We start from the raw sequence: 122053 nt of genomic DNA on the forward strand, positions 1-122053 counted from the left end.
TGTTTTTGTTGTATTTTTTTCCATTTTTAAAAGTGCTTGCTAAAATTTAATTTTGTTCTTTATATTTCCTGTTTTATTTTTTTCTAAAAATACATCAGATTACTTATTTTTTATATGAAGATGAGTAGTGAGAACAATTACCCAGTGGAATGGCTCGCCTTCAGAAGTTGTGGGTGCTCCCCATTCAAGAAGAGCCATGATGCAGTGGTTAGAGTGCAGTACAGCAGGCTATTTCTGCTGGCTACCTGCTATTTGGCAGTTCAAATCCTACAGGCTCAAGATTGACTTAGCCTTCCATCCTTCCGAGGTGGGTAAAATGAGGACCCAAATTGTTGGGGGCAATATGCTGACTCTGGAAACCACTTAGAGAGGGCTGAAAAGCACTGTGAAGCGGTATATAAGTCTAAGTGACAGCACTATTGCTAAGAGGCTTGACAGCCATTTATCTGAAATGGTATAGGGTCTCCTGCTTGAACAGGGGTTGAATTAGACTCCCAAAGTCCCTTTCAACTCTGATATTCTGTTACTCTGTTAAGATTACAAGAATAGAATTGCTACTGTGACTTAATGTGCCATCACAGAACTTTTGATCACAAAATGTAGGTTTTAATTTTCTAACAATAAAACTCAACAAATTGTGACAAATTTTACAGGATGCTAAAGAGTTGATTTATAAAGGTGAAAAAATAGCCCATGAATATACATGTGCACTGGAGAGTATGCACTGGTTTCCCATATTTTAAATATTTCCTTTTGAATATGGCCTGCAATATATGAATTTCACTCAAACATCTGATAAGTTATAAAGTAGTGGTACTTTACTGTGATTAAGCAATAATTATGAACAAACATCTTGTAACCTTAGAATTGTTTTTATCTTGTAACAATTGTTAAAAATAAATCTCACAATTATGAATATAGGTGATCATTTGTTAAAATAAAGCACAGACACTATTGCCATCTAAAATTTGTTTTGCATAGATACAGAAAGTATAGGATTAGGACAGAAATAAGTTCATATATTGCTGTGTGTTTGGCCATGTGCATATGTATATATCACCGTCTTTCCATTAAGAAATCATGTGGAATTAGAAGAAACATTGATTTAGTTGGGAAAGTTTCTTTGTTTTCAAGTAGAAAGAAAAGAATTGAGAATATGAGTCACAAAAAAATGTATTTATCTTAGATCAAAACTGTTAAACTAATAAAATTTCACATCAAAAAGTGCAGTGTTCAGATTTGCTTTACAATACAAAAATCTCATACTGCAATGTTTTTCCACCTCAAACTCCCTTTGTTCCAGATGCTGTTCACATTCTTTCAGTAAGTTTGCACTGACTTTATCTTAAATCTGAAAAACATTATATTTAAAGTTCATCTTTTGTTGTGCTTAATTTGGTTGCATGTTCTTCAACAAATTTGCTCAAGTTCTCCAAATCTCTTTCCCCAGTTTCAAATTTAATTGGATTCTTCTTGCTATTGCTAGGAGCAAAATAGATGGTGGGGAAACCTTCTACTTTATAACTGTCATTTGTGACATCGTTAGCAGTTGCATCCATTTTAGCAATTATTAAATTTTTCTGTTTTTTGTATTTTTTACCCAATTCCATATAGATGGGCTCTAGTTTCTTGCAATGCCCACACCAGGGAGCGTAGAACTCTATAAGAACATCTGAATTTGGATCCATTACTATGGATTCAAAAGTTTTACCAACTACAATCTTTACTGGACCTTTGTTATTTTTTGGTATTGGCTGGGATTTCACAATGGGCTTTAGTTTACCTACAAAAGAAATAGAAAAGCATTGTTATACCAACACCATACCCATGATATTCCTACTTACAAAATTACAGTCCCCACGTTAGTATTTTTACTGGCTCTTTAAATCAAATACAAAACACTTTTACCTTATCATCAGAACATACAGGTGTTCCTCAACTCATGACCAGTCACTTAGCAATCATTCAAAGTTAGGACACAATCCTCCAATAGCTACTTACAATTCAGTTTCAAAGGTATGACTCCTGCAGTGTCCTCCTGCTAACTATTTCTCCCTCCATCCTGCCCTGCTGGGTTTCCACAGGTATTCAGCTTGCTTTGCCACCCACCGGTTCCACACAGTCCTTTCCAACCACTTCCACCAATCACTCACTTAGCTTTTACTGTAGATCTCCTGAAAATGCCACAGATTGCATTGGGGGAAAATAGCAAACTGGTCCATTCCTAGGCGAGATAGCCTGATCCAAGAAATAAGGCCCATTTTTCAAGCAGCCTACAAACATTATCTAGCAATAAAGCCTAGGACAGTGATGGCTAACCTTTTCCACATTATGTGCCAAAAATGCGCTTGCGTGCCTGCACCCATGATGCAATGCATGCGTGATTCCCTCCACCCCGTGCATGTGTGCACACCACTGCGCATGGGTGTGCAATCCCCCCGCATGCCACATGCGTGCCAATGCACATCTCCCCTGTGCATGCACAGCAGATACCACACAATTAGCTGGCTGGCAGGGGGGAGGGCGTGCACATGTGCAGTGGGGCTCTTCCGGGCAACCTCTTGTATGCTGGCAGAAGTGGCTCTGCATGCCAGTTCTGGCAAGCGTGCCATAGGTTTGCCAGGCCTAGGTTGTCAATGGAGAAGGTTATTGTTCTTCCAAAATGCCTTTCTATCTAGCCTAGGTGCTCTAGAAGCTGTAAGGAAAATAAAGCTGGGAAGAGCTTTGTTGCACCTTCATTTTCCCTCTTGCAGATTCTGGACTTCCTTTTTAGCCTGGGCATACAGAAGCTGCAGGGGGAAAAAAGATTGGAAATCTTTGTCCCATCTTTGTTTCCTCTGCAGCTTTTAGTGTGCAGGTACTCAACTGTATACCTAAATCCAAGACCGTTTACCTTTTTTGAACGACAAAACAAATTCTCTAAGTATATCAGAATCAAATTCTTCTGGTTCCATGGCATATTTTTTTCCGGCTTCATCAAATATAGCGACATTAACATCTTCTCCACTGTCAACTAATCCCAAATCTTTTATTTCTGAAGAGTAGTCTTCTTCATCAGCAATTGCAAAAGTATATTCTGGAAAGTCCTTAGCCACCTCTAAAACTTTATTTCGCCAATACTGGGTAGCTGGAAGTACCAAACAGATCATTTATAGATTAGTAATGATATTACACTAAATCTTTTAAGAAAATTACTTTATAGTTATACCTACCAACACGATAGTCAAAGCTGAAGTCTACCGTATAATAAACAATTACTAAGGGCTTCTTAGCATATCTCTTAGCATCATTAGCAGTCTTGCGATGACCAACAAGAGGAAGGGCATGTTTCACCACATGGTTTTTCACTTCTGCAACATCAGTAGATTCCTGTTTTACAGCAACAAAAACTCTTACAAGAGGCTTCATTATGGAGAATATTCATACACAAATCCTAACAGAGAACTGAAAAACTTTATATTTTATGTGGTTATTCATTTACAAAAGCTGAATGAAAAAAGTGTTAACTGAAAAATCTTCAAAGAAGATTTAGCCCCAAGGGTCCCTTCTTTCAATCCATAGAAATCTTTCCTTGAACTTCAATTGCCATACAATACTAAACTTTTAAAATATCTATCATTATCTATAAATCTTTTTAAACAGTCTTTTTTTTTGTAGAAAGAGAGCAGTTGGAAAGAAACCTACCCCATCCAAATATAGAGTTAAACTTAAATTAGTCAGAAATGTAATTCAAGAAAAAGCGACTGAAAATAAGAGGGCTTTCAACCTTTTCTGAAAGCATACTTTAATTAATTAAAGTTTAATTAAAATCCATGCCAAAATTGAGCATTAAAGGCCATAAAATATTTTATGGTTTGTACTGACCACATTGAATATTCTGGATTTCATGATTTGTTAACTTTGGGGTATGTTTATATGCATGCATATCAGTGTGTTATAATTTAAGTTTATGATTACAGGTATACAATCCCATTAGATATTTGCATTCAGCTTCCCAAACACAAGAAAGACCAACATGAAACAGTAAGCCTGCATTATTTGCAGGCTTGGTCAGCTGAAAGAAATACTTCTATAGTTCTAAAAATTAATCTGGAATATCACAAATCAGGGAATACAAAACAATTTGTGAAAGGAGTAAGGCAGATCTGGTTCTAATATAGACTTATAATAGCTACTCACTTTTATATCCAAAATATATACTGAGGCCTCATATTTTGATTGAAATTTTTCAGGCTGCATGATCACCAGTTTCCCAGAATGTACTTTCAGGAAGTTTGATATTTCACTGCTAAAAGTATGGTAGAATTTGTAATCTTCTCTCAAGCTGTTAGCTGAAAAGGTAAACCCAAAGCATTACAGAAAAATTAAGAAGATTCTGAAGTTTGAAAAATCTGAATACTTTGCACATAATTTCTTTTTCCCGGGGTTTATTAAAAGATTGACAATACAGAGAAATACTACAATAAAACTTTTTTCTACATTTATCTTATTTTAATTTCTGTTCTGCATGAGGTTTACCAATGCAGGTCTGAAGTTCCACATTATGACATCATCAAAGCTTTAATTAGGACAAGTAAAATAATTAATTAAAATATTAATAAATAATATTTAACTTTTTAAAAATAAAAATAATTGAGAACCAGTTTGATCTGATGTTTAAGGCACCAAGCAAGAAACCAGGAGAATGCAAATTCTAGTCTCACTTTAGGCTGAAAACCAGTTAAGTAGCCTTGGGCCAGTCATTCCCTTTTAGCTTATCACAGAATTGCTGTTGTGAGCAAATAGGAGGAGGAAGGGGTATTAGATATGTTTGCTACCTTGAGTTGTTTATAACAAGGTAGGATACAGGAAGTCATTGACTTAATGACCACAATTGAGCCCAAATTCTTTGTTGCTAATGGAGACATTTGTTAAGTGAGTTTTTCCCATTTTGCAGCACTTCTTGCCAGAGTTGTTAAATGAATCAATGTAGTTGTGAAGTTAGCAACATGCTGCTAAGTGAATCTGGTTTCTCCATTGACTTTGCTTGTCAGAAGGTTGCAAAAAGTGATCACATGATCCAAGGACACTGCAACCATCATAAATATGAACCAGTTGTCAAGCATCTGAATTTTGATCACATGATCATACAAAAGATGTAACTGAAAAATGGTCATAAATCACTTTTTTCAGTGCTGTTATAACTTTGAACGGTCACTAAATGAATTGTTGCAGATTGAAGACTATCTGTAATTGAATAAATCCTCATATTTCACATTATCTGCATTTGTTTAAATTCACACCTAGTTCTGTGTGTTTCTTGCCTTCTCCTTTATCTCATTTTTTTCCAATATGTGTACAGTATTACGTTTTCCTTTGGAAAAAAAAAACAGGAAAATTATGTTGCCCCATTTTAGTAAAATAGCAACAGGTTATTAACTGAAGTGACAGTCCTTTGAGACTTAACGTGGCACTGCAATTATAAAAGATGAAGACTGCATGGTAGTATTTAATTTTCATATTTACAGTTTGTAGAATATTTTTCTATTACTCTGCATTCATAGAAACCTTTATAAAGTAATTTCTATGTCCTAACACTGAACAATATTTTCAACTTTACAATAAAAATGTACCTGCATCTTGATAGATTTGATAAGCTGGATCTTTGCTTTCCTTAAAAACACCAATAATAATGACATCATCTCCATCTTTCAGAAATTCTTGTACTTGTTTAATGGCCTGGATTTGTTTGGATGGAGGGCCACTCTGTTCTATCATGTAATCAACAATCCCTGAAAACAAACATAGTCTCTCATCATTGTCTAGAAAAGCATTCATTTAGTATCATCTTATGACTGAAAAAACAAAGTTCACCATACCATACTTTTCTCTCGGTCCATTATAGACAAAAGATTTGCCCTTGCGGAAGATCTTAAGAGAAGGGTATCCAGACACATCAAATCTCTTTGCAAGTTCTGTTTCAGCAATAGCATCAACTTTTGCTAGAGGGATAGGAGGAATACGCTTGCTAAGCTCCTTAGCTGCTTTTTCATATTCTGGAGCTAATCTTTTGCAATGCCCACACCTATATCAGAAGAAAGACAGAAAGAAATTAAAGAGAGAAAAATTCTATTAAAAAAGTTTCCAAAACTTTTCTGTGAATTTTCTAAGCACAATGAAAAGGAAAAAAAGCATTTCAGGTAAAAGTTAAAACAAGATTTTGTCCATTTTTAAAAAGAAAAATGTTACTGTTATCTTTTTAGGTAAAAGTTATTTAAATGTATATTTCGATATAATAGTGTTAGAAATTATTATTTATATAGCAGTTTGTAATTGGTCGTGGGTGTAAATATACACAGTATTTATGGAAGTGGTATGTTGCCTGTTGTTGCCATGTTATTTCATATCTGCCCTGAAGAAACCATAACTTGTATAATATTTATATTATACATGGTATTTGATGAAATATGCGTGACCATACATTTATGTAAGCTATACCCCTGAATGAAGGGCTGAACGTTACATTACAACCTCAACTTTTTACTTTTACACAACAGTATATACTAGCCATTTCTATAACAACAAACCTTTCTAATTACCAAAAATAAAACCAACATTTTTTTTTATTGCAAGCACAAAATCCAGAAGCAATTTCCAAATAGAAACAAAGTTAAATATATTCTTTTCTTTGGATAAAAGAATCAATTTAACCATCTCTGCCTCTTCTTGCTGTGGGAAATAATATATGCTTCTATTTACTCATTGCTCTTTATCATAATTTATATTAAGAGAATTCCTTATATTATTTCATTTGTTTAATCCTAAAAGAAGAAAACACCTTTTCTAGTTTACAAAATTTAAAATTATTCAACTATTATATATAAAGGAAAAATAATTTCATTTTAAGCCCAGAACCCAAAATTTGAATTTTTATTCAATTATATATATATATAATGGATTCAAATCTCTCCCTCAAGTATATCATCCTGGAATACATCTTTTTCTTCACTTATTTTCATTTAATCAATAGTATTTGGAAATTACTCAGGGTTACACAAAAGGACATAAAACATGCACTTACAAACTTATTTTATACATAGTTTTCTTTCAATACATATATCAAACTCATAAAAATCCATCCTAATTACATCATTAAATTTAAATCACTCCCTCCACCTTATAGAATGAATCTTTTTCTTCTCAGGGGTGTCTATCAAGTCTGTTTTCGTCAAGAAATTCCTAGACTAATTAATATCCATGAAAAAGGAGTCCCAAAGTTGTTCTGTAAAACATTGTAAATCAACTTAAAGCATTACCTTGTAGAATAAAGTCTTCTCTGAGATATCTATCACATCTTTTTTCTCTCCAAAGATTCTCAACCTTCTTAGTATCCATGAAGCAAAAATCCCAAACTTGATCTCTTAAAAATTGTGAATTTACTTGGCACTTGTTTCAGTTGCACTGGGAGGGTTATTTTCGAACCATCATTGTAATAGAAGCTGGTGTCAGATTTATATTCTAAAGGTACAATTAAGTTATTTGAATTGTCCAGTATTTGTGGAATTGTCACAATGGGTTGATAATTTTCTACACCTAACTGTGACTCTTGTTCTTTTAAAATATCTGTATGGTATCTTTAGTCCCTAACTAATTTATTGTATAAATCAGGGGTCCCCAACCTTTTGGACTTCAGGGAGCACCAAACTCATAATTTTAAATCCTGGGGACCACTAATATGAATTTTGACTGATGGTGGCTTGCTGACATTGGTGGGTCGGTGGGTGGCTGGGAGGGAGGAAGGGAGGGAGAATCTGATCTAACCTCTCTTTCCCTCCCCTCTTATGTGACTGGCTGGGCATGGCTTGTATGTAAATATTTATATAAATATTGATTTTTTTTTATAAAAAAGAGCAACTTTTACCCAAAATCAGGCAAAGCAGGCAGGCAGAATGAGTTGCTTACAGAATCACAGATTTATTCAGAGATCTGTGAGATCGACTAACTGAGCCTGTCACATAAAATTTGCTTGCAAGCAAACCCATAAAATTAGCTAGCAAGCAAACTCACAAAATTAACTCACAACACACCATGTATGTAAATATTGAATTTTTTATTAAAAAAAGAGCAACTTTTACCCAAAATCAGGCAAAGCAAGCAGGCAGATTGAGTTGCTCACAGAATCATTCAGAGATCTAGCTATCTGCCAATGGCTACCTGAGTCTGTCACATAAAATTTGCTTGCAGTGAGTCTGCACTGAATAATAGAAGCTTCAGTCCTAAGAAGATCTAAAGACTAGCTAGAAAGCAAGAAATGTAACGATTTCCTGCTTTCTAGCTAATCTAAATCTCCTGGCACAGCAGAACAGCTGATGGTCGGGGGGGAAAAAGGAAAAATAGCAACTTAGCAGGCAAGCTTGATGGCATGGTAAGGAGTGAGTTCATGGGGAGGGTTCCTGTGGGCGATGTGTTCGGCACAGCCTTTTGTTCCCGCATAGCCTGGATTAATTGCTTTGGTGGGTGCTCTGGGGGTGACATTTCTCTGCGGACCACCAAAATTTTCTCACGGACCACCAGTGGGCCAAGGCCCACAAGTTGGTGACCGCTGGTATAAATGATTTTCTGTATGGACCTTTCAAATATTTCTTTGACAATAATGTCCAGTTCAGAGTTAAACATCTTTGTAGCTCCCTTTAGTGGTCAAAGAATGAAATTTATTTATTCCTTTTTCAAGCCAATCAAGAGTTCATGAAAATTGGAATATTTCAACCACCCAAATCAAAACATCACAGGGCTACAGATTATTTTAAAAATAGTAAATCAAGACCACAACTTTTATCCTTATATTTTTCCATAAAATTTCAAAAGAAAAAAAATACTCCATGCTTCCTTATTTTAGCTGCCTCCAGAAACCCTCTTCCTTGTCATTTAATGGCACAGAGCTTCAAAAAGGAGTAATAAGCTGTGACTAAAGAGAACTTCTTTTAGCTAATATGTAATCTCATTAATTGATCAAGAAATGAAGGGCACAGCTTATTGTCTGTTTGAAAAATAAATTCTGAAACTGCTATTTTAGGCAACAATGAAATTATTTCAGCCCCGCCACCCCAGCTTCAGCTCACCGGCTGTTTTGAAGCATGGCTTCTAAAGCTGCTTGCAGATTGTTGGTTATCGGAAGATCTTGAGGGATGATTCTAGGACTCTCCCTAATCCAGGAGAGTCAGATAAACAAAAGGAAAGCCTGTTCCTTCTGTTGTTAAGCTGGAAAAATGACAGTCCGGAGAGAGGAGATTCTCTGGGCATATCAGGTGTCCGCCATATCTTCACTGGAAGTAGATATGCAGCAGATTTAAGAGAGCTTCATGCTCAAGTAGATGTGCAACTGATATGAAAAATATGAATTTATCCTCAATGGGCTATTTTTCAATACTAAATTCAGATAACAGCATGGTTTCCAGGGAGGAATGCGACATATATATATAATTTGTTTTCTTAAGTTTTCGCGGGTACTTACATGTATGGTATTCAGCTTTGTTCGGGTATTTTCCCACGTCATTATAGTTGTGCTTTAAAAGCACAACTATAATGACGTGGGAAAATACCCGAACAAAGCTAAATACCATATATATAATTTGCATCAACATTTAATTGACCAAAATAACTTTGAATTTTCATAGCAAGCCCATAAGTTGATCGTTACAAAAAGCAGAAGATATTGTAGATTCAGGTTCACCATCATATTCTGATGTCCTGCCATTATGCTGGGCAAGAAGGAGGGTTGGCATACTTGGGATTTTTCCACTACTGCTGTACATTTGAGAATTAGAAAGGATGACTGTTTTTAGAGATAAGACGGACACCTTCCCAGCAGTGGTGGGATTCAATTTTTTTTACTACCAGTTCTGTGGGCGTAGCTTGGTGGGCGTGGCAGGGGAAGCATACTGTAAAATCTCCAGTCAGGGGAAGGATACTATAAAATCTCCAGTCAGAGGTGGTATTTGCTGGTTCTCTGAACTACTCAAAATTTCTGCTACCGGTTCTCCAGAACTGGTCAGAACCTGCTGAATACCACCTCTGCTTCCCAGCCAGTTTTTGCCAGGTTCCAAGGCCATCACGCCCTAAGTATGAATTGTTATGTGTCTAACACCTCTGCATTCTCAAAACATCTTCTCAATATCACATTGGCTGCTGGTGGACTGGCCAGGGGGATTAGGATTGGAAAGAATTGCTTTTCTTTTGCATGGAAACTTCAATTCTACTTGACTTTACTGCAACCAGTTTCTTTCAGTAAAATCCTTTTTGATTCAATAGATTCAAGTGTCTTACTTTCTGGAGTGGGCGGAGGCGACTGGGGCAGCCCTGACATTAAGCGGAATCTGCAATAGTGGTCAACACAGAGAAAGCTACCACTCTACTATGGGGACCATGGAGATCACGTACACAATGTCAAAGCAGAGACCAGGAGGAAGCCGAATGCTGGGAGAGGAGAGCCTTCTCCAAAAATCCTCCCAGACTGGACCTTTCTGAATGTATGGAGCTTGGAGGCCTGGGGGACTCCCTGAGACCCAGTGATTCATAGATGTCGGGAAGGACTGAGGAGGGCCAGGGGAATATGGCAGCTGCAGAACCCCACAACAGGAACGGCAACCAGACCTGGAAGAGCTCAAAGTTGAGGAGGAAGGTGGAGAACCGCCCATGCTAATCAGCTGATGAAGCAATCACATGATGAATGCCTTCCACACCCTCAAGGCTCAGGAGCCCCTTGCCAAGACCACTGTAACCAAGGTCTAGAAGACTCAAGTGGAAGACAAGGATGTTAGGGCATTGCCACCACACCAGGTACTTCGGAACCCTGCCACTGTGGCTGTAGGCACAGGAGCAGCACTGAGGGGTACCATCAGGACTACAACTCCGGCCAGAGCTGCCCAGGTGAAGGTGATGAAGTTTGATGGAGACTCCCAGCAACTGGGGTTCTTGGCCCACGTCCTGACCCATATGTAGGAATACGGTCCAAAATACCTACTGAAGGTGCCAAGGTGATGACTGTCCCCTGGCGCTCCAAGGAATAGTCTTGCTGGATGGTCACACTTCACAATGAAAATGCCCCTGAACTAAGGGATTTCAATTGCTTTGTGGCAGTGCTCTGGTGCCAATTTGAGGACATGGCTGGCTGCATTTCATTGTGAAGTGTGACCATCCAGCGAGCGGCAATTCCTTGGAGGGATCGCATCAAAATCATCCACCAGGCCGTAGAGGAAAAGACTGAAGAATTCCATGACTTGGTATGCAAGTTCAACGAGTCTCAACAGTTGTTTCAAGGATGGGATGAATGATGACATTTAGAACTCCTGCATCTGCAGAGCCCCCCACAAACCCTGCACGACTCGTGTGTCCTGTCCGAAGTGGAAATCAACCAAGGTCGCAACAAGTATTGGCCAGGGCACGGATGAAAAAAAGAAAAGAAAACTGGCAAAGCCACCGAATCCAGTCTCATTCAACTGCTTGCTTCAAGTGCAGGCAAGAAGGACACAGAGCAACAGAGTGCAAAACTGGGTGACCTGCCAAGAAAACCACCCCTGACCCTACCGGGAAAGGTGCTAAAACTGCCACAGCAATCCTCAGAATTGGTGCTGAAAGGGATGAAGTTGAGTTCACCCCGTCTCCCAAAAGTGGCAGGGGATCTCCAACCCTACCAACTGAAGACCAGAGAACTGTTATGTGTCTTAGCACTTCAGAATTCTTAAAACATCTTCTCACATCACATTGGCTGTTGGTGGACTGGCCGGGGTGTGTGTGTGTTAGGATCTGGAAACTGAAAAAATTGCTTTTCTTTTGCATGGAAACTTCAGATTCTGCTTGACTTTACTGCAACCAGTTTCCCTCAGTAAAAATCCTTTTTGATTCAATTCAATGGATCCAAGAGTCTTGTTTTCCTGAAGGGGCTGCCTGGGCAGGTCTAACAATAGAGCTTTGAAATATTAGCTGCTTTAAGGTTTTCAATGTATAAGTCAGATTTAAAAAAAAAACTGCAGGATTTTAAAATTTAAATGAACTACTTACCGTGACATAAATGACCATGAAAATGGTATCTATGAAGAACAAACTTGTGTAGCTTTTGATGTTCTGCCAAAGGGGTGTGTGTGTGTGTTATGACATGCATGATAAAATATTCTGTTTTTTCTTACCATGGAGCATAGAATTCAACCAGAATTATGTCTGCTTCATTCACTGTTTCATCAAAGTTCTCTTTTGTTAAAACCAATGTAGCTTCAGGAGGGGGGACCCACTCAGGTTGTGAAACTTCTTTTACTTTTGCCACAATTTCTAAAAACACAATATGAAGAGACTCATTTTTATTTTTAATTAGTAAAATTTGTATCAGTTTAACAAGTGTAATTATCAGAAAAAGACAACTGTACACTACAGATAAATTGGAAATGAATCTTATTGCAGCAAAGTATGGGGCATTTTAATTAGGTCAGATTTCTAGCTGAAGAAATACTTCAACAAAGATGAAACTGATAATGAGAATCAAACTTGCATCTATTTATGAAGCTGTTTTGCCATCAGTTTTTGAATCAGGCAAAATGTGAAACAACTGACTTTCACCAAGCAGAAATCAAACCATAAAAAATATCATTTAGACATTTATTGCTGTTATCATCTTTGCAGTCACCATTTTGAGATGGTTGGAAAACTGACTCATAGGTCCTGCTCAAATACAAAGTGCATGATAGGAAAGAAAGCATGCAAATAAATTCTTATCCTGAACCAATATCTCATTCTAGATTTTCAAAAGTACAATATAATTGTATGGAAAAAATAAAATACTCTTCCCAGAATTGCTTGTAAAACTAATCCATAAGTGACTACTTGGCTGGTACTATAATGGAAAGTTTTCAGCAAATACAGGTTATGCTATAGAAATCCTTTGTACACCTAATGAGGCAGCAAAGCACCAGGAGCATCCTAATTCCAGGTTTTGTCCAAGAGACAATAAAGATTACTTAGTGCAACTATAGTTTGTATATCTTCCTCTGGGACACTAAAGAAGTATGTCTTTTTACACAATTCCCAGAAGCACAGCAAAAATGTTCTGATTCCTTGTGCATCTTCTAGCAAATCTACCCCTATAACAAATCAAATAATACATTGCCTTCTTTTAGTTTTTTTTAATCAAGGAAATCTTGTGCATTTGGAATAAATTTTATTTGGTGTCTAAATAAGCTACTACCTACCAGTTTCTGTTCTTGAACCATCATAATCTACGGGTTGTCCTTTCTTCAGAATTTTGATGGTTGGGTAACCACTAACATCAAAACGACTTGACAAACTAGAGGCTGATGTAGCATCTATTTTGGCAACAGGAATAGGTGGATCATTTTCTTTTAAAGTTTTGGCTATTTTTTCATATTCTGGAGCAAACTGCTTACAGTGCCCACACCTAAAGAAAATGAAAGAATAAACTTGACAGGAGTTTGTTGCTTCTACACAAAATTTAGAAATTTTAGATTGAAGACAGAAGCAATTTTATCTTAATACTACGTCTAGCTAGATTGCACTCTGATCACATAGAAGGAAATAATGAGGTTGGTGATAGAAGTAATTAGAAAACTAAGGATCATTGACTACAATGTTGTGGGTCCAGCATAAATGAAACCATTCACCCGAATATATGTTACAGTTTTATTTATTTCTAATTTTAGAATTTATTTTCTAATACTTTTTATACATCTTTGCAGACTCAGGCAATAAATATATAAAAACAAAACCTAACATGTTGTCAATCTGACTTTTGGATGAGATTTTTTTCATAGGACAGAAGTCCCTACTAGTCTCACCTCTCATAAGCTGGAATTCATAACAATTTGAAGAGGAATATTCTGGATTTGCTGGTTCTAGTTTAATAAGCCAGTTCAGTTTCAGAATTAAGTCACTTAGGATTTTAAACATCAAAGTTCATTCTCTGAAATGTACCCAGAGGCCTACTGACTCTCACCAGTCCACATGTAAGCCAAGGTATTTTAAACAGCAATACAGATATTCACTTACCACATATAGTTATCCTAGTGCTGAAAATAGTCATTTATGACCAGTCCTTATACTTACTATTGCAGCGTCCTTGTGGTTATGAGATCAAAATTCGGATACCTCACAAGCAGCATGTATTTTTTTATTGTTGCAGCATCGCAGGGTCATGGTGATCATTATTTATAACCATCCCAGGTGGCATCCCACAAAGTCAATGGGGAAACTAGATTTGCTTAACAAATATGTGATTCGTTTAATAACTGCTGTGATTTTTTTTTAATCATAGCAAAACAAGGTTTTAAAATTGGGTGTTAACTCATTTAACCATATCACTTAGCAATGTAAGTTCCAATTGCTACTATGGTCTTAAGGGAAGGGCTACTAATAAACCTAAATTGGTTTCAAAGATGAAAATGAAGAAACAAAAGCATCATACTTACCAGGGAGCATAAAACTCCAGAAGTACAGTATCTTTGCCTTCAACAAAACTATCAAAGTTTGCATCATTCAACACTAAAACACCATTCTCTTCTTCTACTTCTGAATTGTCTTCTTCATCATCATCAGTTTCCTCACTGGCAACAGAATCTAATTTAAAGGAATACAGATTTCTTGTATCTATAAGTTCTGCATTACAATGCACATGAAATGCACTGCTACCAACCTATTCCAACAATACCCAAATGTTTAGAATGGATCATAAGTGACTATGCAAACAAATGTCAAATATTTTTCCCAACCATAGTTCTTCAATACTTCAATTATACAGTGGTGCTCTTCATGCAGTCTTGCACAGCTTCTGAATTCCTAATGCTGAAGCAGCTCCTGATTGTTGCTACCTTGGAACTTATTAAGGATCTGGAAAGCCTTAATTTTATCTAGCATTTGGCAAATTATGCATTTTTATGTGAAGTCTAGTACAAAATAAGTGCAAAATATGTTTTTGGGGAGGAAATTATGAAACCAGGGTCAACATTCAACAAACTGCATATCAAAAATGTTGGTCACTTTCTAAAGTAGGGAATCTGTCATTTTATATGTTTTAACCTACAACTTCCACAATTAGTATTAATAGCTGAGACTTCTTTAGGAACTGTAAATCAATACATCAGAAAGGCTAAATTATTGATGAAATGCTTCATTAACAAATATGCCTTCAGATAATGCCATTGAACAAAGTTTCCAAAGATTCGCAAATTCAAGCTGTTAAAACAGGGTGTTCAGCCTTTCTGGAAAAATTATGAGCTCAACAGATTTTAAACTAATTTTAAATCCTTCCAAAATAGTCAAAACCACCTGTTTCAGACTTAAACAATCTCTTCAAAATTCAAAACCATATTCCACATTGCTAAATTCAATTTATCATTAATATGTGAAAGGAAAAAACTCCAGTCTACCTTAGCCACAACGTATCTTGACAGGTATTTACAAAGTGACATTTTTCAGAAGTTCTTAAATAATACTTCATAAATCACAATAAAGAGATTTATTTTGCCTCCTTCAACAGATGAAATTAAACACAATGTTGGAATGAATTAGGGGGAAAATGTTTATTACTTTAAATCAATACACATTCTATCTCAGATTACAATTTGCCTGTGCAAAGTGAACTAATTGCAGGGTTAGGCAGATTTAATTACATATGGCTAAATCAACATAATTTAAAGAAAACAAACATACCATCCCAAGAGATCTAATTTGTATGCCACAACAAATAACCAGCACATCCTAGCATAAACTTGCTTATTGTGTAGCAGAAAATTTTGTTTCCACAGCATGCAAAAGCTGAGGCAGTTAGGCATATAGATGTGCTCTCTCACCTTGTTTTGTCCCTCTGCATTCACATACAAACACAAGGACAGTCACCATTTACTAATAACTATCTGGCATGCTTTATAACTGCTTTTCCTGCTTGTGAGTGTCAATGACTGAATTTGAGATCTTTTACATTAAAAAATGCTTTCTACCTTTAAAATAAAAAGCTAGTTTTTTTTTCATGTGCATTCTCTAGAAAGGCTATGGGAACAAAAAATGGATGAAATATTTCATTAGCTGGAAGAGGGAATAACTCAGTGAAGTGATTCTAAGCCTAGAGAAAGGTTTTATGTTTTTTTTTCTCGACATAAACGCTTACCTCCCTCTTCTTCCTCCTCCTCTTGGCACCTGGCTAGTAAAGCAAGCTGCGCCAATGCTAGGATAAGTGTTAGCAGGCATGCTCTTCTGACGTTCATTGCAGCAACAACGTCCTCGTTGGCATCCAATTCTTTTCAGCAACACGCCTCCCTTTTGCCTCTTCTCTTAAGAAAAGAAAGCCTCTTCTTCCCAGAAGGCGAATTTACAGGAAGTCGTGCTCCCTGATTGGCTAGGAAAGCAGTGAGACTCCTGAATAGTCAACCAATCCAAGAGAGACGTATGTTGAAAAGAATGAAAGTTGTGTTTTTAAGAAGTGATTTTCAGCGGCGGAGGAGGGGGGGAAATCAGTTTCTGAAAGCGGAGCGTCCCCTGTGCTTACGGCGAATCTTCTGTCTGCAAGAAGAAAGTATGGCGGACACACAAAAGAAAGCCCAATGAAGTGTGTCACTGTATGCTCAGCATGTGCGAATTTTTTTTTAAAACTTCAAAATTCCACTGAGGTGCTCCTCACGGATTGGCTCTCCTGGAAACTACCAATCAAGACTTGCCACTCATTTGGAAAGGCAAACAAAATCCTGGGGTGGAGCAAAAGAAAAGCGGACAAAGAAAATGGGGGCGTGGAGGGGTACGATTAGGCCGAAGGGGAAGACACTTCTCGCTGTTGGATTGGTCTGACTGTGAGGAACAGGAATAGTCATAGGGTGGGTGAGCCGTGGCCGCTTAGGCTGATCCACGTCAGTTGAGCAGATGGGTTCGTTTTAGTTAAATACTTCTAAATAGTATTAAGGCCTTGAAGTAGCCTTGGTAAGAAGAACATATGCGTTAATGTTATTAGACAGCAGAATAGAGTCATGTAACTACTGGCTTTTATTATTTCACAGGCTTATTGCAGAATTTTGGATGGAAAGATTACTGGAATATTCAGGATTGAGGCTTTTGTCTTTTAATATAAATACAGATCTCGAGGAATTGCAGAAAATGTAGGTTTGGATAACTATAACTGTTTATGAAAAGTTGAATAACCATCATGTAGGAACATTGTTTTTGAGCAACAATGTTACTTAGGAATGAACAGTTTTTTTTTCCTGTATAATACAATAACCTGTAACACTAGCTCCCCAAAATTGATGTTCATTCTTTTAAACTTTTTAAAAATAGTAGAGCACTATAATGAAGGAGAAAACATTAGAATATAGACTGGTTCATCTATTGCTGAGTGTATCATCTCAGTTGAATGAGAGACAAGCATATCCCCAAAAGTTGTTCTGTGAGAATAAGAATTTAATAGATTAATTAGGATATATCTTGGTTGAAAAACCAGTCCGTTGGCATTTTTCCTACTCTTCAATTTCAGTTGTAACTGGGATGTAGATGTGTTATTTAGCATTGTCTGTAATACAAAACCTCCCAAATGAAGGGAGATTAATGATAACAGCCTGTAAAGATACTGGTATTAGGAAAATGTCTTTTATGTATCTAGTTTACCAAATTATTTCTTTAAAATATTGTCTTTATCTGTCATATCATTCATAGCATTTACTTGAGTTTCTCTGACTTTATTCACTTCTGCTTATTTAAATATTGTTAGATGGCTAATACCAAAAGCTTGCTGTACCAAAGAATTAAGAAGAAAAACATGCAAATAGTCCTCAGTATACAACCATAATAGAATCTGCCCTTAATAATTGAATGTTGTAATGGTCATTAAGAAATCCCACAGTTGTTAGGTGCATCACTAGTTCGCCATGGGTGCAGTTTTACCAACAACCAAAATTAACTTCCAGTTTTTGGCAAAACTATTATAAAAGGTGATCAGGTGACCCCTAGATCCTGCAGATAGCCTTAAATACCGCAAAGGAGCTGAGTGCCTGAAGTTTGATCCCATGACTATGGAGGAGGCTTGACCGTTCAAACTTTGGAACCAGGTTGTACCTATTCCAAGATCAGTCCATTGTAACTTTGAATGCTTGCTAAGTAACCAATCATAAATAAACTTATTATGAATATATCCTATTTTGTGTTTCTATGTATTTTTGTTATCAGTTTTATATATTTGATACAATCAATTGACCTAATGAAGTTTCTACCTTAAATCAAGGGCTACCTGTAAAATGTTTGGAGAATAAAATGGTTTGCCTAGTTCTAGATTAGAGCAAACACTAAGCAGACTTCTTGGAAAAGTGGGTTTTGTAAGTGGAGGATCACCACTAAAAACAAATAGTCCCTAAACACTTTGAATACATTGATTTACACATAAAAATAAACAGGTAGGCAGAATAATGCAATATGGATTAGAATGATGTGTTCCTAGCTGGTTCCATTGTTTTGCTGATAAATTTTCTACCCATTGAAATGACTGAGTCAAAGACAATTCCTACCATGGTCAATATGCTAATCTAAATAAGCAATATCAAAGCACTGATTGCTAAAGCTAGCCCATATGTTGTGAATAGGTTGAGCACCAGACCAAATTGGTAAAAAAAATCATGTGTGCTGCAGAGAACATATGAACTTATTAGTTATAAAAATAACTTTGCAAGTAAGCATTAGGGAATTAAATATCACTCATGAACACCTTTACAGTAACAACTCACTATATCTTATTTATTTGTATCTTATTTTTTCAAATAACTCGCACAAACGTGGCTAACATCTTCCTCCTATTTACCCCACAACAACCCTTTGAGGTAGGTTGAGCTGAGAGAGAAACTGGTCCAAAGTTACTCAGCTGGCTTGGCTCTAGTCTCTACCAGACCATTGAAATAACCCCTGATCAATTGCCAGATTAAAATTGTTTTATCACTCTCACCTGAGCAAATTGCAAGTTGTAAGCTGTTCAAGTAATTTTATTCATTTATTTATATTTCATTTTTATTGTTTTTATAAATAACTCAAGGTCTAAAGAAGGACTAGAAGTCACAATGTCCTGGTTTCTAGCCTGATGCCTTAACTACTAAACAAAGCTGCCTTTTTCAATTGACTAATAATGGTTTTGTCAATGCCAATGGTGTTTTGGGGCTGCATGCAAAGAGCCAATTAGCAACTGTGGATACTAATTTTTGCTTTCTTTTGCCGTAGTCCTTCTAACTCTGTTCAGGTCTTCTTTTGTGTTTTTTAAAAATAGTTCTTTCACTTCTGCTTTCTTCAGGTATTTCCATGTCCACTATTCAGACTTTGTCTTTATCTGAAATAGAACCTCTCCAAGTATTAATTAGATCCAAGCTACTTGGCTTTCTAGAATCAACCAGAGGCTGCCCCTTGTTGAAACACTGATTAAATGTGTTACTTAAATATTATGAAAGCCTTACTGAAATATTATGAAAAAGATAAGAGCTGACACTATGTCCTAAAGAAAACAACAGATTAATAGGCTTCTCCTGATTGGTACTAGAACAAGAAGCCTTGCAAAGTACTTGGGTGTTGATAAACTTCTAGCGAGGACAAGAAAAGCTTTTAAATAAATGGAACCAGCATTTATAATAGAAGCATAGTTAATTTTCTGTTCTTTCTGTGATATTCTGAGAGCCTCCTATTTTTGGGTAAATTGATACCTGGACATTTGGTATTATAATGGACTGTTTGATCATCATACAAATGATCACTCAGCATAGATAAATGCAGGATATAAAATGAAACCAATCGAAATGCAAAAGAATAAATGCCAACTGGTAAAGCAAAATCTAAGATGGGTGTCGAACTCAAGGCCCGCGGGCCAGATGCATCATGTGCTGGCCTCGCCCCTGCCTGTTTAGCAAAGGGGGGGAAAGTCTTGATATGTCACGTGATGCTGCCATGACAATGCGAATTTGAACCCCTGTTCTAAGATAAGGAATCCTATATTACAGGTCCAAAGCTATTCCCTCTGAACTGCTGTTGCTAACAGTTTTATTGAAAGCATCAATCTTGAATTCCTGATGGAATCTAAAGAACATGAAGAAAGCAAAGACTGATTAATCAAACTACAACTATAACAGGTATAATGACATTTTAAGGCTCCAAAAGAGAAAAATTGTTATCACGTATACCAATTTGCAGAAACACATCTTACTTCCTGGTTATTTGCAGAGAAGCAAACCAAATAAAATAATTACATTTATGTGAATAAAATTAATAAAATCAGGGAAATTTAAAATTACTTTGGTGCTTTCCCCTCCTTCCCATTTTTCTCTGCTCATTGATTGTCAGCTCTTGTCAAAGCTTTTAGTGTTCTTTCTAGTTATTTCAGTAGTTCCTCCTAGAATGGACATTTTTTCCTTTTTAAAATTCAGAATTCAGTCACCTGAAAAGTGAGAGAAATTATCTAGAAAGAGCTGGCAAAGATTTGATGAGAGAGAAAAACCTCAGAAGAACAGATTAGACTATGAACCAGTATTTCACAAATAAATTTCTGATATATGACTTACTACCTTGATACCCGTGCTTCTCTACGAAACTACCATGTTTCTCACAAAATAAGTCCGGGCCTTATTTTTTTTTGACCCCTGAAAAAACGGCTAGGCCGTCTTTTCGGAGATGACTTAATTTCCTCCCCCACCTAGAGCGGCCCATACACACATACCTCACCGCGAGGCCGCTTCTATCGGCTGACGAAAGCTCCCCGAAGGCAGAGTCCCCAGCTGCTTCGGGGCGTAGCATGGCTGCCCATGTCCCCTCGCCTTTAGGCAGTCTAGGGCAATGGAAGCTCCCCAAGTGCAGTCACCAGCCACATCGATCGGCTAGTAGAAGCGGCATCGGGGCAAGCACACACACACACACACACACACACACACACACACACACACTCCCCTCGCCGCGAGGCTGCTTCTATCGGCCGACAAAAGCTCCCCAAAGGCAGAATCCCCAGCCGCTTCAGGGCGTGGCGTGGCTGCCCATGTCCCCTCGCCTTTAAGCAGTCTCTTTCGGGCAATGGAAGCTCCCCAAGTGCAGTCACCAGCCACTTCGGCTGATAGAAGCAGCCTTGCAGCGAGGGGAGTGTGTGTGTGCGCTCGCCCTGAGGCTGCTTCTACCGGCCGATTGAAGTGGCTGGTGACTGCACTTGGGGAGCTTCCATTGCCCAAAAGAGACTGCCTAAAGGTGAGGGGACACGAGCAGCCATGACATGCCCTGAAGCGGCTGGGGACTCTGCCTTCGGGAGCTTCTATTGGCGGATGTTCTATCGGTAGATCAGGGTATTCTAGCCTAGTCTACCTGCAGTGCACTCCTAAAGGCAAGTTTTCTCCCCACCCCCACCCCCGCCCTTCCCCCCCATTTCTCTTACCTCGTGTAGTTCTAACGAACGATGTGAGAAATGGCGGGGAAACGCATGATTTAAATAGGCCTAAATTTTGGGGGTGGGGCTTAATTTCACCTCATGCCTAGAAATCATGCTGGGCCTTCCTATTGGTGGAGGCCGTATTGTTGGAGAAACACGGTATGTGGATGGGCTTAGTTTATGGGGAGGAAAATAAGGGGGGGGGAATTGTGCCTCTGCCTAACAGCATCCATCGGTATTCATCTGGCGAGCATCCTGTTTGGAAACTGAAACAGTATTTGCTGTGTGAGCAAGGAGGAGACAGCAAGGAGCCTGGGCGTGGCTTAGCTCAACTATTCTATACTAAAACTGCTTGGTGCTGTGAAACTGAAACTCCTCTGTGTTTTGCATTTGGAACAGATTTCTTTTCAGGTGGGGAAGGGGAGTAGAACTCCTTAGCATCAGAGCGTGTTAATAATAATATATGAACTACTAATGCTCTGATGGTCATTTCGAAAAATCCTTTCTTAGTGAGCACCTAGAAGCTAAGAGGAACATACAAGCCAAATTTCAAGTTTGTAGGCTTTACAGTTCTGGAGATTTTGTGATGATGTGTGAGTGGTATTTCGCTTTTATATATACATACATACATACATACATACATACATACATACATACATACATACATACATACATATATATATATGACATATATTTAAATGAACTAAAAAGAGAACAGTCATAGTTTAAAAACAATCCTACTCTGTTACTCGTTCTTAATACAGCTATTCTGGTGATGATTGTGATACCGTTGTGTGATAGAAAGCCATCCTACATACTTTACTTCCATGACATGGTTGATGAAATAGTGCTGAATAATCCTCAGTAGAGGCTATAACAGGTAACAGATAATCAGAGTTGGAAGGGACCTTATAGGTAATCTAGATCAACCCCCTGCCCAAGCGGGAGATCCTACACCATTTCTGACAAATGGCAGTCCAATCTCTTCTTGAAGGTCTCAAGTGATGGCGCTCCCACAACTTCTGAGGGCAAGCTTTTCCATTGGTTGATTGTTCTCATTGTCAGAAAGTTTCTCCTTATTTCCAGGTTAAATCTCTCCTTGTTCAGTTTCCATCCATTATTCCTTGTCTGGCCTACAGGCACTTTAGAAAATAGCTTGACCCCTTCCTCTCTGTGGCAGCCCTTCAAATATTGGAAGACTGCTATCATGTCTCCCTCGGTCCTTCTCTTTCCTAGACTAGCCAAGCCCAGTTCCTGTAACTGTTCTTCATATGTTTTAGTCTCCAGTCCCCTAATCATCCTGGTTGCTCTTCTCTGCACTTTTTCTAGAGTCTCAACATCTTTTTTATAATGTGAACAAAACTGGATGCAGTACTCCAGGTGTGGTCTTACTAAGGCTTTATAGAGTGGTATTAGTTCCTCACTTGATCTTGATTGTATCCCTCTGTTAATGCAATTTAGGATTGCATTAGCTTTTTTGGCTGCTGCTGCACACTGCTGGCTCATATTTAGCTGGTTGTCTACTAAGACTCCAAGATCCCTCTCACAGTTACTATTATTGAGCCTGGTTTCACCCAGTCTACATGTGTACTTTTGGTTTTTCTTGCCTAAGTGTAGGACTTTACTTTTCTCTACATTGAATTTAATTTTGTTAGATATGGCCCAGTGTTCTAGTCTGTCAAGATATTTAAATATTGTGTTTGATCCTGTATTTTCTCAAGCAATCCTATTCAAAACATCTTCCCTGATTCAAGCATTTCTCCATAGTGATGCTTCATCCAATATTATTTTTCATTAAAAAAATATCCTTGTGTAGCAAGATGCTTTAGCTTTTGCATATTTGTTAGAATATTATATGACATCGTTTGAATTGATGAATAGGGTTTGAATATTTATTTATTTTTAAATATTTATGGTCCAGTTAAATAAAAGAAAAAACTTAATGGGTATGAATAAATATGTATATTACATTCATTGTTGCCTACACAGTAGAATGATTATATAAAAATTAATATTTTAATAATGTTTGGAAAGGTGTCAGAATTATCATTGAAAAGCTACAAAGGATGATTACAAAATCTTGTAACTGCAGTAGTTTATGCTGAGCATGGGAATGCATGGTCTCCAAATTGAAAACTGCAGTAAATTTAAATAGGTTAAAGTGAATAGACTTGAATTACATCATTGAAAATTGGTTATTAAATATAGTATGCGATTTAGCATAAAATTTGGCTAAAAACTAGGAAACTGGCAATCTTGTTGAGGTACAAAGCCAGATGGGTATTCTTGTGCTCAATAACCGACTCAGCCGCAAGAGAAGAAAATGGCAAATTTACTTTGAGGAGGAAACTCTCACCAGTAAAACCTGTAGGGATTAATCCAGGCTATTGCGAGGAGTCAAAATGGATTTAAAGTCCTACACATATATACAAAAAAAGAACAATGGAGTGTATATATAAATGATAAAAAACTAGAACAAGCAGAATTGTATGCCTCAATAAATGTTTATTAAAAACTGGAAAATGGATGAAGAAATTGTAAGTGATGGGTAATATATCGCATATTTGAACAAATGATGCTTGTCAGAAAAAGCAAAAATGACTAATAGTTACTATGCTGAAAACTTTTGGGAATTTTAAAGAGAGAATTTAATTTTCTTTGTTCAGTTGTTTTGGTTTTTTTGGTATGTCTTATCGGTTTCAAATAAGATTGGCATAGAAGTTGATATCTTTTATAAAGAAAGCGAGAAAAATACCAGTGATAGAATTGCTATCCTTAGTACTAAGACTCTGTAATGTGTGGAATGCAAAAATTTCACTTGACAAACGCAGCCGGGGGATGTAGCTCAGTGGTAGAGCGCGCGCTTCGCATGTGTGAGGTCCCGGGTTCAATCCCCGGCATCTCCAAAGATTTTTTTTTTTTTTTTTGCCAATTAACGAGTGCTTTGAAATAAGTCTTCAAAGTCTTTCAATGCGTTCAAGTTTTTACTTTTGTCTTCATGTTACAGACTTATTTCAAATACATTGTTTATATGATTGCAAAAACTTTGTCCTAATTTAGGCAAAATATTTTTCTGATGTCTGGAATGTAAACTTAGGGAGTTGTTTATAAACTGCAATTCACTCCTCCACAAAACTAGAGTTGCATTGACTGGGAATCAAACCTGGGCCTGCCACATTGTTGGTGAGAATTCTACCACCAAACCATCAATGCATATATGAAACCGTTTTACAGTTTCTTTTTGGAAAAATTTCTATGCATATTTCAGTAAGGTTACCATTATTTTAAGTTAATTTTGTATAAGATTATTCTCAGTTATAAAGTGTATGTTCTTGTAAACATATATAATAATAGAAATACATAAAAAGTGACATTAGGTAGAAATGAAGTACATATACTATTCTGTAGATTGTTAATACTTAAATGTACAGAGAAAAATGGCAGTCACAACAGCTGTAGCTTCTAATCAAATAAAATAATTTATTAATTTAAATGCACAGGGATTAAAAAAAACACCCAAAAAGGTAAATTGGATGTTGCTGGGCCCTAGAGCTGTCTGATCAAGTCCTGCAAGTCTGTTGGGTAGTTGAGCAGGAAGTAGGCCGTGGCCTACAAGCTGTAAAAGCCCTCTGTGTGCTGGTAAAGCCCTCTGTTCTGCCTGGTTTTTTGAATGGCTCTATGGGAAGCAGGCTGAGGCCTAGAAGCTGTAACAACTCCTCCGCCCACTGATAGTTTCTGCTGCCCAGCTTTAAGCTCCCCTGGGGGACTGAATGGTTGGGTTCAGCCAAAGTGGGGGAGGAAATAGATCTGGGAAGCCGATGGGGGTTGGGGGACATTACAACATCTCTGTGGTCAGTTGTAAGGATGAACAACCACAGGGCACTGCAGCAACTGTAACTTTGAAACTGGGTCTAAGCAGCTTAGTATGTATAATATAGCTTAGTATGTATAATATACTAAGCTGCTATAGTAAAGAAAAAGCATATTTAATAATACATATATTAACAGCAGTTAGAATTGTATTTGCTCAAAACTGGAAAAATGAAAAGATTCCGATAGAGGAAGAGGTGATTATGAAAATATTGAAATGTGCAGAAATGAGTAGATCAACATTGGCAATTAAAGAACAAGAAGAAGCAGAATATTATATGATATGGGATTTATTTTATAAATGGTTGGAAAATAAAATAAGAAGTTAAATGATATTATCATAATGATAAGATATATAAGGTTGAGAGGTTTGTAATATGAATGCAGTCTTAGTAAGAAATGTATACAAAATATAAATACTTGCACAAGATATATGTACCCAGTCGACACACTGTATAACTGAAAGATGGATTTGTTTTAAAATAAAAATTAAAAAATTCATTTAAAAAAAAGGGAGGGGGGTAGATCCAGGAAACTACAGACCTATCAGCCTGACCTCAATACTTGGGAAAATTCTGGAAAACATAATCAAGCAACAAATTAGCAAACTCGTTGTTGTTGTTGTTAGTTGCAAAGTCGTATCCGACCCATTGTGACCCCATGGACAACGTTCCTCCAGGCCTTTCTGTCCTCTACCATCATCAGGAGTCCATTTAAGCTCTCGCCTACTGCTTCAGTGACTCCATCCAAGCCACCTCATTCTCTGTCGTCCCCTTCTTCTTTTGCCCTCAACTTTTCCCAGCATTAGGCTCTTCTCCAATGAGTCCTTTCTTCTCATTAGGTGGTCGAAGTATTTGAGTTTCATCTTCAGGACCTGGCCTTCTAAAGAGCAGTCAGGGTTGATCTTCTCTAGAACTGACCGGTTTGATTGCCTTGCAGTCCAAGGGACTCGCAGGAGTTTTCTCCAGCACCATAGTTCAAAGGTCTCAGTTCTTTGGCACTTAGCCTTCCTTATGGTCCAACTTTCACAGCCATACATTGCAACTGGGAAAACCATAGTCTTGACTATACACACTTTTGTTGGCAGGTTGATGTCTCTGCTTTTTAGTATGCTGTCTAGATTTGCCAAAGCTTTCCTCCCAGCAAAGTGTTTTAATTTCTTGGCTGTAGTCCCCAACTGCGGTGAACATGGAGCTCAAGAAAATAAAATCTGTCACTACCTCCATTTCTTCTCCATCTATTTGCCAAAGATTAAGAGAGCTGGATGCCATGATCTTAGTTTTCTTAATGTTGAGTTTTAAGCCAACTTTTGCACTCTCCATTTTTCCCCCCGCATCAAGCTCTTTAGTTCCTCTATACTTTCTGCCTTCAGAGTGTTATCATCTGCATATCTGAGGTTGGGTGCTGTCTTACCTGAACACCATTTCTCCTTGTAGGCTAGATAGGTCAGGCATGGGTTGCTCAGTGTCCTAGCTGATTGGACTGAGTCTGTCAAAGGCTGATTAGCTTAGCTCCTCCCACTGCTTTATTCTGGGAGATGAACACACAAACAGAGGCGAGGCAGCTAGTCAAGGTTGCTCAGGTTTTATTTAAAGCTTCACGCACTTTAAATGTGACTGCTCAGCTCAGCCATGAGGCAACAGTTGTCCTGTTTGACAGCTCCTTTTATACTGAGCTGTCAAACTAGTGACCAATCAGGTTGTGGCTGGGCGCACCCTGCTGGAACGGACCAGAGGGAGAACTGAAGCCATAGCACTCCTTCCCATTTTGATAGTGCATGCGTATTCTTCGAGATAGGCTGGACGGCGGTGGATCCTTGTTGATATGCCAAGCGTTGGCTCTCTGGAAGCGGCCAGAATCGTTGAGGCTGGAGCTTCAGGAATCTGCACTGGGACCTCTGCTGGGACCTGCTGGATTGGTGGCTTCGCTGGAGACTGCTGGGTTTGCTTGGTGGTGTGTTACTGGCACAGTAGGCCCGGCTTCAGCTAGCGAGGGATTGTCTTCCTTCGGCAAAGGGGCCTCAGGCCTATAATTCCCTTGCCCCCTTAATTTATGAATATGACATCTTCATGACTGGCCGTACTCCAGCTCAACAATATACAAGCAAGGCCCTGTTACCCTTGTAACGGTGGCTGGTAGCCCTAGGGAGTTGCCTGTGAAGTTCCTAGCATAAACTAGGTCCCCTTCATTAAACCCCCTGGTATTGCTGGATGAATCCAGAGGCTTCTCTGGCATATATGTGGGATGAAGCCTGTCTAGGACCTTTCTGAGCCGTCGGCCCATTAATAATTCGGCTGGGCTGCAATTGGTGGAAGGGCATGGAGTTGTATGTTGGATAAATAGGTATTGGGCTATTCTTGCTGGCCATGGTCCTTTGCCAGGGCCTCCTTTGCTGACCGTATACCTTGTTCTGCCAAATCATTACTAGAAACATTACTAGGGGCAACTAAGGCATGCCTTATTCCCAGCCCTATAAGGAATAATTCAAAACTTCTGGACGTAAATTGTGGGCCATTATCTGAAACTACCAGGTCAGGAAGCCCATGGGTGGCAAATATCTTTTGTAATGCTATGCTTACAGCCTCAGCCATGGTGGAGGTCATCAGAATTATTTCCACCCATTTCCACCCATTTGGAGAAGGCATCAATCACAATTAAAAAGGTTTGACCCTGAAAGGGCCCAGCAAAATCAATATGCAGTCGGGACCAGGGACCTCTAAGAGTTTCCCATTCCCTGACTGGTGTCCCTGAGAGGTAAGGGTCTTGATTCCTAACATTGCTGGCACCCTGACACCCATTCTGTGATGGCCTGGTCCATCCCATGCCACCACACGTAACTGCAGCCCAATGCCTTCATATGCACTATACCTGGGTGACCCTTGTGACGTGCTTCCAGGATTGGTTTGTGTAATGTGGAGGGAAACACCACCCTGCTTCCCCATAACAAACACCCCCTGCTGGTGGACAGTTCTTGCTGCCGTATCTTGAATGGACGTAAGTCAGCGTTTACAGGCCCTTGTGGCCACCCCTTTTTCACCCAGTCCAGCACTTGTATTAATTGTTTATCTTTTGCTGAATGTGCAGCAATGTCTGCAGCAGTCATTGGGAACTGGTGGTGGTGATCTATCAGGAGGATAGACTCCTCGGCTTCAGGTTCCTCTGCAGCAACTGGTAGAGGGCATTTGCTCAGGGCATCACGTGGCTGAGGTGCTTGCCCGGGCAATAGGATAAATTGTAAGAGTATGCAGCCAAGAATACTGCCCATCTTGTCATGCATGGGGAGAAAATCTGAGGAGTTTGTTTGTCCCCAGCAAAAATACCCAGCAGGGGTTTGTGGTCTGTTATCAGTTCAAACTTGTGTATAGGTATACACAATATAGGAATATAGGTATTCGTGAAAACGTTTAATGAACATGATGACTGCAAGAGCTTGTCAATTTGACTATAATTACATTCTGCAGGTGTAAGAGTCCTTGAGAAAAAAGCTAAAGGGGCCTCAGAACCATTATGCATTTAGGCTCAAAACCGCCCCTACTCCATAGGGAGAAGTATCACAAGCCAGAACCAGGAGCAAACATTCATTGAACTGGATAAGCACAGTCTGAAGTAAGCAAGTCCTTAACAGCTCTGAATGCATTTGCCATATCCAGGGAAATTTCTTATCTAAGAGTCTGTGCAGAGGCTCTGCTACTGAGGCTTTGTGCAGGATAATATAGCCGGATTTTATAATATAAAAGTTTAGTAGGCCCAGGAAAGCTTGCAATTCGGTTTTGTTGGTTGGTATGCGTGCGTTCTTGATTGCCTGAACCATTGCTGTCATAGGATGTGATCCAGCAGCATCGATCAGGAATCCTAGGAACTTTACTTTAGAGACCCCTAAATGGCACTTGCTTTTCTTAAGCTTGAGGCCTGTGGCCTGAAATCTTTTAAACACTTCCCTTAGGCTGTTTAAAAGTGTGGTCTCATTGTTAGCTGATACTATTATGTCATCAAAGTATGGAACAACTTCAGGGATACCATGTAAGATCATGTTCTGAAAGATCCCTGGGGCTGCACTTATGCCAAACTGTAACCTATTACATTTGAATGCACCTCTTGTGGTAATATATTTTATTAATCATTTTATCATTTTCTGTAAGGCCTTTGAATACTAGCAGTAAGTCTAGGGAGATGTGGGCATTCTTGGTGGGGGTAGGAGTATCTTTGCTCAGAGTGCCTCATCCTGTTTTGATTCTGCCAGTTTAGAAGGAACAGGAAAATGGGTGAAAGTTCAAGGTACACAGTTGTGCTTTCTCATGGGACTTTCCAAACTTTCCCATGAGACTTTCTGTGGCTGTATGATCTCATCCTAGCAAGGTAACATCTGGGACTTTCCAAGATTGTGTGTTCTCATGCTGGTGAAGTAATCTCCTGTTGAGGTCATTGTTTTCTGAATATGCAGACTGTATTTTTGCTTGTGTTTTTTCTCAATAAATACTGCTACCTGAGTTCACTCAGGGTTGGCATTTTCTCAGAGACAGTTCCCTGTGTCTCATTTCAAATGTCAATCCACCATAAATGGTGACCCCGACGTGATAGCTTGGAAAGCTATACGTTTCCCGCATCCTATACTCATCGTCGCGGACGCCGACTGGGCCCTCATCTTCTTCGCTGGACGAAGATAGATTCTTTCGTGAGTATGGGGGAGATCTCTCGAAGGCTCAGAAAGAGCACATCAGGGAATTGAGAGGGATCATTGGGAATAGTTTTGGGTTTGGAATTGGCAGTAGGGGTTGTGCTGTAGGAAAGAAAGAAATTGAGGACTTACTACAGTATGTTTGGAAAAATATTAAGTCATATCCGGAGGGAGGTAGTATTAAAGTAGAGTCCTGGAAAAAGATAGGGAAATTTTTGCACGAGGAACCTCGTGCCCCTTCTTCAATTTTGTTAACCTGGAGGGTGATTATGGATGCGTTAGCTACTTATGAACAACCGCTCCTAGCACCCCCGAAGAAGGTTTGCCGCTTTACCATGCGGTACGTTTGTTGCCGCTGACGGCACCTCCAGATAAATCTGGGGGACTGTCTGCAACTAGAAATACTTTGTCAGAGGATAAGAGTTTACCTTTAAGGGTTCAGGTGGATGCAGTTACTGCAGCTATTCAAGAAGCAAAGAATAGAGGGGAATTATCAGGAGATGATTTGGTGGAGTTTGGAGTAGAAGTTCAACTTAATCCAGTGGAAATTGTCATAGATGCTGCATTAAATCCGCAGCGGGAGTGGAAGCCTTTACCTCTCAGGATTTTGAGGGAAGTTAAGCAAGCAGCAAAAGAATATGGTGTTAGATCGCCATATACTCAGGCATTGTTAGAAGCAGTTGGTTATGGAAATAAAATGATTCCGGCTGACTGGAAAGCTCTGTTGAATATGATTTTAACTCCAGCTCAATATTTGGTGTTAGATCAGAAATGGAGACAGCTGGCAGTCCAGAGGGGAACAGCAAATGTTACCCCAGATCAGCTTTACGGAGCTGGTAATTTTACAACAGTGGAACAACAGAGAGATGGTATGCCTGAGGAAGGGTTCGTTCTTCTCCCACAATTAATTTTTCAAGCCGTAGGGGCTCTCCCTGACGGCGAAGGTGGTGAGAAGACCTTTACTAACATCAAACAAGGGAACAATGAACCCTATGAAAATTTCATTAGCAGACTGAAATTGACTATTGAAAGACAAATTGATAATCAATTTGCCCAGAAAGAGTTGCTTTTTAAGTTAGCAGTAGAACAAGCTAACACAGATTGCAAAAAGATTTTAAATCCACTTATAGCAAGTGGAGAGCGAGAAATCGCGGATTTGATTAATGCATGTAGAAAGGTAGGGAGTCAGTCTTTTAACATGGAAACTTTAGCTCTGGCTTTACAAACAGGACATGCTCAAAAGGGGAATTGTTTCAATTGTGGGAAGCCTGGACATTTTAAAGCGCAATGTCGGGCTCCTGGAGGAGGTCAGAGTCAGCAGAATAAGAGATCAATGGGACAGGGTGTTCGTCCTAAATCAGTATGTCCAAAATGTAAGAAAGGATACCATTGGGCATATCAGATGCTCCTACAGTTTTTACTGATGGAGGGAAAAATTTTGGTGCTTGTGTTTGGAAAGATAAATCTGGAATTTAGCATAAAAAAGTGACTTCAGAGCAGAAGTCTGCCCAGCAGGCAGAACTTGCTGCTGTAGTTTTGGCTTTTCAAAATTTTCACAATCAGGATTTTAATTTAATAGTGGATTCATTGTATGTGTATAATTTGTTACCCTTTGTAGCAGGTTCTTATTTGTCTCCTGGAATATCACCTGATATTTTAAGATTGCTTTTGCTGTTACAAGGATGTTTGGAGCAGCGTGTGAATGTGTGTTTTGTTGCTCACATTCGTAGTCATAGTAATTTGCCTGGAATTTTATCACAAGGTAATGCCAAAGCTGACAGTGCTGTAACTTCAGTTCTCACTGTCCAGCCATGGGACAGTCATAGTTATTTTCATCAAAACGCTAAAGCATTGGCACAGCAATTCAAACTTACTACTGCAGAAGCTGCTGCCATAATTCAACAATGTCCAACTTGTTCAAAGCAGGGTACAACTATCCCTATGGGAGTTAACCCCAGAGGGTTGAAACCTTCAATGATTTGGCAAATGGATGTTACTCAATATCCACCATTTGCGCCCTGGAAATATATACATGTAACTGTGGATACTTACTCAGGATTTTTAATGGCTACCCCTCAAAGAGGTGAGATGGTTAAACATGTCATCAATCATTGCATTAAGACTTTTTCAGTTGCTGGTACACCTAAAACTTTAAAAACTGATAATGGTGCGGCTTATCGGAGCACCGGTTTTGATCAGTTTTGCAAACAATGGTCTGTGGAACATAAATTTGGGATTCCATACAATTCTACTGGGCAAGCTATTGTAGAACATCATAATTCCACGCTCAAGACCATGTTGACTAAATTAAATAAAAAAGGAGGGAAGCTCCTGGGGCTTCCGGCGATTCAAGATCAATTAAATCTAGCTTTATATACTTTAAATTTTTTAAATTTGTCTGGTAACCCCCCTGCGAGCGCGGCCAGCAGGCATTTTTCTTCTCCTTCTACAGATGCGGTGAGACCTCGGGTGTTGGTGCGGTTCCTTCCAGATCCGGCATGGGTTCCTGCTGAGCTGATAACGTGGGGACGTGGTTATGCAGCAGTTGAACATCTTGGTCAAATTCGTTGGGTTCCTGGTCGGTGTGTTCGACCTGATCATTCGCAGGCACCTGTGAAGGAAGTTTCGGAACAGCAGGATGGCGCATCTGTGGTTCCTGATCCTGCTGATTCTGCCTAATCTGTCCTGGGCTGCTCGGGTGCAGAGAGAGCAGCGACAGCATGTTCAGCGTGCCGGAGATTTGGGCGATGATTTGTGGACAGATAATAATTACATTAAAGATTTGCACACAACTGCCAAAAACTTGAACATCACCAATTGTTGGTTGTGTATGCACCTTCCTGGGAGAGTGGGAGAAGGACTGACTCTACATGGAGTTCCATTTAATCGGTCTACTTTGCAGACCGGAAAGCATAACATTTCATATGCCATGAACTTCACGGTCAAGGTGAAGACTGCACTGCAGTCTCCAGCACATTTATGTTTCCAAAACATTACAAACTCGCAATTCTTGGGGAATCATAGTGTCTGCAATTACACTATTAAGTGGACAAATGGTTCAGAGAACAACATAACTTGGGTAAATGGGAAAAATGAGTCTGACGCATTTGGCCAGTATCAATATCTAGACATGAAACAGCTGATGCAAGCGGCAAGTCAACAAGGTTATGTACAGCTGGAAGGGTTTTGGTTTTTATGCGGACTGTGGGCATATCGACAAATCCCTGCAAATTGGTCAGGGACATGTACTTTGGGGTTTGTCATTCCGGTTATCTATAAGTTAGATACATTACCTCCTGATGTTCGGATCCGAAATCGTCGGAATTGGATTCGGGTCTAACCATGGGAGGTAATCTATGGACACAAATTTCTCGAGGTCTTATCCCACCTTTGGGAATTGCTATGAACTATAGGGATATTCATATTTTAAATAATTTTACTGTTGCTATGTTTAATGATACTATAAAGAATATTAAGATGATTAATGTAGAAATGTCTGAAATTCGTACAGTTACTTTGCAAAATCGATATGCTTTAGATATTATGTTAGCTGCTCAAGGAGGAGTTTGTGCTTTAATTCATTCGCATTGTTGTGTTTTTATACATAATTATGAGCCAAACATTACAAAAACTGTTCAGGACATGGAAGATCGTATTGCTCAGCATCAATCTGGAGCCGATGGGTTTAATGCATCATTCTGGGACAGTCTGTGGTCCTGGCTTCCTGATGGATCATGGTTTCGCTCCTTATTGCAAGGGGTTGTTATTATTATTGCTATATGTATCTTATTATGTTGTTTTATTCAATGTATTCCTAATCTATTACAAATGTGTACCTCAGTCTTCCGGCGTGTGGGATCAGATCGTGAGGGAACTGTGTACTATGCCACTAAAACACCCCCTATCTTTGAATAAATAAAAAGGAGGGAATGTGGTAATATATTTTATTAATCATTTTATCATTTTCTGTAAGGCCTTTGAATACTAGCAGTAAGTCTAGGGAGATGTGGGCATTCTTGGTGGGGGTAGGAGTATCTTTGCTCAGAGTGCCTCATCCTGTTTTGATTCTGCCAGTTTAGAAGGAACAGGAAAATGGGTGAAAGTTCAAGGTACACAGTTGTGCTTTCTCATGGGACTTTCCAAACTTTCCCATGAGACTTTCTGTGGCTGTATGATCTCATCCTAGCAAGGTAACATCTGGGACTTTCCAAGATTGTGTGTTCTCATGCTGGTGAAGTAATCTCCTGTTGAGGTCATTGTTTTCTGAATATGCAGACTGTATTTTTGCTTGTGTTTTTTCTCAATAAATACTGCTACCTGAGTTCACTCAGGGTTGGCATTTTCTCAGAGACAGTTCCCTGTGTCTCATTTCAAATGTCAATCCACCATACCTCTGTGAATAACTATTGTCTGAGCCTCTACGGTGGCTGAGTCCACCGGGAGCTGTTGGTAAGCTTGAACCATATCAAGCTTAGCAAAGATCTTGCCATTACCCAGTGAGTGCAACAGATGTTACACTTGTTGGAGTGCTAAATTCATGGTGGCCTTGTAATCTGCACACACCCTAACTGACCCATCAGCCTTGATTAGTGTCACTATGGGGGTCTCCCATGGGGCATGATCCACCGGTTCAAGTACCCCTTGAGCAATAAGCTTATCGAGCTCAAAATCAATTTTTGGGTGGAGTGCGAAGGGCACTCGCCGTGCTTTTAGTCGTCTTGAAGTGACTTTTGGGTCTAAATTTAATGAAATTGGTTTTCCAATGTATTTGCCCAATTCACTGTTGAAAACACTAGCAAAATCCTTTGCTAGAGTGTCTATGGTGTCTGTCCCTTAGCCATTGGTGGCATGAACTGCACTTATGGCAAGACCAAGGGAGCCAAACCAATCTAAGCCCAGAAGGCTGGGCAATACCCTCTCAACTACTATTAGTTGGAGGCGACCTTTAAATTGTTTGAATTCTACTGCTACCTTACTGCTTCCCAAAATGGGAATGGTATTCCTTGATAATCCTTAAGTTTGAGGGAACAGGGTCTCAATCTTTTCTTTGACATCTTGGGCACCAATTTGACATCTTGGGCACCAATCTTTTGATAGTGCTCCAAGATACCAAAGACTGTCAACCTCCATTTGCCAGTTTAGTCCTATTTTAACTGTTAATTTTTTTTCTTAATGGATAATTTGGTTTGCTGGGGTTTATTATCCTTGGGTTTATTGAATAGTTATCCCTTTGGATTGTGAAACAATCTTCCCCTTGCCTAGGGAACTTCCTAAAGTTTTCCTTGGTGGGTTTTGCAGGGCTATTTTAGAAGACATTATATATGGGAGTCTTTGTGGTTAAATTGGGAGAAGATCAAAAGACAATGTTATTTGAAAATTCCAGTTTGGTTATCGACCATTGAAGCATTTTCCTATCCTATAATTTATAAGAAGGAACAAACAGTTAGATATGGGGAAATACTGGATGAAAAGGGTGAACTTAAATCGATGCAAAACTTAGAGGAACAAGGTATAAAGATGAATTGGTTTTCATATGCGCAAATACATTCAAGGTATGATGAAGATTTTAAAACAGAGGGATTTTATGATAAATTGACTGATTTAGATAAGATCTTGACAGGTACTGATGAAAAGGTGATTAAAAAATTATACGGTTATTTACTGGAAATTAAATTAGAGGAAGAACAAGTCAAAGAAACTATGATTGCTTGGGGGAAGAATTTTGGATATGGGATTGATTTAGAGAAATGGCAAAAATTGTGGTCTCAAAATTATAAAATGACTATGTCAACAGCTTATAAAGAAAATTTGTATAAGATGTTTTACAGGTGGCACTTTCCCCCGACAAGAATAGCAAGAATGTTCAAGAATAAATCTGAAAAATGCTGGAAATGTCATCAGATACCTGGCTCATATTACCATATGTGGTGGACTTGCGAGGATGCTAGAAAATACTGGACTAAAATTCGCATGTGGTTGGAAGAAATGACAAAGAAGCACAGATTTGAAACCAGAGATCTTTTTATTGGGAATCTTACCTGATACATATAATAAAGATTTGAAATACCTGATTGTAAATGTATTAACAGCGGCTAGGATTGTATTTGCTAAAAACTGGAAAAATGAGAAAATACCATTGCAGGAAGAAATTATTAAGAAAATATTGGAATGTGCTGAAATGAGTAGATTGACATTTGAAATTAGAGAACAAGAGGATAAATTTTTTTATAAAATTTGGGACCTTTTCTATCAATGGTTGGAAGATAAAATACAATAATAGAATATTTAGAATTTTAGATAACAATGAATATATAAAGAGATATTTTTTTTCTTTTTTATTTGATATCACATTTATAAAATGTCTTCAGGATAGATTTGGTATGATTATATGATTTGTTATAAAATAAATTAAGTAAATTATAGTTATCTCACAAAGTATGAATTAATAAAATCATAGTCAAATGATTGTTTAATAGTGATACTAGGGTATATAATTTTTGATTGATAATATGAGTTATTATGTAATGTAACTGTAATTGAGACTATGAAATGAATGCACAAAAACTGGTAAACCAACCGACACACTGTTTGTATATTTATGAAAGAAAGCTGGATGTTTTTATGTTTTGTTTGTTTTGTTTGTCTTTAAAAACTAATAAAATTGTTTTTTTTTTAAAAAAAGAACAGCGCTCTTCACTGGCTGCTTATTAAGTCTACCAGATCGTTCACCTCCAGGAAACAATCAAATCTCTCTATGTATGACTCCCAGGTTTCTGTGGCTGCATCGAATAGCATGAATGAATTCATTCAGCTGCCATTCTGACAAGTTCCAGAGAACCACTGTTTTCTTGAGACTGGCCGGTTGGTATAAGTAACGTTTAGCCCCTCAGAGTGACTTGCTCTTTTGTGCCTCAATGCGGAGGTCTTTAAACTTGCGTATTGCCTCAGGAGGTGGTTGAATCCCACCTTCGTCGCCAGTGCTTCGTTCTGGGAGACAAACACACAAACAGAGGCAAGGCGGCTAGTCAAGGTTGCTCAGGCATTATTTAAACTTTTGCACGCTTTAAATGTGACTGCTCAGCTCAGCTATGAGGCAACAACTGTTGGCCCTTTTGACAGCTCCTTTTATACTGAGCTATCAAACTGGTGACCAATCAGGTTGCGGCTGGGCGCCCCCTGCTGGAACAGACCAGAGGGAGAACTGAAGATCTACAGGTCAGGCATGGGTTGCTCAGTGTCCTAGCTCAGTGATCCCCAACCTTTTTTATGCCGCGGCCCGATACCGGCATCAGCTGGGCGCCGTGGCCCGGTACCGGCATCAGCTGGGCGCCGCCATCTTTTTGATGAAAAAGTGCTTCCGGTGACCTCACCGGAAGCACTTTTTCATCAAAAAGATGGCGGCGCTACGCCTCGGTGAGCTTTCTGGGTAGAAATGGCTTTCACCCGGAAAAGCTCACCGAGCGCTGAGCGCCACCATCTTTTTGATGAAAAAGTGCTTCCGGTGAGCTTTCACCCGGAAAAGCTCACGGAAGCACTTTTTCATCAAAAAGATGGCGGCGCCAGCAAACCAGCGGCCCGGTAGGACTTGTTCCGCGGACCAGTACCGGTCCGCGGACCGGTGGTTGGGGACCCCTATCCTAGCTGATCAGACTGAATCTGTCAAAGGTTGATTAGCTTAGCTCCGCCCATTTTGGGTGGCCACTCCCAGCTTTTGGTGAAGACATCATGAGAGACAGGACTGCCTCTGAAACAAAAATCAAGACCAGGTTATCAGCCCCCCCTCCCCCCATCGGCCCACATCCCAGAGCAGATCAATCAGGGTGGGGCTGACCTATCTAGCCTACAAGGAGAAATGGCGTTCAGGTAAGACAATGCCCGTTTTCCCTTGTAAGGTTGCGATAGGTCAGGCATGGCACATACCAAAGATGGATTGTCATCAGGAGGGTTCATGTCTGGTCCTGGTCCCCATTTCTCTCTGATGACTCTTTGCAGAACCCTTCTGCCAAACACAGCATCTACTGAAGTGAAAGAGTCCAGACGGTAGTGCCAGATGAAATGAGATGGGAATGTCCAAGTGGCTGTCTTGCAGACCTCTTCAATTGAAGCCTGCATTGCCCAGGCTGCTGTTGAAGCAGCACTGCGAGTAGAATGAACCATAATACCCTTGGGTACCAGGAGCGAGTGACTCAAGTACACCCTGGAGATACATGACTTGATCCATCTGCTGACTATACATGGAGTTACCTTACCCCCCCAATGTAGCAGGTTGGAAAAAACAAAATAGGGATTCCGTTCTGCGGAGTTCGGAGGTCCTTTTGATATAAATCTTCAAGGTCCTACGCACATCTAGGGTGTGCCCAGATTTTTCCAAGTCACGGTTTGGGACAGAAATCTGGAAGAACCAATTCTTGTGCTCTGTGGAACAAGGTATTGACTTTAGGAATGAATGCTGGATCCACCCTCAAAACCACCCGGTGAGGATATATATATATATGTCTGGATAAACTGAAAGAGCCACCAACTCAGCTACTCTCCTGGCTGAAATGATAGCCACCAAGAAGGCTACCTTAACTGTCAGGAGATGCAAACTAGCCAATTTGAGAGGTTCAAATGGAGCCTTAGTCAGGGACTGCAACACCTTTAACAGGTCCCACGTAGGGTACCTGTGGACCACTGGAGGGCAAAGATTAGAAGCACCTTTGAGGAACCTGTGGACTGTAGGATGGTGCGCTAAGGACTCCAACTTGCTGCAAGTTAGCACCAATGATAGAGCTGCCGAAGGGTATTGGGAGAAAGGCCTCTATCCAAACTCGCCTGTAAAAATTCCAAAATCTGTGTTACTGAAGCCTCTAGAGGCTGAATCTTTGATTTTGAACACCAAAGGTAAAAAGCTTGCCAAGTAACGTCATAGATGCGGATGGTGGAAGGTCTCCTGGAGGCCTGAATGGTTCTGATAACTCTGTTGGATAGTTGGGTGCATTTTAAAATGCTCCACTCAATCGCCAAACTGTCAGCTGTAGCCACTGGGGCTCTGGATGAATCAGGGACTCCTGGGGGAGAGAGGTATCTTCCTTAGGAATCTGCCAAGGATGAACTATTGGGAAACCCATTAAATTTGCGAACCAAGGGTGATGAGGCCAATAAGGAGCCACCAAAATAAATTTGCCAATACCTTACGCACCACGGCCAACAGCAGAGGCAAGGAAGGGAAGCATACAACAACCCCTGAGGATACCTGCTGCGGAGAGCGTTGGTTCCTTCAGCCCCTGGGGTAATAAGCCTAGTAAAAAATCTTGGTAATTGTGCATTTAATGGAGTGGCAAACAAATCCACTACAGGAAGTCCGAATCTCTGAGTCATTTGGAGAAAAAGGAAAGGATGCAGCCTCCATTCAATCTGGTCAATAGTAGCTCTGCTGAGCCAGTCTGTTATCACTGTCAGGAATATGTTTAGCCTGGATGGATAGATGTCTTTCTGTCCATATACCCAAAGCCTCAGCTTCTGATATAAGGGGTTGGGACCTGATACCTCCCTGCCTGTTAATGTGGGCTTTGGTGGCTACATTGTCCGTCATGATAAGACATGTATGCCAGTAACCTGTTGACTAAATTTCCTGAGAGCCAAACAAACAGCTCTGAGTTCCAGCCAATTAATATTGTGCGCCCATTCCTCAGTTGACCATATGCCTTGAGCCGTATGTGAAGCCAGATGAGCTCCCCAACCCGATAAACTGGCATCAGTAGTGAGGATGAGTCTGTCCTCCTACCTGAAGGACAGACCCTTGGAGATGGCTTAGGAGAGCCACCAATGAAACACCTTCTTGGGCACCCTGACCTTCATCAAGGAGTGACTCTTATCTAATTTTTGATGAGGTAAGAGGAATCACTGGAGGGCTCTGGAATGGAGCCTGGCCCAGGAAACAATGCCTATACATGACACCATCTTACCTAATAGTTGAGAGAGGTGAGCCAATGGAGTGGAACCCGCTCTCCGGATACCTTTAGCTAGTAACTGCAGGCTGTCCTGCCGTTCCTGGGAAAGGAAAACCTGTCAATAGTAGCTTCCATATGAAGCAGATAAGTGGAGGGGGTAAACTGACACTTTTTAACATTTATTGAGAAACTGATATCCTGCAAAACCGAAATAGTAGTCTGCAGGTCCCTCCTTGCCCCTTGAAAAGATGAGGATAAGATCAATATATTGTCTAAGTAACATTGCAGACACACCAGAAGTGTACGCAGATGCATGGCCAAGGTAGCCAATACCTTTGTGAAAACTCTAGGGGCTGAAGATAACCCAAAAGGGAGAGCCCTATATTGGAAATGATTTCCCTGATAGCAAAAACGTAGGTAACACCTGTGGGAATGACAAATGGGAATATGTAAATAAGCTTCTGACAAATCAATAGATGTATGGAAGTCCCCTGCCTAATGCTCTCCAGGATAGTCTGGAGAGAATGCATTTTAAAACGCCTGTAAACTATGAATTTATTGAGCTTTGCAAATTGATAATTGCTCTACACACACACACACACACACACACACACACAAATGAGACCTTGGGGATAACAAAAAGTCTGAAAAAAAATGTTGGTCTGTGGGGACCTTTTGGATGGCTCTAAACTCCAGCAAATGCTGGATGGCTGATTCCATGAGCCCCCTTCTCACCCTGTCCCTTGAAATAGGACAGGGGATAAAAAACCTCAGAGGAGTGGAGTAGAATTCTAACGAAAGACCCAATCTTACGGTATTTAAAACCCAGGTGTCTGATGTAATCTCCCCCCATTTGTCAGCAAACATGGCTAAAACATGGGAAGTGTGAATGCCCCCCCAACCCCCAAAGCTTTAACTTGACTGTTAATCCCCCTCCTTTACGACGGCGCCCGTCCACCCCCCTGCCTACCTCTTAGTGCCCAGTATTCACCTATATCTTTTCTTATTATCTTGAACATTGGCGATGGTATGGGCGACTTCCTCCTCCTCGAAAGGGCCGCTTGCCTGAGAACTGTTGTCTGCCCTTGCCTGCTCGATCTGACGGTGGTTCAGGCTGTTGATAAGGAGACTTGGCAGACTGATGGAAGCTGGGTCCCAGTTCTGCCCTGAAGGATGGGTGTCTAAAGTATGGGGCAGGCTGACGGAAGCACTTTCCTCTTGTCCTTGGACTCCACAAAGAACGGATCTAAGGCTTCCCCAAATAGCTTGTCACCTTGGACCAGAGTCGATGCCAGCTTCCATTTTCTCCTGCCTTCAGTCTGCCAATTTTGCAGCCAACACATGCGCCTGGCTGCGACAGAAGCAGCAATGGCTTTGGTGGCAAACCTGGCTTTGTAGAGTGGCATCTGCTGTGAACTCTGCTGCAGCTACTATCTTATTAAGATCCTGATGAGTTCGGATATCTGAAACTGGGACCCTGTCCTGTACTTGTTTGAGCCATCTGAGAGATATTCTTGCGAAGAACAAAGCCACTGTGGATGCTTTAACGGCCCAAGCAGCTTCCTGTTGAGATCTCTGCAAAGACTGTTCGATCCTTTTTTCCTCAGCTTTGAGGACGACTTCTGGGTCAGAAGGAGTCGTAGAAGTAGAAGCCAAGGATGCTACAGGGGCATCTACGATGGGCACTTGGAGGCTCTTGGTGACGTCTGGTCCCACACTGAAGAACCTGCAGTCGGAAGACAATAGATTGGGGCCCGAAGCAGGCGATTCTAGCTGTTTCTGTACCACCTTCAAAAAAAACTTGGGGAATGGTACCACTTCCTTCTTCATGGTAGGCTCATCAAAGCGAGTATCTGATTTCGTGGGAGGCTGATCGCCAGACTCTTTGTCATCTGCATCTCTCAGGTTGGCTGTATTCTGAGCCTTGAAGAGCAAGTACTTGAATAACGTAGGGTGGAACAGGCCTGAAAAAACTGGAATTTCCAGAGTTAGACCTTCATCATCTGACAGGTCAGACTCATGTTTATCTGTTTTCCCTACCAAGGAGGAAGCAGCATAAACAGATGGAGCATAAGCAGAAGCAGCTGGAGAATCATTTTCCTGAACCAAGGAACCCCATTCTGATGCCACCTGTTCACGAGATGGAAGCACAGACGCCTCTGATACTTCTGAAGAGTGATGGATAAACCATTGAATGCCTTCAGCAATTCCCTTTCTGATAGTTCTATCTATCAATAGCTGCATATTACCCGGGATCTCCAATTCAGAAGACTCAGCACGTCTGAGTACTGCAGCAGGTGTAAACGTGGCCTCCATCCCAGGCCTACTGCCCGCTTGCTCCTGTCAAGGTTCCGGCCTGAAGCCTCCTTGTGGATCTCCATAAGGCCTTCCCTTAGCAATAGGATGTTGTTTGGTGTCACTTTTACCTGCATTTGGGGACCAAACCGAAGCCATGGCCCTGGAAGAAGGACCCGGTTCCTGTTCCTGAGGACCAACTGCACTATGATGAGAAGCAGGAGAGGTCTCTTTGTCTGGAGATCTGATCTTTGAGGCTTTTTGTACCTTGGCAATTTGCTTCTCTGGGGCCTTCTGCCAAATAGAAGCATCCTTCTCCTCCACCTTAGATGCCTTCTTTGTTAGCAAGGCCTGCTTCCCTTGCTTGCTCCTTGGAATCAGAGTGGAGGAAGTTGCACTGTGGAATTTTCCTGCTCTGGAGGCCCTGCTGCCTCTAGGGGCGTCCGCCATCTTGAATGTAGGAGGCCTTTAGCAGATAACAGCCCTGTGCAAGGAGGAGAAGTACACGTAGGGAATTAAGGTAGGGAATTTCCTTTCTTCTTACCCCTTAGCTCCAGCCAATCCTCTTCAGCCCTATACAACTTCAGTAGGATGTTTTGACACTTCCTACTGGGACTAAAACCCATTGGGGACTAATAGGACCTAAGTTATAGACCAGACCCGGCCTTGAGGCCTAGAGGGTCTGGTCTATCTCAGAAAAAGGGACCATCAGAACTTTTAAGAAATAGTGCCTCACCTTTCGTAGTCTTCTGGACCAGCTGCTTCCAGAGGCCGATGGCCTAGCACTGGTCCCTTGGCACTGGAGTGGACTGAAAAAGTGGACCGATTCACCTGCTTATTCAAAATGGCCACTGCCGGCCATGCAGTCCTCCCCTTCACCGTGGAGGCCCTAACAATGGCCTGTGGCCTTGAAACATGCAAACTGAAGCTGTCCGCTATAAAAATGTGGGCTGATGCCACCTGCTGCCACAAAATGGCCCCCTGGCTCTGCGGTCTCTTCACCATGGAGATCTGAAAGTCAGCCCCGCAGCCTTTGCCAGCTGCTCTGTACTGCTGGAGCAGCAATCAGCTGTTTTGTAGCTCTGACAAAGTCAGAGCTGCGTTTTTTTATTTTTTATTCCTTTTCTCTCTTAAAAAAGTAAAACTGCCTTTGCCCAAGCAAAGGAGGAGAGGCAATCAATTGCGTACGTCCTGGCTGAGCACTGAGTTGAAAGCTGGGAGAGGCCAGCCACGGTAAGCAGAGCTAAGCTAATCAGTTTTTGACAGACTCAGTCCAATCAGCTAGGACAAGAGCAACCCATGCCTGACCTATTGCAGCCTTACAAGGGAGAATGTTGATATTTGTCCCGGCAATCTTAATTCCAACTTTTGATTCATCTAGCTCCGCCTTTCTCATGATTTGCTCTGAAAATAAGTTAAATAGGCAGGATGACAGTATGCAGCCTTGCCAAACTCCTTTCCCAATTTTGAACCAATCAATGCTTCTGTGTCCAGTTCTTACTGTTGCTTCTTGACTAGCAAACTCCTAGAAGCAAACGAAATCATAACCAAATGCCGACATGGGTTTGTCAAAAACAGATCATGCCAGACAAATGTTATTGCATTCTTTGACAAAGTGAGAAAAGTGGACCAGAGGAAGCTTGTAGATATAATTTACTTGGACTTCAACAAGGCATTCGATAAATTAAACCTCAACCTACTACAGGTAGTCCTCGAGTTACAGATGTAATGGAGCCTGCCCATTACATTCATAACTTGAGGATTCATAGGAATGAATTGCATAATTTGACTGTGATCATTCCCTGCTTTTGCCCATGCATTTGCTAATCAAATGCAGGGGTTAAGTGCACATGAGGTATTTCAGAGTAGGGAAGGCCATGGACCCTAACGATGAGACAGGCTACTTGCTTCAGACACCCAAGGCATCCTCTGACCCACTGGGATACCTCATCCTCCCTCCCCTGGAGTCTCTTAAATTGTCTCTCCCACCATCCTGCCACACCGGGTCACTTAGCTTGTGAAGATCCGTCTCCTTTCCAGTCTTTCAGCCATGGTTTCTTTGGATGCTTGCAATTTCAGTGCAAAGAGCTCTTGAAAGACTTTGGGGCAGTGAAATTGTGTTGCTTCAAGTCTCCCATCAACTTGCAAACACCTTTCACACCATCTCAGTTTTGGTGCGAGGAGCATTTGCAAGCTGACGAGCCTTTGGGCAGTGAAATTGTGTTGCTTCAAACCTCTTATTGGCTTGCAAAGGCTCTGTGTGCCAAGATTGGGATGGTGCAGAAGGCATTTGCAAGCTGATGGAAAGCTTGAAGCAATGCAATTTCACTGCCCCAAAGTCTCATTGGCTTGCATGCACTCTTCGGCCAGATCTGGTATAGAGGCCTTGATTCACAGAGAACAGAAGCCTGTACCATATTTAGGGCAAAAAGCTTTGTAAATGGAGTAGCTTTCCCTCTGTTTGCAAAGCCTTTTGCAGCAGATCTTGTGCAGGCCTCAGTTTGTAGAGAACATAGGCCTAAAGTACTGTAGTGTGAGATCACGCAAGATCAATAGTGCAAGATTTTGTGCTACTGATCTTGCATGGTTTCTCACTATTTTAGGCCTGTTTTCTGCAAAGGAACCAACAGCTTGCTAGATTGTTGCAAGGCCCAATGGTTGTGGAGACCCAGCCAGGGGGAGCAGGGAATAGGCAGACAAATATTGCAGTGCTTATGCTGTCATTTGTAAGTGTGAATGATGGCTGCAATGCTGAAACATTCATAACTTTGGGAATAGAGGATAGGTCATAAGTTTGGGATGAGGGGTAGGTTGTAAGTTTGAATGGTTGCTAAGTGAACTGTCATAACTCAGGGACTACCTGTACTTGATAAGATAGAAAAATGTGGGTTAGACAGCATCACCACCTGATGGTTTGTAACTGGCTGATCAACTGCACTCAATGTATAGTCCTAAATGGAACTACATCTACATGGAGGGAAGTATGCAGTTGGGTACCCCAAGGCTCTGTTTTAGGCCTAGCACTCTTCAACATCTTCATCAATGATTTGGGCGAGGGAATAGATGGGGAACTCCTCAAATTTGCAGATGTCTATGGAGATTCTCAGTCATCCAGATCCTGATTGTCCCAAAGGTGCTTTTTCAAGAGGCAACTGGACTTTCTGTTTTTTCTTTGAAGACGTTTGCTTCTCATCTGGAAGTTTATCTGAATGGTGCAAATGGGTGTAAAGCATTCTTGGAACTGTTGAAAGAACTATTTGTAGATTGAAGATAGATGATGTTGTATCCCTCCCCCTTTGTTGAGAGAGAGCTGTTCAGTTTTAACATAGATGGCCTTTTGACCCCCTTTCAAACCAAGTCCACTCTGTCCAAAATGTGGACTTTGCTGTTTTCAAGAGCGGCCTGTGTCTTTTAAATACAGATGGACGGTTGAATCAGGAGTAGACATTTGTCTGAAACGGCATAGGGTTTCCTGCCTAAACAGGGGGTTGGACTCCAAGGTCATTTCCAACTTGTTATTCTGTTCTATTCTAATGTTTTCATCTGCCTTCAGCATCCTCCTATACTGCTGCTGCTGAATAAAAATCCTTGCTTTTTCTGGCATCTGGAATGATCTTGGATGATCTTGCTGTGAGTATATATTCTTGACATACACTCCCATTGTTCTTTGTTCATCTCTTCCAGGAATACCCTACCACAATAATAAGGCAGCATAGCAGGACTTGGTGCCAGAAGGGGAAATTAATTGCTCTAACTTATCCTCAGCCAGCAGGTCCAACCATGATTTAAGAAAATAATAAATATGAGATTAACGAAGAATGTTTACCATTCAATATAATCCATGCTCCAGGCTTATATTTCATATCAGCTATTTTTTTTCTTGATCAGGAAAAGAAAAGAGGACAACCTCTTCACAGGCTACTCAATCCATCTTACAAAATATATTTTTTATTATATACTAGTTTCTATTTTATCTAATTATGTAATTATAAAATTAAACATTCAGAGATCAGATTTCTTAGTAATTTTCCAATCAAGACCCCTTAGGAATGGAATGATTGTTTAAATATGAAAAAAGTTCTGATTGTTGTAGAGCTGATAGAGAATAGCATCTTTTACTCTTATACAGGTAATCCTAGAGCTGCCCACATAATGGTCATAAAACAATCATCACATAATCAACCAGATTTTATGAACATTTTTTGCAGCGGTTGTTAAGTGAATTTCCATGGTTAAGAATATCCTCAATCATTAAGTAAACTATGTGGTATTAAGTGAACCAGTTTTTTAGCAAAATATTAATTGCAGTCATGTGACTGTAGGATGATACAAACAAATGCAGGCCAGTTGTTGACTATGCAAAATATCATATGACCACAAAGGGGGTGTTGTGGTGGTAGTCAGAATTAGGTCTTATTGGGGAAATTCTCTTCGAACAGTTACTATGTGACTGATTGCAAGTTGAGAGCTACCTGTAGTAACATTCTTGTTACTATAACAATATGCAACCAAAGTCCATTTGCTTTTACTTCTAGGTTTCCAGTTTTAATATGTAAATCATAAATATGTAATTCAAAACAATTGAGTGTTCCAAAACAAAGTATGCAAAATACTTCCTTGCCAAAAAGGAGTTATTATGTCATAAGATTACCATTGAGAACCATATCTCCAGTAGTTAGTTGAATTTCATATTTTCCAAAAAGATGCATAGGTGTCCAGTGCAGCTGTACTATACTGGTTCCAGCAGCATGATCCTCTTTAAAAGAGATAGTGCCTAGGCTTGAGGCTGAAACTTTGAAGGCTTTCCCAAATTGTCTGCATGTGTAAGTGCTCACAGTGACAATATTCTGTCAGGACTGCTCATTAAATGATGTGGTTATGTATGCATAATTACTTTCATAATAATTGTCGCAAAATTGTGGTTGCCCAAGTGCTTAAAGAAGGAGCTTCAGTTGCATCAACACTGTAGAGGACTCCTTGAACACCCAATTATCCAACATACACAATTTTGAATTAACTAATTTGAATTCTATACAAATCTGACAGCTGTAACAATTTTCCCTTTGGTCTAATTCTACTATTCAGTATAGAGGAAAAATGTGCTAGCACAGAAGTCCAATTTATGAATGAAGAATAACCAGTTATAGAATCTGATACAAGAATTCAGGAACTCTGCTTTCACTCACTCTTTCACACCCCACTGACAAAAAGTTAAACTTTATAGGATCATGTTTTTTATGGAAGGTAATCTTTACAGTATCTGTGAATGTTGTAATGACGAGGCAGTCAAGGTGTTTGATCATGATCAAATGAATCATGATGAACTTTATTGGAGTCTAGTCTCGCATTTATACACATTTTTAGTAATCCTCTAACATTGGTTAACTTTGGTTATTGCTTAACTTTCGTTACTGTTTAGCATAATAATTAACACAATTAATTATCTCTAGTTAAAGTCTAACATATGTTTACTTCCTCTCTCTAATCCTCCTTTACATTAGTGATTTTGTTTGCCTGTTGTATTTGCTTTGTAAACATTCATTACCTGAGGTTTGCCATCCAGATAAGAACATTCCTGCAATTACAACTCTACATATCCTCGTTTTTTATTTTAAATGGAGGATTCAAAGATTTATGAATGCATCGCAATTGTAAAGGAGTAAGAGAGGGGGAAGGAGGATGAAACAATGCGAATAAATTTGGAATACATTGAATAAAACAACAGGTTACAATTAGTACAATAATAATAATTATAGCATAAAAGAAAAACTGTCTGAGCCAAGACCAATCAGGGAGCCAATTGGTTAGCCACTCAAAAGGTGAGTACTGAGCATGGATATTATTTTGAATGTATTATTGTAAATTGGCAAGCTCATCCTCAATAGTTTTATTCAAAGAATGAAAATGCACAGTACATCCACGGTGTCCAACTAACTTACAGAACCCTCCCTGACGGGCTAAAAGGTAGTCTATGGCAAAACGCTGCTGTAAGACATCTTGATTTAAGTCTTCTATTTCATGCTGCAAATCACGAATAATAGCAGCAGTAGCATTGATGGATTTTTCAAGTCTGCAGGTGAGACCAAGAATAGATCGTCTGTTTTCTTGAGCAATTATGCCAGGATAAGAGCCTAGAGTAATGACTCCTGTAACGGCCCCTGCCAATGCACGGCCAAATGTAGAACCAGAAGACAATTGTGTGTCAATAATGACTTCATCATTACATGTATGCCCGAGAGGAACGCCTCTGTTGAGTTGATGGGAGCGTACCTATTTGAACAGGTAGAGTAAAATAACCTATAGCTGCACATTGATTCTGAGGATGAACATTGGTGGCATATTTATCAAAAAAGAACCACATATTAGGATCTTTAATCTGCCAACCAGCGCATATCGATCCTGTATTAGATTGATCAGAGGCATTAAAAGTAGGAAAATTGTCAGGATACATATCAGGAGCTATATTAAGTCCATATAAAGAAGAATTAAAGGTACCTGACAACCAATAGTAGTTAGAACAATAACTATAATTCCCTAGCTTTTTTAATATGTGCTGAGTACAGGCATGATATTCCCCTCTGGAAAAAAAATCGGGGCAGGCCAAAAGAGACCCCCCACCGCCCACCCGGGCTCAGCTCGCGCCGCCCGCCGCTCGCGCCGCCCGCCCGGGCTCTGCCTGGGCGATTCCCCAAAAAATCGGAATTCCGATTTTAATCGGAATAATATCATGTCTGTGAGTAGCATCATAATCAGACCAATTATGAAGCCAAGTGTGTTTAGCGTGACAACAGAAACACAGACCCCTTGTAAATTGACTAACTTTCAAGTAACGCCAACGGACATAATTCAATTGCATAGTGGGGTTAGAAAATAGCCAGGAGTGTGAAATAGATTGTAGTTGTGAGACAATAAATGTAGAAGACATGATCAAGTTAGTGGTAAAAGAAATTTGACCAAATGCCATTGGGGGCTCATAGTATAAAGTAATATTTGTGCCATGGGTCATAAACATGTATTGGGCATGACGAACCCACAAATTAGGGTTAAGACAAACCACAGAAGTGTCATTTTGAGCAGAAACACCATTAACCATAAACGAGAAAATACAAAGTAAAATTGTAACAGAATTAGCAGTAATAATAGCAAAAACAGCAGCAACAAGATTTTCAGGAGTCTGAGGTAATGAGGCCTGTTGCAGTTGTTGTTGAGCTTGATATGTAGTAGATTTAACCTAGCCCCAAGTGATGGGTTGTGGGCGCTTCTACCTTGGAAGCCGGACTTCTGTGTTCAGATGAAGATTGAAATCTGGAATCGGGTTGTGAAAGCCCTGATGCCATGCCATGATATGGACGAACACAGCGCGCTGGAACCCACACTGCTTGTCCAGTAGAAGGATCTTCCACAGCAGCGTAACCACAACCCCAGGTGATCAGCAGTGTAGGGCCTTTCCAGGTTGGATCTGGAGCTTGGCGATACTTTACCAAAGGCCTTGCTAAAGATTCACTAGTTCGAAAATGCAAATTAACAGGTGAGTCTGCAAGAGAATCTAAAAAAGGTTAAATAATTCCAAGTATATAATGCTACAGCAATGAGATTTTGAATCTTTCACAGATGGTAAGGGCCAGACTCAGTTTGTAATTGTTTCTGAAACAATGCCTTACAAGTACGATGAGCTCACTCAACTATAGCTTGACCCTGAGAATTGTAAGGAATTCCGTGCACTAAAGTAATATTCCATGTCTGACAAAAGGTTTGAAATTCCTTACTAATATAAGCTGGGCCATTATCAGTTTTCAACTGAGAAGGCCGACCCATTACAGCAAAAGAGGATAGGCAATGAGAAATAACATCTGAAGTACATTCATGTTTTGAAACAGTAACCCAAAGGAAATGTGAATGAGTGTCAATAGACGTGTGAAGATAACAGTATGGTTTAAAGGTTGAAAATTGAGTTACATCCATTTGCCAAATTTGATTAGTTTGGGTTCCTCGTGGGTTGACACCCACTGGAAAGGGAACTGCCAGTTGCTGACAAGCTGGACAAGCACGGACAATATCCCGGGCTTGAGATAATGAAATTTTAAATTGCTTTGCAAGCGATTTGGCATTTTGATGAAAATAAGAATGGTATCAACAGGATCAACAAACAAAGACGCAACATCCTTTAAGGATTCATCTGCCTTCCGATTTCCTTCAGTCAAGGCATTAGTAAAGGGAGTATGACTCCAAATGTGTTCTACATACAAAGAATACAAGCGAGTTTCCAAACTATTCTTTAAAGATAAAAACAAGGATAACAAATTCTTATCCAGAGAGATAGCACAATAAGAAAAGGAAGAGATTGCATAGCTAAATACACATATTGAGTATCAACAATCAAGTTAATAGGTTGGTCATTGAACAATTGTAAAGCCAAAATCACAGCAGCCAGCTCAGCACGTTGAGCTGAAGTCTGCATGGCAGTAAATTTAGAATACCATTGTTGTTGAATCTGCCAGACGACCACACCTTGTAGGTGAGCCATCAGTAAAAACTGTAAGAGCTTTAGAAATAGGATTTCGCACAAAAATGGAAGCAAAGGCGGATTTAAAGTAGTAGTAACCACTATTCTAGGATCCTTGGGTAAAGAATACAAGAAGTTTCCCACATATTGAGAAAAGGCTATCTGATATGATTCTGAAATCATCATCAAATGCTCATGTTCAACTTTTATGCAGTGAAAGCTATGCTAATGAGATCCTGTCCTGTAAGATGTAAGGCTTGTTTACGACCTTTAATAATCAAATCCTCTAATGCTGATTGATAAGGATAAATGTTTCTAGGCGGAGTAGCTGACAAATTAACCCATTAATGAATGTTGACTGCTTGTGGAGAGGCATTAGAATAAAGACATCCCGTGGGTAAGGGTGCAGTAGGAAGAATAGCTAAACAAAGTCCTATTGTTAAGAATGTTATCCTGTCCACATATCGATGCTTAAACTTATTCAATATTTCTTGAAGGCATGTTCTTTGAAGATCAGTTAATACAACTAGATCTCCTGGTGATTGTGCTCCCTTCAAAGACTGAAATAAGGGCAACATATCACCAGTTGTAATGTAGAAGAATGGCGTGCCCAATTTATAATGCCAAGTAATTTTGCCATTGTACTAAGGTATATGATTTCTGTACTTGTAATTCAGGAAGAATTGGAATGGAGAAATTGTGCAACATTCTATGTCCTAAGTAGGTATAAGGTTCTACCTTTTGAATTTTGTCTGAGGCTATATACAATCTCTGTTGTGCCATAATATCCATTAACTCTTTTAACAACTTAGATTCATCAAAATCTGGGGCTGCTATCAATATATCATCCATATAATGATAGACTAAATAGGAAGGAAATTTATTCCTAAAGGGTTGAAGAGCATTATCCATGAAATATTGACAAAGTGTAGGGGAATTAAGCATTCCCTGAGGCAACACTCGCCAATGATATCATTTTGTGGGCATGCTATTATTAAAAACTTCTCTTAAATCATGAAGGAAATGCCATTTCCCATTTTTCTTTTTTATAACAAAAACAGGAGTATTCCAAAGACTAGAAGGTTCTATATGACCAGCAGCCAATTGTTCTTGAACCAATTGTTGTAAAGCAGCAAGTTTTTCCCTTGATAATGGTCATTGTTCCACCCAAACCAGCGTAGAACAGAGCCATTTAAGAGGAAGAGCCATCATCAAGAATCAAATGAGCATTAAGAAGAGAAAGGATATCACGGCTCCAAATATTAGTATGAATATCTAGAATGTATGGTTGTAGGAAAAAGAACTTACCAGCAGATGTTGTAACATTAATTTCTTGAACACTCTGCCAAGCAGCTGTAGAACCTCCTATTCCCCACAATGAAGAAACTGTTCTTTTTGGCCACTGTACTGGCCACTGTAAAGAGATGACAGTAACATCGGCTCCAGTATCCAATAACCCTTGAAATGGTTGTTTATTAAGGAAGAGAGAGGAGTTCAGCTGATGAAGTAAGCCTACAGATAAAGAAGTTGATCCAAATCCTGCATCCACACGATTACCTATACCAGATGGATTTTCATATAGAAGAAACAATTGAACAACAGAAGAATTACAAGGAAGAACTTGAGGAAGATTCACCCAAATCTGAATCATGAAGATACCAGTGTAATCTGAATCTATTACCCCAGGCACAACAAAATAGCCCTTTTTGTGTGCAGAAGAACGAGGCAAAATTAAGCCAACTAATCCTGAAGGAAGGGGTCTTTTAAATTGAGATGGAACTATTTTAACTTCCAAGGGAAATTTAAACTCAATTTCCTCTTGAGTGATTAAATTGATCCCAGCGCTACTGGCTGTGGAGGAGTGAGAGAGACTGCTGGAGGAGTCAGGTAATATTTGCTTCCAATCTTCAGGAATCATTGTATAACCATTTTTTATTCCTTCTACAAGTCCTCTTGTAAAATTATCACTAATCCCATAGTCTGTAACTTCCTTTTTAAACTCTCTTAAGATCTGATAAGGCAGACCCTCCCATTCTGCTACTTGCAGTCCAAGCTGTGGCCCTTGACCAGGACGATATTGTACTGGACAAACAGACAGTAAGTCTGCAAGTTTTGTTCCTGAGACAGAGGCATCCTTTTGACAAGTCTCAACCACTTTCTGAAAAGAAGACTGAACAATAGAGTCAGGAGGCTTTTGCCCTCTATCTGCAGGAGCTGAGGGAATGAAAGACATATATTCAGGTGAAGGAGGATAAATGACAATATTAGTATAACATGAAGGTGGAAGTGTTAAAAGAGAAAGTTTATTGTGACCAAATTTTTCAATTGCATTTCTACATAAATGCCACACGTGCAAAATTTCTATTTTTGCTCGAGGTTCAGTATGCAATGTTTTCCCTATACGTTCCCAATCAGTTAATTTTAAAGACCCCTCTTTTGGATACCATAAGCACTGAGCTGCAATCTCCTGGACCAGCCTTAAGAGATTTTTCTGTGGTACCTCAGTATTATTTTTCTTCAACAAATAGCCTAATTCATCTACATGCTTCCTTTGTTCCTCAGAAAGCGAAGACCCCATACTTACAGAAACCTAAAGGTTGAAGAAACCACAAAGGGTTGAAGGTGCACCAAATCCTTGCCGGACGAAGTAAGAGAGTCCCTGTTCAGGCGCCACTTGTTGTAATGATGAGGCAGTCGAGGTGTTTGATCATGATCAAATCAATCATGATGAACTTTATTGGAGTCTAGTCTCGCATTTATACACATTTTTAGTAATCCTCTAACATTGGTTAACTTTGGTTATTGCTTAACTTTCGTTACTGTTTAGCATAGTAATTAACACAATTAATTATCTCTGGTTAAAGTCTAACATATGTTTACTTCCTCTCTCTAATCCTCCTTTACATTAGTGACTTTGTTTGCCTGAGTTGTATTTGCTTTGTAAACATTCATTACCTGAGGTTTGCCATCCAGATAAGAACATTCCTGCAATTACAACTCTACATGTGAAAATGGGACACTTGTATGGGATAGTAGTACAATTATATAGGGGTACATAGATTTTGCAGTCACAAAGAATTTAATATTCGGTGGCTTCATATATATTGCAGTAAACAATACATCACAGTATGGCACTCTTCTTTTTGGCTTAATTTACATTTACCTCCATTTTTAAATGAGGTCTTAATAGTATCTACAAAGGAATTGCTAGTTATTTGAGCAACTCTGTTTTTTCAATATCCAATTATTTTCCTTCTACTTTATGAATTTATTGTTCCTAAAATATTTTACAAGACCAGCTTATGTGGAATAAAAGTTACTACGTCACTAAGGAATAATTTTCCTTTACAGTGTCTGCTATACTGTGTTATTATTCATATTCTTAAATAGTTCCTTTGAGGATATTTGGGCTGATATCTAAGTTTCTTTTATTAAAATATTTCTCTGCTGTTGGAATTTTATGCCCATAATAAAAGATGTCCCTAAACTGATTTGTTTTAGTTTTCTTGTAAGACTAAACATAACATATTTTATAATGGCTTTTCTTCTGCTTTATTTAGTTATGGATTATAAACCATGCTTATATTAGTGCTTTTCTATAATTCAACCATCACATTAACAAGGTGAGTTTAGAACAAATAACATATTCTTTCAATCATTCTGATTTGCCACCTGAAAGAATAGATATATAAAAAATGAACAAAATTTTCCCCATGTTTAAAATTTTATTTTTATTATTAGTTCTGTCACATTTCTACTTCTGTGGATTTTATCTCACTTTTTGTAAGAGTACAGTTAATATTTCAATGTAATGTGTTTAATTTTTCTAAGAAAAATAATCCAATTTTCTAAATTTGGTGCTACTTGCTATTGCTTTGCAGATATTTTATTTTCAAATCATGATACAAAAAAAATTGATTTCATTGATAGTCCACATATGGTGCCTACACATAGTATATTTTATCTTTGTGTGTTCTGTGAATTCAGTCAATTGTATGCTTTATTCAAACTACAGTAAAGCTAATACAAGCTTAATTTTATGTGTCAGTCATGTGATGTGTCAGTCATGCGGTATTGTCTTGTTGGTTTGGACAATTCCTTTTATACAATTAAAATACACCAATAAATAAAAAGGACATTTACATTTATTTTAGCTTCTTAACAACAGCCACCTGTCTGATAGAGCAAATAACAACATTTAAAATCTCTGAAACCTTCTGACAATGTATAATATAAAATCATTATACACACTAATGAACTAAGGTATTCATATCACCTGGAATGCAATGTTAAAAAATAATGTAGTTTCTTTAATTTGTATTCTTTGGCCTTAATTTTCTATATGACTTACTTGTTTAATTATATGGGACCAAATATATATGGGCGTAAGTTATTGTACAATTATGGAACCAGAAAATTCCGGTTCAGTTGTGATTGTTAATACAGGATTTTTATATCCTCTTTCTTTCAAAAATATACCCCTTAAACATCAGTATGTAATTTTGCTTGAAATTCAAAACCTGAAGAAAAAATTATGCATTCATTAACATGATCATGGGAATGTTTACAGCATTTGCAATTAGAAACTTTCTGGGTTTGGATAATAATAATATTCCTGTTTTAATATTAAAATTGTAAATTTAAAAAAGAACTACTCCAAAATGGGAAAAAAACCAAACTCAGTTGTTTAGGGCATACGATCTGAATTAAGGTTCACCAATTTTTAATGGACATCTTACTATATTAGGGCCTCTATTCACATTAATCCCAGTCATTTCCAAAGAGAAAATAATTCAGTATGTTAGATTTGTTTTATTTCAGCCATGACAAAACTGTTTTTAATGCAAGTGAAATGAGATACATTTACCATTTTCTAGTCAAAATTTCTGAGCCTACTTTTCTATATCTATTCTAAGACAACCATAGAACATTTTGACCAACAATCTCATTGAATAAAACATTATCATAATCATGCAAAGTAATGCATATTAATATTGCAACAATCCATGCAAAAGATAACATTAAACCAGAAGATCCATGATCTTGAAGTCATTCAAGATACTAATTATAATACCATTTAAAATTAAATTCAGTTAAATGGTTAGGATCTAGCTAGTAGCTTTTATGGGAAATACTGTTATCATTAATTTCTTGTTGATCCATATTGTATACAACAATACTTTGAGTAAGTCAATAGTTTCTTTAGTATATGGAAAAGTAGATTCTAAGCACAGCATCCACTTGATATAACTTATTTAAGATACATAGAATATATCTTACGATCATTTCCCTCTTCTGTGTTGTTAAATTTTCAAAATTAAAAAAGATAAGATCTAAAAGTGTGAGGCAGGATACTTAAATATTAAGCAAGTTCTTGAGATACAATCTTCATTTAAATCTTCCAATCTGAAAACAAAAGCACACCAAAACAATTGTTATACATTTTTAAAATATATTTGGAATATAATGAAATGCATTACTTTGTTTTAAACAATATAAATAAATATAGCAGTTTAAAGTATTCAGTAGAAATTCTTCATTTGCTGAACAATATCACACTGCAAATTTACTCTTACTGCTGACAGATGGATAATGATACAAGGACAATCATCATCTCCGTGGTAACAGTGTAAAATATGTCAGAGGAATATTGCACAAGGAGCTGCTGCTGCTTTTTTACAGTCCTGCCTCGGCTTCCTCAGTTGTATACTCTTTGCAAACCCAATATGCCCAGAGTACAAGTCAACTAAGGGCAATTTCAAGGCTGCAGACTTAAAGAGAACCAACGACTTAATTATATCAAGTTCTAAAATTGCTGATGAAATATGCCCTTGCCTACAAAATCTTAGACCATAGAAGACACAATCTTGAATGTTTCACAAAAATCTAGTTTTTCTTGTAGATCACTAGTTAACTTTTTAGAATTTTGGGCAAATTATTATGCTTGGAATTTGAACAAACATTTTTTATAGAAAAAATCCTGCTAGGATTCTTGTTTTCAATATCAATCTATTGATTCTAATTTTTATTTACTTGCATTCTCAGCAGCAAATAATTATTGAAATAAGTCCCACTCCTGAACTAATATTGCCATTTAAATACAGGTAATCCTCAACAGTTCGTTTAGTGACATCCAAAATTATAACAGCACAGAAAAATATGACATGACCATTTTTCATAGTTAACTTTGCAGCATCCCCATGTTCATGTGATAAAAATTCAGATGCTTGGCAACTGGCTCATATATATGACATTTGCTGTGTCTCAGGATCATGTGATCACTTTTTGTAACATTTTAAAAAGCAAAGTCAATGGGGGAAAGCCAGATTTACTTAACTAAGCTGCAGCAAATCATTTAATTGTGGCAAAAAAAGTAGTAAAATGACGCAAAATTCACTTAACAAATGTTTCACTTAACAATAGAAATTTTAGCTCAGTTGTGATTGTAAGTTGAGGACTACCTGTATTACACATATTATGGATAATACTTATTTCTTCAGATTTACCAGTTATTGTAGACACTGATCCCAAGTGTATCAATTTCAACTCTGATATTTTCATTAGTATTAATAAAGCAAATACCTGTATTTTTCTTTAGAACACAGAATTCAATTATCCCACTTTTTTCAATCCACTTATGGCATCTCATTGATAATTCCAGTATAAATAAGTCCTAATGCTATCTTTTAGTGGTAGTGTAGCCGTGTCTAAGTTCATTGTAATCATGTTATGCTCATTGTACTAATTGCTTTTTTAAATTTAATATGTATGCCATAAAATAAAAAATATAATTTGAGGATTTAGATGACATATAACTAGCTTGGAAATAATTCACTTAAATGAATTATTTTCTTTTTTAATTTAACAAACTGGAATGTAACCTATCAAAAGGTAAATGCCTATTTAGGTCACATTAATATATGCATTCTGAAATCATAGGAATTTAATAACCCCAGTAACTCTGGTATGAATTCCAAACAAATAACATGTGACCCTTGAATTTCCCCCCCCAACAAAACTTTACTGTCTTTGCGGGTATCTGCTCTGGCATGGTATGTTTAGCTGTGAGATAAGATAGAGTAATTATAGCAAATTGTACCATGCAGAATCAGTCCAAAATGTGTTAATTGTCCTGCAGGGTAAAATACTGATAACTCAGCATGCCCATCTGGATAGATACTGAAGGCAAACACAGCACTTAAACTATAAGACTGGTTTAATGATGCTAATATGTATGATTAAATGGACACTGCAAAATTGTGACTCTGCTCTTTTGCACTTTAGGGAAGTTTTACACAAGTGCTAAAGAACTGAGTTTGTACCATGGGGCATGCCTATATCGTTATCATCATTTTAGCCATTGCCTATCCACTGCAGGATGAAGGCCTCTTCCTCATGTTTCCAACAAATACCGTCCTTTTTTTGCCAATTGGGTCGCAATACTTGCTATATACATGGCTATTAAATTGAAAATTAATCACAGTTCCACAACAGAAGAAATATATAGTCCTCCTGCTTTAACTTGATATAATCCGGTACTTTGAAGCTGGAATTTTGATCATAACCATTAGGTAAGCCATCTATAGAAACCTGGGAATTGGGAGCTAAAGAGTCCATTGGTTAACCCGTCACCCTTCTAAAACTCACTTCCATCCTCCCCTCCCCAAGAACTGCAATAAAGAGTAACGCTGAGTTACAGTATCACAATTCAAGTTGTCCACAGACAATTACGATTCATCTTAATGCACGTTACCTTTCCGTTAGTTCAAGATCTGCCCGGCATGCAAAGGAAAGTGCCTCCTTATCATTCTTCCTTTGAGCAGAATTTCAAAAAATGTTCTTTCAGCTTCACATTTCAAGACCTCCTAACTCGCTCTCTCCTTGCTTACTTACTCCACAAGCCAAAAAAGATCCAGGCGCTAGATTCTTCACAGTCGAAAAAAATGCAACGATGCTTTTATAAGTAGAGAGTTTTAAAGGCCCGACCCAAGAGCGCTGCAATTGGATCTCGAGTTTGGCTAATCGCAATGTAGAAATGTAATTTGGTTCTGCCGGATTGGTCCGCCGCGCAGGGCTAAAGTACAGGCAGCCTTTCACAGCTTCTGCCAATATCTTGAAAGTGATTGATATCAGCTTCTACCTTTCATAGAACTACTTCGGCAAGCGGGAGGGACCAATTGCCCCAATCAGTGCTCCTGGGTAGCCCCAAGCGTGGAAGGTCGCTCCAAAGGAAGACGTTTCTGCAAAGTCGAGGTAGCCGCTGTGGTAGTCATGATTGGGTCCCTTTGCCGACAACCCGCAGTTTTGCGGCTGGCGGGACGCTCACGACCCTCGGGATATTTTGTGCAGCAGCTGAGTCAGGGGGGACAGAGCTCCAGTGGCGAGGGCAATGGGTCAAAGGAGGCGGTGGAGCGACTGGTGCGCGCACATCCGGTGGTGGTGTTCATGAAGGGGAGCCCGGCCCAGCCCCAGTGCGGCTTCAGTAACGCGGTGGTGCAGATTCTGCGTCTTCATGGTGTTAATGATTATCGTTCCTACGATGTCCTCCAGGATCCCGACCTCCGGCAAGGTAGGCGTCGCCCTTGCTCAGCCTTCTCTTCAACTGACTGGGCCCCACAGAGCTCTAGATGTATTCAACCATTGGCAGCCCCTTTTTTTAGACCCCCCCCCTTCATTTCGTTCACAGTTTCTGTGATTTTTAGGTTTTATGCATGCCTTTTATTTTCGTCCAGAGCAATCCGATTGTTGCTTTTGTCTCTGGTCCGATCTTTTCCTTTTCCTTTTTTACCTAAAGAAGCAAGTTGGACTTGATGACTGGACAGGCGACACTTATTCTTGCTGGCCACACCAAGAATGATAACACTTAACCATGAGGGGAAGGAGGGGGTGGGTGGGTAGACAATGGCACCTGTTCAGTTGGCAGTGGTCTCTGTTCAGTTGGCCCGCCTGCCTTTTCCCAAGGGAACATGCTCATTTGTGCTCCATTTGCTTGCCTTCACCAGGACTAGGGCTATCTCAGAAGAAAAATGCAGACTACTACTAGGTAAAGGCATTGCTACTATAGATGTAGCCCACATTTTTGGTGCTTAAGTTTAACATATGGAGATTTCTAGGCAGCTTGTGGTCTTGACACTTTGATGCCTGATTAAAACAATCATCTTTGTTCTCCTTTGTATCTGACACTCTCTCATTCAGAAAATAGAATAATAAAAACAAAATATCCATGAAATTTGGCTTACTAAATAAGGACCCAGAAAGTGTATGTTATGTTCAATTTTGATCTGTCGTAAACTTTGGTCTCTCTCAATTACTTTTTTTACTCAGGATCAAGTAGGCTAGAACAAGTGCCATCTCATATTGCACTGGCACATTGCCAATGCTGCCATCCTGGGGAGATTGTTAAGGTATTTCCTTGCTTTCTAAAGAGAGTGAGGGTTTGTTTGAGTGGGAGAGAATATATTAACACTGAAGCCTACCTAGCAAGACAGATAACTCTTATCAGGTTGCTCAAATAATTCCAGTGGTGATTTGATGTGATACGCTATCTATGAAAGAGTAGGTCTGCAACTTGAGAGTCCTCCTTTACTATCTGGAGCATATTACATAAGGTTTCTATAAGCTGCCAAGCCCAATTTAAAATGTGTAAATTTTAAAATGTTCTTTATTTTTCACTATGCTACCTTGAGTACTATATTTGCCAATTTGAATTGGCCAGACCTTGTTGGAAAAAATAGCTATGGTCCTGTTGGGGGGGTGGGATATTGAATCATTGCTTTATAATTCCCTGGATTGGCTTCACATTACTCCCTTGACCATTCCCAAATTTATTTGCCTGAAGATGGAATTCTTCCAGAAGATACTTTGGAAACTAAACAAGATCCAAATCTACAAGTGATTTAAGGCATTTCCTTCATTTTCATAAAATTATAAAGATTGCTTCATGTATATAATTCAGGCTTACATTAATAAATTAGAAACCTAAAATCCAATATGCCCTGTGCTAATTGAAATATGCTTTTGTTTTTGCTTATGTGTATGAAAGAATTCTTCCTTGTTTGTTTTCTCCTCTGCTTTTTTGCATAATATCCAATCACACACATACATATATACATTGTATGTGCTATATATGTATGTACAAACACACACACATAATCTTTATGGTAGCTAAGTATTAAAGTTTTACTGCAATATTTTCCTAATTGATTTGTGAACCTATGGAATAGTACCATATTTAGGACATTTATAGTTAAGAATGCCATAACTTGTCTTGACTTGTGCTTTGTGAAGTGAGAAAAATTATGCCATATATGCATAACAAGCTACACCATACTCTGAACTACTTAGGATCTGTTAGAAAGAGATAAGAATTTGGATGAAAATAGATCTGCAAATAGAACTGAAGGCTTCAGCAGAGCCTTCAGTGACAAAAACCACTCCCTTTGCAACATTTTTTAATTAGTACATGGTGATAAATTTTATAGCTCCGCTGGGTACCATAATATTTAAATATTTCAAAAATATTTAATGTTAAAAACTTAGACTTAAGATATAGTAGATTTTTGAAAAAGTTTTTACACATCATGATTCTTTAAATAATTCTGTAGTTCTTTGACAAATTAACTCAGCTGTAATTTTAATTGAAAGCCACATATTTCTAAAATTAAGTTCATCTATAAATATCAATGTTTACATACCAGTAAATAAGGCAAATGGGTATTGTATTGGTTTTTAAAAAATGGAGAGAGATTATACAAGGAACAAATGCTTGAAAGAAATAGTTTGTGGAATATAAATTAAGAATATTCTTTTTGGAAAGAGAAATACAGTGCAATTTTTATTAATCTTCCCATTTGTATATTACTATTTAAAATCTAGATTTTTCATATGCATTCCCAGTTTTAGAATTTCTTGAGTCTGAATATTAAACAAATGCTAAATACAAAATGATTGTTAGTGTATAATGTAGCTGGTTGGAATGAGTACACCTTTGTTCAATTGTAATTAGCTATCTAACTGGTTTAGCCACTTTATACTGCCATCTTTCAGTATAACTAGTGAAAAATGTACTAGTTGTTATTGTGAAATTATGTAAATTATACAAAAAAATATAATAACTAAATGGGATAAAAGTGGGCATTCTTATGCTACACATGGAGATTTCTTTTTGTTTTCCTACATAAATATTTTTTCACTATTAGAGTTACAAATGCTTTGTTCTATATATATATTAATGTCAACTCTGTATTCTTACATTAATCCATTTCCCTTTGCTGCTCCCATTCAATCTGAAACTATTCCCTTTGCAACATTTTTAATAAGTACATGGTGATAAATTTTTTAGCTTCAGTGGGTACCATAAGCTTCACATCTAGAAGCTTCAAGTTGGTTTATGTTACAATATACAGAAACCTATCAGAACAATTAATACTTGATAAAATAGCAAAATAGTTTTATACATCAGAAAAGGAGTAGGACAGACAAAAGTAATATATGTGTTTCTTTACAAAGGTGAGCAAGATAGTGTGTCAGCAATATTATCTAATGTTCTTTTGTCTAGACTTCCAGAAGCCCTGTTCTACATTGCTTCATATGTTTGGGAATATGTCATTTAACTTCCTTTTACTTTTTGATTTAGGAATTAAAAATTATTCCAACTGGCCTACTATTCCTCAAGTCTACCTCAATGGTGAATTTGTGGGAGGTTGCGACATACTACTTCAGATGCATCAAAGTGGAGACCTAGTGGAAGAGCTTAAGAAATTAGGAATTCAATCTGCACTTCTAGAATCTGAGAAAGACCATGACAAAAAATAAAATTACTGTGACTTTGACAAAGACATCTTTTGATAATTAGTACCGGAAAAGCCTTCTGTACTTTAGTTTTTTAAAAAAAACAAGTTTTGAATTAATGAAGTTTATCATTAAGCATTCTGTTGTCTGTTGCACAGTATGATAAACTGATACATATTTTTATTTTTGTCACCCATTTACAATACTATAAAAATAAAAAAGGTAATTCACTTCTATTTTGCACTGCTTTGTATTTGATTAGTCATTTTAGTTGCCTTTATGCTAAGAATTTATTCCAGAATAGTTGGGATTATTTCTTTAAAAAAAATCTTTATGAAACATTTCCTTGAGTTAGTTCTGTGGATTTTGGCATGTTTAATTGCATTTCTTTCACATTGCAGATGGTCTAACTTCTTTACAGAAATACCTGATGATATTGGTGCTCTTCCAACTTGTTAAAGAAGAAGCTTTTGACAGGATGATTCTTTGGGAGGCTAGGTAGTCTCTCATCTTAATTTTTCTTTATTTTAACCTAATTATTCATGTTAATAATATTGACATTGTTTCTATTAAGAGATAATGTGCAAAAAGTTGATAGCAATATTTCAGTTGAAAGGAAACAGGCAATTTGTTAAGATTTCCAGACCATCTAAAGAATTAAGGGTGCAGATAACATTTGTTCATTAAATATTTGACTTTAACATTTGTCCCCTTGCTACTTTTATCTGGTAGGTTAGTGGTTATAGACTCTTTGCCTTGTATTATTTCACTACTATTAAGAGCTATAGATTACCTCTTCATTTTGACAATAAAAATAATACTTAGGTTTTAAAAACAGCTTTGAATGTTGTATTAATGTGACTAAAAGTGGAAAAAGTTAAAGACTTAAAGATAAAAGGAAAAAGCAACTTCAAAACTTTAAGACTTTGCTAGCTTAGTTTTCACTTTAAGAAAGTGAAGTGGGAGTAGAAAGAAATGTTTAGAATTGATTTTCATTTCAAGGGGAAAACATCCTGGAGACACTAAGTAAACACAAGATAATGGTGGAGCCTTATCAATTATTTCACTATTCTTATCCCAACTTCCTCTAGTTTGCTTAAAACAGAACTACCAGAAGAATAACTCTTGTTGAATTCAGCATGAGTTAACATAAAAACAGGGATTATGGTTATTAATGCCACATGTTCATTGATGTATTCTTGGGAATAAGAATTAAACACGTAACTAATGGTGAGAAACACTTCATTTTTTTTAAATTTGGAAAACAGTTTGCTAAACACACATGTCCTTGATACATATTTGAACTCTGTTGCTTACAGCAAATATACAGTATTTTTAACTGTGAGGAAGTTTTATTGTGATAATCAGCCTATGTTTATATATATATACAATAACGCTAGTAAATACATTAAAATACATTAACTGTTTATTTTGTTAGAAAGTAACAAAACCATTATTTTGTTGCCCAAATGTTTTAATGGAAGTTAGTTATTGTTGACAGGTTTTGAAATAAAAGCTTCTACCCAAAAGACTGCTTCAGATAATTAAATTAATTTTACTTTTGTTTATTTTCAATTTAAAATAAGGGGATTCATTTTGGAATTAAAAATGTTGTATCTCTGAATTTCTGCATTACTACACAAACCACTTAAATACTGGTTGCAAAATAGTTTTTAGTTTTAAGATTCTGAAATTGTGACAAAGACACATATAGAAACATGCTTTAAAAACACCTATTCTCGGTTTGCATATTTGGGCTAAAAATATTTTGAGATAGAAGTTGGATACAAGGTCGATCTGTTTATGCACAACCCTTTAGGTGTCCCACTTTTTGGTGTTCCATAGAAATTGAACATTGTGATTATTACACCGCATATTATTATAGGTTCACTGTAAAGTTTATATATTTATAAAGCCCCACACAGCTGGACAAGTTCAAGACGTAGGAACTATAGACTTAGAGATATCCTGAATACAGTCTTGAAAAGAGAAAGTGAATTATTAATCCTCATATTAGCCAGCTCATTAAGGTGGTATCTCCTTGAATAATTTGAAATGTTTCTTCCTAGGTTTCCTCCTATCTGTGTTGTTATTTAAAAGATAAGTTACCAAGAGTTTTATATCTCCTGACTATTTATATGTAATATATCTTCCATGAATTTCCCAATTTTACCACAGTGCCTCACAAAGTTCAGGTCAGATCAGGCTTATAACGATCATGATTGAAGATAAGAAAGTATTCTTTAAAAAACATTTACTATGATGGAGACAATATCTTTAAGGATGGTCCTCTGTTTTATCAGATAACTGAAGCATAAATAAATGTTTACAAAAGTATAAAATACCCAGTTTATATAATGTGTGCCAGTTTAATACATTCAAATGATTTCAAAAAACATAAAACATTATCTGATCATGTCCACCATTGGAATTCAACTATGCTACTTATGATTCTAATGGCAATATATAGCTAATGTGACCAATAGTGTCAAGAGAAGATATGAAAGCCTTATTTTTATTTATTAAATTTGCATACCCTGATTCCCAAAACATTCAGCAGTTCACAATCAAATTACAATAAAAATTTTTAAAAGGTGGCAAGCATACCTTGCAAATGACTGAGTGAAGAGCTCTTAATGGCTCTTCTAAACAATTGAATGTGTTTCATCAAAATTTCAGGGAGAACCTCATTCCAAAAGGTAGGCACGACTATAGGAAAGGCAACTTCTGGAGTCCTGAGATGACATTGTGTAATCAAAGGAAACTTAAGCATACAAATCTTGCAGGATCAAAACTCATGTTTTGTCACTTTTTAAATTGTTTCAGTTTTCACAACTTTTCTCAGTTGTGCATGGATAGTAGGTGGTGCCTTTTCCCCAAGGATTTAAGACATGGGTGGGCTATGCTGAACCACCAATGGTTCAGTGAACTAGGCATATTCCACACCCATTTTGACACAGAGTTTATTTAATTTCTAATCACAGTATCTACATACAACTAGTTGAACAAAGATAAAAGATGGGAAGAATCTCTTCAAATGATAATGGTAAGTTTTTTTTTATTTTTTTACTTTAAAAATGCATAGTAAAAGTCAAAATACAATTCCAAGTAAATAATTACACTTTTTTAAAAATGGAAAAAGTATAATCATCTGAAAATTAAAGCTATTGAGTTTGTTAATCTTAGACATTTTTTCTGCTTGAAGATGGGAGTCCTCCAGTCCATGCACAAAATATTGAATATTATATGATATAGTATCTTCTACTATTGTATCTGACAATATTCATGTTTCTGTGGCAAAGGCAGTTCAGTGATATACATAACTGTCCAGTGTGCAACCTCATGCAAATTGCTTTTTATTCTTTCCAGGAAATGAAATGATGTCATAAACAAGGATTCGAGTAGATAGTCAGAATTTAACAAATGATCTGAATAATCAGGCTGCTAACAAAATTGTAACAGTTTACAAGAAGTAAATCCTGAGAGATTATACAAAAGATATTTTCTTTCACAAATAAAGTACACCCAAGTTTACATTCAATACAGAAATAAAAAGTCATCGTAGCCTACAAAACTATCATAGTAAGAAAAATACAATGTCCATCATGGGAACCTAAAGTACATATAGATACACAGTTTGAATTGCAAATACAAACTCATACCTTCACCCTTCCTACCTTTCCCTTCTAAACGTTGAGTTGCATTTTAGACAATCAAATTTGGCTGATCATTTCAAGCAGCTTTATTAATGGCCTTTCTTATATTTCATTGTTCATACCAGCTTTGATAAATATTTTAAGCCATTATGTAAATTGTATTTAATTTAAATCCGGATCTTTTGCTTGTTATATGGAAGTATGTCTAACAAACAGGATGTGACTTGCTTTCAAAAATATTAGGGCTGCTATCTGCCTTAATAGCTATAGTAGCTATTTTAAAAATCCTATGTCACTATATTTTAAGGCAATATTGTGTGAAACTGCTGTCTTCACATTTGTATTAGTAAACGTGAAATGGTGCACATCCACCATGTTTTTCTGGTTTCTCTGTACAAGCCTAGTTTTTATTGCTTTATGTTCCTCCTCCTGTTTTGCAATCTTCCTAAAACTTACTGTCCTACAGTTGCTAATTTGCAATTACAAACATGCCTTGTTTCTAATGTACACAAAACACTGTTCAAATAATAATGCTGTGCTTAGTTCAATGGTGTATATCTATATATCTATATATATGTATATAGTATAAAATTTAAAGCTTTTTTTTAAAGATAGCATGTATAGTAAACTCATAATGTTATCAAAAGTATTAAAAGGAAACCATGAAATTAGAAAAAATTGCATAGGATACAGCTTGCTTCACAAAAGAAACTTTCATTGCCTGCAAAACTGACTAGTAACATTTGGAAGGGAATATGCAAATAAAGAGAAATCCAGAATATATTTTGGTAATAGCTGTTTTATAAGTTCTCTTGGAGTATTACACATATAATAATGCAGAGTTTCCGGACTTACAGGCTTATACCATGCTTGCCTTTCTGGGAAACGTATAAAGGATGGTGCTTGTACCCTTTCAAGAACAAAATTGGCGTCTTCTTCAAGTCTCCCATAGGATCCTATGAAATCATACTTTATAGCACAGGGTTGACACAGGTTGTAAATTGGCATCCAATGTTCATTCATTTTTTCTGTTTCTTCATCTATGAGATACCGGAGAAATTCAGAAAAGGTGACATCATCACCCATGCTTTTTCCAATGTTTTTCCTATACCTTTTGACTATTTCTAAACCATATTTTAACTGATATTCTTTAATCTCACCAAATTTATTCCTATAAGCAGACAAAAGTCTTTCCATTGGGTCTCTGACAAACACAAATTTGAAATAGTGGTTTAATCGATAACGAATCTCATCTGGTTTCATGTCATTTAAAAAAACTAAATCCTTTTTGTGATCCATCTTAAGTTTAATATCTACATTCTCCAATGCACCATCTAAAACTTTCAAAATCCGTTTCCAGTTGGAGCAAGCCACTTTGGGAACATAACAGTATAAAAAACGATGTTTGTCACTAACCAGGATATGTTTGAGCACTGTCCTCCTCTGGCCTGCTGACAGATCCCAAATGGTGCGGGGCATGCTTTTTTGTCTGCAAATGGTATGGATTGTCCTATTTCGGATGTCCTGGAGCACTTGATAATCCATATCTCTTGCTGTTTTCCTACTGCCAGTTCTCCAAAACATTTCTTTAGCAGAGGGGTGGAGGGGTGGAGGCTTCATCTCAGCCAAAATTCCCTTCTCAATCATGAGGAGTAAGCCACTAGATGCCACAATTACACCAAACATCAACATGGAAGGCAGTAGCATAGTGTTACTGGTACCACGAGAACGATTCTTGATAGACAAGGTCGTCCGACGCACTGAAGTCACACCCATCTCTTTAGCTCTTGTCACTAAAGTAGCAGGGGCTGTGGAAACATGGTCTTGAATCCAGGTGGTGGCAGCAGAAATTTGAGGCTAAATATGCTATTGCCACTGACGTTGCTTTGGATGGATTGGAGACGAAGGCTTTATATCAATAGTAGTGCTGTTGGCAGCTGCTTTAATTAGTCTGGCCCAGTTCAGCTCAACAGATGTCTTCAGTGAAGCAACAGTAGGGCTCCTAAATTGGTGAGCTGGCATATTCCATGAGACAAAAGAAAGAAAATGGGAGATCCCAGACTTTTTTCTTTGTGCCTGCAGGGCAGCTGCTGAAAAAGATTGGATGGGCTAATTTTTTTGCAAAATCAGGAAGGGCGGCTGCCGGCAGTGACGGCTTGGCAGGGAGGGCCTATTCCTGCAATTGGAGCCTCATTTACCCCTCCTCTTTCTCTTGTAGCTGCAGCATTTGCAGACTTCCTGGGGAGAACACTCAGAGTATAAGTGAACAGGCGAAAGACAACGTATACTCAAACAACTGCTTTCCTCCTTTCATATGATTGCAGATCCCTCTGGGCAGCAGAGTGAGATGTCAGTCCCAGTTTATTCCAGGCTTTCCAGAGAAAAGAAAAAGAAGCAAAGATCAAAACAACTAATGCAGTCTCGGTACAATATCCACAATTTCATAAAAAAGATAATTCACAATAGGGAAATACAATCATAAATAGGGACAATTTGCACGCCAGAAAGTATGCAAATCTTTTGCGAGGGGGAGGAAGGAACGAGGTCACTTTTAAATGAGTAATTCTTAATGCAGACAACTTATCCTCAGTCTAGTCTATATTCTCAGTATAGTCTATATCCAAACTCTAACACCAGCCATCATTTGGTGATAACATGCTTATATGTTTAAAATTGCTTACTGTTACACAAATATAAATACAGTGTTGATATGATGGTAGCTTGCTGCTAATGGAACAGTTACATAGGATGTAATTGAATGGATTTTACTGACTTCCAAATAACCATTTGGAAATATACCATTATAGTTTATATAACATAATCTCCAAGCAGCACTCCACATATGACAAATGGGACAAACTTTGAGCAAAAGAATTAATGAACAATTTAGTTTTAAATTAGGACCAAAACCAAGAATATCTGAGAATTTCAACATCCTCAGATACACAACAGACCTGGGAATGGCTGCATCATTAGTCTGCTGAAAAGAGCATGGAACAGTGTTCTTGTGGGAAGCCTTTTGAACAGTCTGCCTGAATGCTTGTGAAATTCTATTTTTCTGGTATCCCTGTTTTGTCAGGATACCAAATGGCAGAAATAACATGCTAGGCGGCAGAGAAAATAGAAGTAATCAAATACATGGAGAACAGTTGGATAAAGAAGTTACAAAAAAAAAAAGCTACAATGGAGAATCTTGGACTGTAGACTGCTGATAATAACAGGCATAAAAAAACAACTGCTTCAAGTCTTGGCATTTCTGTAGTAACACACTTCTGAACATATCCCATAAATTTCCGGCAATAAAATATGCTGGGCACTGCGGAATAGAAAAACTTATAAGAATTTGAATATTTTAGACAATTGTAATACTATAATCCAGTCTGTACTAGTGGTTTTCAAAACAAACAAATAAACAAAGTCAGGCATACAGGTAATTGAATAACAGTCATCTGGGTAGAAATAAGTTCTGCATTATCTAAACCCATTCCTTATTCAAGGAATTAAATGAATTTGAAAACCTAGGAACAGGGAAAGGACATTCAATATATATTATATTTTTCAGTGATGCAGTGTGTAAAACAATGTGATAAAGTGCATACTTGAATTGGAATCTGAAATAGATTGCTCAACATAAAAAGTGCTGAAAAATATTTTCCCACTGATTATTATGCATTCCTACATCATAAAATAATACTATGAATGCTCTATTTTCTATATTTTCAAGAGACGGAAATATTCCTTGGGAAAGAAAGGATATTCAAATCCCACCAGGCTCAAGTTAACTCAGCCTTCAATCCTTATGAAGTGGATAAAATGAGGACCCAGATTGTTAGGGGCTGTAAAACCGCTTAGAGAGGGCTATAAAGCACTATAAAGCAGTATATAAGTCTCGAGCTATTGCTATTAAAATGTAGACTTTTATTTAAATGAGTTTGATCAAATAGCTTAATGGTTTGATGTCAGCTGAAATTTGTGATTAAAATAAATATTTTAATGTTAAAGAAACAGCCTAAGAATTCTGAAAAGCAATACAAACTACCAAGGTTGTTTAAGATAATAATTTGCCAAAGGATATATTAGTAGGGTTTAGCATCGTGTTTATAAAAATTACTCAACCAGGAAAATCGCTTGAGGGAAATCTCGAAAGAAAATAGATTGTATACTTTTTGAAAAGTTCTTTTGGTAAGAAAAGTTACAATTCCTTTTATATGTTGTCCTCATAATTAATGTGTGTATGTGTGTGTGTGTGTGTGTATAATATATTACATACACACACACATAATATATCCATCATGGTTGTGCTCCAGCCAAAGGAAAACTAAAGCTCCAGAATACCTTGCTCCTGAGATGGAGACTCTATCATACCGTGTTTCTCATATAATAAGGCCGGGTCTTATGTTTTTTTGAGCCCCGAAAAAATGGCTAGGGCATCTTTTCGGGGGTGACTTAATTCCCCCCCCTTTGCATCTTTGGGTGGGCGGGCAGCGACGGCTTGGATGTTGACCTCGGCGTTGGTGGGGCACTTCGTATCGGGGTCAACGCAGGCAGCACTATATCCGGGTGTGCAACAAAAGTACTTCCTAATGGCAAGCCCCCCCCACCATTCCCCCCCCATTTTGCATGGTTTAATATAGGCCTTAATTTGGGGGGAGGGGCTTAATTTCATTTCATGCCTATAAAACATGCTGGAACTTCCTATTGGGGGAGGCCGTATTGTTGGAGAAACAGGGTATTTTTGAACAAGCCACTTCCTAACTAACTAGCACAAAAAGAAAAGACCACCCCCCGATTGTTGTTTCAGTATATATTGAAAAAGGAATTTTTTTTAGTAAAGAAAAGAAGTTCCTCACTTTAGTACCTTGTCCCATCCTAACTTTTGCAGTATGAAGTCACCCAGACTGTGAGATGGGAAGCACTATATCCGGGTGTGCAACAAAAGTACTTCCTAATGGCAAGCCCCCCCCCCACCATTCCCCCCCCATTTTGCATGGTTTAATATAGGCCTTAATTTGGGGGGAGGGGCTTAATTTCATTTCATGCCTATAAAACATGCTGGAACTTCCTATTGGGGGAGGCCGTATTGTTGGAGAAACAGGGTATTTTTGAACAAGCCACTTCCTAACTAACTAGCACAAAAAGAAAAGACCACCCCCCGATTGTTGTTTCAGTATATATTGAAAAAGGAATTTTTTTTAGTAAAGAAAAGAAGTTCCTCACTTTAGTACCTTGTCCCATCCTAACTTTTGCAGTATGAAGTCACCCAGACTGTGAGATGGGAAGCATATCAATATAATAAGAGTTCTGTAGCCTGGTCCTGGTGTGATAATTGGTTTGGACGAGGTTATAAGCATATAATCTAAAATCAATAATGATAACACTGAAGAGATTCCTTCCTTCCCTTTTTATGGCTGCCCATATATGCAGGAAAGAATTAAGACTACTATAAGTATGTCTATATGACTATTAATTTACAATTGCTTTCTTTGTACTAACAGAATTTGTAGTATCTGTAAAACAACTAATCAAAAGCCATGTCCTTAAATCTCTGGGTCTAATTTCCAATAGTGGATTGGTGAAGCCTCACACCCATATCTTTTGTTCCTCTTTTCAAAACACAGGAGTCTCTTCTTGTAAGCAGGCAGATTCTCAAGATAGAAAACTAATATCTAACAATATAAATGTTTCCTTCATCAGTATCATCAGCTCAGATGTTGCCCCCCTCTTTCTGCTTTCTTTTATCACCCCACCCTTTCCAGACCCTCAAATGGAAGAATTTGTTCAGATAAAGTTGTTGTGACCTATAAAATGACTAAGAAAGGAAAAAATTGTAATAATATAATCCAGTATAATGAAGAACAGAGATGAATCTTAACAAGTTTTGAGGAAGGCTATCCTACCTAATCCACAAGAATCTGGATGACTTTTGTATTGTATGAAAGCAAAGACAGAAAACTCTGAACATATGTTGCCACTTAGTGGTCATCTGAATGTTTGCAGCCCAGATATGGGAACTTTTAGAAACTTGGTATTAACACACTTATCAAAAAACTGGAAATAAATAGAAACAATATAAAACTTGAAGACTAATATAACTATGATGTCACAATCATTTCAGAGAGGGGAAGGAATACTGCAGTATATCTGGTATTGCAATGTTCGATTTTTATTTTTTGAAGTGTGATCTACCGTATACTTTAAACAATTTAAATGGCCATCCATTTCACTTCTTTGACTGGAGAATAGAAATTTATATTCAGAAATAAACAAAAATTATGCAATTTATCAAAAAGAAGTATAACCCACAAAGAAGTATAACCCATGTGCTAGAGGTTCAAACAAAATCATTTCATTTTACCAACACTAAAAAGTAAAAACCACAATGTTTGCAATTCCTTTCATGCTAAAGCAGAAAATAACATTCCTATAGTTATTTTTTTAAGTTCAACATGGAACTGAAATAAATTTTAAAAATGGTTAAACACAATTTTCGATTAATACACAAATTAGCCTGCATGTATTGTCTGGATGGGGGGACGCGGTTTCCCTAGAGCCGAAACTAGCACGTATATGCGAGGGGAACCTTTACCTTACTGTCTGGAACCATTTCTCAATTTGGACTTAGAATTTTGTGACAATACACCCTTTTATTACCTTTCGTTCCTGTTTCTTCCTTACAGAAATTGAGTTTTTAAAGCTTCTCAGCCTCTTTCTGTAGGATAAGCCGGGTAAACTGGCTATTCAAGTTGATCATAATGGGCTACAGGATGCCACATCCAGATGCTGCTAAAAGCAAGAGAAAAACCAAACCAAGCAATCACATCAGATTTCCCAGCAAGAGACAAGACTTTTTCCCTCAAGGTTAATTAAGGGTTAATACCATAGATACGACCCTACAGCACGTAGAAAGAGGAAGTCTGGGTAGAATAAAAAGTTTTAGATTGCAATTTGATAGGAAAAGGGCAAGGAAGGATAAAGAGAAACAACCTCTTTAAAAACGTTAATCTGTACTGGAATGTTACACTTCCAATAAGAAAAGAAAGTTAATTTGGCGTATAAGAAAAAATCCGGCCACCAAAGATTTCTTCCAAAAAAATCTTCTCAAAGATTGGTTTTCATTCCCCACGTGATCCAGCAGAGGCTTATGACTGGTTACTTTTTGCGCGTGTTGTGAAGACTTCTTAAGGGCAAGTGGAAGGTGGGACAAACCGTTGGTGAGGTGCTAACTGAGAGGAGGAAAAAAAGCGCCTGACTCCGAAAGTTCCCGCCTACAATGACTCCTGAATTGCGTTGTGGACTTTGATTGGGTTTAGAAATATCAGGGTGTAATTGTATGTGAGTGAGTGACAAAGCTTGGAGCTGTCGCCCTAGGAGTGGTTTTCATCGCCAGGAGTTTCATTTTCTGTTGAAACGATTCGGTTGTGGGCAAGAACGGTATGCGCTTTTTCATTCCCTTTCTGATTGGGATAGGGGAACTCAAGGGGATTTCTTGAGCTGGTCGGAAAGAGGGATCGTTTCGCTGACTAAACCGTGATTCCACGAGAGTTAATGGTGCAGTGTTCTGCGGAGCCGTTCATACATTGCCTTTGTGTAATACCTTTACCCATTTTTCCTTTTTTTTTTTTTTTTTGAGATTAGCACAACACGGTACGCTAAATGCATGACCGAGCTTGCCCAACGTTCTAGACTAAAAGATAGGTTGGCTTTCGTGATCCAGTTTTATCATAGGCGTGTACTCCAGAGGCCTGCCTTAATTTGGGCACCCTGTCAGAATAAGCCACATTGAATACAGTGCTTCTAAAGCGTCCTTAATAGGTGTATGATTTTTCAGCAGAAGGTAGAAGAGTTATTAATTGTATTCCAGCTATTCCTGAAACCCCTATTATACTTGCAGATATGACTTACGACCACAATTGAGCCCAGCATTTCTGTTTCTAAGTTAGATGAATTTTGCCCCATTTTACTATCTTTCTTGCCACAGTTAAGTGAATCATTGTAGTTGATAATTTAGCAATATGGTTGATAAGTGAATTTGACTTCCCCATTGATTTTGCTTGTCCAAAGGTTGCAAAAGATGATCACATGACTTGGGACACAGCAAAAGTCATAAGAATGAACCAGTTGCCAAGCATCTGAATTGTGATCATGTGACCGTGAAGATGCTGCAAGTGTGAAAAACAGTCATGTCACTTTTTTTCAGTTGTAACTTCAAACAATCAATAAATTATTGAGAAGTACCTGTACTTTATTGTGTAATTATGTGTAGGATTGCATTATAAAATGTTACTCTTTTCAAAATGATAATTCCTGTATTAAAACACTTTTTGTCTTAATGTGTGCATTTTTCTGCATTTAGGAATTTCCTTTTCAAAGTGAATGGTGTTTACGTGGACAAATGATTAACTAATATGGCCTGTAGAAGAGAAGGAATTCAAGAACAGCTTCTCTCTTCCATCATTTCAACTATAAATTCTCATAAGTCTCCAGTGTGTGCCAGTCAAGTTCATAGAATATGTATGGTGTCTGACTTTTTTTATCCAAACATGGGTGGAGTGGAAAGCCATATTTACCAGTTGTCACAGTGCCTAATTGAAAGAGGACACAAAGTTATTGTAGTCACCCATGCTTATGATGATCGTAAAGGCATTCGATACCTCACCAACGGACTAAAAGTCTACTATTTACCATTAACAGTAATGTATAACCAATCTACAGCCACTACCCTTTTTCACAGTCTGCCTCTGCTCAGGTACATATTTATTCGAGAAAGAATCACCATTGTCCATGCACATAGTTCATTTTCTTCTATGGCTCATGATGCACTGTTTCATGCTAAGACAATGCAGCTACGGACAATTTTTACAGATCATTCACTTTTTGGATTTGCTGATGTCAGTTCAGTGCTTACAAATAAACTCTTGACTGTATCACTATGTGATACAAACCACATAATATGTGTTTCTTACACAAGCAAAGAGAATACTGTATTAAGAGCAGCACTTAATCCAGAAATAGTTTCTGTCATCCCTAATGCTGTTGATCCTACTGACTTCACTCCAGATGCATCTAAACGTGACAAGAACACAATAACTATTGTTGTGGTTAGCAGACTTGTATATAGAAAAGGTAATAAGGTTGGAAGGGTAAGATGTATTTAAATGTTTTTTTTTAATGTGAATGGATCAGAAATTACTGATTTTACATTTTAAATATAATTAAATATTGTGCATGACATAAGGGATGATTTTTTTAAAACCCTAAGATGTTTCTGTCTTCTCTGAACTTGATTTTAAACCCATTACAGATGTAATTTAATTCTGGATTAATATGTAGTGTGACATGGATTGAATCTATAAACTGGATAAACTGTAAACAATTTAAGGGAGAGGAAGGGAGGAAAGAGATGGTGTTACTTTGCATGTCTTTAAATTTTAAGCAAAGGTCTTAAATGTAGTTTAAATATAAGAAATGGCAGCATCTTGCTGAATTGTAAATCTGCAGTAATAGCTGTAAAAAATGAAGGCTAAACTGGTTTCTAACTTATTTATAAATTAGAAATACTGTAAATATCTAGTATATGGGCATTCCTGTACCAAAAACACAATGAGAAATATATGTTTAATGGAGTTTTTTTCATAAAAAAGATTGCTTCAGTCAAAAATTTCTACAGGCATATTTTTCAAGATTGGTGTAACAGGTTTTGAATGAGTACCCTATTCTTTTAGAGATTTTATTTTGGGACCAAGAAAATCTTCACTGAGTAATACAATTTACTAGATAATCTTGCACCAATGCATTTCTCAAGCTAATCTTTTCTGTTAGCTTGTGATTGAAAATTAGTGGAAAAGATATCTGTAGATGTATATGACTGAATGTTCTTCAAGAATGTACTCTCTTGATATACCAGTGTTATTTTCCAAAAATGGCTAGTGCTAGATCAGAATCTGAATTAATTGAATATAATAAAAATTAAGATTAAATTAATTAAAAATGATGAACAATTATTCCTTGTATATTATATTTTCCTTGCTATTGCATTAAAATTAAAGTTTAGTGACAATGTTCAGGGGAGCTGTGGTCATATAACAGTGATTACCAACCTATGGTCTGTGAAGGCTTGAAGAAATGTTATGATTTAAATCTTGAGTTAAGTCTTTGTGCTCAATGGCCATGGTCTGTGGCCACAAAATGTTATTTAAAGGGAGTCTGTGGTTAAAAAAAAAAAAGGTTGAGAACAACTGACACATAATGTTTCACATTGTGGTGGATTGGGATTGGCAACATGATATCCCAAATAATTAAAAGGTGACCACTGACTTCCAAAATTAAAATAATCTTTTTGCATGGCATTCTTGATGTTCAGAACATTTTGAAGTGTTTAAATAATAAATGCTTTATTTCTTTTTAAATATAAGGCATAGCGGCATTTTCACTTTAAAGATTGCCTGCCATTAATCTGGAGCTTTACAGTTTTTATTTTATTCTAAATGAAATGAAGAATGTTATTGAAAATAAGATTACTGTTTATAAGAAGAGTAGGTTGTATATACCCTTGAACTCAAAATTTTGCTCATATTTTGTTACAGTTCAGCGGTTCACTATGTTACTTGACTCAATTTTATGACTTTTTTTATGATAGTTATAAAGCAAACCATTCGGTCATTAAGCAAATCATGTAGTCTTTAAGCAAAATCAGCATATCTAATTAGCATTGTATGCTGGAAAGCAGCTAGAACAGGGCTGAATGTGTGACACGCTGGCCACACCCACGCCTGGTTTAGTGAAGGGGAAAAAAGTTCTGATATGTCACGTGATGCTGCCATGATGCCGTGAATTTGACACCCCTGAGCTAGAAGTTCTCATATTACAGTCTTATGACACTAGGATATTGCAACTGTTCATAATTGCAAGCTGGTTGCCAAGCTGAAAATGCAATCACAATTGCAAGGGGTAGTGGTAATATGAGAGTCATAATTTTCAGCAACGGTTGTAAGTATCTTTTTCAAAGTCTGTCATAATTTTGAATGGAAATTGTACAAATGGTCATTAAGCAATGACCACATGTAATGTGTAACAGAAAAATAAAACTATACGAGGTTGGTCAGCAGCATATAGAAAATCTTTTGAAATTCTGTCCTGGAAGATCATTTATAATCATGCAATATTAATATAATACAGGCAAAATTGTACTTTGGTTTTGAAATTCTGAAAGTTAAGCAGTGGTGAAATGATTAATAAAAAAGATTATTGCTTAATAAATCATTTTATATAAAACAATAAATATTTTTCCTTTAGGTATTGATTTACTTAGTGGTATAATTCCTGAGCTATGTCAGAAGTATCCAGATTTACATTTCTTAGTTGGAGGAGAAGGACCAAAAAGAATTGTATTAGAAGAAGTACGGGAAAGATATCAATTACATGAAAGGTATGTTTTCTGCATTGCATTTAATATAGCCAAATTATCAAAAGATTTAGCAGAGAAATGAAGAAAGGAATAGGATGATGATTTTACACAATAATGGTTTGTTTACACATGCATACCTATCATGTTATTCTGTTTGAAAAGTGCAGAAAAGATATAAGAACTAGTAAGTAAAAAAAAGGGACAGAAAATAAATTATAGCTAAATCTAAGTTTATATCAACTGCATTTATTGTATGCCTTTCTGTGATTTCATACTCAGCTTGAAAATATATTTTAGTTTTCTGCAATAATGCTGCCCTGAGATTATAACCTTGATTGTGGAAATTTTAAATAAGCTAGTAACGTATTTGATTGTTTTATATATTTATATTTCTTTGGAGATGTTGCAGTGTTTTCTGTGCATAAACCTCTCTGCTCATTGGTGGCAGTATATATCAAGTCTTAATGGAAAAAGTAGACAAATGAATTGGATCATCCTTAAATACCCTGGCTTTTGTTATTCATAAGCTACTTTTGAATTATTTTCTTATGATTATTTGGAACAGTTTTATCATGTCATGTTTCTTTTCTTAGATCCTTATAAATTATCTTCATGTTCAGGAGGATATCTTCTGAATACAGGTAGTCCCCGACTTACAACAGCGATGAGCCCAACATTTCTGTGGCTAAGTAAGACATTTGTTAAGTGAGTGTTGCCCCATTTTATGACCTTTCTTGCCATAGTTAAGTGAATCACTGCAGTTGATAAGTTACCGTGTTTCTCCAACAATACGGCCTCCACCAATAGGAAGCCCCACCATGTTTTATTGGCATAAAATCAAATTAAGCCCCTCCCCCAAATTAAGCCCCATATTAAACATGCGAAATGTGGGGAGAGCGAGGGGGCCTTGCCGTTAGTACTTTTGTTGCATGCCCGGATATGGTGCTGCCTGCGTTGGTGGGGCACTTCATATCGGGAGACCTTCCACCATTGCTTCTCCCTTGCTGCCCTTCTCCCTTGCTGCCGCGGCGTTTGGCGCAGCCACGTGCGGCCAGTCAGGGCTCCTCCCTGCAACCGGAGCCCTGAGGAGACACTTGGCTTCAGGCGCTCCCGTCTTCCCTTTGCTTTCGAAGGTAAAGCGAATTATTTTACAAAGCCTCCCCTGCCCAAGAGGGCAGCCCAGCCCACGTGGGGAGGCTAATTTCCCGGGGCCTCTTCCGTTCCTCCCCGACCTCCCTACGCTGCGCGCCTCTGACGCGCCGCTCCCTTCAGCCCAGCGAGCTCTTCCACCTCAAAGAAAGGCCAGGCGGGCGGCTGCGGGCAACAGCAGCGGAGTCTGAGCCGCTCGCAGCGGAAAGAGCCACCACCCGTAGCCCGAGCGGGGAGAGCGAGTGAGGTTAGCGCCCGCCAGCCCAGGCGAGATTTGGGAACGAGGGGCAGGAGGAGGCACGCACACACCGCGGCTCACTTTCCCAGCTTTGCCCAGCCCTTACGGCTCTGGCGCGCCCCTGGCGGGCAGCAGCGCCTCCCCGCCGGATCCTCCGCTCATCCTGCCAGGGACGCGCCAGAGCTGTAAGGGCTGGGCAAAGCTGGGAAAGTGAGCCGCGGTGTGTGCGTGCCTCCTCCTGCCCTCGTTCCCAAATCTCGCCCGGGCTGGCGGGCGCTAACCTCGCTCGTTCTCCCCGCATCGGGCTACGGGTGGTGGCTCTTTCCGCTGCGAGCGGCTCAGACCCGCTGCTGCTCCGCCGCAGCCGCCCGCCTGGCCTTTCTTTGAGGTGGAAGAGCTCGCTGGGCTGAAAGGAGCGGCGCGTCAGAGGCGCGCAGCGAAGGGAGGTCGGGAGGAACGGAAGAGGCCCTGGGAGATTAGCCTCCCACGTGGGTTTGGGCTGCCTCTCGGCAGGGGAGGCTTTGTAAAATAATTCGCTTACCTTCAAAGCAAAGGGAAGACGGGAGCGCCTGAAGCTAAGTGTCTCCTCAGGGCTCGGTTGCAGGGAGGAGCCCTGACTGGCGCACGTGGCTGCGCCAAACGCCGCGGCAGCAAGGGAGAAGGGAAAGCAACGGTGGCCCGAACCCGAAGGTCTCCGAATATCCAAGCTGTCGCCGCCCGCCCACCCACCCGAGGATGCAAGGGGGAGAATTAAGTCACCCCCGAAAAGACGTCCTAGCCGTTTTTCGGGGTCAAAAAAAAATAAGGCCCGGCCTTATTATGTGAGAAACACGTTAGTAACCCAATTGTTACGTGAATCTTGCTCCCCCATTACTTTGCTTGTTGGAAGGTCACAAAAAGTGATCACATGACCTTGAGATACAGCATTGGTCATAAATATGAACTGTGAAAAATGGTCATAAGTCACATTTTTCAGTGCTGTTGTAACTTTGAAGGGTCACTGAATGAACTGTTGTAAGTCAAGGACTACATGTATTTTCAGTGTGAAAATGCAGATGGATACAGCTCTAATACTGAAATAACATGAATAACTCAAAAAAAACCACCCACCATGAAGCATCAATAGAAATTATTTTAAAGAGAAAATTTGAAAGCTGTTTCTCCTGATTATTTTTTCTAATATATATTACTTAGAAAATAAATGAAATATTCTTGGTAAAAATATTGAGAACTGCAGTGACCTATGAGATAATGTTTGGATGAACTTAGAATTCATTATTTTTTTTCTCTGTACTTGACTATTGAATAGTTATAATATTGCTGAACTAATATTTAGCATTTTAGCCATCTTTGAAGACAACAGTTGGGAAAACTGAAAATATGAAATTAAAGACTTTGAAAATTCCTGAATTAGTAGAATTAGTAGTTTATTCATAATCCAGTTCTATTGATTTCAGGTTTAGTTGTAAGTATTTATCTTGGACTGTGATTGTCAACTTATAAAATATTATGGTCTTTTTAAAGTTCCCAGTGATTTTCTCCATTGATAAAAATACTTGTATCAATATTTTCTTTACCTGTTTTCCAAAACTTTATAGAGTTCGTCTTCTAGGAGCTTTAGAACATCAGGAAGTTAGAAATGTCTTGGTTCAAGGTCATATTTTTCTTAACACCTCTCTCACAGAAGCATTTTGTATGGCAATTGTGGAAGCTGCCAGTTGTGGTTTACAGGTAAAACTTATTGTTATTCCAAAAAATTAAATAGACCATTTTCTTAAGAATTTAATAAAACTATGATAGGAACATGGCATTGTAGTAGTGGTGGTATTCTACCGATTCGCCCCGGTTTTTCTGAGCTGGTAGCGGTGATGAGCAGCGGAGACCGAATTGGTTGTCTCCGCCGCTCTGCTGTTGGGTCCACCCGCCTTCCCGGGCTCCCATACTCACCTTTATCTTCTGCTTTTGAAGCACAGCTGCTTGGTGCAGCACAGAAGAGTGCTGTGCAGCAGCTGCTGAAGCAACCAGGAGAGTGCAGGCTTGCAGGAGGTGAGTTGGAACGCCTCTGCGCCTGCACAAACGCCTCTGCGCCCAGCAAGCCACGCCCACCGAACTGGTGGCAAAAGTTTTTTAATCCCACCACTGCATTGTAGCAGAGATTGGTGACCAGACATTGAATTCTAGCCAGTGGAATTTTCTCTGAACAAGGAGAGACCCTGATATTACTCACTTGCACTCTAGACAGCTGCTACTCATGAGGAGACCACAAGAATTGTGGGGTTTAGTGGCTGGAAGTCAAGGGACTTCAATCATACTCATCACTGCAGTGCAGCCCTTAATGAACATAAGAGTTGCAAAAGCCTTGTTTTCTTAATCTCTATCAGATGCAATCAATTTAAAGTAAAAGAGAGATCTTCCAAATGTCAGGATAAGGGGAAATCATTTGGTGAATTTCTGATAAAAGTTAAAAAAGTAATGTAAAAAGAAAGGGACAGTAGTTTTGAAAGATTAATTCTTGGCAAAAGCGCTTTTAAAACTATTGGAGCTAAATCAACATGTAGATTAGACTTTTGTAGAATGTTGTTTCTTTAATAGTAAATAAATAATCAGTGGATTTGACAAAACAAAGAAGATGAATATGAGACAGATTGTATGACTAATTATGGAATGTCAAATGAGACTTAAGTATTAAGGACAAAGAAACGCAAAATAAAAAACAAATGGGGGAACCCTATAATTCAGACTAATTTGGTATGCTAACAGGTTTTAAGATTAAGAATTAGCAGAAAGAAATGCTTACAAAAATAAAGCATCAAACAGAAATAATGAGGAAAATTGGTTTTAAGATTGAGAATAAAGTAAAATATTTGAGTATTACTATCATAAGTATAAATTATATGTTATTGCAAAATAACTATATGGAATGAAAGGACATGCTTATATGAGAGAAAATAAATTTGTCTTGATTGGGAAGAATTTCTGTGATGAAAATAAATGTTCTGCCTGGAATGATAGTCTTGTTTCAGACGCTACCTGTTTTGACAACTGATACTCCAGCGGTGTCAAACTACTTTTCTACTCTACTTTTTGTGCCACTAATTGCCTAGCAAAAGCATAATAATTTATCTGTTGTTTCAGGTGGTCAGTACAAGAGTTGGTGGGATTCCTGAAGTACTTCCAGATGATTTTATAATTTTGTGTGAACCTTCAGTAAAATCCCTCTGTAGTGGATTGGAAAAGGCTATTAGCCAACTGAAGTCAGGATCATTATTGTCTCCAGAAATTATGCATGACAAAGTTAGAACATTCTACACTTGGAGAAATGTTGCAAAAAGAACTGAAAAAGTGGGTGAACGTTCTTGTTTGAAAATTCTATATTCATTTGAGAACATCTTCATGCTTTCTAATAGTTTATCTCATTGTGGAAATTTAATTATATTGTTTTCTTTATGCACTTAACCTGTAGCCAGCTATGATCTTACATATAGGGAATTTGGTATGCCAGAATAAGTATAGACAAGGGACTTATCAATTAATTGTGTCCTAGCTCACATGGCAAATTTCTGCCAATAGCAGTTTGCAGATATCCATCTGATATTCCAGTCTCATTTTTATGAACTACTTGTCCAGTATATCTTAATTATTTTAAAACCTACTTGCTGTCCTATTAAGATTGGAGTTATTGCATATGAGTAGGAGAAATTTCTTCCACAATCCTTTGCTTTGGAAAAATAATCTTTGGCAGCCAAATATTATTTGTAGCACAAAACCATGACCAGTTGATGCTGCTGCTATAAAAGTTATTCTTTATGGGTTGTTCGTAACATCTGGTTTTATGTCCAGAGATCTGAAGAGAGAGTTATCATGGTCTGATTAATTTATTATCCATATTCATTTGTAAATGTAATTATATTCTGTAATTATATTTAATAATACATTTGTAATCATAATCCAGTTTCGGTTAGATGCCAAAGCCTACCATATTATGGATAGGAAATATATAAAATTACTTGAATGACAAATTTTAGGAATCTGTAGATTATTTAGGAAAACACCTGAAAAATTAGGGAAATAAAGAGTTCCTCTAGTTGACTCCTTTGGATATATCAAAGGATATTCTCTAGTGTAATCTAGTATTATATTTATAATATGTTTATGATCAAGAATGAGTGACTTTGAGTTAATGCAATTTACATATTGCAAACAAACCTGATTAAGGTATATGTCTTCCTCTAGGTATACAACAGAGTGGCAAATGAATCTGTATTGCCAATGGGCAAACGACTTGAGAGACTTATCACTCATTGTGGTCCAGTGACTGGTTACATTTTTGCTCTTTTGGCCATGCTCAGCTTTCTTTTTCTGATATTTCTGAAATGGCTGATACCAGATGATTTTATTGATACTGCAATAGATGCCACAGGTCTAAACGGAGCATGGACTAGGAGATATTTCCACAATAAAAAGAAAAAAGAAAACATTACAAACTCCTAAAGGTGCTAAAAGTGAAAAAAAAAAGTTTAATTCCCTTACTTGTCTTTTACTATTATGGGTTTTGCTGTTAAATTTACACTTATCAAGTGCTTATATGTCATTGGACAGCTTTCATAATGAATGGAAAGAAACAAACAAAGTTCTACCTCAGCATAAATCTAAATTGGTTTAGGAAAGACATTTTCCCAAGATATGCTGCGAAATCTGTTTACATTTATTTCAGCTTGAAATATCTTACAAATACATGGAATATCATGTCCATTAATGAAAGAGATCATCTAAAAAAATAAGGGGAAAAATAGGTGAGTAGGTAGAGATTTTGTCTGTTTAGAGTTTTTTCTGTTTTTAATTTCTCTTGCACCATCATTATATAATTAAAAATTATATGAAAAAGTAGCAGTATATGTTCTGATCCAGTATAATACAAAAAAACCCCTGACTTTAAATATAGTTCCCAAGTCTACTTGTTGAGATGTGTGATCAATTTGGTATATTGATATGATCAACTAAAATTGAGACATGCACAACTTGTGAAGTTGGGAGAATATTCTCTTTGTTTAAGCATCTACAGGTAATCATCGAATTACAACATCGAATTAAGAGACTGTTCAAAGTTACAACAACCCCCCCCCAAGTACTTACGATACAGTCCCAAAGTTATGAATGTTGTAGCACCTTTATGAACGACTGCAGAGGCACTATAACATTCACCTTGCCTATAGCCTACTCACTCTTGATCAGGTCTCCATAGGTACCGGGCCTGTAGATACTCACCTTGTGAAGATATATTGAGGCTTCGGTTTCTTGCCCTGCTTCAGGCCTTCAGTGCATTTGCAGCGAATGGAGGCCTAAAGTACCATAAGATCACGCAAGATCAGTAGTGCAAGATCTCACTGTACTGATCTTGTGTGATCTCATGGTACTTTAGGCCTCTGTTCTCTGCAAATGGAGGCCTACATGGTATCTGCAACAAAAGACTTTGCAAATGGAGGGAAGTCCTGAACCAATGAAGTCTTCCCTCTTTCCAAAGCCTTTTGTCATCTTTGCAAAAAACCTTTGCTGCCAAAAACAGCCTGGGAGGGGCACGCATGTCCCTGCGGGCTTCCATTTATGGCAGCAAAGTCCTTTCCTCAGGGTCTTTGCCTCTGAGAATGGACCCTCGCCCAGCCTCTGTTCTCAGTAGCAAAGGCTTTTCGCAAAAATGACTGGTGCCTACAGGGATGTAATCTCTCATCCCTGCAGGCCTCGGCAAACCTTTGCTCAAGGCAAAACCCTGGCAGAGAGGCTGGAAAGGAGATAGCTGTCTTGACCATCGAGATCTATGTAAGGTAAGTGACCAGGTTGGGGCAGGAAGCATGAGATATCTCAGTGGGTCAGGGGAGACTTTGTTTTGTCCGAAGCACTAGCCCCCCCCCCCCGGCCTTCCCCACCCAAGACACCTTGTTCCCCACTCTGAGATACTTCCAAATGCATGGGCGAAAGCAGGAGAGATTCAAGTTATGTGATACATTCCTATGAATCCTCAGATTATGAATGTCATTGGCAGGCTCCATTACATTTGTAACTCGATTACCTGTATCATTCATTTTGATTACCTGTATCATTCATTTTGTATAATTGACATATCCTGAATTTTTCTCTGCCAATATTTTTGAAGCTTTCAGAAGAAGGTTCCAAGTTTTTCCAAGGCCCAAGAGTAGGTATTTTGAATCTACTTTTATAACACAGTTGAGACACAATGAAAAAACACTCTTTTTACATTAATAAGGCCCAGCATCATGTTCATTTTTCTTCTTTTATTTTTAAATAGAAATGTATAGGTCAGTATTAAAACTCATTCCAAAAAATATTTCCATGACAAGATTGCCATATTTAGAGTAAAAACAGGTGCTTCAGTCCTTTCCTATATGTGACCCTTGTCTGAATAATTTTGTTTATGCTATTTTATTTCTACTACCCTGTTTCTCCAACAATACAGCCTCCCCCAATAGGAAGTCCCAGCATGTTTTATAGGCATGAAATGAAATTAAGCCCCTCCCCCCAAATTAAGGCCTATATTAAAACATGCGAAATGGGAATGGGGGGGGGGGCTTGCCATTAGGAAGTACTTTTGTTGCACACTCGGATATGGTGCTGCCTGTGTTGACCCCAATATGAAGTGCCCCACCAACGCCGAGGTCAACATCCAAGTTGTCGCCGCCCGCCCAAAGATGCAAGGGGGGGGAATTAAGTCACCCCCGAAAAGACGGCCTAACCATTTTTTCGGGGCTCAAAAAAAAAAAAAAGACCCGGCCTTATTATATAAGAAACACAGTATTCCAAACACTAGAAAACATGAAAACTACCCTATCATTTTGAGAAAGAAAAAAAATCACCCACACTGTATTAAAGTACTAATGAAGTATGTACACCTAAGATTTCTAATTTTTATTTTCTTTATTGTAAAAAACGAAGAGTTAAGCACTCCAATTTTGTAAATGAGAGTAATTTTTTTAGTTGAAAGCATTTATAAAGATCTACAAATATTTTGAGGAGGAAAATCTAGGACAAATATTTTCCAACACAAACTTGCCAATGCCAGTAGAGTATGCAGAGAACATAAATATGATGCAGTAGAATATGCGTTATTATTCTTGGACCTCCAACTAAACTTCTGCAAGTAAACTTAACTGACAACATCTTTGGAGGAATATTAATCATAAACCTGAACTACTTGACAATTTAGCATAATGTTAGTTTTAAAAAGACTTAACTTGGACAATAATTTGGATTGTTACTTCGTAAGTTGGCAATGCAATGTCAGCCATTTGTCATTTACCTAGTATTTATATTTCAATATTTTTCAGAAAATTTCTAAGCACCCTTCTATAAGTTCAATGTTACTATGGTCTCTGTATCAGTTTTCTATGACTAACAGTTAATTTCAGGTATCTTTTCTTAAGAACAATTTCTGTAGAGTAGGATTTTTTTACAGCTTCTTATGTCTATTCTATTGGCCTAGCCCCAATATTATAGAAATAGATTTATTCTTGTGCAATATGACTTTACTCTGCAGATTTATGGAATAATCTATATCAAGGGCTGTAGGAGAAGGACCATTTAGATCTGCTAATGGTGCTTGCTCTTCGGGAAAAAGAATATTATTTCAAAGTCTCTTCTATAAGTTATATATTTGAAGATACTTTGGAACTTTTCTTGAATGTCTAAATATAGCCTTACTCTGTTAAGTGATTTGCTTTTCTCTATTTACAATATCTCTTTTGCATCAAACAATTAATTTTTTTGGTCTGCCACTGCATATGAGCACTCCTAATCCTGTAGATGATAGAACTAACCAAAATTATGTTACATTTGATAGTAAGAAAAATCTTTACATGTTAAAATTAATGTTGACTATATATTTTGATTTGGTACATGTTTCACAATAAGTAGTGGCTCCTAATGTTCTGTATTTGTTTGCATATGTTATGGCTACATTCTGTATTTATGATTTTTTGAACTGATGCTATTATAATTCAGTGGGTGTGAAGCCATGGCTCCTTTGCTATTAAAAAAAACTTCCATGAATATGTAGGAAAAATATTCATAAATTGAATAGTCAGTTCTTCAATCATGACTAGTCAACAAAAATTATCACAGTAAAATTAATGCAGCTTTTTCTACTACATATATGATATTGCCATTTTGGAAGTTACAAAATTAGGTGAATTAAAAATCTTTGTAAGGTAGAACTTCAGTTCTTCAATAGACTTCATAACAATTATGGAATGTAGCAGTATTATTGCTTACACCAAAGACTGCATTCTATGATGATGAAAGGTAGTTTTATTATGTAAAGCCAACGATTCATGTTTCTGTCTTTATGTTGACAAATAAATGTTTTTAATACTGTTGATATGGTGGTAAATTATTAATTTTCAGATAATTTATCATGAAAAGTAGTTTTCAGGAAATTTTTCTTTGAACATTTTGAGTACTATTTCACCTTATAGGAAGCATTTAAGATGTTAAAAACATTTTGAAATTGTGTACTAAGTGATGATATACATATGGGGAACTCTATCAATACAGATATTGCTTTACTTACAAACTTTAGAGTTGCAAAGTTTCAGTGATATGAACAAATGTGGTTCACAAATCTATCCTGGAAGGTTCCAGAAGTCAAGAGAAGGTGGAAAAGAGTTAGTTTCTATCATACCACATGCATATGTGTCCCATTGAAAATTAATCTTTTTACACCTTTTCTCAACTTTCCTTTCCTGCTTTCTCTCAACTTCTCCAATCTTTCTCTCAGGTACTGTTCTCAGATCCACTTGGACACAGATCAGTACTGTTTTATGTGATGTATGGCAACTGAATGTCTGCAATGAAGCACCGTGTGTGTGTGTGTGCATGCACGCATGCACATGCACATATTGCACAAAGAAACACCAATCCATCAAGATAGAAATGAAGGTGGCACAACAGGTGAACATTAAAATGGGGAATATACCCGCCCAATAAAAATAGAGAAAGGAGTCAGACAGGGTTGCCCACTCTCACCCCTGCTCTTCATATTATCATTGGAAACATTACTAACATATTAGACAGAATCCAGACATAAAAGGATTAAAGGTTAAAGAAGAATATAAGGTGCAAGCGTTTGCAGATGACATGTTTTTTTTAATTGAAGAGCCAATTGAAAGAGGACAAAAACTGATGAACGAGTTAGAACAATTTGGAGTAGTTGCAGGATTAAAAATTAATAGAAAATGAAATTAATGACTAAAAATCTAACAGAAAAACAGAAGTTAGAATTAGAAAAGGTCATGGGATTTCAAGTGATAAAGAAAGTTAAATACTTAGGAATATGGCTGACAGCACATTGCAAAACACTAAAGGAAAATAATTACGACAAACTATTGCAACAGGTAAAGGATTTAGAAACATGGGGTAAACTGCAACTTTCACTATTAGGCAGGATTGCAATGATTAAAATGTCTATTCTTCCAAAATTTCTTTATATATTTCAGATGATACCAATTAAAGTACACAAAGAGTATTTTGAACAACTTAATAAAATAATCGCAAAATTCATTTGGCAAAGGAAAATGCCGAGGATAAATTTAAAGGCAATGCAAGATCTGAAGAGCAGGGGAGGGATGGCCCTTCCAAATTGGGAGTTGTACTGTAATTGGGAGTTGTACTATAGTGCAGCCTCCTTAGTATGGGTGAAGGAATGGGTGAACTTAACAAACAAGGGAATATTAGTTTTAAAAGGCCAGAGGGGGTGGCATGCTTTTCTATGGGATATCGGGAAAACCACCCAGAAATACTTTCACAGACAATTAGAGATGCATTATTGACTAACTGGAAGAAAATAAGGAGAAAATATTATTTAAAGATACCAATCTGGATTTCAACAATGGAAGCGATGATCCACCCAAATAATTTGGATATTACTAAGATGATTAAATACAAGGACTTATTGGATGCGCAAGGAAATTTGAAATTGTGGCAAGATCTTCAGGACCAGGGAGTACAAATCGATAGATGGGCATATCTTCAAGTACAGAGTAGATACAAGCAGGATAAGAAAGAATTTGGAATCAATAATAAACTTCAGCAACTAGACAAAATTCTATTAGCCCAGACAAAAAAAATATAACAAAATTTTATAATTACCTACTAGAGAGAATTAGTGGAAGAAATTGTCAAAGGGAATATGATAGCCTGGAGTAGGAATATAGGACGTAGTATCACTTTAATAGAATGGGAGAAGGTCTGGAGTAGAAATAACAAAATCGGCAGCCTATAAGGAAAATGCCTATGTTTTACAGATGGCACCTTCCCCTTTTGAGATTAGCGAAAATACACCCCAACATGAGTCGGAATTGCTGGAAATGTAAAAAAAGGAGGGATCTTCCATATGTGGTGGTCTTGTATAAAGGCACAAAAATATTGGCAGAAAATTAGAAAATGGTTGGAGGAAATGACAATAGAACAGATCGAATTTAAACCAGAACTCTTTCTATTAGGGATCTTTAATAAACAAATCTCAAAAAAAGTGAAGTATACAATAGTACATATTTTGACAGTGGCCAGACTGACCTTTGCACAATGTTGGAAGCAACCTCATATTCCATCAGAGGAATTGTTTATTCAAAAAATAGCAAATTGTGCAGAGATGGACAAATTAACTTTGGCATTAAAAGGAAAAGGTACATCAATGTACTATGATAGCTGGAACTGCTGGTACGAATGAATAGAACAAAGATCGATTAAACAATAAAGGGCAAAAGAAGATATGTTATAATTGTAGTAGTGAATATATATATATATATATATATATATATATATATATATATATATATATATATGTGTGTGTGTGTGTGTGTGTGTGTGTGTGTGTGTGTGTGTGTGTGTTTTTAAGTTTTCGCGGGTAACCATTCTGGTAAAACCATTCTGGCACAGCAATAGGCTGCCCCAAATTTAAATCTGAAACCACTGTAAAAGTCTAACTCACAGACGAACACTATACAAAAGCCTGATATATATATATTCTTAAGTTTTCGCGGGTACTTACATGTATGGCATTCAGCTTTGTTCGGGTATTTTCCTACGTCATTGTAGTTGTGCTTTTAAAGTTGTAGCAACGTTTCGGCAGAATCTCATCTGCCATCATCAGGCTTCTGGTGATGATTCCACCAGACTCAATTATTTGGAAGCCTGCACTCACAAACAAAAAAATCTCCACACCACAAGCCAGGCAAACACCTTGGCACAAACAGATCCCCCCTGATACCTCCAGCTCAAACACACCCCAACCAGGCACCCAGATGAAACCTAGCTTCCTAATAAATGATAGCCGTCCATTTACTCGGAGCCAAGCCGCACTAAAAGCCTCCAATACAGGAACACAATGTTGCCAGCCAATCAAGACAAAAAAAGCCACAAAACAGACAGCAGATATTAGAAACAGCAATCAAGCAGAACACAGCAAATACACACACACACACACACACACACACACACACACATATATAAAGTTTTTGCGGGTACTTACATGTATGGTATTCAGCTTTGTTCGGGTATTTTCCCACGTCATTGTAGTTGTGCTTTTAAAGTTGTAGCAAAATTTCGGCAGAATCTCATCTGCCATCACCAGGCTTCTGTATTGTGTTCATCTGTGAGTCAGACTTTTACAGCGGTTTCAGTTTTAAATTTGGGGCTAGCCTACTGCTGTGCCAGAATGGTTTTTTCTTCACCCTGATTGGTTGGGAGTCTTGGTCTGTGTTTATTGGTCTTGGAGTTTGCTGTGTTTTGCTTGATTGGTGTTTCTAATATCTTCTGTCTGTTTTGTGGCTTTTTGACTAATTTTGACTAATTGCTAGAACCAAACGCCTGGCAGACAAGACACACATAAAGACTGAACTATGCACCCTGACTAAAGTACTGACAGCCAGCGGCTTCCACAAAAGCAAAATCACCGGCTTGATCCACAAAAACACACTGAGACATAATGGAGACCTAGAAGATGAACAGACCTATGGAACAGCTGCCCTGCCCTACATAAGAGGTACTACAGACAAAATCAGCAAGATACTACACAGGCATCACATCAAGACTGCCTTCAAAACAGACAGAAAAATAGCAGCCATCCTTAGAAACCCCAAAGATAAAATTGACCTGGAAAACCAAGGCATATACAAAGTCCCCTGTGCATCATGCCCAGCCACATACATTGGACAGACCAATAGAAGAATAAGTACCCACCTGGATGAACACAAAAATGCAGTAAGAAAGCTGGAACACACTTCCTCACTAGTCCAACACATGAAAGCCACAGGTCATAGCATCGACTTCAATGGCACCAAAACCTAGCCACTATAGAAAACCCCAGCCACAGAATTATCAGAGAAGCCATAGAGATTGAAAAAAGACCTGAAAGCATGAATAGAAGAGATGATTCCACCAGACTGCCAATCATTTGGAAGCCTGCACTCACAAATAAAAAAATCTCCACACCACTAGCCAGGCAAACACCTGGGCACAAACAGATCCCCCCTGATACCTCCAGCTCAAACACACCCCAATCAGGCATCCAGATGAAACCTAGCTTCCTAACAAATGATAGCCATCCATTTACTCGGAGCCAAGCTGCACTAAAAGCCTCCAATACAGGAACACAATGTTGCCAGCCAATCAAAACACAAAAAAGCCACAAAACAGACAGAAGATATTAGAAACACCAATCAAGCAGAACACAGCAAACTCCAAAACTAACAAACACAGACCAAGACTCCCAACCAATCAGGATGAAGAAAAAAACCATTCTGGCACAGCAGTAGGCTAGCCCCAAATTTAAAACTGAAACCACTGTAAAAGTCTGACTCACAGACGAACACAATACGGAAGCCTGATGATGGCAGATGAGATTCTGCCGAAACGTTGCTACAACTTTAAAAGCACAACTACAATGACGTGGGAAAATACCCGAACAAAGCTGAATTACATACATATACATACATACGTACATACATACATACATACATACATACATACATACATACATACATATATTTGCACAAGGATCAATTGTATAGAGGATTTAAGATAAGGTTGAAAATGAGGTCCCACAAACTCGAGGAAGAAAGTGTTTTTAACTGGTTTCTGATCTTTTTCTACTTTCCTTTTTTTCTTTTTCACATTTATGTATGTGTTGTTTGTCTGTTTTAATTGTAAAATTAATAAAGTTTATTTTAAAAAAAAGAAATGAAGGTGGCTATGTGGAGGAGGAAAGAAATGGTGAACATGTCATCTTCCTTTTGTGTGAACCATTCCATAATTGGATCAATCATTAAGAACAAAAACAAAATTATAGAACGTGAAAAGTTCAGTGCCTATATTATCCTTGATAACAGGCGAGAGAAAAGAAAAGGTGATTGTCAAAACTGATCATGCAAACAAATCTTATTTCATTCTTTGACAAAGTGACCAAATTAGTAGATCTGTGAAATGTTATGGACATAGTACACTTAGATTTCAATAAAGCATTTAATAAAGTAGACCAAAACCTACTTCCTAACAAACTAATAAAATGTGGGATAGACAGCACCACCACCAGGTGGGTTTGTAACTGGATGACAAATCATACTTAATAGTCCTCAATGGAACTACATCCACATGGAGGGATGTAAACAGTTGTCAAAGGAACTACATCCACATGAAGGGATGTAAACGGGGTGTCTCAAGGTCTTGTTTTATGCCAAGTACTCTTCAATATCTTCATAAAATAATCTAGACAAGGGAATTGAAGGGGAAGTCATCAAATTTGCAGACAACGCTAATCTGGGAGGAATAGCCAACACCCCAGAAGACAAGCTCAAGATCCAAAAAGATCTTGACAGACTTGAACACTGGGCCCAGTCTAACCAAATGAAATTCAACGTAGATAAAAGTAAGGTTTTACACTGAGGCAAGAAAATCCAAATGTATAGATATAGACTAGGTGACACTTGGCTTAATGCCAGTAACTGCAAGATCTTGGAGTCCGAGTGGACAATCAAAATGTGGCAGCATTAAAAAAAAGTCAATGCAATTCTAGGCTGCATTAGAAAGAGGTAGAATCGAGATCATGTAAAGTTCTAGTATCAGTTTACGAAGCCTTAGTAAGACCACACTTTGAATATCGCATTCAGTTCTGGTAATCACAATACAAAGGTGTTGCGACTTTGGAAAGAGTGCAGAGAGCAGCAACAAAAATGACTATGACACTGGAGGCTAAAATATACGAAGAATGGTTACAGGAGTTTAATATGCCTAGTTTAATGAAAAGAGGACTAGGGGAGATGTGATAGTAATGTTCCAATATTTATGGGGCTTCTAAAAAGATGAGGGTGTCAAAACTATTTTCCAAAACACCAAAGGTAGACAAGAAACAATAGTTAGAAACTAACAGGGAGAGAAGCAACCTAGAGCTTAGGAGAATTTTCCTAATGGTAAGAGCATTCAGCCAATGGAATGGCTTGCCCTCAGAAGTTGTAGGGGCTCCATCACTGGAAGCTTTCAAAAAGAGACTGGACAATCATTTGAAATGGTATAGGGTCTCCTGCTTAAGCAGTGGGTTGGAATAGAACAGTGGTCACAAACCGGTGGGCTGCAGCCCACTGGTGGTCCGTGAGAAAATTTTGGTGGGCCGCAGAGAAATGTCCGCCCCAAAGCAATCCAGGCTGTGCAGGAACACAAGGCTGCGCTGCCCACATGGCCCACCCACCTGCTGTCTCCCACCCTTTGGCCAAGCACAAACCTGCAAAAAGCAGTGCAGCCCTCTCCAGCCAGGGCAAGGCGATGGTGTTGCAGCAAGAGGGGGTTGGTGGCACAGGCAGGCTGAAGCAGCGATGAAGATGGCCGGAAGGTGCAGGAGCGCCGCACTACTTGCATTTGAGCAGCACTCCCGCACCTTCCAGCTCATCTCTCCTGGCTTGGCCTCTTCCTCAATGGCTGCGGGCTGTAGGGACGGCCCAGAGTAGGAAAAGTACCGGCTGGTGGTGGTAGGAGGGGGTGGAGGGGGCAAGTCTGCGATCACTATCCAGTTCAGAGGTCCAGAATGAGGTACCATCGGCATGTTTTCTCATCCCTCTCGGTGCTTTGCTGCCCCTCCCCCCACAGCCATGGCCAACGCTGCCCAGAGAAAGCACAGGAAAAGTGAGCAGAAACATAGCTCTCACTAGGGAAAGCTATGAGTGGAGATTGAAGAAGGCACAGGCAAGAGAAGATGGAAACTGCTGCCTTTGAAAAGTACCGCTTTCTGTTGTTTGTGCCTTCCAATCTCCGCTCTTTCACCCCAGTAAGAGCTGTTTCTGCTCGCTTTCTTTTCCTGTGCCTTCCTCAGGCAGTGATGAAAGCCAGACCCGGAGGAATGCAAAGAATTGCAGGCGAGCACTGGAGAAATGTGTGTTGGAAATTTCCAGTGTGCTCTCCTCTGCTCTGGACTAGGATTGAGTGGGGTGAAGGGAGCAGGGGGAAGGGTAGGAGGGAAGGAGAAGCCCAGATGGGCTTCTCTGGCATGGGGCCAGAGTGGGGGAGACCAATTTTTATTTTATTTTATTTATTTATTTTGATTTGTCAATCGCTTACAAGATAATAGATATAAGTATATACATAGTTATGAATACATGAAATGGGTACATATAAGAAAAATAAAAGAAACAATAGGACAGGGACGGTAGGCACGTTGGTGCACTTATGCATGCCCCCTACAGACCTCTTAGGAAAGGGGTGAAGAGCACCAAGGAAAACTGGGTCCTAATAACCAGCCTGTTTGTGCAGACAAGAGCTTTTCTGGACTCGACACCCCCCATTTGGCCTCCACCCCCCATTTGGCCTCCCTTCTCTGCTTGGAAGCAGCGGGAGAAACCGGGAGCTAACTGATGCTATATGACAATGTTTGCGGTGATGAACCTAATGTCAACTAGTAAAATATTCCTGGCCTGCTATCGAGTTGCCATGGGCAGGAGGGGGGAGAATTGGCGCAGCAGCACAACAGCCATGACCAGAGGCACATTCCACGCATACTTTTCTCAAGGCTGTATCCCAGAAGCGTGATCTCTACAGCCTGCGAAGGTGCTCTATTGGAGAATTATTTATGACACACCCTGAGGGGAGGGGGGAAACAGAGTCACAGTTGAGCCGTAAATTACATGAGGCAGAGCTGACTTACTTGGGTATGTTGCTCCTAATAAATAGTTTTTTTTGAAAATTGGCTTGAAGCTCATGGTTTACTTAGGGCATCCATCAGAACCCTGACACCTAAAACCACTTGTAGTCAATGACTCCAAGAATCCACAAACTCTTAACATCTTAACGAACTTACTTCCAGTTGTATGGAAGACAAACAAGAAATCTTTGGTTATCATTCTCACCTTTGAGGACCTGTTCTTTTAACATTTTGCCTTGGAAGTGGGAATGTATTCATGAAAATGTCTGCAGGTGTCCATGAGTCCACAGTTACAATCTCATATATGAGGAAAATAAGGATACTATCCAGTTTACTGGATTGCTTTTTCTGGAAGATGGAGAATAGAGCCATCTCATTTCTGGCAGGATAAGCTGATACCATCACCATCAATTTTTACTGCAAACTTGCCACTTATGTAAGGTAAGAATTCTACATGTTTGTGTTTTTACACTAGTTTGAATTCGTGAAAAAATTGTGAACAGCTGCTCAGAATGTTTGTAAGTATAGTAATATCTATAGGTTGAATTTTGATCATCATAAATGAAGTATTTCAGCAGTTTGCCAAATCTTATGGTACATTACATTATGTATAGTAATTTACCCAATGTTACTACAATACAATTTAAATAAAACTACTACTGACAAAAAATAAGCTCAGACTGTAGGTGCACAGGAGTGGGATCCAACCGGTGTAACTACCGGTTCGGTGATTTACGATTTGCTGCGCATGTGTGTGTGTGTGTGTGTGAATCATCGTCAGCTTGCTGCCTGGACAGCTGAGCAGTGCTGCGCGTGGGTGCACAGCGGTTGAAAATGCACTTTTTTCCTGCTTTTTCAACCACAGCTGTGCTGCGCAAAGCAGCTGAGGTTGAAAAACCAGGAAATAAAGGTCAGGTAAGAGCCTGGGCGGGCCAAAACAGCAGCAGACAGAACCGGTTCTATGTCTGCTGCTTTTCAGAGCTACCGGTTCTACAGAGCTGGACAGAACTGGTAGAATCCCACCCCTGTATGAACAGCCAAGAAAATGAACCAAACTGGAACTGCCTCCATGACATTTAACTTGAAAAACAATTTAATTCCAAATGAACTGTTTTATGTCTCTTGAGAAACAAGTTACTTTTAGAATCTAAACATTACATGTAGGAATCAGAAAAGTATTACTTAATTTATAAATAATTGTGAAATGAAATGAAAGCTGAATGAACATGAAGAAATCTCATTGATTGGAGAGGTGAACAAGGACAATGTTTTTTCATTGATAAATATTTGAAAACATATCTTGCATTAAAATGCTAATGATTCAGAAAGAGTTACTTGGAACTCCATGCCATAGTACACAAGAAAGCCTGATATTCAGAGTGCTGTTTGTGAATAGTGGAAGTCTAATAACAAGATCTATTGAAACATATTTATAAAGTTACTTTTTAAAATCTGGAATGAGCGGTGAAAGTTCATAGAGTAGCCAGACATTTCAAAAGGCATGAATTGTACAAATTTTGGAAGATAAAATCCTGAAGTTGTTGGAATCTTCCTCAGAATTCCTCACACCGATGGAGCTAAACACATGTAGACCTTGTATTCATATTGGATTTATATACTGCTTCTCCAATGCTTGCTACATCACTCAGTCTGATTTAAGAAAATGATTTTGATCTTAGCAACAGGATTTTTGTTGATTAATGCTCCGTGTTTTTGCCTTTTATAGGCAACACTAATCAACATAATATATATAAATGGATATTTTATGGAGCAAATAGTCCTGAATGGAAGAACTCCAAGTATTAAAAAGAGTCATTAAAATCCAACAATACTATGTTATACTATTTTTATATCTAGTAAAATTCTTGAATATAGCTTTGCTCATTCGTCTTGGAAAATGTTAACATTTCTAAAGAATTTCTAGTTCTCCTTAAATCATTTGTTATGTTTTTCCTCATATCCCATTTATGTACTGTGTCATTTGCCCAAAATCGAAATAAGTTTTTTTTTTACCAATGTTTTCCTTGATTTTGTTAGGGTTTTAAAAAACCTGTTTTTATTGTGAAGATAATCTGATATGACTTGGTAAAGTATTGTGTTTTCTTTAAGCAAACAAGTAAATTGGCAAAAGCGAGGAAGACTTGGCAAGATAGGCTGTATAAATTCCCTTATTTTAACTATACAGCATTAAATGATTCTATTTAAATGTATCCTCAATTCACTTCACGAGAACTTACTTCCTAATAAACTCAGTTGTTATAATTTTTAAATATGCATCTCTGGAATTATATGTCACTGATTTACTTTTGCCCATACTCTGTACTTGAATCACTGTTGAAGCTTTGGAAGGCAGATTTGAACTTAATTGACTTTGCTGATATAATCCACAATGTTAAAGGCATTGTTCTGACCCAAGCCTCATTCCAAGCAAACAAAAACCAAATAGAGATAAAAGCAAAACCATTTTAATGCTTCTCTGTGAATTCTGTTCATTCACAGTAAAAACGCTATTAAAACTAATTATCCCAGATAAGAACAAGCCTTGCCAAGGTTGTACAAGGGTGCCAAGAACACTAGATTAAATTGCAAGGAAATATTCAAAACCAAGTCTCCAAACACAAACCAGGATAGTACAAACTTCCACAAGACTTGAAGTGCAAGAACTTCTTTGCTTCCTGCAAAGAATCTCACCTTTGAGAGCTGGCTTTTATCCATTAAGGGAAGGGCCATCACCTTGCAGCTTTACTCCCAACTCCCTCGTGCTACTGCACCTGCTCTTTCCTTCAAGCAGCCCTGCGCGCACGTGCGCCGAGCACAGGCTCCTTGGGGTCCTCTGCATCACTGCTGCCAGCCTCCATAAGTTCTGAAGGTAGCACTCTTCTCTCTGACAGTCCTGGCCCTATCCCTGCATCACACGCAGGCCCCTCATCCGAGTCCTGAATCAAATATGTTCTAAAGCAAATCTGACAAGTGCCAAATTTGAAGTCTATAAATTTATATAGGATGCAGTTTAAGGAAGTATTTATTAAAAGTAAATAACAATCTCTCACTTTACTTCAAAGAATTTTGTTATCTATTATTTTTGCTGAGGAAAACAGTTAATCCCCAATAAATTTTATAAAAATGTGCAAAATTACAGCAGATTCTCTGTAAGACTAAGATGGCATATGTGAATAGCTTGGAGTTCTGTAAAAATATATATCCCCAATTCTTATTCATGCCTTTGCTGGAAAAAACACAACACAAAAAAGAGTAGTATCATAGAATCTGTGATCATCTGGGGCATGGCACAAAAGCAACAAAGTCACAAAAATAGGTAAAGTCCCTTTAATACCTCCAACTTGGCCCCCAATGTCCAGTTATTATCGGCTGGAGAAAAAACTCTTCCAAGAACAGTCTTTAAAGGGAAGAAGTTCAGTCTAAACCCAAAGTAAATATAGATTATAAATAAAAACCAACACAAACCACGCTGCAGCAATTAACGAGACAGAGCAAGGTAAGGGCAGGATAAGGATAATTGCAGACTTCCAAAAGATAACAAAACACACACAGTTGGGACGCCAGAACCCAGATAAGCCTTGAGAAATAGAGATAATGCACGCTTTGCTTCCAGCAACTTTGCTGTGCATAGTTTGCCTTTTTAAACAGTTTTCCCAGCTGCAGCTAAGGAAGGGGATCAGGGCCCTCTCCTCCCCTGTAAACCACGTAACTCATGTTGTTCCCTTCTCTGTTCCTCCCTGTGTGCCCTAGGATGAAGAGGGGGTGGCCCTGGGTCTTCCTCTGAATGCCCAGCCAGACTGTGCCCTTCCCCAGTTTCTTCCACAGCCACCAGATCCACACTCCTACTCCCTGTCAGCTGCTCAACCTCCCCCTCGGAATCAGATTCTAACAGGGGCATGACAGAATCGTAGAACTAGAAAGGACCATGGAAATTTTCAGAGTGCTTGCAGTGTGACTACTATTGTGAGACAACCCAGGAGCAAAACACAGAACACAGAGGCTTTGTCTTTTAACAGTGGTTTATGTACAATACAGATATATACATACATATACATGGTAGGCAAATACCTGGCAAGTAATCAATCTTCTTCACTTTGCACGGAGAATCACAATGGAGACACAACACATGGAGACGAAGAGATACACCCTCTCATGGCCTCCTACATATAGATAGCTTCTTAAAGTGGTAAAACCCTGTGGACCCATCCTTAGTCTTAAAGCAGCAATAACTATGCTGATTCATTCTCATTGCATCAGCCATACAGCAGCTGGTCAGCTATTAAATTTCAATACCTTGACAGAAATCTTCTAGCCAGCCCCCTACCCCCTGCCCTCACCCAAGACAGAAGTCTTTATCGCACCCCAAATCATCCAATCTTTTCTTGAAAATCTCCAGCAATAGAGTACGAACAACTCCAGGAACCAGGCTGTTCCATTGACCAATTGTTCTCAGTTTCAGGAAATTTCTCCTTAGTTTCAGATTGGAGCTCCACCTGATGAGATATCATCCATTGCTTCTTGTTCTGCTATCAGTTGCTTTGAAGAATAAATCATTCTTCTCCATGTCAGCCTTTCAAGTATTGGGAAATGGCTATCATGACATCCAAGCCTTCTCTTTAATAAGCTTAACATACCTAGTTCCATTAGCTCTCCTTATCTTCTGTGTTGCTCTTCTCTGCATTCTTTCCAGGGTCTTAGCATCTTTTTCACATGGTCTCCAGAACTGGATGTAATATTGCTAGTGCAGTATAGAGCAGTTGTGATCTTAATGCTGTTTTCCTGTTGATGCAGCCTAGAACTGCACTGACTTTTTTGGCCATTGAAGCAAACTGCTCGCTCATACTTAAGCAGTGCTCCATCAGGACATCTAGATCCCTGTCACCGGAACTACTGTTGAGCCAGGTATTGACTATTCTATAATTGTGCCTTTGGTTTATCCTACCTAAGAGCAGAACCTTATTTTTCTTACCATTGAACTGCATCTTGTTGGTTAGGATTCAATGATCAAGTCTGTTAATACCCTTCTAAATCTCAAGTTTGTCTTCCAAAGGCTTAGCAATACTCTCCAGCTTAGTATCATCCACAAATTTGATAAGCACCTCTTCAATCCCCTCATGTAGGCTTTTTATGAAGTTGTTGAAGTGTACAAGATAGAACCTTGAGGGACTTAAACTTGGTGAAAGGTAGAAAGTCTAATATTTATGTATCAGTAGATCTCTAGGAATTGGTGGTCTGTTTAACTTATTCCACTCTTAAACTATGGTTGTTGCCTGAGATCAGAAAGGACAATATTAGAACATGGAGCCATGAAAGCAGTGTGGATTTAAGGGTTCCAGATATTTTCATTGTGTCATTAATTCTAAAATATTACACCTGAAATCCATATTTTGCAATTAAACACAGAAGGCTTAAGTAGAAATAAATATGAGTACCTAAGAGGACTGGCCATAGATAATAGGATAGATGTTACAACACTACAAGAAATTCAGTTGACTGATGAGGAACAGATTAAAGCCTGAGGGAAGATCCCAGGATAAAAATAGTAGTTGACATAAAATCTAATGTTCATGGCTCCATAATGTATTTCTATCACAATATTAAAGAATAAAAGATTATTAATTGTTTCCAACAATTATAACATCGAAAATATCACTATTGAAATATCAGGAATAATGATCATGGCAAGTTACAAACCTCCCAGTAATAAGCCTACCACTGCCAACCCTGGACCACCAAGGAGTATATACAGATGATTTTAATAGTCACCATGCTGGGGATATAACAAGAATGAGACTGGGGAAACATTAGCAAATAGGATAGAGCAGAATAAGATTCACCTAACTTATGATGTCAAAGATTTGAAAAACCTCTGTTCTGCAAGATGACAAAATGAAACAACTCCAGTACCAGGTTTGAAGACTAGATTTAAAAAATATCCCATAAGTTTATGGTCAACCGCTTCTCCATTGCTACTAAGTTAATTGTATGGATATGTCAATATATTTGCAAAGGATTCAGCTCATCAAAAGAATTCATATTATTTTTTATTAATCAAACGAGGTTAATATATGTATCTGTGGTAGGAGAATGGAAAGGAAAAAGTCTCCCTATGCAGGATGGTTGGATTTTTAGACTTGAGGTACTACCACTATGAAACACAACAAACAGAACTAATTAGAGAAGAACATGATTTATGAAGAATTTATCAATCCAGGTAGTCCTCTCTTAATGATTATTCATTTAGTGACAGTTTAAAAGTTCGATGATACTGAACAAAGGAATTACAACCTATGCGCAGTTACAGCTGCTGCCAGCCTTCATTGCAGTAACTTTACAAGTGGCTGCAGGTATGTTGCAACTCCTCTCACTTACTTTTCCCTCTACCCATCTATACCCTTAAATGCTGAAGAAGTTGCAATGGCACAGCACAAAGTTGCTATCTCTCTCTGAGAGCCAAATTCCCAGGAAGCCTTCACAACAGCTGCCCACATGAAGTTTGGAGTGTCAGGGTAGATTTAAGAGCTGATCAGCTGATGCAATGATGGGAATGAGTCAGCAAGGTTTTTAACTGTTATCCCTTTAAGAGCCTGTATAATAATAAGAGGCCGTTATTGTGTCTCTCTCTTGCTGTGTGTTCTTCCCTGCTGTAATTGCTGCTGCTTCTTTGACCTCTGCCTATAGCACACATTATATAATATATATTCTTTTGTAGATAAAACAACTATTTATTACAAACCTCTATTTGATATTATTCTCCTGGATTGTCTCACGTAATAAAGCTATGCAAACTCTGACACTAAACTCCTGGAAGATTCCAAGGGTGTGAAGGAACCATCACACCCCCCATGAAACTCTGAAGGCCTGGGAAACTGCAGCCCAGGGCAGGGCTGGAGCATTGAAGATGTTTTTGTGGTGAAAAAAAGAGAGAGTTGTCCCTTCCTTTTCCCAAGGCTCTGAAGCTCTCTCAAGGCTACACAGAACACCCACAATTCCAAAAGGAAAAGTTTCAGCTGCCTTTCATTCTCCTTTTTCTTATTCTTCCCCTTCCCCTTCCCCTTCCCTTTTCTCTTTTCTTCTCCACTTCCCCCTTCTCCTCCTCATCCTTCTCTTCCTCTTGGCACACCTTATAATCTTGATGGTTTTAAGAAGTTTCGCTGTGACTTTTGTGAGTTAAAACCATCAAGCACATATTCTTAGAGGAGATTAGTTTCATGGGACCATTTCTACTTCCATAGGAGCCAAGATAGTGATACCTTAGCAGCTTCTAGTTAACACAGATAATCTCAATTATTATATGGGTTGATGTATAAGAACTCAGATTCAAATTATGCAAAGTAATGATAAATTTTATTTTAAAAAATTGACATACTCAGTAATGCCATTCATTTTCCACATTTGTACCTTACATTGCAGTGCCCATATTTTAATCTTCGGGCTTAAATTAATATTAGAAATGTGGGTGCCTAAGAGCAATAAAATATGCCTACTTTCTCCTGCCCCTACAGGTAGTCCTCAAGTTAGAATATTTATTCAGTGACTGTTTGAAGTTGTGATGGCGTTGAACAAAGAGACATCACTGGTCCTTGAAATTCCAGCCATTGCAGTACTCTCCATGAACAAAATCAGACTCTTGGCATCAGAAAGGTGACAAGTTATTTGGATAAACCTTCCTCTTGGCCTTTCTTTGTTTGCATTTACCATACCCTCCTTCTCCCTTTACTTGCTTACATCTACCAACATTCTTCTTTGCTTCCCTGTGCTTCTACCTAGGCATGGACCCACCAGCACTTTCATTCCCTGTCCTCCCTGAGCTTGTGTTATATTGTAAACATTCCCTTCCCCAAGTCATTCATAGCCTATATGGGGCTTTCCAGGCCCTCCTTACCTGGAACTTTTGGATTCCCTCAATTCCTTACTTAACAACCTGGGTGTTATGACAATTGGGATTGCCTAGGTTGCTATCGCTCGGTGATGTTATCACATGATGTCATATTTTATGACCCCATCACTGAGTGATAGCAATACTGGTCCCAACTGCTATCACAACTTGGACTCTACTATTATAGGTTTTTACAAAGCATCTAAGTCATTTTTCTCAAATTGCTCAATGTTTGGGTTAGGACTAGTTATATCCCCTAGGGCATCACTGTTAGTTTCCTATTTCCTGATATGGAAATTGTGCTAATGTTCTGGCCTTAAATCAGCAAATTTTAAGTATGGTAACTGAAGTATTTAAGCTTCAGTTGACTTCTTAAGTAAATCAAACAGAAGTCTACACAAGGTGGCAGGCTTGTTTCTTTTTTTCTTTTCTTAATACAGCTTGTCCTACTTGTTTCAATAGGAATAGTGAACTTAGTCTGTATGTTGTCCAATATATTATTTTGAAAACTTTTATTCCTTTAATGAATGGAAAAAATATTAAAAATCATATTTCAGAAAAATTTTCAAACAACAAAATTCTCCCCTACTTTACTGCAATTCAGTAATGAAAAAATATTCTATTGAAAGATCAACATTAAGATAATTTCATATTGAATTAATCTATTTAAAGTTCATTTTACAAAATTAAATGCATTAAATATATTTAATTTCTTAAATATATAAGAAAATTAGTGTTTGAACTACATATTAAATATTTGCCATCTAAAAAATAACTTCAACACATCTTTCCAATCTGTCAACAAAAAGCCAGTCCATAGTTAAAGAATGACCACAAATCATCAATCCACAAATGTCAGATTTTAGTTCTCGTACAGAAGATTTTTTCCACTGAAGTAAAATTCTTTGGGTATTTCTTTTTTACAAAAATGATAAAAACATTCAAAGTTTGAGGCATAGAGCGATGTCATATGAACATATTTCAATCTTATCTTTACAATATCTTAGAAGGATTAAAGTAAAAACAGGATCATGATGGAATAGTACAAAATATGTAAATTACGACCCATCCAAAATATTATTACCCATCCAAAATATACTTCTGATATATCAAAATTTAAAACCAATTCCATTGTTCATCTGTTTTCAATGGATTATACAGAAAGTTTATCAAACTGATTCAGATTGATTTAATAATGAGATCTTATCAATTTTGGTAAGGAAAACTGTTAACCATGAATGGCATTAAATATCTTCCATGTGCAACAATATTTGGTGCTCAGCTCCAGCTACCTTAATGTCCCAAATATCCTTTGGTTGTTCAGCAAAACAAGCCAAAGACCATTGTTTGAACTGATCCACAAAAATAGGAGATATCAAACTTTTTTCTGTTAAAATCCATAACTGCTAACAGTAATCCATTATGGGTGCTTTGTAGCTTACTAAAGGTGATGAAGTCAGAATTCAACAGATATTGTAGCTAGGCATTTTCTCTAATATTTGAATACTTTTTCTTGACTTGTTTTTTCTTTTTTCCTTTATATATATATTCCTTCTAGGAAAGATAATGTAGATTTGTTCTTGCCAAAGATCTGAATTGAAATTTTTGAAATGAAACCAAGATTCACATATTGCCATTTCTGCTACAAACAGGACTATCTATTAAATAATTTGTTAGTAAAGTTGAAACTTGAGTGTGTCCATATAGCCAAAAAATATTTTGGTTAACAGCTTCTCATGGCAATAATTATACTTGTCATGCTCTTGTCAGAATCTGATTCGGAAGAGGAGACCGAGCAGTTGACAGGGAGTGGGAGTGTGGCTCCGTTGGCTGTGGAAGAAACTAGGGAAGGGCAAAGTCTGCCTGGGTAGAACAGGGGAGAGATAGAGCAAGGGAGAGGGGATTCAGAGGAGGACCCAGGCCCATCCCCTCTTCATCCTAGAGCACGCAGAGAGGAACGGAGAAGGAAGCAATGTGAGTTGCGTGGCTTACGGGGGAGGAAAGGACCCTGATACCCTTCATTAATTGCAACTGGGAACACAGTGTTTAAAAAGGGAAGTTGTGCACAGCAAGTTGTTGGGAGCAAATCATGAATTATCTGGTTTTGTTGAAGCTTATCTGAGTTCCTGGGTCTTCCCAACTGTGTGTGTTTTGCTGTGCTTTCCAGTCTGCAATTCCTTCTCCTGCCTGTCAAGTTAATTACTGCAGCCTGGTTTGTTTGTTTTTTTAGTTACAGTTTGTATGTACTTTGTTTTCAGACTGAATTTCCTCCACTTAAAGACTGTTCCTGGGACAGTTTTTCTCCAGCCGAAGGTAACCTGGACATTGGGGGCAAAGTTGGACATAATAAAGGGACTCTTTTTGCTTATTTGACCGTGTTGCCTTTGTGCCACTCCTCAGATCATCACAATACTTGACTGAGGTTTACCTTTTACAAAATAATTGCAATTGATTTTCTCAGAACTGAAGCTAAAACAAAAAACTAATAAAAGATCTGTCCATATATTGCCCTGCTGTTTACAGTCAATTCTCCCAAATATTGAAAAATCTGCCATATCCAATAAATAAATACCGAGAGGGGAAGCAATATGTTTCCTAATTTCTGAAGAGTTTACAAAATAACTGCAACAAAGTTATTAAACCAACAATTAAAATGTCCTTAAAACATGTCCTGTATAAAAAAATAAATTTTAAAAGCACCATTATTCACCATTTAGGGCTGATGTTGCAAAGCTGCTGTCAATTTGCACCTCACAGGCATCCTGCCATCAAAGACTAGAAAGAGGGTGGAGGATAGACCAATTACAGTTGTGTACATCAGGGGTCCTCAACCACCGGGCCGCGGACCGGTACCGGGCCGTGGAGCACTCTGTACCGGGCCGCAAAGAATTTTTTTTTAAAAATGGCAGCTTTCTTCGCCTTCGGTGAATGCTGCTGGGATCGGGATCAAGGACACAAATGAAAGAAGGGGAGGGAGGAAGCAACTGAAGCCTGTCCTGCTCTCTGGCTCAGCAGCTTCAGTTTCCTCCCGCCTCGTTCTCTCTCAGTCGCTCTCTCGCTGCTCCACCAGCCCAGGAAGAAACTGCTTCAAAGAAGCCGGGCGGGGTGGCTTTTCCTGTCGCCACAGCTCCTCTGAAGCGCCCGCTTACCCCCACCCCGCCCGCCGCGCGCCGGTTCAACCCAGTGCTCCGCTCTGCCTGCCTGCCTGCCTGCCTCGCTTCGAGCAGCTTCGCTGAGAATAATAACTATTCGCCTCTTTTTATCAGCCGAAGCTGCTCCGAAACGAAGGCAGGCAGGCAGGCAGAACGGAGCACTGGGTTGAACCGCACGTGGGTGGGGTGGGTGGGGGTAAACGGGCGCTTCGGAGGAGCTGCAGCGACAGGAAAAGCCACCCCACCGGCTTCTTTGAAGCAGTTTCTTCCTGGGCTGGTGGAGCAGCGAGAGAGCGACTGAGAGAGGAATGAGGCAGACACCTGAGGGAGGAAGGGAGACACCTGAGGGATGGGGCTGAGGGAGGCAGGGCCGAGGCGTCCTTGAACCCAGGTTTGCTGGCAGACGTTTTATTACCCGACCAGGTAACAACATCAGATGTTACCTAGTCAGGTAATGAAACGCCTGCAAGCAAACCACCAAACTCGGACTCCCCCCGTCCTTGAAAAAGTGTTTGTGCTTGAAACTGGTCCCTGGCACAAAAATGGTTGGGGACCACTGGTGTACATGATGGGAAATAGGGACGAGAGAATGACAGGTGATAAAGGTCAGAGAATCAGTTTGTAGAATCATCCAAGGGTCTTGGCATCTTGGCATTCTCAAAACATCTCAACAAATTCAAATTGGCTGAAAATGGACTGGTCATGGAGGGAGGACTGGGATAAGGAAAAATCTTTCTGTATCTTTTGCACATGGAAACCCTAGATCTAGCTTGACTTTATTGCAGTCAACATCTTTTAATAAAAGAACCTTTCACTTCAACCAAATGGAGTCAAGGGTCTTTCTTTCCTAAGAGATCAGATTGGGGAATGTTTGACAGCTTCCTCTCAGGTCAACACTAGAACTTTATTAATACATTCTATAATAACTAAATTGTGGAAGCCTTATCTGCAACAATTTGTTGTTCTTAAATAGCAGAATTTGAAACATTAAAAAACCCTACTTGTTATAACTTGAAATGGGACTGGATAATCTAATATACATTTCCCCTTTGTCTCATGAGCAGATCATATAGAAACATGGAACTTGTCATTTGTTATATTTATAAGAAAAGGAAAAGTGAAATAATTCCCAAGTAAAATTCCAATTGTTGTTTGACTCACTTTGTGATTCGAAACTGTTTTTAAAGACTATATATTATGACAGAGTTGAACTCAGAAGGGAGCCCACAGCCTTGTTCCCTGCAGTGCTGTGATTGACAGATGCTTTCCTGCTTGCTAGTATTATGCTGGAGAAGGGCAGCAAACCTGAAGGAATAGCTGGTCCCTTTGCTTATCACATGCTGCACATGTTGGAGATTTGAATTTAGTAGGAGGACTTGCCAGAGAATATGCTCCTGAATATAACCAGAGTACTGAAAAAAATGAGTAATAAAGTAGCAGGACCCTCTGTTACAAAACACCAACAATCAAAGGAAATATTGTAGTCCTGGATGTAAAGTATAGACTTACCTCAGCATCAGCAAATACTAATAGATATTAATTGTATTTGAAAAAAAAGCAATTTTTAAAAGAAAACATGAAGACATGCCTTGTCTAAATTACATCTTAAAGAAAGAAAAGTGTGATATAATCTAATGTAAAGTAGGAAAGAGAAAAACAGAACATTTCTCATAATTTACAGAATACAGAATAGCAGGGTCGGAAGGGAAAACAAGCAAAAGATAGAGAAGGGAACTACAGGAAAAGCTATACTGCACCTAATTCTTAGTAATAGATAAGAAGTGATAGAGGAGTTCAAATCACTGAAACCTTGGGTGAGAGTGACCACATCATACTGGAATTCAATATAATGCTAATTGTGTTAATAGAATATAATCCAACCAGTGTCTTAAACTTTAAAAGAGCTGGTTTTAACAAACTCAGAAAGTGCCTAAGAAAAATTCCATGGATGAAAATACTAAAGGGGAAAACAACTCAAGAAGCGTAGAAAACATATAACATTTTTTCATATGATAATAAAAACCCAATCCAACACAATTCCACTGAAAAAGAAAAGCAAGAAATCCAAAAAGATGTATGGCTACACAAAGATCTCTCTGATAAACTAAAAGACAAAAAGGGTAAGTACAAAAAATGGAAACAGAAACACCTAAATAAGGCATGAAAGGGCAGCTGACTGACCTCTTTGGAAGGCAACTCTTTCTTTCCATCCATTTAATGCTCTGCTCAGTTGCTTGATGACTGAGAGAGCTGGGATTGTGATTGTTGAATATAGCACTCACATAGTCATCTCACTTAATGACCATAATGATTTACAACCTAAATTCCCTTGTCCCTTATGGTCATAAATTGAAGACTACCTCTAATGGAAAATCAAACCTGTGGTTCCTTGAAGAAAAGAAACTTTTACGCTATTTATACAAGTGGGAAAAATTAAGCATAGGTATTGTAGAACAAAACAAAGGATTAAAAAATTATCCATTCCATATTCAGTTTTAGAATCATACCTGGCTACTTATGATTCTAAAACTGAATATGGAATGGATAAGATAGGTAGTTTAGATAGATAGATAGATAGATAGATAGATAGATAGATAGATAGATAGATAGATAGATAGATAGATAGATAGATAGGCAGGCAGGCAGGCAGGCAGGCAGGCAGGCAGGCAGGCAGGCAGGCAGGCAGGCAGGCAGGCAGGCACATGATAGAGATGATATATACAGGGGTGGGATGCAAATATTTTTACAACTGGTTCTGTCGATGCAGCTACATCAGTGTGGCTAGGTGGGCATGGCCATGTGACTGAGTGGGCATGGCTTCTTTCTTCTTGCCTCCTTTCTTTTGCCCTCTTTTGCCTCCTGGCCTCAGGAAAGCCTTTTGGGAGGTGTTTTTGTTCCCAGGAAGCTTCCCAGGAGTGAGGTTCCACTGGTTTGGATCAGTTCTATAAAACAGGTTGTTACGATTCTGTGCAGTTCAGAGAACCGGCAAATTGTGTCCCTGACTGGCCCCTCCCCTCCCCTCCCTGCCCTTAAGGTATTTCTTTTTTTCCCCCTCCCAATGATCAGCTGTGCCGGGATCCTCTCACTGTCTTACTGCTTCACCCAAGAGGCTTCCCTGAGGCCCAGGAGGCAAAAAGGGGCACACTGTGTATGTGTGCTGTGCCCCCTCTGCTCTGTGTTTGGGCTCCTGGGCCTCAGGAAAGCCTAGTGGGAGCAAAAACACCCCAAGAGGCTTCACTGAGGCCCAGGAGGAAAAAACCCCAGAGTGCGGGATGTGTGTGCTGTGTGCCCCCCGTGATCTGTTTTTTTTTTTTTTTTTTTGGCCTTCCTCTGAAGCTGCATCTAGTGCAGGTGTCTTCAAAAATGACAGCTTTAAGACTTGTGGACTTCAACTTCCAGAATTCCTCCTCCAGTCATGTTAGTTCAGTGTTATGACCAAGGCTTCCTGAGACAGTAATAATCACACACTGTTCCCAAAAACCTTTTTTTTTATTTCAACAGCTGTGAATTATATGCATTCACAGCATGTAATGAGTCCCAAACAGTTTATAAATAGTTCAACAGATGTCTGCCACAGTCTTTCAGGATAAGGCTGATAAGCACCCACCTATATGTCCCTTGAAATGTTGTTAACGACTAATTGCCAATTAGCTGTACAAGGTCAAACAGAGCACAAAGTCAACATGGAGCTTCAGATTTTAAACTGACCAGCACGAACAAAGTTGCTTCCTGCAAAGGCTCATGTCCCTTTGCTCCTCCTTTATGTCCCCTTTATGGGAGGGGGAAATCATCTCCAAGCCTTACTCCTGAATCGCCCCTTTTGTCTTGCCTTCTAGCAGCTCTGCACAAGAGTGCACTGGGAACAGGTTCCCCCTGTTCCTCTGCTTCACTGATGTCAGATTCTGGTGGCTCTGGAGTCCGCACATAACTCTCAGATGGCCCTGGTCCCATCTCTGTGTCAGACGCAGATCCCTCATCCAATCCTTCCCCAGACTTTAGGACTGGCCCATGTTCCTCCCCACTGTCCAACTCTGTTACCAGCTCCGCAGGCCACTGGCAGATCATAACACTTTGGAATTCTGGGAGTTGAGGTCCACAAATCTTAAACTTGCGAAGTTTGAAGACCCTTGGTCTAGTGTAGGAGTCAGCAACCTTAAACACTCAAAGAGCCATTTGGACCCATTTCCCACAGAAAACACTGGAAGCCACAAAACTCTTTCAACATCTAAAATGAAAATAGCACTGACTGGTAAAACTTATCATTTTTACCTTTATGCTATGTATAAAAAAACCATGGTGTGTTGCATTTATGAAACTGCTATGGAAAAAATTAATTTTTGTTTCTGCATGCATGATCCAACTCATCCTGGGAACCTTTTTTTTTTAACTATTACCATCTGGCAGACGGTACAGGATAATAAAAACAAGGACAAATAGGCTGAAAAACAGCTTCAATTCCAAAGCAGTAATTCTACTGAATTCTACTGAATAGTGCAATATTAATGCAATATCAGGGGTTTTCATTTCAATGTATAGAATGTGAAGGATGTGTGTTTATGTTTATTCATAGTCATAATGTACACTGAAGATAGTATTTAATTTTGTTTTATGAGGTGCAATGACAATAAACTAAACTAAACTAAACTTTGAGGGCAAGATAGTAGCGGCACCATACCTTCCCTGCTTGACTGAATGAGATGGAATGATATGATGGGATAAAGTCAGTTCCAAAGGTAGCCTGGCATTATGTCATGCAGAGCTTTATAGCTGATAACCAACACCTTGATTTGGACCTAGAAGCAAACTGGCACCGACTGCAGCTCATGGAGCAAAGATGTTATATGTGTCCTTCTTTGGGTCCCCAGTAGGATTTGCATGGCTGAATTCTGCACCAGCTGAAGCTTCCACTTTCCATCTTTAGCTTGTATAAATCATAAAGGAAGCATGTTACAATGTCACCAAGATAATTCTGGAATTTTTGAAATTAGCTTCAACAAATGAAAAATCAATACCGTAGAAAAATTATATATGATAAATATGATGCAACAGTAAAGAACTGTTTAGGTTCTTTAACAATCTAATACTGGTGGTTTTTCACAGTAATTCTGGGAGTTTCTCATAGCAATCTGTGGCTTTAAACCTCTCTCTATTTTAAGCTTAAGTTTACATATTACAGTTAACAAAGGAATAATGTAAGAATGTCACTCCAACAAATGAGAGAGAGAGAGCAGAGACAGGGAGAAAAAGTAAATCTTCAAAAGCAAGAACAATCCATGATTACAATGACCAACATGTATTTTCAGAAAGAATCCTGTATCACCATAATGATACCCAAGACAGTGAAGTGAAAGCATCTAGCTACTAGAATTGTCTGGCAAAATTTTATTTTAACCTCTGTATTGCCAAATTAATGTTTTATTAATTACTGGTTTTTGCAAAACTGTATATAATTAGTTTCCAAACAAGGTGGGTGAGAACTGTTTTTACTTTATTATCAAGAGAAGATTATAGCATAAGGATGACAATGAACTTTAGTAGGCAAACATCATTTAAATCATCCAAGCAACAAAACATGGAATTTAAAAAGGCAGCTGAAGAAGATAATGAAATTATGATAGTACCACCATTAACATTATTAAAAAACTAAGACCTAGGTTCAGTCCAAATAAATGTGACGTACTGAATTAGAACTCACAAGATTAAAGCATAGTGGGAACATCCCATTTACCATAACAGGCAATCAAATTCCCTGAGCCCCTTAGACACTTTCCTCTTCTGAAGCAGCTGCAGTGTGCTCAGATATAGCAATCACTATGAAAAGCTGTCAAGAAAAAAATTCTAAAAAATTAAACTATAGATCTTATGGAATGTTTATAGATTATATTTTTTAAATTACCAAACAGAAATAAAAGGGAAAGTAAATAATAGATTACCGGTAACTCAAGTTGCTAAAGAAGAAAGCAAGAAGAAGAAAGTTTATGAGTCCAAAAATAATCAAGGCTCTGTAATCCGGGAAGAAGGCGGAGCCTCCTCGCTGACGGACCGTAGATCGCAACCCTCTGCGGCTATGGTCCGGGCTCTTTCATTGGAGAGCCCGGATCATTACGATTAAGGGCTGAAGCTGCCTTGGAGGGGCGGCGGAGTAAGGGGAAGCCGCAAGCCAGGTTTATCTACAAATCACCCTCAATAGACTCAATAGTAAACAGTGGAGTTCAAAGAAAGCAGTCTGTTATTCTTTAAGACAATTACTTCAGTGTCATCATTATACAATTGACTTACACTTAGTGGAGTGGCTTCGTAGTAAAATGGACTGTAAGCAAATCCTACTGACATTCAGGAAGTCTAAAATTCCAATATGCTTTTTAAGTTGTATATTTCATAATATTTCCACAGCATTTATTTTGTGAAACACAGATCTCACTTTTTGAATCACGACATCAAGATGCTGCCAAAAGGAGAATCAAGGAGTGCATGCTAATGCCACTAGTTACAAAGATAATAAACTAACCCTATCCTTGGGAGAAGCTTATTCAGATGAACAATTTCAGACAGAGAGAAGAGAGATTACAGCTGAACTTCTGGAAGCAGAATTAACAGGCACTTTTGGAACCTTGTGAAGCTATGAACAGAAAATTTTACTGAAAAGTTAGAGGATCTTATGCAACTTGAATCACTGTACACAAGACATCTGCACCACAAATTGACCTGGTCTTTGTGCCCTGTACAGATGGCTACAAAAGCAATACTAATACTATTCCTCTTCAACACCCCTCAAAGATAGGCAACTAGAAAGACAACTAGTTTGTGTCACGGAAGATTTGAATACACCACCAGGGAATGCAAATTAATTCACACATATTGCAGAGATTTAGGATAAAAATGTACTTGATTCCACCTTCACTTAAAGGGAAATTGGATATCTACAGTAGGCTGTTCTACTGCAGCAGTGGGCAATGCAGGAGCTGTCAGATATAAACCCTAATATTTCCCAAAAGTACCTATATCAATATTTTTGTCTGCCCAAACTGAATGACATTCAAGTAATACTACTTCAATGTCTTTCATTTCTCAGAACATAGTATGGTGGAAATTCAGAAGTAGAGATCCTTCATTTTTGTCATATATCTCCACCATAGTTTTTTTCCCCAGGAAACATGATTGCTTTTACTTTTTTGTTACATTGCCACAGTGTCTGATTAGTTCTTCTCCATTCATGCTAAGTGGAAATCTCGGCAACCAGCAATAATCATCAACTGTTAGAAAGGGACCGGACAAGTCTCTTTATTCAGTAATAATGAATGAAAGAGAAGAATAAGGGCATTTGTATAATAAATGCCTAGGCTAGAAGCAGTTATCTGAAAGCTCAAACTGAAATTGTACTTGTTTCTTGTATTTTTCCAGTGATAACTTTGTTTAGGGTTGAAAAGAATAAAATTTCCCTTCTTACTTACAAAATATACTACTGATTATTTTGTTATTATCTATTTTGAGTCATCCTGAAAGACATGAATTCTTCTAAAAATTGTGTTTACATTTTGTTTTTGTTTTAGGCATGGTCTCTTTTTAATTTTTGAACCTGTTCACTTTTGAGTTAACCAGTTAAAAGATTGATTTAGGAATTGTTTAGTCTCCAAGTCATTCATCCTGATCTAGTAATTAGGTCAGAATCTCTGATTACTATGATGCTTTTCCCAAGTTTAAAGTTACCCATTTTCTTTTCTTAAATTGTCTTGTTACTTCATGATAAATGAATTATTATATTCATTTAAAATGAAAGGCTAGCACCTTGAAAAATATTCATTGAATAAAAATCTAGGTCCTGTACATGATATGAGATAGGATTCTGATATTTCTCATCAAATTTAATCCTAAATATGATTCCTATCAAGCTGAGTTTTATGACTAACAGCTGTGATGTTAGTCTATTCCCATGTAAAGATTTTTTACCACCTAAATTGCATGTAATTCTGCAATAATTTAAATTGATACTCAATTTAATTTCTGCTGTGAAAATCTGCTCTGGTATATGGTATATATAAAAGCCTCAAGCTGGTCAAGAACATATGAACACAATTATATAAAATAGCTATGGATATAGTTATTTTATACAATTGTGTTCATATGTTCTTGACCAGCTTGAGGCTATCTTAAGTTGAAGAAGTTGAAGTTAGCAAGTTGAAGAAGTTGAAATTAGCAATTCTCCAATTTTCATATTTCAATTTCTCTCAGTTATAATTATTAGAAATAATATGTTCAATCTTAATTACAGTTGTAGAACAGTATAAGAAAGATGGGGTACAATTTAAAACACTTAAAAACATTAAAATAAAATTACAGTTAAAAACATAAAAACACAAAGACTATTTTAGTATGAAATAGTAGATACAAACTCTTGATTTTAGTTAATGTATTTTCATATGCACATGTGTGCATTTAAAATAAATACATAAAGGAATAATATATTTGTTACTTTTTTTATCTTTACAGAGATGTGTATTGTTATTGCATTATTATTCTATATTGTTACAGATTACCTATCTCTTTACAACTGAGATATTAAGGAGACTCCTTTCTGAGTTACTTACTCTGCTCATGTAGCTAAATGCTATGCCCTCTCTTATCGGAAATTCCCTAAGCAGCATTTCTTCCTCCTGTCTCCCCACAAAATTTCCAAATACCATTACATCATGTAAGTCAAAACTCGTAATTTTGAATGGAATGCCCAATATTAAAAATGATGGCTGGCATTCTCAGTCCTTTCATCAACTTCTGGAACAGGCTATATATTAAAAATGAGTGGCTTCAGCAGTTCATGAAAACATTACACGACTTCGGCAGTTTGTTAGCTCGCAGAAGCTGTTTGCCATTTTTAATAACACACAGCCCATTTGTAAATATGTTTTTTATAAATCAGATGTTCATATAATGACTGCCTGTGTTTAATGATAACTCAACAAATCAATACAGATGACATTCAAGTCTTAAATTATGATCTACCTTTCTAATATTTAATTGTTCATAAAAGCATTCACAGTACATTTAGAATGATGATTATTCAAAGCACATACCAATGCAGACAATGATTCAGAAACTTTATATGTGCTCACATACTGTATCTGGAACAAATTGCTAAATCAAAAAATGTTTTAATAAAATATTCTGCCATTTTGCAGTTGTAAATAATCTACTGCTTTTTCACTAATCTGTATCTGTACTTCTTAACATTGAATTTCATTTTGTTACATAGGGTCCAGTGTTCAAGAAGAGGATCTCAGCCTGGACAATGATCTAAGAAAGATCTGAACCCAGAGAAGAGATAAGGGTAGAGAAAGCATCTCAGAAAGGACATAGTACACCAGAAAATGAAGGCAGAGGGTAGGGAAAATGTTTTCATACTTGCAAGGTTTCTACAGTAAATTTATAATAAAAATAGTATGAATATTCTTGATTTGGTTTTCTATCTGGGACTCCTAGAAGGACAGACATAATTCAAACTCTTCTTACAGTAATTCAGATGGTTTAAAAACATAATTGGTAATAAATTAATCCAAAAATATTAATGCCCAAATAACTCAATTTACAAGAAAAGGATTTATCTGTACTTTTCAAACTGGGATTATCCCAGATTGTAAATCTGTAATTTTGCTTTTATTCCTATATCTTTTTGTTATGTTGCACAAACATTAATAAAAGAATAGAACTATTGTTAAACCTGGAAACATGCCACTGCCATGGTATAAAAGAGCTCACAACAAACCAATCATGCCCACCATTTTAACATGGTTATTTGGATTTAATCTATCTATCTATCTATCTATCTATCTATCTATCTATCTATCTATCTATCTATCTATCTATCTATGTTTTCTGAGGTTCTCATGGGTATTTGTATGTGGATCTTTGGTTATTCGGGTTTTCTCCCGTAAGATTCAAAGTATCTAGGCAACGTTTCGGCGAGGTCCCACTCGTCATCTTCAGGCTGGTGCTTTCGGCTTAGTGCCAGTGCAAGCAGTGTGTGACCGGAGCTGCCATCTCTCTATATATACAAGTGGTGGGGGATGGTGTGCTGGGCTGGTTGGCTGTGCTGCAGCCTCTTGATTGGTTGATGGAGTTGATGTTGGTATAATGGGCTGTGTAATGGCCTTTTGTTGTAGAGATATCCTGGATCTTGTGCTGTCATCTCCTGGGTCGTTAGCCTCTTGTGTTTTAACGGCTTGGGTAATGGGTTTTGTGATGGGCTTGTGAGTTCTTTTGTTGTGGTATCCTGGGTCTATGCGTTGTAATCTCCTGGGTCGCTTGTGTTTTGATCTCTTTTCAATTAGCCTCCTGTGTAGTAACAGCTTGGGTAATGGGTTGTGTGATGACCTTGTGAGATTTATTGCTGTGGTATCCTTGGTCTTGTGCTGTGATATCCTGGGTCATTTGCTGTGTTGTGACTTCTTGAGTTCTTGAGGTGTAATTTCTTGAGTTTTCTGATGTGATGTCCTGAGCGGGTGGCTGTGATGTAGCATTTTGGGTTTTTAATATGGCTTTGAGTTTGGGGTCTGGGTCTGTGTTTGTTTGGCTTCGAGTTCGTGGTCGTGCCACATCTTCATGGTGGGGGCCAGTTCGCTCATGTATGGTTCAGAGGAGTTTGAAGTGGGTAGTGATGCAGCTGCAGTGCGGCTCTGGTCTGTGGTCGTGTCTCATCTTCTGTGTGGGTGTGAGTCTGATTTTTACGTGGAAGTGTGGTGGTGGCATCTTGTGTGGCCCTCCTGGGTGTGGGTCTGGTGTCATTTATCATGTTGGGTACTCATCTGTTCATGAGGGCGGGTTTCCAAATGGCTAGTAAGCGGGAGGTGTCATCTCTTTTATTCATGCTGTGTGGGCGTTTTTCATCTCTATGGCTTCTCTGATTATTCTGCTGCTGTGGTGTTCAGTTTTGGCGATAGTTCTGGTATTTTTAAAGTCAATCTCATGTCCTGTGGCTTTGAGGTGTTGGACCAGGGAAGAGGTTGGTTCTTCTTTTTGATTGAGTTCTTATGTTCTTCAACGCGTGCACTTATTCTCTGTTAGTTTGTCCAATGTATGTGGTGAGGCAGGCAGTGCAGGGGATTTCATATACTCCTTGGTTTTCTAACTCGATTTTGTCTTTAGGGTTTCTTAGGATGGTGGATATTTTTCTGTTTGTGCAGAATGCTGTTTTAATGTTGTGTTTTTGGAGGATCTTGCTGATTTTGTCTGTAGTGCCTTTTATATATGGGAGGAGGGCTTTTGCCGTTCTTCTTGTTCTCTGTCTTGGATTTTGGTTGGGGTTTCTTTTTGGATTAGGTGGGTGATCTTCTTTCTTTGAAATCCATTGGCTGTTAGTACGTTGGTGAGAGTGTTTAGTTCGGTTTTTAGGTGTTGTTCATCAGCTAAGCTAACGTTGCTTAGATACTTTGAATCTTACGCGAGAAAACCCGAATAACCAAAGATCCACATATATATATATATATATATATATATATATATATATATATATATATATATATATATATATATATATATACACACACACACACACATGCACGCACGCACACACACACACACACGTAATAAAACTGAAAATCAGAAAATTAAAACTCTCATAATTGCAATTTCGTTGAAAAAATTTTATGGGTTGATTCTTCCCATAAAAATAATCTTAATATATTATCAATTTCCTTAAAATATCATAAAGTGATTAAAGTTATAAATTGTATATACAGGTTGTCCTTTGTTAGCAACCATTTGTTCAGTGACGACTACTGAACAAGGACATTTAGCTAACCCTTGAAGTTGCGGCTATGTTGCAGTGTCCCTAAAGTCATGTGATAGAATGTGGATGCTTGGTAAACAGCTCACATGATAGTTGCAGTGTCCCATGGTCACATGATCAACATTTGTGACCTTCACTGTCAGATTCCAACAAGCAAAATCAATGACAAAACTGGCAGAAGTCCTCAAAGGGCTGTCATGTGACATTGCTCTAACAACAGTACAGGCTTCATGAAAGAACTGCAGTTAGAACTGCTGGAACTACTGTTGTCACCAGTAGTGGTTTGCTTGTTAAAATTTTTTAATAACTGGTTCTCTGGCTGGGTAGGTGTGGCCGGTTGATCATATGACTGGGTAGGCGACATCACTCATCACACACAGCCCTGCCTCCTCACCACTCGTCTCAAAGGCAGAGGTAGAATTCAGCCAGTTGGGACTAATCCCAGGGGCTGGTCCTGCCCCTGCCCATTTTTTGGCTGTTTTCAGGCCATTTTTCGGGGCCAGCTAGTGGTGGGATTTGCCAGTTTGCCGAACTGCACAGAATCTTAACTACCAGTTCACCCAAACCAGCAGCAAAACCGGCAGCAGCCCACATCTAGTTGTCACATGACATCACACTTTACGACTATGTTGCTTAGCAACAGAGTTCCTGGTCCCTATTATTATTATTAACTCAGAACCAACTGTACAGCAACTTTTATTTACAGACAGTGTGAAGTATGATGAAGCAGCAGCAAAGAATGCAAACCTGGCATATAAACACTGAATAGATGTTCCAATTTTTAAGGCAAAGGAATGAAGTCCTTTGTGTATGTGGGAAATGGGCTGAGTTTTTTATCTAAATAGTTATTGTTTATAATTATTTATTAAAATTTTCTCCCTTAAATATTGTTATTGAAATGTTAAATACAAAGGGGCTTTGTATTTGCTTTACTAATCCTACAATATGTAGAACTTAATATAGTGTCAGGTACAAGAAATCAGGAACCAGCATTATTCAAATGAGTACATGCTTATTCTATGCTGATGACATGGTTGACCCCTCCCTCAGGCTCAGCCTGGTTATCTATTATATAACGTATAATTAAATAGCTTAAATATTCAGGGATAGCTTAATACCCATGCAATTGTAACTAGAGTAGTTCTGTGTCCTATTTTACAAAGCATAAGACCTTCCTTTGAAGAGTTCTTCAGTCTAAGTGTAATTTAAAAATAAAGGAACAATTAAAGAAAAGGAGAACTTGGCTCTCAAAGCTCTGATAGTAAATTCTGTAGACACAGAGTACTTGATTACTCATTTCTCCTCTGTTGAGATGTATTTTGTCTTGAAATAATTATAGTGATTAATTTTAAAATTATAGCAACATATTAGTATATGTTGATATAATTAACATATACAAATTGAAATGAAATTATATATGTTTTTTGAGACAGGGTGCAGTGATGCATTTCTCCTTTTCTCAGAAAAAAAGTAAATAGAAAAAAGCCACTTTAAGACTTGGCACAACAGAAAGGATATATTAATGTATAAATCTCACAAGGTATGTTACAAGATATTTTGGGGGAAGTGTCTCAAGTGAAGGATTGAAAGAAATATGAAAATGAAGATTACAACTCAATGTATTCCTCAGCTAGCAATATTTAAGCTGCTTGAATTTTAGAGCAAATGCAGAATTCCTTTTTAAGAAAGACACAAAACAATATAATATACTATCTGAGCTCTTGATTTGAGTAATTCTCAAGAAATTGAACATAAAAAATTACTTAATCTTTTAAATAGATTCTGAAGTCAATAAAATCTTATCTCTTTATACAGATACTTTCACCTGATGGTAAGAAAAGCTGAAGTAAGTAAGCTATATAGCTAAGCCAGAATTATTTAGAGTATGGGTGGCCAACTTGTATTGTCACATTGTAGTCACATGACATACCACAATGGTTTTCCCCTTTGTGGAGCTGGGGTGGATGTGACCTGCATGTGATGCATCCAGCCCACGGACCGCCAGTTTGACACCCCTGATTTAGAGGTTACTTCAATCTCTAATGATTCTGAGCTGTTTACAACAAAATGTTCCAATCTCCAAGAATAGAGATATGCTTTATTTATTTTTTAAAAAACTGTCTCAAAATTAAGTTCTCTAGAATTTGTGAAAATGCAAACTCTAATAAGTTATTCATAACATGAACAGTCACACTGACAAAAGCTCACATGAGAACCAATTCAAATTACTTAAAAGCAAGCAAGGTATAGTGATAAAGACACTGAACTCAATGTAGAACGATACTATGAAAACCAGCTATGGAGACTCACTGCCAATCCAATCAACAGTCCTCATAGCCACTACCTCCAGAACTTCGGCCTTTGTTAGATACTGTTGGAAGAAATATTCTTCTGGGTTCAGTTCCAAGTAGGGAAGAAAGACACTGGAAACATGCTTGGAAAGTGGACAGGATCACATGCCTTAGGTGAAGAAAGAAGGAAAAGGGTTGAGATGCTGAGAGTCCCTTAGTTAGATAACCTCTGCTGGGTCCCACCTTAGTGTTTCCTGTTCCTGTGCAAGAAATGTATCCCATTGGCTGTCAGACTCCCAGGGGCGGGGGGGGGGTAGGCTTTATCTGGACCACATGGCTTCACCTGAGTGCTGGCTGATGCAATCTACCCAGGCCAGGTGGTGAGATGAGCAGAGGCCTTCGTTATATAGAATACTCTGGCCCACCCATTAACAAAGGTGGGAGTGAGCTTCTGCTTTTGAGTTTCTACTTCTCTTTTTAGGGGAAATATTCTGCTTTTTAAATATTTCCTAGGATATTTCATTTTCTAGGAGATGGGTAGGTGCTAACTTCCTACACTACTAATCATCTGATTGGTGTGCCAGATATTTCTTTATAGCCTACTATTATTTTTAATAAATTCTTAATTTATTATCAGTGTTGCTTTTTTCTCTGCAAGTTGTGCAGGCTTGCTTTACGCTTTACTTATTTACTATATATCCATGGACATCATGCATTCAGGAGCTTGTTATATGTCAAAAGCTAGTAAGACTTGCCCTTTTCTCTTTTTCCATGCATAATCATTAACTACATAATTTGTTTGATTTAGTAGTCCCCCCAGAGCAAATAGCCTACTTCCTCTATTGAATGCATCCTAGGAGGCCCAAATCAAACTCATCCAGAATAAAGCCCATATCTATTATACAATAAATGATCATGAAAAAGGATCATCCTGTTGAAAAATGCTTCTTTTCAGCAAAGCAAGCTCTGCAGCAATCTTGCCTCATTCCACGATTCAAAAGAAACTTCTAAAGCAAGCAATAATTTTAGCCAACCCTTCTTTTGTGCATTAAATACAAGAAAATGAACTTCAATTTTATTAGAATTAAATTTCTTAAGATTCCCCCTCCCCGCTCCATACTTTTTCTTTTCCCTTGGTTTTGAGATCAACACAGAGAAGAAACTATGAATACCAGTGACCAGTACAGTAGTAGGGAGGCTTACCCAGTTCTTAAATGTATTTTAGCAGTGTGAAACTGTAAAGTAATATTGATTTGTGTAACTGGCTTTGAAGTATTCTGGGCTGCTCTTGCTTATTCTGAGTAACTGCTGCTACAGAATAAGGATATAGCCCTGCAAGCATATCTTAGATTTTTTACTTTATTTCTTAGTTCTTTATTTAAGAAATAGATAATTTCTCCTCAAAATCAATTTATTATCATAGTGGCTTTTCTTAGGAAAAAAAGTAAAGCTTGGAAACAAAGTATTGAATATGCTTTCACATGTGAAAAATCAAGATTGAACTCTATCTCTCTCACACACAAAGACACACAAAGCAGACATTGAGGTTGAGACAAGAATAGTTGGGCTTCTGTTTTCAAGCCTGATTATTCATGATGTAAAATGATGAAAAGAATAATAATAAAATCCCCCTCCTGCTTTCTTTTATATGCTACAGCATTTTGTTATGATTAATTGGTGCTGTCAACTTGTACTCAGCCAGCTGTTATAAAATTGTCTGTGGGTGCTCTGTGCCTGCTCATTTATCCTGTGCACTAAAAGGCATCCATTATGATAAATTGTGATGCTATCAGGAGTGTGTTGGCCACCTGCTTTATCTAAGCTATCCTGGGAAAAGTTTCTCTTACCTGAGCTCCTGGA

General features: G+C 38.3%; 4 protein-coding genes, 2 long non-coding RNA genes and 2 other non-coding genes across 10 annotated transcripts; 4 read left to right on the forward strand and 4 right to left on the reverse strand.

Annotated features, from left to right (window-relative positions):
• Positions 1-796: 796 nt before the first annotated feature.
• Positions 797-16591, reverse strand: PDIA4 (protein disulfide isomerase family A member 4). Its single transcript, XM_026681934.2, has 10 exons — positions 16142-16591; positions 14448-14595; positions 13215-13420; positions 12162-12300; positions 5859-6064; positions 5613-5771; positions 4180-4331; positions 3213-3369; positions 2894-3127; positions 797-1783 (listed from the first exon to the last, which is right to left on the reverse strand). The coding sequence occupies exons 1-10, from the start codon at positions 16236-16238 to the stop codon at positions 1368-1370; spliced, it is 1914 nt and encodes a 637-aa protein (XP_026537719.1). The 5' UTR covers positions 16239-16591; the 3' UTR covers positions 797-1367.
• A 78-nt stretch (positions 16592-16669) lies between these two features.
• LOC148128935 (uncharacterized) lies at positions 16670-45990 on the forward strand. Its single transcript, XR_015746088.1, has 3 exons — positions 16670-16944; positions 19986-20114; positions 45848-45990. It is a non-coding gene; the product is annotated as an uncharacterized LOC148128935 (long non-coding RNA).
• TRNAA-CGC (transfer RNA alanine (anticodon CGC)) lies at positions 24226-24297 on the forward strand. Its single transcript has one exon. It is a non-coding gene; the product is annotated as a tRNA-Ala (tRNA).
• A 2912-nt stretch (positions 45991-48902) lies between the features above and the next one.
• Positions 48903-58812, reverse strand: LOC148128936 (uncharacterized). 2 transcript variants are annotated; one of them, XR_015746087.1, is made up of 4 exons: positions 58420-58812; positions 55947-56072; positions 51975-52080; positions 48903-49655 (listed from the first exon to the last, which is right to left on the reverse strand). It is a non-coding gene; the product is annotated as an uncharacterized LOC148128936 (long non-coding RNA). The 2 variants fall into 2 exon arrangements; XR_015746086.1 differs by lacking the exons at positions 48903-49655; positions 51975-52080 and having other exon boundaries at positions 54790-56072; positions 58420-58785.
• LOC113421531 (small Cajal body-specific RNA 13) lies at positions 56168-56439 on the reverse strand. Its single transcript, XR_003372180.1, has one exon.
• Positions 58813-58873: 61 nt separating the features above from the next.
• On the forward strand, positions 58874-63985 carry GLRX5 (glutaredoxin 5). The gene is made up of 2 exons (XM_026681941.2): positions 58874-59235; positions 62302-63985. The coding sequence occupies exons 1-2, from the start codon at positions 58938-58940 to the stop codon at positions 62478-62480; spliced, it is 477 nt and encodes a 158-aa protein (XP_026537726.1). The 5' UTR covers positions 58874-58937; the 3' UTR covers positions 62481-63985.
• A 1503-nt stretch (positions 63986-65488) lies between these two features.
• Positions 65489-73221, reverse strand: CHST14 (carbohydrate sulfotransferase 14). Of its 2 annotated transcripts, XM_087948103.1 has the most exons (3): positions 73097-73221; positions 72764-72892; positions 65489-68483 (listed from the first exon to the last, which is right to left on the reverse strand). In XM_087948103.1, exon 3 carries the CDS (start codon positions 67886-67888, stop codon positions 66827-66829), a length of 1062 nt encoding a protein of 353 aa, XP_087804229.1. In that variant the 5' UTR covers positions 67889-68483; positions 72764-72892; positions 73097-73221; the 3' UTR covers positions 65489-66826. The 2 variants fall into 2 exon arrangements, with proteins under 2 accessions (XP_087804229.1, XP_026537721.1); XM_026681936.2 differs by lacking the exon at positions 73097-73221 and having other exon boundaries at positions 72764-72962.
• Positions 73222-73279: 58 nt separating this feature from the next.
• PIGA (phosphatidylinositol glycan anchor biosynthesis class A) lies at positions 73280-87289 on the forward strand. The gene is made up of 6 exons (XM_087948102.1): positions 73280-73543; positions 74466-75235; positions 77405-77537; positions 80502-80634; positions 82039-82245; positions 83137-87289. Exons 2-6 carry the CDS (start codon positions 74518-74520, stop codon positions 83392-83394), a joined length of 1449 nt encoding a protein of 482 aa, XP_087804228.1. The 5' UTR covers positions 73280-73543; positions 74466-74517; the 3' UTR covers positions 83395-87289.
• The last annotated feature ends 34764 nt before the right edge of the window (positions 87290-122053 follow it).

This window comes from Notechis scutatus, chromosome Z (genome assembly GCF_049901735.1).
Source record: "Notechis scutatus isolate UNSWTSFEM ecotype Mainland chromosome Z, rNotScu1.2, whole genome shotgun sequence".
In the NCBI taxonomy this organism is placed as follows: Eukaryota; Metazoa; Chordata; class Lepidosauria; order Squamata; family Elapidae; genus Notechis; species Notechis scutatus.

What these genes read in the sequence shown, in the direction of transcription:
- CHST14 (XM_087948103.1), bottom strand. Translation starts at nt 67,888, where the DNA reads ATGGGTGTGACTTCAGTGCGTCGGACGACCTTGTCTATCAAGAATCGT.
- PDIA4 (XM_026681934.2), bottom strand. Translation starts at nt 16,238, where the DNA reads ATGAACGTCAGAAGAGCATGCCTGCTAACACTTATCCTAGCATTGGCG. An exon ending in GGAGGAGGAAGAAGAGGGAG is followed by an intron (nt 14,596 to 16,141) that starts GTAAGCGTTTAT and finishes CCTTTAAATTAG; the next exon opens with ATTCTGTTGCCAGTGAGGAA. An exon ending in TCAAATCTATCAAGATGCAG is followed by an intron (nt 4,332 to 5,612) that starts GTACATTTTTAT and finishes TTACCTTTTCAG; the next exon opens with CTAACAGCTTGAGAGAAGAT.
- GLRX5 (XM_026681941.2), top strand. Translation starts at nt 58,938, where the DNA reads ATGATTGGGTCCCTTTGCCGACAACCCGCAGTTTTGCGGCTGGCGGGA. An exon ending in GGATCCCGACCTCCGGCAAG is followed by an intron (nt 59,236 to 62,301) that starts GTAGGCGTCGCC and finishes TTTTTGATTTAG; the next exon opens with GAATTAAAAATTATTCCAAC.
- PIGA (XM_087948102.1), top strand. Translation starts at nt 74,518, where the DNA reads ATGGCCTGTAGAAGAGAAGGAATTCAAGAACAGCTTCTCTCTTCCATC. An exon ending in CTGCCAGTTGTGGTTTACAG is followed by an intron (nt 80,635 to 82,038) that starts GTAAAACTTATT and finishes CTGTTGTTTCAG; the next exon opens with GTGGTCAGTACAAGAGTTGG. An exon ending in TTGCAAAAAGAACTGAAAAA is followed by an intron (nt 82,246 to 83,136) that starts GTGGGTGAACGT and finishes GTCTTCCTCTAG; the next exon opens with GTATACAACAGAGTGGCAAA.